Raw genomic sequence first — 144,179 nt, 5'->3', positions numbered from 1 at the left:
GCAGGTCTTGTAATGGAGTAGCCACATGGTCAAGGTGTACCCCCTCTCTGACCTTTCAGCTGCTGGGGTAGGCTACAACCCCATCCCCTCAAACCTGAAGGATTAAGCAGGTATAATTAGAAGTTGATTTAAATACCTGTCATTTTTTAACTTCTTAAATAATTTAATCTTTTTTTCTGTGTATATAACATTGATTATTTTTTACTGATATAATCAGGGCATGTTCTGTTTTTGTTCATGTTTGCAAAACATGGAACAACTGACATTATTTTTGAATACTGTGATAATAATTGCATAACAAAAAACTACCTTTTTCATTCTATACATTCCCCTTTGCTATTTTAAAGCTCAAAATCAACGGGCTTTAATGATGACAAAGTCAAGAATCCAATTTCTTTCTGACATGCAAAGCATCAATGTATGGTATCTCAATTTCTTACTTTTCTTGGACATACAGTTTTTTTAATGCTTTATGTGTTATATATAGATTTGTTTTTAACTGTTTTGTAGATTTCTATAACAGATGACGAAATTAATGTAAGAGAAACAGAAAGCACACAACCATTTAGATGGTGCACTTGACCTACGTTTAAGTGATTAAATAACGTACATAAAATTGGGAAAATAACAATGAAAAGGAACAATGACATTGTTTGTTAAAGGTATATCTGGTTTAACTAACACATATTGCTTTGTAGGATGATTCAGCAAGATTTAGGAATAATTAATCATGTCATTGTGAAGTCACAGAAATGAGGCAATGTTAAAAGATGTAAAGAAGCAGAGAGATTTAAAACTCTCAGAACTAATGTCTGTTTGTTTTATAGAAGAAAATTATTTCATAGATCTTTTTTTATATTTTACTAGTACATCTGCAGCAGTGTCTGAATACATTTGAATGACATTGAAAACATATTTCACTGCTTCAATTCAAAATGTAAAACTAATATTATGGGGATTTATTACATGGAAAGGCATATTTCATGTACTTCCCAGAAAGAATATTAAATAAGACCAGTAATGATTTTAATAAAGAAATATGTTATAGCCAAGTTACAGCCCATACAATCCTAGAGAATTCAATTCAATTCAGTTTTATTTATATAGCGCCAATTCACAACACATGTCGTCTCAAGGCACTTCACAACAGTCAGGTACATACATCACAATTAATCGTAACCATTGAACAGTGCAGTCAGAGTTAATTATTTATTCAAATTGGATAAAAAGTTTTTCTATCTAAGGAAACCCAGCAGATTGCATCCAGTCAGTGACTTGCAGCATTCACTCCTCCCGGATGAGCATGTAGAGACAGTGGACAGTCACTGGCGTTAACTTTGCAGCAATCCCTCATACTGAGCATGCATATAGCGACAGCGGAGAGGAAAAACTCCCTTTTAACAGGAAGAAACCTCCAGCAGAACCAGGCTCAGTGTGAGCAGCCATCTCCCACGACCGACTGGGGGTTTGAGAGAACAGAGATGAGACACAAAGAGAACAAAGAAGCACTGATCAAGGAGTCCTTTCTATGGGAAGGAAAAGTAAATGTTAATGGATGTAGCTCCTTTAGTCATTTCACCTAGAAAGAAAGAGCAGAAAAACTCTGAGCCAGTTTTCAAGGTTAGAGTCTGAAAGAGAGCACATATAATTAGTTACAGTAAAGCTCAGTCAATTGCCACATCTAGGAGAGAGAAAGGGTTAAACACTAAAAGACAGGGCTATGTGGATCATCAGTAGAGGGTGAGCATTAAGTTGTTGCCAGCAGAAGTTCGGACAATTCCCCTCTCCAGAAAGGTGTCACAGGTAGACACAGAGCCAGGCCAGGTGTAGCTTCCAGGAAGAGAAAAGAGAGAACAAGGTTAAAAACTGAAATAACAGCAAATAATGCAAAATTGGAGAGTAGTGTGAGAATTTAGCGAAGAAGGTGAAAGTGGTCATTATGTCCTCCAGCAGCCTAAGCCTATAGCAACATAACTACACAGATAGTTTCAGTTCAGATTATTTACTAAACGGCGCTTATTTACAACAATGTCGTCTCAAGGCACCTCACAAAGGGTCCCATTGATGGTCATTGTTATACTAAAAACCACAAGGATTGGGATACATCCCTCTGTCAGACTGATTATAACCAATGGAAAAGAGAGGGGGTCATACAGGTAGCAGAAATGGAGGGTGTGTTTGCACCTCAACCATAACTGAGCTGGTTTAGGCTAAACCTCACTCCCCCTTACTCCAACCAACAGGGAGGGAGGAAGGCTCCCTCCCTGATGACCTAAGCCACACTAACTATAAGCTTTATCAAAAAGGAAAGTTTTAAGCCTAGCCTTAAAAGTAGACAGGGTGTCTGCCTCACGGACTAAAACTGGGAGCTGGTTCCACAGGAGAGGAGCCTGATAACTAAAGGATCTGCCTCCCATTCTACTTCTAGAGACTCTAGGAACCACCAGTAAACCTGCAGTCTGAGAACGAAGTGCCCTGTTAGGAACATATGGAACAATCAGATCTCTGATGTATAATGGAGCTAAATCATTAAGGGCTTTTTATGTGAGGAGGAGAATTTTAAATTCTATTCTAAATTTAACAGGGAGCCAATGAAAGGAAGCTAAAATAGGAGAAATATGATCTCTCTTTTCAATTTTCATCAGAACTCTTAACTGCATTTTGTTGACATCCTGATAGTAAAGAATTACAATAGTCCAGCCTTGAAGTAACAAATGCATGGACTAGTTTTTCAGCGTCACTCCTGGATAGGATATTTCTAATTTTGGCAATGTTCCGGAGGTGAAAGAAGGAAATCCTAGAAACCTGTTTAATATGGGATTTAAATTACATGACCTGGTCAAAAATAAGGTTTGTTAATTTATTACCAGAGGTCAATTTAATGCCATCCAGATTAAGTGATTGACTAAGCAGTTTATTTTTTAAAGACTCCGGTCCAAAGACGACAACTTCTGTCTTATCTGAATTTAGAAGCAGAAAATTTAAAGTCATCCATGTTTTTATGTCTTCAAGACATGCTTGTAGCCCATCTAACTGGTTGGGCTCATCAGGATTTATGGATAAGTAAAGCTGAGTATCATCAGCGTAACAGTGAAAATTCATCCTATGCTGCCTGATAATTTGACCTATTGGAAGCATATTTATAGTAAAGAGAATTGGCCCAAGTACTGAACCCTGTGGTACTCCACAATTAACCCTGGAGTTTAAAGATGATTTATCATTTACATGAACAAACTGGAATCTGTCAGACAGATAAGATTTAAACCAGCCTAGCATTGTTCCCCTGATCCCTACAGCATATTCCAGCCTTTTTAAGAGAATATTATGGTCGACTGTATCAAATGCAGCACTGAGATCTAACAGGACAAGTACAGACACAAGTCCATTATCTAAGGCCATAAGAATATCATTAGTGACTTTCAGCAGAGCTGTTTCAGTGCTATGATGAGCTCTGAAGCCTGACTGAAACTCTTCAAACAGGTCATTGCTGTGTAAATGCTCACACATTTGATTAGCAACTATTTTCTCAAGAATTTTAGATAAGAATGGAAGATTGGATATAGGTCTGTAATTTTTCATGTCATCTCGATCAAGCGAAGGTTTCTTAAGTAAAGGTTTAATTACAGCTAACTTAAAAGCCTGTGGTACATATCCATTTACTAAAGATAGATTAATCATATCTAAAATGGGGCTGGTAATCAGAGGGAACACTTCCTTAAATAATTTGGTTGGGATTGGGTCTAACATACAAGTTGAAGGTTTAGATGAAGCTAATATTTCTGAAAACTCAGGAAGCTTCACTGGATCAAAACAGTCCAAACACAAATCAGGTTCTGCAGTTATTTCCAATGTTGTCTCACTTCCTGAGGATGAAATTATCATCTTCGGGAGTATGTCAAAGATTTTCTTTTTAATAGAATCAATTTTTATTTAAGAAGAATCCCATAAAGTCATGACTGCTGAGAGCTAAGGGAATGGATGGGTCAACAGAGCTATGACTCTGTGTTAGTTTAGCAACTTTACTAAAGATAAGCCTAGGATTATTCTTGTTCTCTTCTATTAATGATGAGAAATAAGCTGTTCTAGCTTGGCGAAGTGTCTTTTTATACAACAGTAGGCTATTTTTCCAGATTAAGTAGGAATCCTCTAGGTGTGTAGAGCGCCATTTTCTCTCCAATTTTCTAACATTGTGCTTTAAAGTACACAGCTCTGAATTAAACCAAGGAGCTAGCCTCCTATTAATGATTACCTTCTTTTTCAAGGGGGCTGCATTGTCTAATGACGCAATGATGAAGTAACACTATGAACAAGAGAATCAATTTGTGAAGGGGCAGAAACACAATTATTGCCCTCCACTGTGCTTTTCAGTGATAATGAGGAAATTAAAAGTGGAACAGATTCTTTAAAGGTTGTCACAGGATCGCCTGATAATGATCTACTATAATGAAATTTTCTTTCAGGTGTGGAGTACTCGGTTAAATTAAACTCAAAGGTTATTAAAAAATGGTCAGACAGGACAGGATTATGAGAAAATATTGTTATGTCTTTATACTCAATGCCATATGTCAGCACAAGGTCCAAAGAATGAAGACAAAGGCGGGTAGGTTTGTTAATGTTTTGAGCAAAGCCAATTGAGTCTAAGATAGTATTAAATGCTATATTTAGGCTATCACTTTCAGCGTCAACATGAATGTTAAAATCCCCACTATAATAACTTTATCTGTATTTAACACTAAAATCAGATAAAAGGTCTGAAAACTGATCTAAAAATTGAGAGTAAGGTCCTGGTGGACAGTACAAAACAACAAACAGAAGTTGTTTTAGTGCTTTGCAATTTGGATGAGGAAAACTAAGGATTAAATATTCAAAAGAGTTGTAGCTATTGATTGGTCTCGGACTAATCAATAAATCGGACTGAAAGATGGTTGCTACTCCTCCTCCTCGCCCAGTATTTCGAGTAATGTGAAAATTTAAATAATTAGTATGAGTTGACTCATTTATAGTAAGAGTGCAGTGACTGAAGCTACAAAAGGGTATTGCCAAAGAAGCTGACTGTTGAGTGTGTTGCATTCAAGCATTTTAATGGAAAGTTGAGTGGAAGGAAAAAGTGTGATAAGAAAAGTTGCACAAGCAATATCAGTAACCAAAGCCTTGAGACGATTGTAAAAGAAATAAAAAACTTATAATTTAAGAGTTTGGGAGAGATTCATAAGGTGTGGACAGCAGCTGGAGTGCGTCAAGGGCCACCTCACACATACGTATCCAGAACCTGGGCTACAAACATTGCATACTTTCTGTTAAGCCCATTCTATATCAAAGAAAATGTCAGAAGTGTCTTACCCAGGCTAAGGTTTGTTATTCAACAGTCCAAAGATGAAAGTAAATTTTTGCACTTCCTTTAGAAATCAAAGTCCTAGAGTCTGGAGAGCTGATGTTTCAAAGTCAGCGCAGTTGTCTACCAGGAAATTTTGCATAACTTCATGCTCCCCTCATTCATGGATGCTGAAGTGGAGCGCCCAAATATGGGAAAGAGGCAGGAGGCAGGCAGGTGAAAAATTAAGTTTCAAAAACATACCAAAAAGATTTTTGTCTTGGGAAAATCCCAAAAACTAATTCTGCCAAGAGCAACAGCGAAACAGGCTGATGGCAACAACAGGAGACTCTGATACAGTCTGGGGAAACCAAGAAGCATTTATACTGGGGAGCTTGATTACTGGTGTTAGACAGGTGAGTTAATGAGGAGATCAGAGACCACTGAGGGGTACAGGGACCTGAGACACTTATTAACATGGAGAGAGCTAAACTAAATACACAGGATATACAAAACGAAGGAAAAAGTCTAACACTTACATAGGGGTCTAGACCAAAATACAAACAACAGAAACACAAAAACAAGTAAGAAACTCAACACAAAGGAAAGAACTAATATGGCAAGAGCCAAATGACAAAAATAAACAACCTAGGAATGAACTGAACATACAAAAGAGAGTGACAAATCATAAAATAAAGAAAAACACAAAAACAAATTCCCAAAGATCATGACACCCTCTACTGACAAGCTTAATGGAGATGCTGATTTCATTTTTAAATAGCATTAACATTTTTTTATTTGTCTCCTGCAATATTCTGCTTTTCTAAGAAACTGAAATGTAGGTTTCAATTAGCTGTAAACATAATCATTTTATTTAACAGAAATAGATGCTTGTGCAATTATAATGTTTTAATTTGAATTCCTGAAATAAATAAGCTTTTTCAAAAATGTTTAAATAATTTAGATGCAGCTGTACACTGCAATTCTCTCTCTGGAGAAGCCATATATCTATTCTGGCTTAGGAACGTTGACATCCCACAGAATGACCTGCAGAGTCTTCCTGGAAAGAGGGATGTCTCCCTGGACCAATGATCTGACCTTAGATAAGCAGAAGACAATGGATTGAGGAATATCCACTCTCTGCAACCCTTTTCATCTCACCTCAATGACCTTTATTGTTTTATCATATTCGGAACAGTTAAACTGAAAGTGAACTTTAAGATTTCACTGATTTTAGAGCAATACCTCAGAGAAAACAGTAAGACTGAAAAACAATCATAAAAGGAAGTCTATCAGCTTTAACCCCTGGTATAAAAAAATGAGTAACAGGAAACGTTTCAACAATAGCAAGGAATCAGATGCCAAAACTGTGTGTCTTCTTCCTTTAAATTATAGATCGTTGCAACGTGTATCTTGTTAAACCTCAATTTTTTATTTCAATGTGTGAACATGAGGACCTGCAAACTTTAATGCACTTTAAACTACCTAACATAATATGTAAGCAAGAAACGTTTAAATGCTTTTTTTTTGTTTTTTCTGTTAGGGTGGCGTTTTATCTTACAGACACTTCCAGCACAGTTCTCTGTTTGAATTAGGTGCATTACAGTTTCCTTTGTACCTAACAAAAAAAACAAAAAAACTATCCTATTTGGGGGTGCAAAAACAATTATTTTTAAACATGTTTGTCAAAAATTTTAATGTAAAGGGTATCTCTGTTTTTCTGTCATTTTCTGTCCTTCTCTATCTGAATTATTGTCCATGTGTGCATATGCATGGATTAGTGTTGTTGCAGTGAGTGTAGCATGTCTGTGACTAAGTGAGTTCGGGGCAAATAACGGTATGAGTTCCAACAGTAACTTGATTGAAATGGCAAATTTTTACACGAGTGAAGCCGTAATCTTTGCCTCACAACACATAGCTTTAGGGTCAGAGGAGCAGAGCACTGGTGGCAATTACTATTGACATCACGCTAATTGTAGCTGAATAATTAATTCTCACTGTTTTGGAGTAGGGCAACCTGAGAAGGTGAGATGACTGTGGCAGAAGACTTCTGCTATTTATTCAAATTTGTCAAGTTTTAACGAGGACCTCTCAAGGCCATATCATCAAAATATCCATTATGCTAAACTTGAACCCTAAAAAAAACAGGATTTGTAACTTAACCAGAATACCTTTTTAGTTTCTATGTTTGTCAAGATATTCATCTATTCAAATGGGTGAACTAAGTGTCACTTAAACCTGCAATGAGATGTGCAATACTTGTCTGCCCTCTATTGGTCAGCAATATACACCATGTACTTTTCCTCAAAGAGCAATTTGGCATTCGTTATGGATATAAAAAACGTTTTCATTGGAAAACCTCTCGAGTCTTATTCCTGTGGTTTTCCCAGAAAAACAACCATCTGAGAAGGGGGAAGCAGAAACTAAGTAGTGTGTTTTTTCAAAGTTCCTAAACACTTTCTTGAGAACTTTCAGGGTGAATTGAACAGCAGATTAGTGGCAGTGGGTTACTTTACTCACCACTTTATTAACAGTTTAGATGCCTGAAGGCATATAGAAAATCTAAATTAACCCTCCAGTGTCATGGAAGAGCAATTCAGAATTCAAGAAAATGGGACTTGAAGCATAGTTGAAAAAGTTACTAATTTCTCCCAAAAATCAGAGCAAGAATTAATTATTCCCATTTACTATGTAACATAATTACTCGGACTTAGAAATAACTAATAACCAATTATTAATCAATTACTATTAACTGTCAAACTGCTCACACATATTAAATAAATACACTTTCATATTCTTTTATGTGATCTGATTTTAGCTGCACTAACTAGGAGCAAGTTATAAATCTAATGATACCTTCTGCACATGCTGAGTTTTGGTCTTCTTTTGAAGAAATGCCTGTTGGCATTTTGCAAAGAATAAAAATTATGTTAAAAATCAGGGTAAGTCCATCAGATCTGAGGTAAATTGCATGGCGCAAGAATAAGACGAATAATCTCAGACAAAACTACAACAACCTGCTTTCTAAGAACAAACAAAAAAGCAGGACATTTGTTATGATTTTTACATATGAAACACTTTAAAATGTCAAAGCCAAAAGAAGCTTGGGCTAAGCTTTTAACCTGTAAGTCTATAAGGCCTTCGCTCCTGGAGAGTCGCCCATTTAGTGGTTTGATGGTTACTAACAACCTGACTGACATATCATGGTTGTTGTTCGATTGATGATCCCACCAGGGGTAAGGAGGAGTGAGGCAGTCTTATAGTGAGTGACAATAAGTCTAGAACTCAAAAGAACCTAAAACATGAAGGGATTAGCTCAGAGAAACTAGAATATGTGTTAACAGCAGAAGAATCTGGCAAAAAAATGACTTGCTGCTTACTTACTGAGGATAAGTGATTACTGGAATGTTTCACAGGTGAGTTAATTTCCAGAATGCATGATAGCTGTGGGAGAGCAGGATTGTGAGAGGCTGAGAGCAATTGAATAATAAACTGAATGAATGCACAGGGATCTAGGGATGCTAAAGCTGAAAGCAGAAAGGCCTGCAAGTGCAACTTGACGTGAGACTGAATCAAGATACCAACCAAAATTGATCAAAGAAACAAAGACAAGGCAGTAGCTCAAGACAGAAATATTTTAAATCAAAACAGGCACTAGGATCTACATTCAAAAATAGAATTTTAACCAACATGTAAAAGGCTAAACATAAACCAAACCACAAAATGATCAAAGCGCAAATCAAAGTCCTAAGGATCATGACATTAACAGACATACCCACTGAACAGTTGTTCAATTTTTGAAGCCAGTCCACATTTAAACAAATTGTTCAGTTTCTCTTTTATGCTGGTCAATTATATTTTTATGTTGGGCCCACACAGTAGCATTCCTTTGTGGGTCCAGGAGGCCTGAACTCCAGTAAAATCTTGCAGCCATCTGTCACCTCAGTAATTCATAGCAAAAGACAAAACACACACAAACTCACTCAAATAGTCAATTGTTGACCTTTGCACAAATTCGCCCACAGCACCAAATCATTAAATTTAGGTGCTCCAATCATTTCCATGGCCATTGGTGTATGGAATCCAGGACGTAGGTATGCAGGCTGCTTCCACCAATAGCTATGAAAGAATGGGTCACTGAGGAGCTCAGTAAATTCCAGCATGTTATCATGATATGATGCTCCATTTGGGATGATCCAGTTGTGACATTTCCTCACAACTAAATAGTCTACAGTTAACTGTTGGTAGTATTATAACAAAACGGTAGTAACTCTGACAGCAAATTAGGAATGCTAATGTGCACAATGGACACAATGGAGGTTGCCAACTTCCTGCAGAGTCACTAGCTGCAAACCTTTAAATTTCAAGTGACCTTCAGATCAACTGAAGAACAGTGTGTCCAAGCCTTGCATGGCCAAGGAAGGCCATGGATGCAGTGGTGTAAAATACGCCTACACTGGACTCTAGTGTAGTGGACCATGCTCTCTGGAATGATGAACCATGCCTCTTTCCTGGCAATCCAATAGATGAGGCTTTGTTTGGCTGTTGCCAGGTGAACTGCAATTAGCTGACTGCATTAGTCAAACGTAAAGTTATGGAATTATGTTTTTCAGTAGACAGATTTCATGCTTCCAACTTTATGGAAACATATTGGGGATGTACACTTCCTGTTCCAACAACACTAAGCAGCAGTGCACAATGCAAGATCCATGAACACTTAGATGATCGGAGCCTAGGACCCAGGCCTTCTCATTCAGCATTTGACCTCAAATATTCACATCTAGGATCATGGTGAAAAATTCACATAAACGCACTCCTACCTTGTGAAAAAAACTTCCTAGAAAAGTTGAAGCTGCTATAGCAGCAAAGGCATGTTAAACCCAGTGGAGTAAGAAAGGGATGTCACTCAAGTTCATATGTGTTTGAAGGCAGTCGATCAAATAATTTTGGTTATTCAGTGACTTTGCCTCATGAACACACATATACATGAAGATTGTAAAAAGTAATTTAAGTGCTGAATAAAAACATTTTTCATGTTGAGATTATGTCAGAATTCTCGTCCATAATGTTACATTTAACCTGAGTAGTATGTTACAACTAACCCAGACTAATTAGTGTTCTTGTGTTTTGAACTAAGCAATGCAGTTTCTGTTAGTGTTGTGAATATAAAAGCTAAACTGTTTAACAGCAGAGATGTGTACCTGGTTTGTTTTAAATTTTGAATAAACTGGCTTAAAAAAATCTAAATACAGACATAAATATAATAAAAGTTACATCTATTCCCAGTTTCCTCTACACTCCAACACTATTGCAGTGAGGGCATTTGTTTACTTTATCTATGAAGACATAGGTGGGGATAATTCAGGCTTCAGTGGTGCAAACAATTACGAATGCAACAGCACATGGGCATCATTTTACAGGTTACTTGTCTAATAATTGTGACAACTCTGACACAAGGCAATATAAAAAAGACAAATAAATGTAATCTTGCTCTTTTGTCTCTTCTAGTAAATGCACTTCTCTACTGCAATTTACAGAATTCTAATTATGAAATCCATTATTCCCAAATATATCACCTTTGTGCAAGATTCATTTAGTAAGTCAAAAAGAACACATTGTGTTTACCAAGTAAAAATTTTAAATGTTGGTTTAACCAGTCTATGACGGAATCACTGAATATAGGACAATGTTGCCATCTAGTGATTAAAATAGGGACAGTTTCTCAGTTAATGCTTTTTTCTCTAAAATGTCACTGCTTTTACTTGAAAGATTATGTTTTAGGCACATACTCAAGTTTTTGTTCTCAAAGTGAAAACTATATTCTGTATAAATCTATATTAATATATATACTTTTTCCACATTTAGTAATGCTACAGCCTCATTCTAAATGGTATCAAATGAATCTCTTTCCTCAAAATTCTACACACAATACCAAATTATGACAATGAGAAAAAAGTTTTTTTGAGCAGAAAACTAAGAAATCACATTTATGTAAGGATTCACAGTCTTTGCCATGAAGCACCAAATATGGCTGAGGTGCATATTGTTTCCATGAAGCATGAAGTCAAAGTTTGTATGTAGACCTCTAAGACAGGATTGCCTTTGGCATCATATTCAAAAAACAATTGAGGCTGCAATTGCTGCCAAAGGTGGATCAACAAAGTATTAAGCAAAGGCTGTGAATACTCACATAAATGTGGTTTCTTAGTTGTTAATTAGTAATGAATTTGCAACAATCTCCAAAAAAACATTAATATTATTATTATGTTTTATTGCTGTTAAAATTAGATTTTTGAAATGTACATGTTTTGAAGACTCTTAAGGGTTACTTTGGTTAGAACTGAATATTTCATATTATAAAATGTGGTTGAATTTGTTATGTCCGGATAAATAATCAACCTTTCTTGCAAGATGGCTGGTAAGAAAAAAGCATGTTAAACATAATATGTATAATTTTTTACAATGGGTGTGTGGGTGTGAGTGTTCTTATTTGTTCGCAGGAGGGTGGGAATGTGTGATTGTGACTGTGTGCCCCCTCTCCTGGATCATCCTAGGCTTCCCGTCAAATGTGGGGCCTATTTCCTCCCCGCCACACTCCCTGTCGGTGGCTGGTGGCTCTGCCCTGCTGGTGGCTGGTGTTTCTCGATGTCCAGGACTGTGTGCTCGGGTGTGTCCCAGTAGCTGCTTGGCAGGGCCTGGCCCCCCTGGTTTTGTCTGGCCTCTGCGTAGGGGTGGTGTGCCCTTGGGTCTCATGTCTCTGTGTCTGCTGCTGGTGGGGCCTGTGGGCTCGTTCCTACAGTTCTCTGGGGTTTCTGCACTGTGGCTGCTGGGTGGTTCCCCTGAGGCTCTCCTTTGCTCTTCTCTGGTCGGGTCCCGGCTGTGGTCCTCCCAGGGTGTCTGTGCTTTGGGGGGCCTGCATGTCTGTGGCTCCGATCTCCTCCGTGTCTCTCGGGTCCTAGGAGGCAGGGCTGTGGCTTCTCATGCTGCTAATGGATAGTCTTATGGAAAAATCTAATGCAAGCGCACTCAAACATTCACCCACAGGTGTTTGGATTCAGGTGTCATCAGATACAGATACACTCTGTATAGAGCTGCAGTTGCTACTAAATACGTCTTGCATTAATGAGTACCGTGTATTTTTCAGATACATTGTTATTATATTTGCATTTCTGCAGGTGTAGAAGTAGTCATCTAGGGTCTTTTTTTATATTCTCTTTATCCTTCTTTCTCTCCACTATTCTTATCCTCTTTTTTCCCTTTCTTGCTTCTTTTTTTCCCTTTTGTTTCTGTCTCCGTGTCCCCTGAATTTAAAATAACCCCGAAGCAATTTCTAATAAAGTTTTTATATATATATATAGATATATATATAGATATATATATATATCTATATATATATAAATATATATATATCAAGTGGAGCACTATAGCGATTCAATTCAATTCAATTCAGTTTATTTATGTAGCGCCAATTCACAACACATTGTCTCAAGGCACTTCACAAAAGTCAGGTACATACATTCCAATTAATCCTAACCATTGAACAGTGCAGTCAAATTCAGGTATTTATTCAAATTGAATAAAAGCAGATTGCACTGAGTCAGAGATTTGTAGCATTCACTCCTCCCGGATGAGCATGTAGAGACAGTGGACAGTCACTGCCGTTGACTTTGCAGCAATCCCTCATACTGAACATGGATGTAGCGACAATGGAGAGGAAAAACTCCCTTTTAACAGGAAGAAACCTCCAGTAGAACCAGGCTTAGTGTGAGCGGCCATCTGCCACGACCGACTGGGGGTTTGAGAGAACAGAGCAGAGACACAAAGAGAGCAAAGAAGCAATGATCCAGGAGTACTTTCTATGGTTTCTATGATTCCAGCAATAGCTGTAATCATCCACTTGTGAAAGTAAATCTGTTGGGCTTTTTCTTCAAGCACTCAGACAAGAATTCTGAGTGCTACTCTGCCGGACAGGACATGTTAAAAAAAACAAAACAAACATTGTATAATCTTTCTTTAAAAACATCTACCATAGTAAAACTTAAGGATTGCACAGTGATGCAGTTGTTAGCACTGTTACCTTGCAGCAAGAAGGTATTGGGTTTGAATCACCGCCAAAGGTCTTTGTGAATGAAGTGTGCATGTGTTTATTGTGCTTATGTGTTTTCTCTCTGGCTTGCACCCACAGTCCACAAAACATGACTATTGTGTTATTTATGATGCAATCCGTCAAGGATAAACGAGTATACAAAATGGTTGGATGGATAAACAATCAACTTAAATAGTGAAGTTGTTATTTGGCAGTCATGCACTGTTGACATGAAACAGAATCACTTGCTATTGAAGAGCAGGCTGGTCAGCAGGCATGAATGACTCCACAAATAACTGCTGCTTTCATTTTGCCAGGAGATCATCTGAATCAGAATGAATTGTGAGTTAGCAGAGGTAGCAGAAATGCCTGTGCTGAACAAGTTGAACCAGAAAGATCTGTTCCATCATGTTTGCCTTGATTGCTGGGTGTTTAGGTTTTATTGTATTGTTTCTTCCATTACCCCAGACAGTCAATTTCTGCAAGTCAAAATGTTGCCCACATGAAGCTGGTTAAGTGATCTTTATGTCTGTGTTTTGAAGCCCATTTGGCCTCTCACAAACCTGTTGTTTAATCTGTTTCCTGCATATGTCTCCCTTGCACAACAAAAACAACCACAGACAGAATCACTTCTATAGTTAATATGCAATTAACCCAGCAGGGATCTTGGAAATTAGGTGGTCAATGGAGAAAGGGTAAAAAATCCTGACCTTTTTATATCTTTTTTATATTCTTTGGCTGTTTTTGCAGGAATTTAGCCTAAAAAGGTTTGCAGTAACATCAATAAATTAACAAAACACACCAAACTACAGCTATCTTGACTTCAGCATCAAAAACATGAACCTCCAAAACCTGTAGCAGTGATTTTAACATCAAAAGGTGGTCTAATGTATTAACATAAGCTTTACTCAATATGCATAGAGCAGGAATACTAAACTGCATTGCAAATTTAAATCAAGTTCCAAAAAATAGCCAAAAGAAGGAGAGCTCTGTCCATGGATCAATAATTTATTGATTAGAAGAAGGAAGCACTGAATTCTACAAAAGCGCAATCAGCCTGTGTGCATAATAAGGCCTAAGAAATTATGCAATATATTTGTCCATAATTTAAAGAAATGTGGATTAATATATTGATGAAAATGTCAATTTAAACAAAGTATGTTGGGAGGTTCCCTTTTTTCTAATGTTTAATTAAACGTGTCCAAAATCCAGCTCCATATCTGAAAAATTATCAGTGTTCAAATTGCTTTCACTCTATTTTAACTTTTAATTTCCATCATCCCACAGCACTTCCTTACTTTCTCCTTTTTTACTGCTGGTGCAACTGTGCTTTGTTAGAAGTAAAAAGTGTTATCTGTAAAAAGACAAATTAAAGGCGAAGTGAGAAATGGTTGAGCTGTTTTTTAGGACTGGTACCATGTTAATCTTTCATCTAATGGACATTTTTTAACAATTAAATGTTTAAGTCAAGTTTAAGTTTTTTAGGGTCTCTATTGTTCAATCTGAAATGATGGCTGTTTGATTTGATTTGGACCGTAGTTGTATAATTACTCACAAAATATTTATTTAATGAGCATTACAGAAAAACACTATCCTCACGAAGTGATCCAACAAAGCAAATCACACTGAGCTGCCTATAGTTACTTTAGGTATTTTTTTGATTGGTCAAATTTCAAAAGCCCTCTTGTAATTATTTTGTTGTTGTATCAGCCTCCTCAGTTATTTGTTTCCTGCACAACAGAACAGCTGTGATGCAGGAAGGCTGAGATGAATATCAAACTAAAACTGGTGGAGATTTGAGCTGCTGTGCTTCAAAATGTTTGTCCTCCTACACCCCTGACCCAGATTTCTGTATTATTTGTGTAGGTTTCTACCAATATGGTTACAACAGAAAGATGTATTTTTTGGGTCATCAATCCTGATTCACTGTAACACAAATACACCACATCCCCATATTTTGTAACACTTGACACACATGATGAAAATGAAGTCTGCACAGTATGCACTGCAGTGTTTTTGAAAGAATGGTTAGTAACATGAAGTCCAGATGTAAAATAGGCTATAATAATCTTTAGGATTCTTGTTTGGGCGTAAATCAAGAAATCAGTTGATAGATTATAAATTGGTAGATTAACACAAAAGATTAGTCATGATAAATATATGCAAGTTTCTTCCACGTTTTTTAAATGCATTTAAATAAAACATATTTAAACATATGAATGCAATTAACATATGGATATGATAATGTTTTATAACTGTTTCTAGAATCATGCAACTCAAGGTGGCAGCAGGTTGGAGTAGCTCTGTTACTTTTCATTCTGAATAATTCTTTTTAAGAACACAAATTCTCTCCTGTATCGGATGCTGTGCAGCTAGAAGGATTTTTGCTGATACTTTTTTACAATAGGAGTAAATTATGTTATGGTGCATTACCATGGCAACAGGGTTGTTTTATTACAACCAGGAGCAGCTGATTAATATCTCAAAACCTTAAAAAATACTTAAACTACAACCCCAAATCCCTGATGAGTTGAAAAGGAGGCACCGTGAATTCAGAGCAGGAGCAAAGAGAAGACAGAAGTTCAAACCATCTCTTCCATTGATTATTATGGGCAATGTGAGCTCATTGGGAAACAAGTTGGATGGACTCCTAGCTCTACAAAGAACCCAGCCAGAGTATCGGGAATGTCATATTATGTGTTACACTGAGACATGGCTGCAGGATCACATCCCTGACTCCAGCTTCTCTCTACCAGGCTTTCTGACCATACGAGCAGACAGAGGTTTAAAGAGGAGTGACAAACGCAAATGAAGTGGACTGGCAGGACTTGTGAACAACAGATGGTGTAATCCAGGGCATGTTACTGAAGTGTTGTCTCTGCAGCCCAGATATTGAACTGTTAGTAGGTTTGTCCATATTATTTACCCACAGAGTTCACCAGTATTATTTTGGCAACAGTTTTACATTCCACCTTTAGCTGTTGCCGACACTGCATGTGATGCCATCAACTCAGTTGTTGCTCAGCTACTTTCGTTGTCCGATGAGCTAACCCCTCCCTTCTACGTCCCTACTTCTAAAGGGATATCTCAATCCAGCTCTCCATCCAACGGGTCCGGACTTCCCTAAACCTGGAAGGTCTTACTAAGCAGGTTTACTGGAAAATCTGTTTAAGCTGGTGTCGGGAAATGACACGCCTAACCTCTAACAGCCTGCATCCAAAAGTCTCGCCCTTCTTCAACTGGTGGTCTGGACGACCGAGTAGCCCACAGCAGTCATCCACTCCTCGACAGTCACTTCTGTTGACGGCTGCTCATTCCCTATTTTACAACTTGCAATTTGTATATGGGTTAGGTTAATTTTAGTGGCTCGGCAGGAGCCCAAAGGGCCTTGTTTTAACAAGTTTGGCTTAAGGCAACCTATAAAAACCTCCTAAAATCATTTGGAACCAGGCACCAAGACTTTTTACCACCAACGAAAAACCCAAAAATAAGGTGACTCAAATAATTGGCTGTCCACTATAAATGTAGAATTTTATATGCTTTCTTTAATTAGTAATGCTTTTGCAGGGGTCAGTAACAGCTTAAAAATCAGCAAAACTTAATAATTTGAATAATATAAATAAATCAATCAACCTAACCTATCTTTTCCTAATGCTGAAACTGGTAAGGCTGAAGTGGCTTTGAAGACAGAGGCTCTCCATGGATCCGAATGGAATGATTTATTTAGTAGGCAAGAGTGATTTTCTTCTTGGGTGAAAGGCAAATCTTCAGTTCTCTTCCTCTAAGTGGACAGTCGTTGATGCTTGGGGTTTCGATGGTCAAATTGGAAAACAATAAAAAAAAAATTACAATTTTTAAAACAAAAACTTTGTTGGCATATGTTTCAAAAGTCGGTAGCTTCCAGAGTATGGGAAGAAACTTGTGCCATCAGAAACTGAATTTGAATTGCTCTAACTGAATTTGTATTTGTGACATTTGAAATTAAATGCATTGGTTTGAAAATTAATTTCACTAAACTGAAACTGAATTTTATGGTTTGAAACTGAATTCATTTGCTTTTAAAATGAGTTGGAGCAGTGCAGCATTCATGAGCTTGGCGGATGTCAATGACCAAGTCAAATGAACGTCTATAAGAAGTCTCATATAAACAAATGATGGTCAAACAGCAACACTTATGCTACCTGTAACTATTAGATGTGGTTCTCTCCTAGATGAAGCCACTAAAGGAGCTAATACTGCCATCAACTTTTTACTTTTCATTAACATACCCCTGTGTGTCTGCTCTGTCTTCTCAAACCCTCAGCAGGATGTGGCAGATGGCTGCTCACACTGACCCTGGTTCTGCTGGAGGTTTCTTCCTGTTAAAGGGGATTTTTCTTTTCTGCTGTCGCCACATCAATGCTCAGTATGAGGGATTGCTGCAAAGTCAATGACACAATGCAAGCAACTGTCCAATGGTGCTACATGCTCATTCAGGAGGAGTGAATGCTGCAAGTCAGTGACTCAGTGCAATCTGCTGGGTTTCTTAGATAGAAACCTTTAACCAATTTGTTTAATAAACTGAACCAGGATGCATTATTTGATAACTAAAATCTATTTGGGATGTATGTATTTGACTTGGAACCGGTCAGTATGATTTGATTGAATTCTGTCTTTGTATTACTCAATCTCAGTGTTGTGTTTGACACAGCCGATTATAACATACTGATTCATATGCTGGAAAAATGAGTGGGATTGTCTGGTGCTATACTAAACTGGTTGAGATCTTACTGGGCAAGCAGGGACTATTTTGTGTCACTTGGTAATTATAAATCCAGGCGAACAAAATTAATTGTAGGGTTTTTCAAGGCTCCACTATTGGATCACTAATATATTAAAAAACAAATGACATGATCCTACTAGCTCAGATTACCAGAGTACCACAGCATGTTGTCAAAATAAGGTGAGATCTTTCCATGTAATCCATGCAACATTTAGTAACTGCTCACAGTTAACTCCACAAAAGTTACAAAAAATATCTTCATATCCTTATGTGTAATCCACACAATAATTAGTAAAACACACAGTTGAAGCAGTGGAGAATGAAACAAGCATGTTCTCATATTCTGGAGCTGAGAGACTGGAGAGGCCTGTGTGGAGCCACATATTATCTGCCACATGTTATCTGTCTTATCCTTTGCAAAAATATAAACAAGTATATCGAAAGAAATGATGTATGATGGTTTTATATTCTTTCACATGTATTGAATAAAATTAGTAGTCTTTGATTAACAAGTTAAAAGATGTATGATTGAAATGTGGTTAAGAACTGAGAATTAGAGGAAAAACATTAAGGTTTGACATTCTCAATCAACTATATTTATTGTCATAACAAAATTGATCAATTATAGCATTAAAAGATATGGCTGAGAAAACATATTCTGAAAAGAGATTGTTAAAAATTTCTTTGAATTCTTGAAGCTTCAAATTTGGCCATTTGTCTGTCTTTGATGTTTTGTGTTTGTTTTGATGGAATGAATGTTTGTTTATATGTTGCATGAAACAATAATCCATGTTTAGAATAATGTTTCTAAATCCCAGATTGATTAAAATTTTGAGTTTTCAGGAAAGTTAAGAAGCAGCTTGTTTCTGAGGTAGGTGCATGTTAACAGTTTTGCAGTTTAAGGTTCACTAAGATGGGTTTGAATGAAGAAACTGTGGGTCCGCCCATAGGCTGCCAATCAAAGGTTAGTTCTGCCTGACTCTGCCCACCTACCAGGTTGGTTCATGCCTTTGCTGCCATGGTAACGCTCAGCACCTCCCTTCCTGAGTTTTAATACTGTTTAAGAGACAATAGAATCAAAATGCTTGTAGTGATTGTTGCCTTAAAAACAGTTTTTTTTTTGGATGTAGCATTACTTTTAGATTTATGTGTTTTACTATTAAAAGGTTAATGAAATAGTTTAAACTAGTTTGAAGAATTAGTTTTGCATGCAGAATCATTGGTGATTTATTAGATTGGAAGTTTCCCTGGTGCCATTAAGCTAGCTGACAGTTCAAGATATGCAAAAGTAAGGAATATATTTTTGATAAAGAATCAGAGTCATGACTTTATACTTGGTGGGAATTATTTATTAGATTCAAATTTGTAGGGTTTATGCATCTGAATTACATTGGATTTCCATTAATCTAATACTCATCTTTATACAAGACAAATCAGGATGATATGTGACTAATTTCTAAGTGAGACATTGATGAACTGAATAATTAAAGTTTGTGTTTAGTTGTTAATGGAACTGAATTGCAGTTAAAAACATCTGGATTTTCTTTATGTTGCTTTTGTTAAATTCATAGTGACACATAGTTATGTCAGAATTCATTTCTTTGGTTCTATGTAATATGATCTTGGTTACTAGAAAATTTTGGACAAACTTTTTGCTGGATTGTCGCATGGGTTGAACCCTGCGCCAGAAGAGGGGAATGTCAGAATAAAGCAACATGGGGTTCCAAAAGTTGTAGCACTCATGGGAAAAAGGGTAGCTCAGACCTCCAGTGAGGACTCAGTGACAATGCGAGAGAAACGTTGTACTTTGTTTATATAAATGGTGCATAGCTCTCTAAGACCACATTCTGAAAACCTCTCTGAAATTATGGTGTTGATTATTTTGTGAAATTTTACATCTCCACAGATTAGACCCTTTTTGAAATTCTTTGTGGGTATTCTGAAACTATGGAAATAATGACCTGTAATCAGACCTTCCTCAAACATCATGTCACATTTTTGATATTCAGAATATTTAGCTGATTGTCACTGCTAGTATATCAGGTGAAGTCAGAAGATCAATTCTTTGGATTTTGTTGGATGTTTTGATGAAGTTCATGTAGTTAAGCACTTAGGTTTGAGAATGGGACTTTGAATTGAAAATTAGCCAAGCGTTGTGAAGGCTCTACCTATTGTTCTCACTTATGTGAGATTGAGAAAAATGACACAGGCAAATCTCAGTCCTTTTGAAGTGCTGTGTGGCAGGTCTCCTAATTTGGACATGGGGATATTGCCAAGATCATTTTCTTCCACATCTTTGTGTGAAGATAGGATGTTGTTTTACTGTCAAAACCTGTCCACTGTGTTTTCTCAAGTTTCACAGATGGTGAAGGCTGCATTACCAGAAACAGCCACTTCCACCCTCCAGTCCTTTATTCCTGGCGACTGGATTCTGGTCAGAGAATTTAGGAGAAAACACAAGAAGTCCAGGGCTGGAATCGCCCATATCAGATCCTACTAGTCACCCACACCGCTGTCAAGGTAGCAGAGCGTGTTGCCTGGTTACACGCATCTACTGCAGGAAAGTTCCAGCTTCATCTGGCTTCCAGGACACAAGTCATCTTCCAACTGGATTATCCACGGCCTGAAAGGTGTGAGGACAGCGGACCACCACAAGACAAAGAACTGTAAGCTGATCACTGGCGAGTGATTGAAGAGGTGGTTGAAGAACACTGTTCTTACAAGGGCACAATAATCCCTTGGGCAGTACACCGTTATTACAGAATCTACTTAAGGCCATCGCATTGTCTGAAAGTTAGAAATCATAAGATCATTTGCCTCACTGTACACACACCACAGTGAGAGACACATAGGAAACATACAGGGAAGACCTCTACACATTGCACATAACCTTTCTCTGGATGATGGACTGGCAACGTCTGCAACAGAGAGACATTCAAACATGCGCCATGATGCTTATTCTCCTTAATTTCTTAATATTTGGTGGCTACTAGGGGCTCCTTTGCCTGGACAGCGAGGGTCAGCCAAATTCTTTTCTCCCACTTTGACAGCGAAACTGACTCTGAGGAAATCTCTGATGCTTTTATCTAACTTTCATGGTTATTGCTTGATATCTATCATTATGGTATTATTACAAATTTGAATGTGTTCATTTCCAACGTTGTTTAGTTGGACTATGGAAGCCTAACACCAGCAGGTTAGAGTTCCTGTTTCTAAATATATTTCTAGAGGAGCTTCCTACGACCGCCCACCTGTACCAGACTGGTAACAGGGCAGCTTGAAGCCACTCAGGAGAGACAGCAGGATTTTTTTGTTTTTTTTGTTTTTTAAGTTGTGTTTATAATTTGTTTTCTTTGGAAAAAACTGTTTGCTTTCAGTACCAGAAGAAAGGACATTCCACTTCAAGGTCACGATGCAGCTATATGGAAGATGGTCTGTTCTGATGCTAACGATTGGTATTGCAAGTCTTTTTATAACTCTTGTGTTCATTTGGGAAAAGGTACAGCAAAGACAATGTAAGGCTAATCTGAGGAATTATGCTAATAATACTCATCAGCGGATTCGAAGAGAGATTCATAACTTTTCTGACTACTATGATCATACTGATAATGTCTGGTGGCAACGGATGCATCAAACTGTGAGGAAGATTAGAAATGACAGTTGTTATGTTTGTTGTTTGATTCCACGTGTTATTAATGATCAACCATTTTTAGTACCTGTTCCTATTGATACTACTTTCTTTCCAGATAGGCAACATAACCAGCTGGTGGAGGTAATTTTTCCTTGGGTGAGGAATTATACTGTAAGGGAAAGCAGAAATGTTAGTAGATTTTCCAGTGAGACTAATTTAACATGTGCGTCTACGGGAACTCTTTATAGAATTCGGGGTATTAGAAATCCGATTAAAGGTCCAGATATTTGTATTACACAGGAGGAAAGTAGACCTTATTTTCTTGGGAAGACAGTAGGTTGCGAAGCTATTATATCTGTTTTATGTGCTTTAATCGACAGACATAAATTTGAGTCATGTCCTATCAGAACTGATCCTTCTACTATTTCAGGATCTTTGGTCCCAGATCCCTTTGTGTTAACTCTTAATCTTACAGCCTTACCGGATGGAGGTAAGTTGTATGTCATGGCAGGTAAATTAACCAGGGTTTTTGTTACTTTTCCTTTATGAGATTGGTACTCATGTCCTAAGAACATGGTTTGGATGTGTGGAAATAGATTATATCTGTATCTGCCTGCTAATTGGTCTGGAGTATTTTATCTAGCTCATTTACTACCTACGGTCACAACTTATGATTCAATCAGCCTAAGCTATTAGAACAATGAGTTTGCAAATAGAATGGCTTTGGATTGTCTGTTAGCTGAGAGGGGTGTTGGTTTTGCAGAATTTTCCTTTAGTTGTGATTATCTTGTAATCAGAAGAAATGAGTTGTAATGGAAATTCTTGCAGTAAGCATTCCAAAGTGTATGACCTTTGGGTTACCTCACTCCTCTGAGCATCTGTGTTAGGGGAGGAAGCTGTAAAAGCCATTATCAGAAGTTTTATGGTTAAAACCCATTTGTTAGGATGATGTGTTGGGAAGGACAGATGGGTTCCTAGATAACTTTGTCACCTCTGAACCCGAGAGGGGTCTGGGGTCATAAAACACAGACTCTTTGAAGTTGAGATAACACTGTCATGTTCTGGTATAAATACTGTGTGTAAATGTTGATCAGGGCTCTGTTTCACTGACTAACCTCAGTGTCAGGGTCTTCAAACGCTGAATGCCTTTGAATAAAACTTATAAAGACAAAGTCCGGATTTTCTCTTGTTATGAGTCAACGTCTACCCACTTTGATAAGAAAATTCCACAACAATATGAAAGAAATATAGCATTAATCATTTGTAAAGCATGAATAAAAAGAATGAAGTAATGGTTTTGCAACGGTGTTTTAAAGTGAATGCTGAAAGCTGAAGAATGAAATGTGTAACACTGTGTTAAGTTTAAAACTGAGCAAATTAGGGAAAGAACTGGAGGATGACAAGGAGTGACGTGAGCCAGCTGCATGCTGACAGCGACGGGATTATGCTACTACAGACCAGCGTGGCTATTATTGGCATCTCCAAGGCTGAGAAGCAGAATCAGTAGGTCACAATGACCATGACTAAAGTATTGAGCAATGATCAAGAAGCTGAGCTGAAAAGGTTGCGCAATAACTAAGAAGCCTAATAAGGGCCTGACCGGTGAAGGCATCAAGCGCTATAAAAACAATGCTGAGAGCAGAAACGGGTTGTTTCCTCGCAGAAGACCAGCGAACAAGTTCGGACGGAGAAAATAAGCTTAGATGGAAAAGGAACAGAGACACAGCCCCACTGATCGACTGCATTAAAAAAGAGGAGCAACCCATGAGTCCAGAAAGGACTGTGCCTCAAAATTAAGAATCTGATTTCATCTAAAGCCTTTTTATCCAGACAACAGAAGTGAACTTGATCGGTGAACAGCTGATTGCTCTAAGTTTCAGGCTTCTGGAAGTCCTGAATCAACCTCATTTATGTATCCGGGTTTCCTTCAACTCTTCAGCCTCTGGAAACTACTGTCTTCGGAGACATATTACAACAAAGATCCTGTTTAACCATCAAATCCTGGAGCATCAGTGCCTCCCACTTAAAGAAAGAAACCTGAAGATTAAGTCGTATTTCCTTCAAGAAACCATTTGTTGTTACCAGAAGAATTTTTCTCCATCAAGTGCATGGATGAGCCTCCGTTTTCAAAGCCTCTTCAAACCCACTAGTTTCAGCATCAGGGAAAGACAGGTTGAGTTCATTGATTCATTTCTATTATTGAAATTATTTTGTGTTGCCGAATTTAAGCTGTTACTGACTCCTGCAAAAGCATTACTAATTAAAGAAAGCATATAAAATTCTAGTTAAATAGTGGACATTCAATTATTTGAGTTACCGTATTATTGGTTTTTCATTGGTGGTAAAAAGTGTTGTTGCCTGGTTCTAAGAGATTTTAGGAGGTTTTTATAGGTTGCCTTAGTCAAGTTTGTTAAAACAGCACACTTGGGGCTCGTGCTGAGCTACTAAAATAAACCTAGCCCATATACCAAGAGCCAGTTGTAAATTAGGGAATGAGCAGCCGTGAACAAAAGTGACTGTCGAAGGTGTGGATGACTGCGAGAGGCTACTCGGTCGCCCGGATCTCCAGTTGAAGAAGGGCGAGACTTTTGGATGAAGGCTGTCAGAGGCTAGGCGAGTCATTTCCCGACACCAGCTTAAACAGAACTTTCAATAAACCTGCTTAGTAAGACCTTTCAGGTTTAGGGAAGTCCGGACCCGTTGGATGGAGAGCTGGATTGAGCAATCCCTTTAGACATGGGGAAGTAGGAGGGAGGGGTTAGCTTATCGGACAACGAAAATGTACTACCATTTTTCTGCTGACGACACATTTCCATATCTCCGTTTCACCGGAAGACCCTAGTCCCATACACTCACTGAGTTACTGTGACTGTCAATGAGTAAATGGGTCAGAATTTCCTCCAGTTTAATGCAGATGAGACAAAACTACAATTTTTGGTTCCAAATGCAGGCATCTAAAATTAGCACTCAACTAGATTCAATAAGACTAAAGACCGCAGAGCATGCAAGGAACCTGTATGTAATATTGGACTTGGATCTAAATATTGACAACTACATAAAGTATGTTACTAAGGTTTCTTGTAAAATGAGAACACAGAAAAATCGGTGCATGAATTTATTTTCCGTAGGTTAGACAACTGCAACTGTGTCTTTAATAGTCTCTGTGAAAAAAATTATCTGGTAGTGGCAACTCATCCGATGTACTCCTGACTAACCAACACCAGTAAAATGGATAATGTCATACCAGTTCCCAATTCTCTGCACTGGCTCCCTGATTGTCAGAGAATAGATTTAAAAAATCTGATATTGGCCTATAGAGCACTAAATGGCCATGGGCCAAAATACATTTGAGTTGCTTGTCATGTATGAACGATGAAGACTACTCGGATCTTTAGAGAACTGCTTATTCAGTGTTCCCAGGGCTAAAACTAACCAAGGTAAGCCAGCATTTAGTTTCCATGTTCCTCAGCCCTGGACCAATCTCTCTGAAAACCTGAAATGTGCAAAAACTGTTGGTCCCTTTAGTCAGGACTGAAAACACTTTTGTTTACAGCAGCATTTGATCAAAAAACCTGAATAAAGAACAGTTTGAAACAATTGTTTTTCTGTCTTTAACATCTGTGTTTGAAAACGTTTCTCTTTTGTGCACTGCTTTTATGCCAATACTATGCTATTTTTCTTTCTTTCTTTCCTTTGATGTACTGTAAAGCACTTATGTATGAATGGTGCTATATAAATAAACTTAACTTGCCTTGAGCTGCCTTGCTTTTTAAAGTTGCCTTACATAAAGAATTCTGCACATTCTGTAGTGAGATAGATAGATAGATAGATAGATAGATAGATAGATAGATAGATAGATAGATAGATAGATAGATAGATAGATAGATAGATAGATAGATAGATAGATAGATAGATAGATAGATAGATAGATAGATAGATAGATAGATAGATAGATAGATAGATAGATAGATAGATAGATAGATAGATAGATAGATAGATAGATAGATAGATAGATAGATAGATAGATAGATAGATAGATAGATAGATAGATAGATAGATAGATAGATAGATAGATAGATAGATAGATAGATAGATAGATAGATAGATAGATAGATAGATAGATAGATAGATAGATAGATAGATAGATAGATAGATAGATAGATAGATAGATAGATAGATAGATAGATAGATAGATAGATAGATAGATAGATAGATAGATAGATAGATAGATAGATAGATAGATAGATAGATAGATAGATAGATAGATAGATAGATAGATAGATAGATAGATAGATAGATAGATAGATAGATAGATAGATAGATAGATAGATAGATAGAACTTTTGCCATATTGTCGGGATTCTTATGTGGCTGTGTGACATTCACAACTAAATCCATTTTGTTTCTCTTTTTCCTTTCTTTCTTGTTGCATGTGATCCTCAGGGTGTCTCACTTTATTTGTTTGTGTTTATCTCTGCTGCATGTGTGCCCCTGAGCATGGACACGGCCTCCTGATAGTGAGTGATCTCTTGTCACATCACCTGCTCATCATTACTTTATCAACACTGCAGTAATCTAATCTTTCCTCTACAAATTGTTCTGTCTTCCACGCAGTGGGACACTCAAGTCAGAGAACAAAATTTAATTTTTCTTTGTCATGCTTATAGTGGGGGCTGCACGGTGGAGCAGTTGGTAGCACTATTGCCTTGCAGCAAGAAGGTCCTGGGTTTGACTCCCGGGCGGGGGTTTTTCTGCATGGAGTTTGTATATTCTCCCTGTGCATGCGTGGGTTCTCACCAGAAAATCCAGCTTCCTCCCACAGTCCAAAAACATGACTGTTGGGTTAATTGGTTTCTCTAAATTTCCCTTAGGTGTGAATGAGTGTGTGCTTGGTTGTTTGTCTTGTGTGTCTCTGTGTTGCCCTGCGATGGATTGGTGACCTGTCCAGGGTGTACCCTGCCTCTCGTCTGTAGACTGCTGGAGATAGGCACCAGCTCCCCCATGACCCACTATGGAATAAGTGGTATGGAAGATGAATGAATGAATGAATGAATGAATGAATGAATGAATGAATGAAAGAATGAATGTTCATACTGTGTCCACCCTCTGCAAGAAGAAGTCATTATACTACTGAATGCTAAATATTTTTTTGTTGTAGATACTATGTAGATCCATAACCACACCACACAAAGGAAAAAGTTTATTTTGAACTTTTGTGTAGTTGTATTTACACTTAAGTTAAATTTTACTTTTACTTTTTTCACTTCTCTTTTCACAGTTACTCTGAAGCAGCTCCCTTGAAAAGGAAATTCTCATATTTAAAATTTTAAGCATTTTGAGCCAGTATTTTTAAACATCAATACTTGTTTTACAGTGAAACTGAGCAATTACAAAAGAGATGACAGTGTGACTTTTTTCTGAGAAGATAAGAGGATACCTGTATGATCCAGATTACACAGAAGATGTGCCAGTTAGGAAGCTGAATGGCTCCTTTTAGACTAGGCTGAACAATGGAAATTAAAAACTATCCTAAAAATTCAAATGATGTATAAATAATACATAGCTATATATTAGTAGTTGTTGTTCAGGAATCAGATCTGGGTAAAGGGAGATTTGCTGCAGCATTTATTTACCATTCTCCGTTGACAAAAATACATAATAGTTTTAGATAAAACATCGGAGTTGTATGTTCTCTTTACGTTGTCTTTATGTTTGCTTTACTACAATATAAAAACGTCTCTAAAATAACCGTCTACAAGGACTCTCCACTGTGATGGTCTTTAAAGAGCCTTAAATGAAAATGGCTTTTAATTTTTACATTTTAGATTATTTAACATTGTAATGAAATACACAAAGACTCAGTGCAGTGGTTGAGACAGGGAATTTTGCATTGACAATTATCAGGGCTGTTCTCTGAGGCCCCTTTTACGCCTCTAAAAATTTGCAAAATGGTTTACGCCACACTTGCACCTGGTTAATTAAACTGAGTTATGCATGAACTGATCCAAGAGCCAGAGGAGCCTGATGTGGCAAAAAGTCAAGTTATCCTCTAAGAAAGAAAAATTAGGCTACCAGAAAAAAAGAACGAAAGGAGAAGAAGAAAAAAATCATATTTTCTTTGAGAATAGAGGTAAGCAGCACAACTGAACTAACACCTATGGTTTTGAGCTAATATCAGCATTAGTTGTTTGAGAGTAAAACAGCACCTTAGCACTTTATTTTAACAACATTGATTATTACTGTCATGAACCTCAAGGTTATTGCCAATAATTATTGGATGCTAAGAAGTCATAGAAGACGCTGAAAACAGCAGTTCAACTTTTTATAGATACTCCAGCGCTTTTCCAGGAATCAATCATGACATATTTAGCATTAATAGGTTCATAGTAATCTTAGGCTTGCAGTTTGCACATCACCCTGAAAACACCATACCAAAAGTGAAGTTTGCAGTTGGGAACATCATGTGGTCACTAGCAGCCTTCATATAATTGAAGGAAGGATACGAAAGATGATACAAAACATGACTGATGTGCTATATATACAGGGGTTGAACAATGAAACTGAAACACCTGGTTTTAGACCACAATAATTTATTAGTATGGTGTAGGGCCTCCTTTTGCAGCCAGTACAGCGTCAATTCGTCTTGGGAATGACATATACAAGTCCTGCACAGTAGTCAGAGGGATTTTAAGCCATTCTTCTTGCAGGATAGTGGCCAGGTCACTACGTGATACTGGTGGAGGAAAACGTGGTTTTGTTTTTTTGGATACAATCCGGGTTAGCACCCGAACATCCCTTTCAGACAGCTTCCTCTTGCGTCCACAGTTAATCCTGTTGGATGTGGTTCGTCGTTCTTGGTGGTATGCTGACATTACCCTGGATACCATGGCTCTTGATACATCACAAAGATACATCTTGGTCACAGATGCGCCAGCAAGACGTGCACCAACAATTTGTCCTCTTTGAACTCTGGTATGTCACCCATAATGTTGTGTGCATTTCGATATTTTGAGCAAAACTTTGCTCTTACCCTGCTAATTGAACCTTCACACTCTGCTCTTACTGGTGCAATGTGCAATCAATGAAGACTGGCTACCAGGCTGGTCCAATTTAGCCATGAAACCTCCCACACTAAAATGACAGGTGTTTCAGTTTCATTGTCCAACCCCTGTATATATCAGAATCAGAATCAGAATCAGAATCAGAAAAGCTTTATTGCCAAGTACGTTTTTGGACATACAAGGAATTTGTTTTGGCGTAGTCGGTGCAATACAGTACAAATTAAACAGTATAAACATATCTACAATATAATATAAATATATGTGCACAGTTTTAAGTGAGTGAGAGTAAATATAGAGCAGTATAAGATGCAAGAGCAATACAACAGTGCAGGTGATCATTGTGCAAGTAAAGCAGTGCAAGTAAAGCAGGAGTCCAAGCTGAGCGTTAATGTATATATATACACTGCTCAAAAAAATAAAGGGAACACTCAAATAACACATCCTAGATCTGAATGAATGAAATATTCTCATATTTTCAATGAAAATCAAATTTATTAACCAATGGAGGCCTGGATTTGGAGTCACACACAAAATTAAAGTAGAAAAACACACTACAGGCTGATCCAACTTTGATGTAATGTCCTTAAAACAAGTCAAAATGAGGCTCAGTATTGTGTGTGGCCTCCACTTGCCTGTATGACCTCCCTACAACGCCTGGGCATGCTCCTGATGAGATGGCAGATGGTCTCCTGAGGGATCTCCTCCCAGACCTGGACTAAAGCATCTGCCAACTCCTGGACAGTCTGTGGTGCAACGTGACGTTGGTGGATTGAGCGAGAGATGATGTCCCAGATTTGCTCAATCGGATTCAGGTCTGGGGAATGGGCGGGCCAGTCCATAGCTTCAATGTCTTCATCTTGCAGGAACTGCTGACACACTCCAGCCACATGAGATCTAGCATTGTCCTGCATTAGGAGGAACCCAGGGCCAACCGCACCAGCATATGGTCTCACAAGGGGTCTGAGGATCTCATCTCAGTACCTAATGGCACTAAAAGTCTACCTCTGGCGAGCACATGGGCCATTCGGCCCTCCAAAGAAATGCCACCCCACACCATTACTGACCCACTGTCAAACCGGTCATGCTGAAGGATGTTGCAAGCACCAGATCGCTCTCCATGGTGTCTCCATACTCGGTCATGTCTGTCACATGTGCTCAGTGTGAACCTGCTTTCATCTGTGAAGAGCACAGGGCGCAAGTGGCAAATTTGCTATTCCTTGTGTTCTCTGGCAAATGCCAAACATCCTGCACGGTGTTGGGCTGTGAGCACAACCCCCATTTGTGGACGTCAGGCCCTCATACCATCCTCATGGAGTCGGTTTCGAACCGTTTGTGCAGACACATACACATTTATGGCCTGCTGGAGGTAATTTTGCAGGGCTCCGGCAGTGCTCCTCTTGTTCCTCCTTGCACAAAGGCGGAGGTAGCGGTCCTGCTGCTGGGTTGTTGCCTTCCTACGGCCTCCTCCATGTCTCCTGGTGTACTGGCCTGTCTCCTGGTAGCGTCTCCAGGCTCTGGACACTACGCTGACAGACACAGCAAACCTTCTTGCCACAGCTCGCATTGATGTGCCATCCTGGATTAGCTGTACTACCTGAGCCACTTGTGTGGGCTGTAGAGTCCGTCTCATGCTACCATGAGTGTGAAAGCACCACCAACATTCAAAAGTGACTAAAACATCAGCCAGAAAGCATAGGTACTGAGAAGTGGTCTGTGGTCCCCACCTGCAGAACCACTCCTTTATTGAGTGTGTCTTGCTAATCGCCAAAGATGTCTCCCTGTTGTCTATTCAGTTTACACAACAACATGTGAAATTGATTGTCAATCAGTGTTGCTTCCTAAGTGGACAGTTTGCTTTCGCAGAAGTTTGATTTACTTGGAGTTATATTGTGTTGTTTAAGTGTTCCCTTTATTTTTTTGAGCAGTGTATATACAGGGGTTGGACAATGAAACTGAAACACCTGTCATTTTAGTGTGGGAGGTTTCATGGCTAAATTGGACCACCCTGGTAGCCAGTCTTCATTGATTGCACATTGCACCAGTAAGAGCAGAGTGTGAAGGTTCAATTAGCAGGTTAAGAGCACAATTTTGCTCAAAATATTGAAATGCACACAATATTGTGGGTGACATCCCAGAGTTCAAAAGAGGACAAATTGTTGGTGCACATCTTGCTGGCGCATCTGTGACCAAGACAGTAAGTCTTTGTGATGTATCAAGAGCCACGGTATCCAGGGTAATGTCAGCATACCACCAAGAAGGACGAACCACATCCAACAGGATTAACTGTGGACGCAAGAGGAAGCTGTCTGAAAGGGATGTTCGAGTGTTAACCCGGATTGTATCCAAAAAACATAAAACCACGGCTGCCCAAATCACAGCAGAATTAAATGTGCACCTCAACTCTCCTGTTTCCACCAGAACTATCCGTCGGGAGATCCACAGGGTCAATATACACGGCCGGGCTGCTATAGCCAAACCTTTGGTCACTCATGCCAATGCCAAACATCAGTTTCAATGGTGCAAGGAGCGCAAATCTTGGGCTGTGGACAATGTGAAACATGTATTGTTCTCTGATGAGTCCACCTTTACTGTTTTCCCTACATCCGGGAGAGTTACGATGTGGAGAAGCCCCAAAGAAGCGTACCACCCAGACTGTTGCATGCCCAGAGTGAAGCACGGGGGTGGATCAGTGATGGTTTGGGCTGCCATATCATGGCATTCCCTTGGCCCAATACTTGTGCTAGATGGGCGCATCACTGCCAAGGACTACCGAATCATTCTTGAGGACAATGTGCATCCAGTGGTTCAAACATTGTATCCTGAAGGCGGTGCCGTGTATCAGGATGACAATGCACCAATACACACTGCAAGACTGGTGAAAGATTGGTTTGATGAACATGAAAGTGAAGTTGAACATCTCCCATGGCCTGCAAAGTCACCAGATCTAAATATTATTGAGCCACTTTGGGGTGTTTTGGAGGAGCGAGTCAGGAAACGTTTTCCTCCACCAGTATCACGTAGTGACCTGGCCACTATCCTGCAAGAAGAATGGCTTAAAATCCCTCCGACCACTGTGCAGGACTTGTATATGTCATTCCCAAGACCAATTGACGCTGTATTGGCTGCAAAAGGAGGCCCTACACCATATTAATAAATTATTGTGGTCTAAAACCAGGTGTTTCAGTTTCATTGTCCAACCCCTGTATATATATATATAAATTTTCTCTACCATCGTAAGGTTGTGATGTGTATTGTCAAAGCTTATCTTATCATGATGAAATACTTGGACAGTCTTAACAGCGTTGCAGTTTCCTCTATTTCAAGCCACTTAGCAAAAAAAGAATTACTTTAAAGACCTCATCTGTGATTTTCTTTTTCTGAAAATAACTATAAAGATAGTTGAAGCCTGGCCATTTGACTTTTAGTATACTGGCAATTACGCATTTTCTCAATATAAAGGTTAAATAAAGGAGCGACGGTGTTGGTGGTAGGGTGCCGGTTCAAAACCCCGCTCTGTCTGTCTCAGTCGATGTGTCATTGGGCAAAACCCTGCACCCACCTTGCCAGCTGATGATGCTCAGATAGCTCGGTGGCACCAATTTTATGGCAGCCTCACTTCTGTCAGTCTGCCACAGGGCAGCTGGGGCTATAATGTAGCTTACCACTGTAAGTGTGTATCTGATGTAATATTCTGATCTTAAATATCTTGTTTTCATTAGGCTCTGGGCAGAAAATCATAATTAATAGAAATAGAGGCTTGAAAACATTAGTTACTGTGCAGTTAATCAATATAATGTGTTGCACTTAATGAGCTAAGTTACTGAAATAAATTAACTTTTCAACAATATTCTAGTTTGCTGAATGGGTCTGTATATAATCTTATACCTTGCTTTTATCTTCATTTCTGTTGTTATTAAATTGACGTTAATAATTCCTTCATGTTCATGTTCTAGCATGTATGAATTCAGAACAGCAAGGCTTCAGTTTAACAGAATTCCCTTAATTTCCTAAGGTTAAGACCCATGTATTTTTTGTATGTCAGCATTTATTGCAAACATTGTGTTAGCAGCTTTCTGCCTTAGAATGATGTAAATCTTCCACCCTTTAACACAGTAAAGCAAAGAATACTCTAAATGGAGTACTCTATATGTTCTCTCTCTGTTTTTCTCTTTCTATAATCTACATCTGGCCTGGCTCTGTGCTTAGCTGTGGCTCCTTCCTGCAGGGGGACTTTGGCCAAGCTGCTGATACCAGCAACTTAATGCTCACCCTACACTTTTCCCAGTCTTTCAGTGTTGTTGCTCTTAGACATAGTTACTTGCTAAGCTTCTTCTGTGACTAACTGTATGTGCTCTTGTTCATACTCTAGACTTGAAAACTGGCTCAGAGTTCATCTGCTTAGCTGTCTTGTTCTCCTAGATGAAGCCACTAAAGGAGCTATAACCATTATTTTTTTACTTTTCTTTCCCATAGAAAATATTACTAGATCAGTGCTTCTGTGTTCTTTCTGTGTCTCTGCTCTGTTCTCTCAAAACCTACGTTGGTTGTGGCAGATGGCCGCTCACCCTAAGCCTGGTTCTGCTGGAGGTTTCTTCCTATTAAAAGGGAGTTTTCCTCTCCACTGTCGCTACATGCATGCCCAGTATAAGGAATTGCTGCAAAGTCAACGCCAGTCACTGTCCACTGTCGCTACATGCTCATCCAGGAGGAGTAAATGCTGCTACTCACTGACTCGATGCAATCTGCGGTGTTTCCTTAGATAAAAAAACATTTAACCAATTTAAATAATAAACTGAATCTGACTGCACTATTTGATAGGATTAATTGGAATGTATGTACCTGACTTGAAATCTGTATGATTCAATTGAGTTGATGATGTAAAGTGCCCTGATATGACGCGTTGTGAATTGGTGCTATATAAATAAAAACTGAACTGAACTGAATTAGATTGATATAGCCAAAGTATTTTCTCAATGATTTGGATCATTGAATTCGGGAGTTCAATTCCATTGTGTTGTGATTATGAATCTGAGAATATTATTTAATATTAATATTTTAATATTTTATCAAATAATATTTTGGTCTGTTAAGGGTTATCCTGTGAATACCAGCCCAGTAAGGCGATGGTATTAGGACAAAATAGAAAGGTGTGAGACGAGCTCTGACATTATTGAACAGCCAAACTCTGCACACACATGGAATGAATTCACATAATTTCTTAAAATACAAGAATTTATTAACAAAAATAAGTCAACTCAAAGTCAAACATATTTCAATCAAGGTGCGGCCACTCCGTGAACAAAGGATTAGCCTCCAGCTAACCTCCGTAGCTGTGGATGAAAGGCGGCTCGTTGTATCCACCAACCAGCTGCAGATTCTCTGGAACAGTTTGCTTCTGCAGGCAAAGTAAAGCAATGCTTATACCACAATTATACCACAATTTCCCCTCTTTATGAATGAAATCACCGGGTACACAAACAGTGATTCACTCGTACTTAACTTTGCATATGATCGCTTGATCTTATGACACCCTTGGATCCAGTTTGAAGAGTTTATGTCTTTTTGCCAGCAAAGACACATTAGCGCGCTGTCTTCCCAGCCAGCCTCGCACAGAGTCCGGATGGTAGAGAAAGACTTGTGAGGGAAATGGGGGTTTTATGTGGACAGTGGCATCATAGGGAGTTTGCTGTTACCCCCAATTTCTAAGTTATGCCGGAAGTATGTTAATGCAATTTATTTTGAAAGTTCCAGAAAAGTCCGTACCGCATTTCCTGTTGTAACTCATGGCTGTGTGTCCCAACAATTGCCACATGTGCATAAAATTAAGCACTATTGTCAAGGAGTGGCTCTTGTAGTAGGACTCAAATGCAGACAGGCAAGCAGAAGTAGCTTGGTGAGTAAAAAAGGTTTTAATATAACCACAAAGAAAAACTCCTAGCAGGCAGGATGTAACAGATGTAGGTATGAACATGGACAGGCTTGGCTTGGCATGAACAAACAGTATTTTCCAGCAAGGACTAGACAGAACAGAAGAGCATATATGGAGCATGGCACAAGTGAAAACTGATTGGCATGAAGGAGGTGGACTGAAAAATGCTGATTATGGAGGAGAATAGAAACAACATGATAGGAACTGAACAGCAAAACAATGACAATGAAACCAAAGGATAAATCTTAAAGTAACAGAACTAAAATGTACCATAACAAGTAAGCCTAAACCTAAAGAAATGAACTAAAGCACCACCTGGAAAAAATAAACAATCATGATCAGAGGTATGGTCCAAAAACAGGGCGACCCAGAGGTCGTCCCTTATGGGCAAAGAGTTCAGGCGGGTTACCCGGAGGTCATCCTGTACGGGCAAAGAGTTCAGGCGGGCAACCTGAAAGTTGTCTCATGCCGGCAAAAGAGTTCAGGAGGCTGGCAACGGCAGTGCAAGGACCACGGAGGCTGGTGTCATCATTGTAGTCTTGGAGGCCAGCATAAGTGTTGGGGCCCAGGGTAAATGTTGAAGTCCTGGAGGTTGGGCAGTAGTATAGAGACCTTAGTGACCAGCGATGGTAGCAAAGACGAGTACCTGGAGGCCAGAAGTGGCATAGAAACCCTGGCGGCCGGCAGTGAAGATACCACCTGTACATGTCCAATCATGAAATATACTATACAAAGTAAAACAATTAACCTGAAAAAACACCTTTGGGGAGAATTAGAGCTGAGACTGCAAGCTAGTCCTTCCTGTCCTACATCAGTGTCTGATCTCATAACGGTCTGTCTGAACAAATTATCAGAAATTCCTATCAACTCCTATGGATTAAAGATGGGATGTCAGTCAAATTCATAAAAGTGCCAATCGAAATTATTGAATTTGTTTTGGCAATATAGTGTACATAACAGGGAAATGTCACATTAGACATGCATCACAGGTATGTCAGTGTATTAAAAATGCAGAATACTCTAGTAGTTTGATGAGAAAGGTAAAGACAGGTTCATACTTTACACAAGAGCTTCAGCAAAGGTTTTTTTTGATAATACATTACAACTGAACTACAGACAGACTTATTTGCAGTTATTGTCAAATGAAGTGAAAAAAGGGAATAAAACAATTGAATCATTTCAAAATTATTTCAGATTTCTTTAGCAACTGTTTAGGAATTGAGTATTTTGACATTTTGTCCTTTTTTTAATCACTCTACAAATCAGAGTAAGAGCACAGTATTTACTGTGAGCTAATTTGCACAAGTTTCAGCGCCAGCATAGTGAAACAAGTTTGTTTCATATTCATGCTCTTAGACACAGAAAATCCAATAAAACACATTCCTGTATTTTATAAGCTTGATTTCTGACTGTCTACTGGGTTGTGATTTCGTTTCTTATTAGAACGTATGTAATGGTTAGTTCAGAGTGGAGAAGAACATGTGAGCTTTATTACAGCTCTAACAGATAAGCCAGAATGAAAGGAATAATCAATTTCTCTGTGAAATGGCATACTATGGCTAAATCGTTTGATATAATTTTTTCATCACTTCTGAATATGGGAGATACCACTATTACTTTCATTTGAAAATTACAGAATTAGAAAACTCCTTGAAAAACAGGAAAGGTTGTGACAAATATCTCTGTAATTTATATTAAATGAACCTCCTATTTAAACAATAGATCCCGGTAGCATGCTGTTTCTCATGATGTCACATCATTTCAATCAAAGTCAAATACCACTATTTAAATGCAGGTGCAGCTAGGTTAGAATATATTTGGAAAAAAAAAAAAAAGAAAAAAAGAAAAAAAAAATATATATATATATATATATATTCAATCCAAAAAGTAAAACCTAGAGTGATATATTTCAAGCATTTACTTTCTATGAAATTTGATGATAATGGCTCACAGCTAGTGAAATGCTATTGAAAAACATGGCCATGTAGAGTACATTGTGTGCACTATATATATGTTTATCTGGACCAACAGCATCAGATGACATGGCTCCCCAAATCATAGCTGATTGTGGAAACTCCACACTGAATCCCAAGCAGTTTGGATTTCTTTTTCTCTTCACACTGGGGCCTCGATTTTAAAATGAAATGCAGTTTACTTTCATCTGAACAAAAGGAATTTTCAGCAGTTCAGTCTTTGTTCAGGTGGCTCAGAAACCACTGACTCTACCTGCAGTCCACAACTTGTGAATCTCCCCCAAACTCCTGAATGGGCTTTGCTTCACAATACACTATATGGATGTGGTTATTCCTTTTACTTGTACACCTTTTTATCTTACATGCTTGGGCCACTCAACTTTCCATTAATATGCTTGGAAGAAGCTAACTGTAAACAGCCAGCTTCTTTTGCAATGATTTTTGAGGTTTTGCCACCTGGTGGAGGTCATTACTTGTTGCCTGCTGGACTACTTTTAAGTCAGCAGTCCAGGCCATGGTTGTGCAGAACATGGCATGGCCATTAACACCTTGTCTATATTTAAAATATTTTTTTAATTGGTCTTATGTAATCTCATTTTCTTGGAAACTACATTTGGGGTTTTATTAGCTGCATATCATAATAATTAGAATTAACAGCCATTAAGGGTTGAAATCATCCATCACTTTGTGAGTAGTCAATCTATACAATAAATGAGCTTCACCTATTAAATTAAATAAATCAACTTTTTATAATATTCTACTATTTTGAGATGTGTTTGTATGAGCTGCTATATATCTGTTTAGTGTGTAGATTAAAATATGAATAAACAAATAAAACTAAGATAACCTATGGATATTTAATTAACTGATTTATCAATGTATTTTCTGTAAAATTGGAACACATTAAAAATAATAACAGTTCAATTTCCCTATTTTATAATGTCAAGCAATACTATCCCTTCCCAAGACACCCCAAGTGGACTAACTCATAACACTGAAACTAATTTTCCAACATCTATTTACATACATTTAAATTAATAATAGAAATTAGGCAAAATTAATTTCATTGAACACAGATCACTGTGCCAAAATGAGTTTTCTGCATTCCATTTGGCTATCACTGACTATAACCTGCATAGGTACTTTTTTTTTTATCAATTTCAATTATGACTAGATCAGGTTAGTAAAGTGGACAGGTAGAGTGAATGTTGGGTAATGATTTGCCAGCTGCTGTGAGTAAATACAGAACATCTAACATCCCCCGCTGAGTAGTTGGACTGCAACAGAGCTCGGAGGAGCTTGGTGCATGCAGAACCATCAGGCTGTGCATTCTTTAGCCGGGGACTAATTTCCAGTCCTCCACTTGGGTCTGGGTAAACAGCACCGCCCCGATGGTTGTTTGTTTTAAGTGTGGAACGATCCATCGCACAGCGCCGGGCTCGATTGACACTGTCTGCTGATCTGCTACTGCGGATTGCTCAGAATAACAAGGCTGCTCGCTAATTCCCGTCTATCGGGGCTTTCGCCGAAACACCGAGAGAGTAGGGTCCAAAAAAAAATATCCAACAGGGCAGGCAAGAACGCCGCGCCGTCGTTGTCCGCACCCCAGAATGGCTTCGGGAGATCTTTACGAGGTAGGATAAAAGCACGTCCACGGAATATGCTCTGTGAAATTGACGAATAATGGAATTAGGAAGTAAAGGGAAGGGCGTCACGTATGTAAAAAAGCGGTGCCCTAAGCCCTTTAACAGGCGAAACTAACCCACATCAAGCTTTACGAACACGGGGTTGGCTTGATTAATGGTTGTACTTAAAGTCGCTCCTGATATACTTTGGCATGGTTCTTCACGACTGTGGTAAATAGGATGTAATAGAGGGGCTGAACTCCTCGGTGTGTCGCCGAGTTGAAAGTCGTGGTAAAGTGACAGCAGCAGCGCTGAGCGGACGGGCATGGTGAACTGCCACCTACTGAGTGATGGGCTCTCAAGGTGCGCATATAACATGCCAAAAGATATTTCATGGCAGTCTTTACAGCCGAGTGAGTCTTTGCTGTGATCACACAAAACAAAGTGGCCGTTTATTTTTGTCGAGCGCTGAAAAGTGGTTGGAGTGCGCTGGATGATGCATGAATTTGTAAAATAGTCACTCTCTCAGCGGGGGGTGAAAAGTTGCCCCCAAATTGGTGGTAGGAAGGTCACACTGCCCCTTCGTGCGCAGCAGCATCACTCTGGAAACAGTTCTCAAAGTCTGGCACTTTAGGCTCATTATCCTGTTATGGTGTCAGATATTGCAATTCACAGAGATGAAGGATATTTGATTGCACGATGACGCCCATTTAAGACAAACAAACATGTATTTTCCATCCTTTTATTATTATTATTAGCCTGTGTGTGATGTGGTGCACATGGTTTAGACTTGCCTCAAAAAGTCCAGCTGAGGAGAAACCTGGGGTTCTCTTGATTGTTCATGTAGATAATATCTGTTCACAAGTAATATTGCAGGATGAGTTAAGGACAAAATATGACATTAAAACAGTATTACTAAAATGGTGAAAGTAGATTTTTCTCCCCTACTCTTTTTTTCTATAATTTGCAGTGAATATTTCACATGAAACTTTACAGAAAGACTGCTTTAATTACCAGTTCTGTGTGCTTTATTATCCTATGTACAATATAATTTTAATGTACAAAGGGGCAATTTTATTGCACTTCTACTTGTGAATAAAGCTGTGCATAAGTGATGTGAGCCATACGGTCAATACTGTGTTTTTGTTTTTAGCTCTGTCTACCAAAATTACAAAGCTTCCTGTTCAACACTTGCTGATTATTTTGACAAAAAATAGGTATTGGGATCATTAGGAGTTCTGTGAAACTTATCAGTATATTTTTGTTTGTTTCTCCTTTTTCCAATTGTATGATAATTTATATCAGTGCACTCATAACCCACTAAGAAAAAGTTAAGTGTTTAAGTTGTGTCTGTGCGCTGTGAGAACATGAGAGAGGAGGAATAATTTATTCATTTAAAACACAACAGTTTTACCAAAGTGTTGTGCAGGTAGAGTATGAATAAGTTTTGCACAATAAATTAAAAGTGTCTGGATCAACAGTAAAATATAAGAATCAGAGTTTTTCTTTTACAGCTTGTATACATATTTACAGGTACATGCAAAAAAAAGTACAATATCGTGAGAAAGTTCGATATTTTGTCACTCATTTAAGAAAGTGAAACTTGTATATTATATAGATTCCTTAGACAGTAAAATATTTCAAACCTTTATTTTTGTAGTTTTGATGAATATGTCTTAAAAACAACGCAAACACAAAATTCAGAGTCTCAGAAAATTTGAATATTACATAAGAGAAAAAAACATATTTTAAATTGAAATTTCAGGCTTCTGAAAAGTATTTTTTGTATGCACTCAATACTTGGTTGCTGGTTGGACCTTCTCTTGCATGAATTACTGCATCAATGCAGCGTGGCATGGCAGCCTGTATCTGTGGCACTGCTGAAGTGTAATGGAAGCCTAGGTTGCTCTGATAGTGGCTTTCAGGTCATCTGCATTGCCTGGTGTCTCTCATCTTCCTTTTGACATTACCACAGATTCTTTATAGGGTTCAGGCCATTGAATCAGCTTTTGGTACCTTTGGCAGTGTGGTCAACTGCCAAGACCTGCTGGAAAATGTAATCAGCATCTCTGTAAGGCTTGTCAGCAAAAGGAAGCATGAAGTGCTCTAAAATTTATTAGTGACTGCAATGACTGTGGAGTTCAGAAAATACAGTGGACCAACATCAGCAGATGACATGGGATTCGTAATCTTTACTGACAGCAACATGTATTCTCTGCCACTCATCTTAATCCAGACTCTGGGACCTTGATTTACAAATAAAATGCCAACTTTACTTTCATCTGACAAGAGGATTTGGACCACTGAGCAACAGTCCAGTTCTTTTTCTCCTTAGTCCAGGTCAGACCCTTCTGACATAGTCTCTAGTTCAAGAGTGACTTGAACGTGACATTTAAAACCAATGTGTTGGATTCGTCTGTATGTAGTGGCTCTTGATGTGCTGACCCCAGCCTTTATCCATACTCCTTGTGAAGCTCCCCCAAATTCTTAAATTGATTTTGCTTGACAATCTTCTCAAGGCTGTGGTTATCCCTGTTGCACCTTCTTCTGCCTTTTGCTACTTTTTGCTTCCACTCAACTTTCTATTAATAGGCTTAAATACAGGACTCTGTGAACAACCCGCCTCTTTAGCTATGACCTTTTGTGGCTTACCCTCCTTATGGAGGGTGTCTTCTGGAAGTGTCCCCACGATTCTGTAACCTGCTGTACCAGACTTAGACCCTGTTTAGATGACAAAGATCCACTGAAAACTGTACAGACATGAAAAGGGTGTATTTCCCTGCCACACCACTTTTTACATAACTCAGGAGAAAATAAGCACTTTGTTTGAGAATCGTTATTAGATTCAAAAGAGTCAGCATCACAAGTACTCTGCAATCCACTATTGTTATTGTTGAAATCTTTGTTTTCTGTGAGTTTTAAACTGGTCGACAGCTGTAATGTTGTACGCATTATTTCTACCTATTTTAGTCATACGGCACATGAGCCAGGACTTCCCCATAAGAAAGATTCAGATTTTCTCGCCTACACAACAATGAAGACTGGAACGTTTTCCAACCATTGCACTATGGTGCTCGATCTCAAATTGTGTAATTTTCAGAGAAAACCTGTGCCGTTGTCATGTAAACAAACTGTACAACGGCAGATAAACTTTTCCATTTTCACCAGAAAATATTGTTGTGTGAACAAGGCCAAATTTAGAGACTCAGGAAACCTTTGTAGATGTTTGGAAGTAATTACCTGAGGGTGTAAGACCATGAGTTCTTCAGTATTTCACTTTCACAGTATTCAAATTTTCTAAAACACAGAATTTTCAGTTTTCATTATCTGAAAAAATATAAATCTGCTTCATTGTTTTATTCTGTGGCTTGGTGCTATCGCTGTCAACACAGGGGTATTTAGGTCATGTTTGAATACTGTGCTCACAAACAATATTTGCTTACTTTTCCTTCAAGCACTTCTGGGGGAAGCAGTTTTGGAAATTTATTGAGGGCAACTTCTACTCAGGTATTAGGGTAAAGATACTTATTTTTTTCTTCCGCTGGTAATGTATAGCCTATGGTGCTTGTTATCTACCCTAGTAAAAAACAGCTGCTGGTTATAATGAAGGTGGACAGTTTCATCCATTTGGAGGCCATAGCTCCGCATGTTTTAGATATTTCCTTCCTTGTTTTGAATGTGTCATTGAAAGGCTCATGCAGAACTTGTTTTCAGGCTGAAGAGATAATTTGGTTGTCTGATTCAGATCCTAAAACATGCAGGACACTGGCACATTCAGGACGAGGATTGCTCACATCTGGGTTATACTATTAACTCGTTAGCAGTATTTACAAACACTTTTTAAATGTCAGTCTGAGCAGTCGCTTGCCAACAAATTCCACACTTATGTTTGGGCCAACAACTGTACACCACCTCACACGTACAGTGCATCCGGAAGGTATTCACAGGGCTGCACTTTTTCCACATTTAGCTATGTTACAGCTTTATCCCAAATAGTATCAAATTAATCTCTTTCCTCAAAATTCTTCACATAATACCCCATTATGATAAAGTAAGTTATTTATTTTAATTGTTGCAAATTTATTACAAATAGAAAACTAAGAAATCACATTTATGTAAGTATTTACAGCCTTTGCTTAATACTTCCATCTTTGGCAGCAATTACGATCTGAAGTCTTTGTGAATATGATGCCACAAGCATAGCTCACCTATCTTCAGTCAGTTTCGCCCATATTTCTTTGCAGTACATCTCAAGCTTCATAAGGTTGGATGGGAACATCTCAAGGATGATCAGTGGAAACTGTAAGCACCTCAGCTCAATTCTGAGCTTCATGGCAAAGGATGTGAATACTTATGAAATTTGTAATAAATTAGCAAAAATCATTTTTTTTTTCAAATTGTCATAATGGTGTACTGTGCATAGGATTTTAAAGAAAGATTAATATGATACAATTTGGAATAAGGCTGTAACATAACCAAATGTGGAAAAAGTGCGGCGCTGTGAATACTTTCCGGATGCACTGTAGCTCCTCTATTGCTGGACCTGTAAACTAACCAGTCAACCAGCTAGTTTCTCCTTGATGTTCTGAGACCAAATTAAAATGTAGAGGGGATTGAGCATTTGCTGTGGCTGCTCTAAGATTGTACAAGAGCTTATCTCAACATATCTGAACCACTCAGACCACAGAATTATTCAAATGTCTGTAAGAAACTATTTTCTTTGACCTGTGCATGAGACACAAAATAGTTTAAAGTAATCTTATTTCTTTTGTCTTTTATTTCTTTTACTGTATTTTGTATGTATTTTATTATATTTTTAATTTTGCAGAACAAATATATTTGACATGGAAAGCGTTCACTTTTTTAAACACATGTCAACTGATGTAGTTTCAGTTTTGAGTATAGCAAAAGTGTGTGTGTAATAGTCCTTGGAAACATAATCAGGTAAATCTGAAATTGGCAAATGAGACAAATGAGAAAAATGGATATTGGGATTAGTCAATAAAAGCCTGATCGGTGTATTTTTAATATTTATATGAATAGAGGAGGAAGCTTAACTACTAGCTCTTTTCAAATAACATACCTCAAACTGAGCCTTGTAGGTTTTTATTGCATATCAGCTTTACTCAAAACTACGGAGGCAGAGTGGGAGTTTGAAGCTGATCTTTAGCTAATACACATCTAAACTGGCAATAGTAGTCACAGAGCTAGAATCATAAATAGAAAAACATGGTGTAGCACAATAATGTCTGCCAACAATATTTTGCTTTCAGCAGCTATTAAAAATTCTAATTAATAACTATTATTAACAAAATTATTAATAAAGTTAGATTATTATCACCATGTTAAAGTGGTGGAGGGTTTGTGTAGCGCCTGGTGGTCGAGCTTTGGCTCCTGGCTCATCTGGGCTCACCTCGAGGAAGCTAAAGGTTTCCCCCTAGAGGGAGCATCGCGATCAGAGAAGAACGTCTGGATCAGGTGCCATGCAAGTTTGAAGGCAGGCAGGGGCGGGGGCCTTGGCGTGCTAAATCCTGCTGGCATAATCTGGCCTTGGGGATGTAGAATGTCACCTCAGTGGTGGGTAAGGAGCATAGCTGTGTGAGGTTTAGCAGTACCAGATAGAAATAGTTGGACCCACCTCTATGCACAGCTTGGGCTCAGGAACCCAACTCCTGGAGAAGGGCTGTATTTTCCCCTTCTCGTGAGTTGCTTAGGGAGAGGGGCACCGGGCGTGGGTAGGGATACTCTCAAGCCCCCGGCTGAGTGCCTAGATTTTATAGTTCTCTACGGTGAGCAAGTTGGTTGCCTTTTTGAAACTTCAGATTGCGAGATGGAAGGTTCTGACTCAGGCTGCAACTAAAGATTATTTTGCTAATCAATGAATCTGTCAACTTGTTTTCCATTTAATCCAATAATAATTTGATAGCGAAAGGTGCCTAACGATTATTTGATTACTAAATTAGTTGACATTTATTGGGCAGAGCTGACACAGCAGCCTGTTCTGTACTCAACCAGTTAAGCACAAAGCAAAAATAATCCCACAATGAAATGAGCACGCAACACTTTAAAGCACATCAACAAATCAGGAGGTCCAAACACTCAGGCTGTGTGGCACACAGCTGTTGCACTTGGTCAACAGCTGGTCAACTTGCAGAGCCATGGTCTTGGTAATGTATTTTCTGTGGCAAACGAGGAAAACCTCTTCATCGATGTAATTAGAGACTAATCTCTTCTTAGAGAATCTATGCTTAGATTCTACAGGGCTGGGAGTCTCGGTTTTCGGCCATAATAAAATACACAAATAGTGATCTTTACAGTGCTTTTACGCCAAACATTTGGAACGGTTTGTACCATGTCAAGAGTCCCCGGATGGGCTCAGTTACAATTGCCAGTCTCTGCCCCGTTTATCCAGACCCTGGAGTGGTTCGCTCGCAGTGTGAATACCAAAAGCAGGAAGGGAGAATGTAAGGTAAGAGCAGTGCATTTAAGTTAAAGAAGAAGTAGAGGGAAAAACAAAAAGCGTGAATCCGAAGACAAAAGAGTATGAAAATGTCTTCTGGGGCTACGTGGAGTAGTGAAGATGTGCAGGCGCACAACTACATTTGAAAACCAAAGTAGCAACAGAAACCCCAATGAGACAGACTTTCTTCTTTTTGCTTTTTTTCTTCTCAATCAGCGCAATGCTGCCTCTGAACCAAACCGATCCCTGGGATGGTCCAGCAGTGAAAACAAAATACAATTTTAATAGTGTTTAAATTTACTATTAAATTCAAGATTATTAGAATTCTAGAATATTTAAGACCTACAATCACACACACATTCATGCTTACAGAAAATGACCTAAATAAAACCATTCACATGTTTCAAAGTGAATCTTTACTTTGCCCAGAACACATGCAATACCAGTGATTATATCTCAAAATGTGGAAGTAAGGGTTTTCTTTTGCTGAACCAAACATGCACCGAAATGAACCAAGATGCGATGATGCAACTGTGAATGCTGAAAACTTTAATTGATCTATTTAATCATAATGTGGGCCAATTTTAGCAACTTTTTAGGACTTCTTTGTATTTTTGTTATTAATAACGACCGTTGACTGATTTCGTTTTGTGTAAGTTTTCTTTTGTTTGGCATGTTTGACTTATAAGTGTGGAAGAGTGGCTGCTTTGAAATTGTATATTTTTTCTGCTTTAGGAAATGGCAAATATAAAGAAGGATGTAAAGCAAAACAAAAATGTCAATCTTCCTAGTCTTAATTTTTTGCCAAGGTTTGTGTTTTTAGTTTGTTTTGTAAATTTGATTTGAAAATGTGTCACTTTAGTACATTTTCTTGTATTTTTGCCATATGAAATGAGTTCTGTCACTAGAGAGCTCCTCGGGTGATGCTGAAAACGAATAAGAGAAATAATTATGCATTACTTTCATAGATTAATTTAGTTATTAAAAAGCAAGCCAGCTACGCTGACTTTAAGACAAAGAGGAAATTCTGCATGGTATGAGTATAAACTGCATATAACACAGTATATAAAATGTTATTCCCACTGCTGCTACAATATTATAACACATTTATTATAGTTATAACTTAGTTATAATTTTTGACAATTACTATTTTTTATTTGAACTTATTAGCTAAATATTTGAAACAGTGTTACTTTAGTCAAAGTTATGGGTGGTGTTCTTTTAGTTTCCACAACATGACGCTCTGTGATTTTGTAATCATCAGCATTTTCAAATGATGTCCAAATTTGCCCTTGTAAGTGATATAAAACTATGTAAGGTTTTTGGGCAGCTGACTGTCAATAGGCAGCAACAGGTGGTAGAGGAGCTCCACTGCTGCTCTGTATTTAAAAAAACAAATCCCCAGTCATGCTGGCACTTTCTCTGGTATCTAATCTATACAGACTTAAAACCATGGAAATGATATGCCAGACAATATTTGTGGCTTTGAAACGGTATGTCTTTGAAACATAGCTTGAAATAGGGAACTGGCCGATGCCTAGGTGAGATAATAGTAGTAAATGCATTATAATGCATTATAAATTGTAATTAACAAGTCATGCAAATTTGTTTTCAAAAGCACTAAGCCAGTGGTGTCCATTTCTGGTCCTCACAGCCTAGTGTCTTGCTTTATCACTGTGGATTCAAATGCCTGAATTAGCTCATTAGCATGCCGTAAAGTTTTGCTGAGGCCTGGTGAGGAAGCAACCTTCAATTTAGATGTGTTGAACCAGATAAATGTCTCAATCATAAAAGACACCTGGCCTTCAGGACTGACATTACATGCCACTGCTCAAAGTCATTCATTTGAAACAAAACTGTGTTATGGTAGGGGCTGCACGGTGGCGCAGTTGGTAGCACTGTTGCCTTGCAGCAAGAAGGTCCTGGGTTCAATTCCCAACCAGGGGTCTTTCTGCATGGAGTTTGCATGTTCTCCCCGTGCATGCGTGGGTTCTCACCGGGTACTCCGGCTTCCTCCCACAGTCCAAAGACATGCCTGTTAGGTTAATTGGTCACTCTAAATTTCCCTTAGGTGTATGAATGAGTGTGTGCATGGTTGTTTGTGTGTTGCCCTGCGATGGACTGGCGACCTGTCCAGGGTGTACCCTGCCTCTCACCCACAGACTGCTGGAGATAGGCACCAGCTCCCCCGCAACCCACTATGGAATAAGCGGTAGAAAATGACTGACTGACTGACAGTGTGTTATGGCTATTCATTTGTGCATTATTCTTATTGTTGTTTTTAAATCCTCGTTACTTGTGTGCTTGACTCTACGATGGAACAGATGAAGAGCTTTTAGCTCTATTCATGTTATTCTTAAATAAATTACATTAAACAAATAACAATTAATTAAAATGTTATAGAAAGCACAATGATTTTCAAACTTTTCAGTGCTTTCATAAATTTGTTTTGTCCCCTGTGCACTGTAGAACGAACTTGCCCCTCAGTACTTCAGTACTGTTACAGTATTTTTCCAGCAGAATAAATTTGCTGTTAAGTACTGTATGACTGAATAGCAACTTTGGGGAAAAAAGGTGAAACACAACTTTCCAAAAAATTATCCTCTAACTATGGGTTTTATTTCAAGTAAAACCGCCTGGATTTGTTTATGTTGTTTCACTAGGTTTATCAGAAATGTTGAAGTTTGCTTTTGGCTTTAATTGATGCACATATACTCAGAGGGCAATCACATATTTCATATTTTACTTGACCTCTCAGGCCATTTGTCAGGCAAGGGATTATCTGGAATATTTTGGAGAAGAACACGATGAATCGACTGTAGTTCTAATAAGTTGTTGGGTAAGCCTTAGATTTGGGTCATTAGCTGTCTTTTTTGAGTTGTTTTGTTAAACTGCTTGGTATATGATGGAGTCAAATAGATGCAGCCTGTAGAATAAAGGAACTGACCTCTAGTGAGAATGACATTGATTCAGACCTTGGAAAATAATTGGAAGTCAGTCGTTGTAAAGAGTTCAATATTTGACACACGATGGTGTATCCAAATTCCTTACTGAGTGTCTCATGCTGCTCCTTGCAATCTATGTGGAGTAGTCCTAAAATCTTAATTATGATTTTTTTTTAGGCCAATGTGAAATGGCTATAGAAAAACAATTATATAAAATACTGAGAACATTTTAGAATTATTTTGTATTGTCTTTACATTAAACTATAAGAGTATCAATGTGTGAACCCTTTTAGGAGAGCAGAGTGCACTTTCAAGCATGTCGTTCTGCATGCTGGAACCAAGTTAAACTAATGTTTAGAGCTGCATAATCAATCGAATCGCAGTAGTTATAGCAGTATTAATGTGTGCAATATTGCCATTGCAAAGGACTGCTTGGATGGATTATCTAGTAGGATATACAGTACCTATGACTACCACCATTATGCCATCCATACAAATTTTATATGGATGGCATAATGACTCACAGACTTGCACTGCCCTCAATGCTCACACTTAATGTATATTTTTGTGGTTGTGGTGCTAAATCTCACAAAGAGTGGTGGGGAGATTGTGACGAAGGAAAATACAAAAAATTATCAGGAAAATGTGGGATAATCATCAATATTCTGATCTCTATATTCAGGAACAGTATTGCAATTAGATGTTTTCCTGATATACAGCCCTCTTAATTACATTCTGAGTATTACTCTATACAGATACTCTGGCCAATGCAGTGAGAAAGAATCATTCACATACAATCTAAAATGTCTGTGTGCTAATCGCTATGACCCTGTCTCATAGAGGTTCTGAAACCTAACGTTGGTGTGTTAAATTGAGCAAGTGATTTTTATTTCTCCCTCTCGTCATATTGCTGAAGCTTTTGTTTGACAGCCTGCTAGGTTTGTAAAGCATTCAGACTGCAGCCTGAAAAACTCAAAACTTAATTTGGTTTCCCAGCAGCTGGCACTTCAGACCCAGGATGCAACTTGCACTATCAAAGTTCTGTGCATGCTCAAAACCTCCAAGGCACTCTCACAGAAAACAAAAAAAACTATTTAATTTAACGCTTGAACATTATAAACACTGTTTTACCTGCAAAGTTCTTTGCATACTTAGTCATGTGCTTGAATTTGGTTTAGGGCTATTATCACATATATCATAAAACATATTTAATGTTTTGCAACAAATAAGCTTTCAAATATATATATACAGGTCCTTCTCAAAATATTAGCATATTGTGATAAAGTTCATTATTTTCCATAATGTCATGATGAAAATTTAACATTCATGTATTTTAGATTCATTGCACAATAACTGAAATATTTCAGGTCTTTTATTGTCTTAATACGGATGATTTTGGCATACAGCTCATGAAAACCCAAAATTCCTATCTCACAAAATTAGCATATTTCATCCGACCAATAAAAGAAAAGTGTTTTTAATACAAAAAACGTCAACCTTCAAATAATCATGTACAGTTATGCACTCAATACTTGGTCGGGAATCCTTTTGCAGAAATGACTGCTTCCATGCGGCGTGGCATGGAGGCAATCAGCCTGTGGCACTGCTGAGGTCTTATGGAGGCCCAGGATGCTTCGATAGCGGCCTTTAGTTCATCCAGAGTGTTGGGTCTTGAGTCTCTCAACGTTCTCTTCACAATATCCCACAGATTCTCTATGGGGTTCAGGTCAGGAGAGTTGGCAGGCCAATTGAGCACATTGATACCATGGTCAGTAAACCATTTACCAGTGGTTTTGGCACTGTGAGCAGGTGCCAGGTCGTGCTGAAAAATGAAATCTTCATCTCCATAAAGCTTTTCAGCAGATGGAAGCATGAAGTGCTCCAAAATCTCCTGATAGCTAGCTGCATTGACCCTGCCCTTGATAAAACACAGTGGACCAACACCAGCAGCTGACACGGCACCCCAGACCATCACTGACTGTGGGTACTTGACACTGGACTTCTGGCATTTTGGCATTTCCTTCTCCCCAGTCTTCCTCCAGACTCTGGCACCTTGATTTCTGAATGACATGCAGAATTTGCTTTCATCCAAAAAAAGTACTTTGGACCACTGAGCAACAGTCCAGTGCTGCTTCTCTGTAGCCCAGGTCAGGCGCTTCTGCCGCTGTTTCTGGTTCAAAAGTGGCTTGACCTGGGGAATGCGGCACCTGTAGCCCATTTCCTGCACACGCCTGTGCACGGTGGCTCTGGATGTTTCTACTCCAGACTCAGTCCACTGCTTCCACAGGTCCCCCAAGGTCTGGAATCGGCCCTTCTCCACAATCTTCCTCAGGGTCCGGTCACCACTTCGTTTTCTGCCACACCTTTTCCTTCCCACAGACTTCCCACTGAGGTGCCTTGATACAGCACTCTGGGAACAGCCTATTCGTTCAGAAATTTCTTTCTGTGTCTTACCCTCTTTTTTGAGGGTGTCAATAGTGGCCTTCTGGACAGCAGTCAGGTCGGCAGTCTTACCCATGATTGGGGCTTTGAGTGATGAACCAGGCTGGGAGTTCTAAAGGCCTCAGGAATCTTTTGCAGGTGTTTAGAGTTAACTCGTTGATTCAGATGATTAGGTTCATAGCTCGATTAGAGACCCTTTTAATGATATGCTAATTTTGTGAGATAGGAATTTTGGGTTTTCATGAGCTGTATGCCAAAATCATCCGTATTAAGACAATAAAAGACCTGAAATATTTCAGTTAGTGTGCAATGAATCTAAAATATATGAATGTTAAATTTTCATCATGACATTATGGAAAATAATGAACTTTATCACAATATGCTAATATTTTGAGAAGGACCTGTATTTTGAATGATGAACAAACATTCTGTGAAAAAAAGCACTTAACTGATGTAAAAAACTGGTAAAAAACTGGAAGAAATTATAGGATATGATAAGATGGGAGTAAGCAATTCTACTAATGTTAACCATAAGTATTAACCCTAAGGAGGTAATAAGATGTATGTACATATTGCTATTATTATTTCTAAGTAGTTTTTTTTAATGAGGATGCTTGGAAGTCTTTTTAACGGAAGCTATTTGTGTTGTTGATGCTAACCAGAGTAGATGTGTGTGAAGCTCAACAGCCTGGCATGCACTGGCTGGAAACCGAAGCCAGAAACCAATCAAAATAAAACGGACACTCTGAGCTCTTTGTGTCTTTCACTTGGAGCTTTACACACTGGGTGTTTTCTGCTAGAAGATTCTTAAATGAAATGGCTTTGATTGTTTTATACGACTGCCTGTAGCAATATATCTTGCTGTTTTAGGAAGGCAACACTTGATATTTATTTATTTGCTATTTTAAAATTTTTTATTCCATTCAAATCTGACCACCTGCCCTGTCCCTGTTGAAATGAATTATCCACACAGTATGGTGCCTCCAACATTGTGTTTCACTTTGGTGATATGATGTGGTGTTTTTTTTCCACCATGTAGGTGTTTTGCATGTAGGGCAAAGACTTCAGTTTGGATTTCATCTGACCAGAGCACCTTCTTCCATGTATTTCCTGTGGCACATGACCTTTTCATCAATGGCTTTCTTTTTGCCCTTCTTCCATTGATACATTTAGCCAGTGCATGACTAATACCTGTAATGTCAACAAATGTATTTATTCAGGATGCCTATTCTTACTGAACATGTATTCTCTGTAGCCACAGGAAAATTTGCTTTTTTTGATAATAATCTGAAGTTTTACCTAGTTTTACAATCTTTTTCACTTGTGCAGAAAACTATATATCAGCCTGTTTCTGACTGACATCAGTTGGTTCTTTCATTCACCTTGATGGCTTACTACTTCCAATTTTCTAGAAACATCAAGCTGTAGAGCGTTTTTGATGACTTTTGATCATAAAACAACCTTTCTAAAAATCAAGTCGTGTGACTGACCATGGATGTTAAATTTATGAGGTGGCCCTAAAGAAACTGGCTGAGTGTTTGTTTGTGTGTGTGTGTGTGTGTGTGTGTGTGCGCGCGCGCGCACGCGTGTGTGTGTGTGTTAAGGAAAACATTTATTTAACATGTTTTCCAAACGTTATGTGAAAACAGTCATACAGAAATATGAATCTATCATTTCTTAATCTTATTTAGAAATCAGAACTATAGACACTGCCTACTTTGTTATAAATTAAACAATGTTTTGAGGCTTTTAATCATGGAGTATTTCAGGACTGAATAAAGGTCAGACAACTCACAATTGTGTATGTTCTGGCAAACATGAATCGTTAGTGTAACTTCTGGGTGCTGTTTGGGCACCTTGTTGGTGATGAAACATGAAAATATTTTGAACTTTGAACTAAAATTGTTTCTCATTTGTATTAAACAGATTGCTGGCAAGTTCGAACTTAGTTTACTCAAATTTGCTGTCAGCAAATTGATGTGTGAACTCAGCACTAAGTAGGCTAAGTTTTCACATAAAAAGCACTGGCAGATATTCTGCCTCCAACGTGTCCATCTTTGGTTTTTAGCTTTTCATTAGGTAGTTTAAATGTTATTCCTGGTTTCAGTAGGAGAATATGCTGCTTCAATGGGCATGCACAGAAAGTACAAGGCTTGACTTAATGCTGTCCTAGTGCATTTTAGGATTTTTAGTTTAACTAAGAAGCCACTATGCATATGATCTGAAAAACTAGCTAAATCTGTGACGCCACTGTCGAGGTTGACATGTCTGTTACAAACTCTTTTTTTTTTTTTTTCCAAAAAGAATCGTCAGTATTTTTCAGATACACAACACTCATGGCTGGCCTTTAATAACTGTGTTAAGTCAACCAATTACCACTCATTCTTAACTTGCATGAACTGTGGATGAACAGTAACAATAATATTGTTTGACTTAAAATTTTGTTTTAACTCAACTCTTATGCTTTCCTAAAATTACCTGTGTTGTAAAGACAGTTTAATTGTTGATTGGATGCCCCCTTTTCCTGTTCTCAATTTGCACAGTGTGCTTCATAATTATTCCTCCAAATATCAAAATGCATGTTACTTCAAATACTTGGTAATCAAATACACAATACAGTTAAGTAAAACATTTCAAATAAAATGCGTGTTCTGACTTCAGCAGTCATGGAATTGTTTTTCTGTTTACATGAAATAGCTTTGCATGTAGCGAGACGTTACTACCTTGTCTTACAGGTTTTAGTGCTTGTGTGCTAGGCTAGATGCTGAATCAGGTCTTGCATTACTAATGCTTGTGGTCAGAAATGTGCTTCGCTGCACATGTAACCACACCTAAAGATTATGTCACTTGTGTATGCTCTGAGCCTCTCATACATCTCTGACAGACTTTTTAAAACCTCTTGGGATGAAGGATGTGCAGGTGAAATTTGGTAGTTGATGGATAACATCAATAATTTCACATGTGCTTCAATTCAATTCAGTTTGTTTATATAGCTCAAATCCACACATGTCGTCTAAAAGCACCATACAAAAGTAAATTCAGTCAAATCATACAGATTCCAAGTCAAGTTACCAAACAATGCAGTCAAATTCTGTTTATTATTTAAATTGGTTGGAAACCCTTTCTAAGTAAACTCAGCAGATTGCATCCAGTCTGACTTAAAACATTCATTCCTCTTGGATGAGCATGTATGGACAGTGGAAAGTTGCTTGCATTGTGTCGTTGGCCTTCCAGCAATCCCTCATGCCTAGTATGCATACTACAATAATGCATTTTACTTGAACTCTCTTGTAAGTCTGTGTCATTCTTGGCCCTTCCCAGGTCCGCCACCGTTTATGAACATTACTCTGTTCAGTTTTTAACTGTGGCATTGAAGGTTTTTTACTGATGTTCTTTATTTTTCAGTCTAGTCCCAACATATTGTCAATCATAGGATGTTTACTGCTTTTGCTGTGCAAAAAGCATTTGAAAGCATATAGTATTATCACAAGGAAGTCACATTTGAGTAAAAGAATAGATTAAAAATTGTCACCACAGGAATGGAAATTACTTTTGGCTTTATGATACATAATGGCATACAATGCAGAGGAGGAGTCTTTCCAGCTGCTCTCTTGTTCTGAGTAGGAAACATTGCAGATATGGTGGAAAATCATCAGAAATGTTGGATACAAATACTATGTATTTATTCAAGAAATCGAAAATGATTTTTAATCCAAAGCCTACCTCAAGTACTAAAGATTAAGCCTTAAATTTTCCAACAAAAATGCACTTAGTGTAAGAGAGACCAGTCAGGAGTCAGGGTGCAGGTTATGTTGAGATACTCCAGAGATGGTCTGCCAAATGATAGCAGGTTCTAAAATGAAGGCAGGCACAGGGAACTCTGGACATCACCGCCAGGTGGCTGGAACAGTGTGTAGGAAGATTTGTGCCTTAGATGTATGGGTATGTTACCATACCCATACATCTAAGGCACACCTTAGTTTTACACATATACTGTTTCAAAGCCATTAACGGTTTAGTCATACTACTCCTATGGTTTAAAGTTCTTTTAATCAAATGACACAGAGGGTTCTGGAGTTAGCCAAGTTTGGAGTAAAAATGCTTTTCCTCTACCCCCTCCCTCACCTGCTTTGGCACACTGTCCTTTCTCTTGTTTACAAAAAATACAGCCAGCTCCAAGAAAGGTTATAAAGCGGAAACTAAGGCATGCTGCCCACCACTGTTAAGGTTTTGCTCTTTCAAAAGTAAAATTGCCCTGCCAAAAATCTAGAGCACTATGTCTATTAATCCAGTAAGTAGGTGACCATCCCTGGCTATTTAGCCAGCTAATGTTGCTTTCAGTGTTACTCTATAAACAGCAGAATTACACGAAGCAATAACATCCTGCACAATAAACATGTTTATTTACATCTTTCTAAATTCATTATTAACTTTTGCTTTAAATTTTGGTGTTAATACTGTAAAACTGTAGGTCCCTGGTACACTGGTGTTATTCAAGGTTATCATACTGTGAGAATCTTAAATCGGGCCATGCATATTTATGGGTTTAGAAGTGGCCCAATCAAGGATCATAAAGAAATACAAGGCCTGTGGGATCTCCAGTTTCACACCGAGAAACAGGTGATGGTTCACCACACAGACACTGTGAACCAGGGGTGTCAAATTTCTTGCAAGTTTTAAATGTGTCCCTAGTCCAATAAAGCTGAATCAGACTAGCGGTGAAGATATAGATTCATGCGGAGCACATAATTATTTGATTCAGGTGTGTTGAAGCAGAGGTATATGCAAAAATTGCAGGACACTACCTTTAGCAATTCGCAAAGTACAGAACGGGGCTGTATTAATCTGAAGTGACACAAACAAAAAGAAGAAACATCATGAGTAACTTGAGGAACACCAGGGGCTCAGAGAGAAAAATTAGTTGTGCAAAGTCAAGTCCTTAGTGGTCCCAGTGGTCATAGGAGCATTTGGGTCTTTGACCCATAACCAGTATGAAGGGTCAAAGTAAGAAAAATTAACTTGAAATAAATAAAAGGTGTGAAATATTAAACATGGTAAAATTGAGTGCCGTAAAAAACCAAAATGTGATTAATTTCGCCTCTGTGAAAATTACAATCTGGAATTAGGTCATTAAAATGCCAACATGGTAAATTTTAATGTTATAAACATTAAGGTTAACAATTTTAACATTGCCTGTTTTCATTCACTGCCTTGATTTTAGCCTCTCCATATTTACCACTTCAGTTTTATCATTTATCGCGTTCACAGTGTAATTTTTGTTACTTCCGGCAGCAGGCATAAGAAGCTTTTTTGAATCTACAAGCTTCTAGTCTCCTGGTAGAGGACCAGAGCATACATTTTGAATAAGTAATCTAACTGTAAATGGGTTGTATTTATACAGAGCTTTTCTGGCTGAAAACTCAGAGCTTTTAGATTACAAGTCACATTCACTTAATCATACACACACTTTAAACTACACACATAAACTTTAATGATAACCCCCTCTAAATACAATGAAACCTCTGTATCTTAAAAATCTGTTGAAACAAGTTAACCCATTAAAAATATTAAAACTGTTACTTCCAACCCTCCAACCACACCCCAGCCAAAACATATTAGCAGTCAAAAACACATCTTTTTGGGGTTTTTATTTATCTATTTTTACGTGTCCTGATCGGCAGAGTAGCATTCAGAATTGTTCTCTGTACCAATAAGAAGGCCAGTAGATTTACTTTCACAAGTGGATTAAGGCTTTTGCTGTAATGTTCCCCTTGATATATATAAAAAAGTTTATTAGAAGTTGCTGTGGGATTATTTTAGATATATGGACATGGAGACAAATTGAAATGGGGGAAAAAAGGAAAGGCAGAGAGGTGCAGGCACAGTGCAGAAGCCCCAGAGAGCTGCAGTGACAAGTCCACAGTTCCTGCCGGCAGCCGAATATGCCCGAGCAGTTCCAGCCATGGTCCCAAAGATCGAAGACCCAAGTGAACACCACCCGCCCAGCACAAGCCCGACAGAACTAGGGGGCCCAGGCTCCGCCAAGCAGCAACCAGGAGTGAGCTGGTACACACCCAACTAACCAGCCGTGAACACCGAGAGCCATCAACGCACCGGCCGGCAGAGAAACCTGCCGGTAAGGAGATTGACGGGGGAAAATAGGCCCCACATTTGATGTGGGGCCTCCAGTGATCCAGGAGAGGAGGCAGCCCAAGACCCAACCTGACAGAAAAACAGGCACATACAGTCACAATCACACGTTTCCACCCTCATGCTTACACATTCAAAGACTCACATGCACACACCAAATGTAAAGACATACAACAATGGACGCCGTGCACTCACTCTCACTCCCCATGCACATTCTATACTCCTAGGTTCAGGTACCGATACCACAAAGGGGCAACCAGCACCCAGACCCCGGAGGTGGTCCCCTTCATTCCGGGGTGGAGACAGGCAGACCGCCTGGGCCACCAGACCAGACTAGGACTGGCGCCACCCAAACGACCCCAGCCCCCAATGACCCCCGTCCCCATCCAGAGACAGGGTGACAAAAAATAAATAAATAAATAGAGGGGTCCACTTGGTCCAAATATGCCAGCCAACTAGAGCCGCCCCTGGACGAAACAGTCCCAACCACCAATGAACTCTGATCTCAACCCCACGAATCTCCCACCCCCCATGAACCCCAGCATAAATTTCTCCACAGGGTCACCCCCAACCAGGACACAGATATTGAACACATTCCCCCGAACACAAATGCCTTGAATCCCCTGACCACAAGAAAGTTCCACCCTGGAAAAGCCAATGAAGACACATTCCGGCCCCCCACCACACAGCGTGCTGCGACACAAGGCAACAGCCCTGCGCAATGCCAATCCGTCCACAGCATGTGAGCGCAACAGAACAGACACCACCAGAATAGACACCAGCAAGCACCGAATCCACACCAGACTCCCAGATCCTATACAAAGAAGGGAGGAACTCACCTGCTGAGCAGTCCCCGGCGGGTGGGGACTGCTCAGGGCCAATGTCCCCCCTGTGTTTAAAAAAATTATTGGCAATATACTGCCCTTTCACACAACTATTAGTCGATTAGTTGGCAGAAAGAGTTTGGTTTCTTTATTACAACACCCGAATGTGGTGGCCAGTGGTTTAAGTTTAGCTGCTATCAGACTTGCAGCCTTTTTATTTCTAATTAGAGCAACTTTCCCATCTTGAGGCAAACCTCAGGTGTCCAACAGCTCTTTTTTCTCCAGGTTTTGTGTCAACTTTATCATATGATACTGTATTCCTCTTTGGCTAAAACGTATCTGCCTTCTTTGTAAATAAACAGCGAAGTTCATTCAGTTAGCTTTTTAACACTTTCATGAAGGTTCTCTGGAGATTGGAGTGTATCTGAGCATTCTTAGGGTGAGAAGAGGTTTACACTTTAGAAAAGTGACACATTCACCAAAAAACCAATATGGTGACGTATGAAACAGACACGTGCAAGCTCACCAAGAGTAAATTCAGAACCACTATCTATCCTAGAAACTGTTCTTGAACTGTGGGAGAATACTGGAGTACCTGGAGAAACCCCCCACACTCACAAGATGAGCACACAGGGATATAAATCTGCAATTGTCTTGCTGTTAGGTGGCAGTACTAACCACAGGAGCTCTGGCAGTGCTTGCTGTGGTTGCTCATACTGTCATGACTCAGATCTAAGCTAAAGTGTTTACAGTATATTTGGCTATTGTCTTCTTAAAGCTTTGGGGGGTATGGCTAAAATAGCTCCAGTTTATACAGTCCATTTAAAGGAATGCCATAGAGAGATGTTTGAAATATGTAAAGATTCCTTTTTTTAGCAGTATCAGATAAAAAGTAAATGGCTGGAAATTTTTTATAATAGCAACCCTTTAAGTATTAATTAGATAGCACTCAAAGTATCCTATTTATTAGATGATGGCGATCCAGGGACTAACTGCAGAGAAGATAGAAGCTTTGATCATGACAGCAGTTGGCTTAAAACATTTCTCCTAGGCGAAAGATGAAAAGATTATTTGGCCTAAAAATATCTATATATTATTAGACAACTATGCAGAATTTCTTTCAAGTCTAAATTAAAAAGAATAAAAATCTGATATGGTGACAAACAAATATGTTACTAACCAGCCTGGTAAATACTGATAATTAATGAAAACGTTGCTAAATATACGGACATTTTTTAACATCAAAAGAACATTAGTATTCTCCCATGATCTCATGTCTTAAGGTGAAAACACTGATATACATATCATAAATCAGCTGTGACTAATTGCAATAGGCTAACCATTACTAAAAGCAAACTGAACTGACCTTTGGTAATTTCTTTATTAACTATATCAGCAACCCTCTAGCTGTGGATTAGGTTTTCAGGATCATCTACCTTGCAGTTCTAAGCAAAGACTTCTTCTAGGGACCATCAGAGCAATGTAAGCATACTGGAGGGGGCTATGATGAGCTGTCACAGCAGTGTACCCATCTTTCCTAGATGTCTGGTGAATCGTCAAGTAGAAAAACAATGGGTGGGTGTCAGCAGTGATCCTCTGTTGGTTTTCTCCATGACTGCAAAAAATCAGTCAACACTGACCTAGTTGCTGCTGTAACTACAGTTCTCTTAGCATGAGCACGATGGGGTTGGGCAGTCATCATAGTATTATTTCTTTTATCTGTTAGGCCTTTTTCAGATTATATGGGAGTATATGGTTATGCTATCTACCCAGAGATGTGAAATATCTTTCATCTTGGTAGATCACATACTCTACAAAATCTGGTTGGCTCTGGTTCTGTATCTTGTACAGAACCAGTGTCTTGCAGCATTTCCTGCAACAGTTTGTTTATTTTTTAAAACTCCCCTTGCAACTTTTTTCTGAGTTGGGTCTGGCTACAAAATAGTGAAGGGTTGCAAGGGTAATGAGATGAATGATATTTACTTGTTTTATTAGCCTTAGCTCAAGGAATTTATAATGGTTCTGTCATTGAAGAGACTTTTATTTAGAACAGAATAAAACTGGTTTACATCTAGATGCCTCTGTACAATTAAGCCCAAACTTATTCATGCCCCTGGAAGGTTTATATTTAAAGTAATTCTCTAATTTTACCAAGATACTTGTTCTGATTGTAAGAATATTAACATTTTGGAAGGGCCCAATCAGAGTTCTGACTGGAATCTGATAGAGAATCTGTGGAGGGAGCTAAAGATTAGGGTCATGGCTTGGAGGTGTTCCAACCTCAATGCCGTTCACCAAATACCAGTGGAACCATGCAAAGAGCTGGTCAGCAATTTTAAGAATAGTAAAATAGTATTGCTGTAATGCCAGTTTGATATTTTTAATTGATTGTCACTAAACAAGACCAAGCCATTATATACAAAGAAATGTTTACCATGCACATAGGTGAAATTTTAACAAAACCCTTACTCTTTTGGTATACATCGTTTGCTTTACCACTGTTTTACTGCCCAACGCTGAGTTTGTTGAAAAAGAAAAGGTAGAGTAGGTTTTGTTGTGTTATTAAAACCATGCACAACATCCTTATAGTCATTGTAAGAGAATGCAACAAAAACTCTAAACTATACTGGCACTCTTGTTAGCAGCTTATATCTTACTTAAGTTAAAGTATTAAATGGGAAATGATTGCAATCCCCCAAACGCACATCTCACTTTCCTCTGGATCTCTGTTGAGGGAGGAATTTACAGAAACAGTAGGCTAACACTAGCTTGTTTCTTCTGTGTGATGCCAGATAAGTGGATAAACTGGCTTTTGTTGTCTTTCCAGTTCCAATTAATTGTTTGTGGGCAAACATGCCTAAGCTCTTTTCCTGCTTTATAAAAAAAAGAAACCCTTTGCTTTACAAGTTGTAGTTATTAATGGCAAGAGTTATGCTGCAATGAGGCAGCTGTCGGTATGAGGGAGATCTGAGCTTCAGCTGAGTGGGTCACAAAACAGACGAGACATGCTCTCTTCTCCTGCTCTTTCACTTTGAATGTTGGTGTAAGGCTACATTTATGAAATGCAGCAATTACCAAACTCTGTGATCTTCCACATTTTTATATATCAAGTTCTGGCATTCTGCAACCTTACCTGGGTCCAGATTGAAGTGTCGTTCAGTCTGGATCCGGACCGAAGTCTGGATTTTGAGAAAGGGAGAGGCAGTAATAAGCAATCTAAAACAAAACTAACAAGATGAGAAGAGAACCAATCTAAATCAAGTCCTTAGCAGGCGATCTTCCCATAATATGGAAAGGTTTCCCATATTTTCCCCCATGTGGGGGGATCACCATATTCTTGCTTAATCCCCCCAAAATGTGTCTTATTGGATACGTTTGTAATTCTTCATCTGGATCCCTAAAACAAGTGTACTGGACAATCAAACTCACATGATCTCCTCAGCAATACCAAAGGATAAAGATCTGATCTACTGTTACAAATCCAAGATATTTTGGAGCCTCCTCTAAAACACTTCCAGATAGTTTGTTCTGTTAGAGACCTATGGAGATCTATTTTATAATTATTTTCAATATTCCTGCACTACAAGCACAAATTGTCTGTTCTACATGACTCATTAGAACTGTAAAGTATCTTAGCCAGGAGTGGGCAAATATTTTTCCTAAAGGACCAAATAAGCAACTGTGGCTGTTGTCGAGGGCGAATGATCGGCTAAATAAATTTTGCAAGATATATTGTCTACACCAAATTGTAAATTTATATTTTATCTTCCTCTGGCAACAATAATCTTTATAATTTTCACTTACTAAACTATTTACTTAAAAGTGATATTTTACAAAAACAGCAATCAAAAATGAGCAAGATCTTGGATTTCATTGCTATGCATTCTGATAATGCAAAGTCAGTCTGACATTTTTAGGAACAAGTGTGACTCAGTTTCCCACAACATGAGCACATCACTATAACTTTTGTTTATATATATGGAAGTCCATGACTTGATAAAAACTCTGTCCTCTGTATCAAACTTTGTGTTTTTTTTTTGGCATTTGCTGATAGTTCTTAGAGTAATATCTTTGTTTACCTATGCAGAATCATTACACAATCAATACATCAGTGCTGGAGGAATGTGTGAGGGTGCTTATATATGAAATGCTAGATGCTGTTCTCAAAATACATTCCCTGATTTTCAAAATAAGTCGCATGTTCAAATTCACATGCAGTTTAAACACTTTATACACATTTGAGTTTTAATTTCCATGCGGTCGAGGACATCTCAAGGGCTGAACGTGGCCTTCGGGTTTTTGAATGCCCAGGTCTGGTCTAAGCTTTTAAGGATTTATCTCAGCTCTGTATGGCAAGTTTGTATGGTGAGATCACAAAGAAGCAACCTCCCTAAAAATGCCAACAAAAACAATTTCAGCTTCAGCTGTATTTTATGCCACAGGTCCTATTCAGATTACCATGAAAGGCCAGATGATGATGCCATGGGTTTGTAAGCCCCTGATAAATTAATCCACAGCACCTGAGCTAATTGAAAGCATGCCTATGAATATAAACAAAAACATTTCAGGATTGTGTGGTTTAGTAAAAAATAAATATCTGCACGTGATTAGGTTTTAACTGATCATTTCTGAACTTCATGTTAAGCTATAAAGATAGCTTGTTTTTTTTTTTGTATGAGGTACATCTGTGTTTGTGTTCAGAAAGGATAAACAGTTCTTTGATAAAAGAAAAATACTTTTTAAAGAAAGGGATTCCTGTTTCAAAAATTGAGAGTTTTAGCATTCTTACATGTCTCACATATACATAGAGTCTAACATAGCCTTAGGGCAGCGCATTGTCAGATCCATCAGTTGACTTATCTACAGCGCAGCCTACACATGGTGCCTTGTCAGTAGCATCAGCCAGCTGTTAGCATTCATCTTAGGTTAATATTTTATGTGAATAATGATGCTGATCGTGGCATTTGCTTTACCTTTTACATAAATGTATTTTTGTTTACCTCTAGTAAAATTTGAGCCACAGATTTTCTGTAATCTTAAACAATATTTTAGTCAGTGAAGATTGTATATTTTGGTCAAATATCCAAAGAACACCAAGAGCAAATTACTTTCCATGTTATTGAGCACACTTTTGTGATTTTCTGTGACCTTTATTTGTTTTATTTTCTGTTTAACAGTTTGGACAAAGATAAGCATGCAAAAACATTTTTCTTTTTTATCAAATTTTGAGTCAGATGGTATAAACCTTCCCCCTTACCATATATGGAGAATCATGTTGCTTCACAACAAAACTTAATTTGATAGCACAGTGTGATATGATGTTGTGGTTATTATTTTTTTAGTAGTATCGACAAAATATGTGTTTTCTTGCTTGTTTGTTTAGTGTATATTTATAATATTCTCAAATGTTTCCCATAAAACCACAATATTTTAGCAAATTTCCAATAAAACTAACTTTCTGTCACATTTCCTGATGACGAATAGCACCCAATCTATTCCCAGTGTCAATTCAGGTTTCAGCACAGAGATGCACAATAAATCCACATTGAGCAGAAACACATGTTGCGATCACATCTTCAGATGTTATCAATCCATCTTGTTATCATTGGAACAAACATTAAGCAGGAGGGTCAAAGGGGATAATTGCTATGGAGCAAGGCGGACACCCTGTCTACTTTTAAGGCTAGGCTTAAAACTTTCCTTTTTGATAAAGCTTATAGTTAGAGTGGCTTAGTTTATCCTGAGCTATCTTCCTTATTTTTACCTCCGCCTTCCTCCCTCCCTGTTGGATGGAGTAAGGGGGAGTCAGGTTTAGTCTAAACCAGCTCAGTTATGGTTGAGGTGCAAACACACCCTCCATTTCTCCTACCTGTATGACCCCTTCTCTTTTCCAATGGTTATAATCAATCTGACAAAGAGAGGTATCCCTAACATTGTGGTTGTTAGTATAACAATGGCCATCAGTGGGCTCTAGATGGATAAACTTTATCAGTTTATCATTTTACTTAGTTCCCCTGCACATGGCCCATTCTGGGGTGGCCGGGCTCTGGCACTCAGTGATTTGGTCTGGCCTCCCCGGCGGCCCCATACCATTCCAGACCCTTTGTGGGGCTGCCTTGAGATGACGTTGTGAATAATGAATAAATAAACTGAACTGAAACTATCTCTGTAGTTATGCTGCTATAGGCTTAGGCTGCTGGTGGACATAATGACCACTTTCACCCTCTTCGCTACATTCTCACACTACTCTCCAATTTTGCATTATTTGCTGTTATTTCAGCTGTTAACTTTATGTGGTCTCTCTTTTCTCTTCCCCTAGAAGCTACACCTGGACTGACTCTGTGTCTACCTGTGACACCTTTCTGGAGAGGGGCATTGTCCAAGCTTCTGCTGGCAACAACTTAATGCTCACCTTCTACAGATGATCCACTTGGCCCTGTCTTTCAGTGTTTAACCCTTTCTCTCTCCTAGATATATCAGTAACTAATTATATGTGCTCTCTTTCAGACTATATCCTTGAAAACTGGTTCTGAGTTTATCTGTTCTTTCTTTCTAGATGAAACAACTAAAGGAGCTACATCCATTAACATTTACTTTTCCTTCCCATAGAAAGTACTCCTGGATCAGTGCTTCTGTATTCTTTTTGTGTCTCTGCTCTGTTCTCTCAAACCCCCAGTCGGTTGTGGCAGATGGCCGCTCACACTGAGCCTGGTTCTGCTGGAGGTTTCTTCCTGTTAAAAGGGAGTTTTTCCTCTCCACTGTCGCTACATGCCTGCTCAGTATGAGGGATTGCTGCAAAGTCAACGCCAGTGACTGTCCACTGTCTCTACATGCTTGTACTAGTGGATCCCCTCATATGTCCAGACAACAGTATTAACATTCTCTTTACACTGCCAGGATGAAAATTATTAACTGTGTTTTTAAGGAGTACAGATAGATGATTTTGATGAAACCCTTTTATGGGGCCAAGACCTTATTCCTGACTTGGTTTTAAAGGCAGGTCAGCAGCTTGTATACTAGTGCTTTAGATTTTGGTGTGTGAGTATGTGTGTAAATGGTTGAATGAGAAACCCAGTGTAAATTGTGCCTACAGTGTTATGTACAGTATGTACATTGTAGATAAAGTTTTGTTTTGACTAGTCTGGGATGCCATTGCTTCATTAAGGTATGAAATCTGACCTTCTGATTGCTCAGAAATATAACCTTGACCTTACTTATGACTCATAAAAATCAGCTTGCAATCAAAATATATTGCAAAGTGGTGAGGCACACCCATCTTTAATACAGTTTATTTGAGTGATAGTCTTGCATGTTATGCAGATTGTGTCATTTATTCAGCAACAGGTTTTTCCTTAAAAATAATACATGTTACATTGTTGCTTCTGAATCAAACAAGTAGCTCATAGTTTACTGTTATAATAATTTATTGATTAAATACCAATATTTAAGAGAGGGAAACAGTTTTTTGAGTTTGATTAACCATAAAGTTTAGTTAGTTTTTATTTTCTTTAAAGTAAAGTCTGTTCAGTTTAGCTATCCTTTTTTTAGCTTTGTCTTGGTTGTAGTTTGGATACATTCATGGTGAATAAAGTGTTTTGCATATTTGTGTTGTGGTTTTTGGGGTGCATGTTTCTGGCAGCTTTTGACTTTGGTATCATCTTTTTTTATTATCATCTTTTTTATTATAAATGTCCTGGTGGAAACATGTGCTTTTTGAAAACTTTAGATTTCATTAGAATAAGAAAATGGTAAAGGACGTAAATTTTTTTAAACTCTTGAATTGGCATAAAGTGTACTTTTTTTGACATGCGTGTTCTTCTATGTGTTTCTAATTCATGCTATGGCTCACTCTGTATTCATTCCTTTACTGTTCATTTTAAAGTGCTGATATCTGTGTGTTTTTTAGTCCTCTGAGGCCTTTTGTGATGTAATTCTATTGTATAACGCTTCTTGCTGTTGGTCTGACATTAGAGAGATGATTGTGTCTTGCAGCTTTACTGGGCTCCAATGTAGTGACTTATCTTTCCTTTTCAGAGGGTTAGCTCTTATCTTAAGCTTGGCAGATGTCACAAAATGTACCCCAAGATTTTGACACTCCCTGCTCTGACTGTGTGTGTGTGTGTGTGTCTAACCTTGTGTGGATCAATCCCTGATGGAACACCAATGTTGTGTGGACATTCACCACTATGTGGATATTTTGCCCAGTCTACAAAAGGGGAAATGGGTTATGTGCGTCAATGTTTAGGTTTAGGACTATGGTATGAATTGAGTTTAGGTTAGGTTCAGGGTTAGGTATATATGGGTAAGGGTGAGCTTTAGGGTAATGGTCAGGTTTAGGCTGTATCAACGAATGGAAGTCAATTCAGGGTCTATGTAAGGATAGCAAGGCACTGTGAGTGTGTGTGTGTAAAGGATAAAGTAAAAGGTTTTAGTAGATGTCGGACTTTAAGATAGTATTACTGGTAATAAAACAGTTTATGTTAAAATAAAGCATAGGCCAGAACCCGATTAATCCCTGTGTAAAGCTGCGTTATTAAATCCAACTAAATTGGGACTTGTATTTTTCTAATGCAATTTTAAATAAACACTTTTTTGGGGGGGCTTTATTGTTAAATGGGTCATGTTTATTTCTGGAATTTTGTTATATCTTTTGTAAGTAACTTTGTCAGGAAACATGATTGCAGACAGTTGGTGCATATACTGTAAATGCACTATAAAGGATCAGCTGCAATCAATACCTGGAGGCCATTCCTACTTACAACAGTAGCCTGAGAAAGTTGCTTCTCTATAATTGCTATTAGTTCCTGTTTTGTTAATAGGTTGTTTTTTTTTTTTCCAAGGATAGGTCTGAAAGATCAAGCTCATTTAGATTAAACAGCTTGTTTTGAGTCTTAAAGAATGTGCCAAAGTGTCTAAAGCATTTGCCTGGTACTCCAGTTCTCCACATACCAGTCTGCTGGGAACAAAATAATGCAAGTCTGATTCTTAAAGACCCTACTCAACAATTTGCAAGTTTGAATAGTTTTTGCTATTAGAAACCAAGTATGAGACTCCTCATGAGACACTTTGGTGTTCTTTTATGAAACAATAATACTTTATTATCAGGAGCAAGAAAAATGTATTTTCTTCACACCAAAGAACCTTAGGCATTAATGAAAATATATATTTTTGCGTACCAACTTAATTTGTTTTTTCCATGAAAGTAAAGGATTAACCTTGACACCTAGGATTCATGCAGCAAAGCTTTCAAGATTCTAAATTGAACCCTGGGTGGGTGTGTTGAGGGCTAAAAGCCTTGCTATGTGGGGCTCCCGCTCTAGCTCTACACCAAGTCCTGTTAGCTTATAGCCTTTACAGTATATGCATTTAGTCGGGTACACAATCTGGCCAGTCATGGTTTTGTTCAGGCTTTGATTCTTCAGAAGTGTTTTGATGGCAAAAGAAGAACCTCCACAACAGTGTGGTCATACTTTTAAAAGTGACATTTACTTTATTTTGGTGATTGATGCAGCGTTAATTCTTTTCATTTTTTTCTGAGACCATGTTTAGGTAGACTTTTAAACATAGTAGATTAACTTTTTAGAAGGTGTGTTTGTAAAAATGATTGAGTAAATTTCATCAGCCAATTTGTTTCAACAAACCTAAAAAAGTAACACCAGATTATAAACTGCAGCAAACCCTTTCCACTAAAAGTTAAATACATAAAACATTTGGTCCTTTCTTTTATTGTCTAAAGCAGCTTCTGTACCATCAAATACATACCCATTCAATAAATTAGAATATTATTGAAAGATTCGTTTATTTCAGTAACTAAATTCACACATTCTATAGATTATTAAAGACTGATGTTTTCAAGCCTTTTGATTTCTATTGATGATGATTATTTTCCACTTACAGCTAAGGAAAACATGACATTTAAGATTAGAATATTATATCAGACCAATAAAGAAAACAATTTTAATACAGAAATACTGTGTGTCCTTGAAGAAAAATGTGTTTAATACCTGCTTAAAGGTTATTATTTGTAGTTTTTTAGGGTACTTTTAATCTGACAAGCGAGCCTCATCAAAACGAGTTTCCTATTTTATAAAATGTGACTGTAGATTGGATAATATTAATATTTTCATACCGTTAGGCCTTCCTTAAATTATATTTTATTTCACCTTTAAAGGCTTGTAATATATCAAGTGCATTGATTTCTTAGCTGCGTGTTCTTAGATTGAGGATGCATGACTCTTTATCTTGCATCGCAGAAGAAATTCTTGCAAACTTTAGATGAATAATTTATAAATAAATAATAAAAAAATAAATAACAGCTCAAATACAAAAGTTGGTAATATTACAGAATCAAAATGTCATATGAAGGATTTTTAGTGGGATTTAGGCCAACAAGCAAATTGGTCCTACCAGGTGTGAGCTGAGGCTGCTCCAGACTTTCATACTAAAGACTCTTTATATGGCAAACTGAGGAAAAGTACTTGCAGTTAGATTTTACTATAGAAAACAATCGCTATATACTGCATGTTGATGATTACTTTGTTAAATTAACCAGTTATCACAACAGGCTCCACTCTAATGGCTGTTGCGCTGTTGTCATCGAATAGAGCAGAGCAGAATAGAATAGAATAGGCTATTATAACAGCCTTTATTGTCATTGTACAGTCAGTGTACAATGACATGTCAAGAGCCACTCAGATCAGTGTACTATGAATGTGTAAAAATAACATTAATTCAAAAAAGTGTCAGGTAAACTGTCAGGTAAACAATGCATTGCATGTCTGTTTCACGTGCATCAAAATGCTTGATGGTATTCTGATGGCACAAGGATAAAAACTGTATTTAAGTCTTTGTTTCAGATTTGATATTTTTGTACCACCTTTTGCAGGAAAACATGTTGAACCAGCACTGTCGGTGGTCAGTAAGATCAGAGGGTGACTTTCCTTACCTTACTGGGGCACTGAGAACTGAAAAGCAACAGTTGATGCCCTGAGCTGTTGTATTATCCACGTTGCTCTCTGCTCTGTAGCTGAGCTGCCAGCTTAACACATATGCCAGCACACTCTTCAGTAGTGAGAAGTATTCTTCTACTGTTTCTATGATGCACATTAAGAAGCCACCTACAGTTACTGACTGCCATTGTGTTAGTTGCCCCAGTGAGTTTCTCTGCCATGTACGTCTCAAGAAACTTGAAAAAGGACACCATCCCCTTACGGTCATTGTTTATATGGAGTCACGCAGCATACTAAGAAAACCTCTTGATACAGTTTTGATGCTGTTTTTTCAGCTCTTTTTATAACAAAGAGCTGAAAATATCAATTATACTATGGCAATATTTTTATTGTCTTAATTAGTGCATATCTAATAGGTTGAAGGCAATTCAGCACCATTTAGAAAATAATTAGAAGTAGTGTTAATATCCTTTTATTGAAGTATTTGCTTTGGATTCAGCTTTGCAAGTAATTTGAAAATCAATTTGGTTTTTTTCTGATCCATACAAAACATCTTGTGCAGTGTAGACAAGGATGTGGTCTATGCAAATGTATTTAGCACCAGCTCTGTTCAATTTCTGTGTTTCAGATAATGTTCCATCATATTTGCTTTGATCAGCTAGAGTATGCAGGGTAGGTTCCATATGCAACTGATTCTGACTTGGTTCTGCTCTCATTCTCAAGTATGTGTACTTCTTCACTGTTGAAGATAAAACAGCTTTACTGACCTTTTTAAATTGTCGTCAAACATCAGGATGTTAATCTCAATTAAGCCTTTCCATGGTTGTGGTGCTAGCACAGCTAGCATCATGGCTTATCAGCATCCTTTGGCTTTTCCTGTTCATCAGCAAAATTCCTCAGGACAACGCCTTTGCCTTTTTGGCCAAAGAGGATAGCAAAGGCTCTTGTCTTGACACGCTTGCGATGTTACTGGAGTTTTAAACTCCCGGTTAGCAGCTCACTGTTGTTACCAATGATTGTTCAACGCCCCTTGGCAAGTGAAGAAAGCAGAGTGTTTATGTCCGCAGCACTGCAGTTTGAAGCGTGTACCTTCTTGGGGAGATGAAAATAGCTTAGTTTGTATCGATTTTGACAAAAATTAATATCTTCAAATAATTCAGTTTTTAGTACTGATTACTGGTTATCCTCCAAAAAAGAAGCTGTTGCTACAGACCATATATAACCACACAGTAGGAACACACAGTAGTAGTAGTAACCCTTTTCATATGTACACCAGTCATCTGTAAATGACTGGCATAATATTTAGAGCCACCTTTTTATGATTGTATGCAAAGCAATGTCATTGCTAATTTTGTATTCATGGTGTAACTTGGATTTGCACCCAACCCTAATGGTTTTTCTCTGTGTGGCCCTCAGGTGGAGCGGATTGTGGACAAAAGACGAAACAAGAAAGGGAAGTGGGAGTACCTAATCAGATGGAAAGGTTATGGAAGTAAGGAGGACACCTGGGAACCAGAGAATCACCTGCTGCATTGTGAGGAGTTCATTGACCAGTTCAACAGTTCGAGACGTCATTCGCACAAACGACCTAAGGTCCCCAAAAATCCCGGAGAGCCCCTCACAACCAGCCAACCTACAGTGACAGAAACCTCCAGGGCAAGGTCGGAGGCCCGAAAGAAGAAAAGGACTAGTGGTCCAGCTGTGGGGATGAGAGTTGGATCAGTTTTAGGGATTGGAGGTTTTTCAGGGCCCACTCAGAAACAGAAAAAAGTAGGCGCTGGAGCTGGGAAACATCCTTTAGAAGAGAGAATGAGTAAAGCCATGACATACAAGGTTCATCCATCAAGTGGGCCTCACTGTATTGCCCCATTGAGGGTTCCTCATAATGGACTTCAGAATGGGGAGATGGATCCACTTATGTATAGTACAGCAGCAAGGTCACATAGACTGCCCTCAGATAGGGTGGAGACAGAACTAGGACAAAAAGATACCACTGGAACACAGTTCACTACTGAACTAGGTAAGATGTTTATAGAGCAAATGATGTGGTGAGCACAGATTAAATTATAGTGTATTTAAAGGGAAGATATTTGATTTTTGACAGCTATCACAATAGAGTTCTGGGAAAATGATAAATAGACTGAATTTATATACCACTTTTCCAGTTATACCGACCACTCATAGTGCTTTACACTAGAGCCACATTTACTCACAAACGCACACATGTTCATACACCGATACACAGATCGGTATGCAACTTTAATTTCTGTGTTTCACACAGAAATTTCTGTAACGTTTACAACACAAACCAGTCAGAACACTGCATTCTTGGTGTTCAATGCCAAAAAAAATGAAAGTGTGAAAATGGCTTATGTAAAGCAGTGGCTTCCTTTATTATGTAGTCAGGGGTCAGTGTCTTGCACGTTTTAGATGTTTCCCTAGTTTAACATGCCTAAATCAGATTAATGGTTCATTTCCAAGCCTCGGTAGACATTGATGACATAATGAGTCATTTATGTTGGAGCAGGGAAACATTTAAAAGCCAGCTCTTCAGGACTGTAGTTGGAAACCCCTGATGTAAAGTTATCCCTAAAATAGGTCCTGTGAATTTATATCCATTTTTGCTGAATATATTTTGTTGAATATAAGGCCTTTTCTCCACATCATCTTGTTCGTTTTAAGTCACTTACAAATAAAAACTGACTTAATCTGAAGAACAGTTAGACAAACTGGTATAAAACATCTGCTACAGTTGGCAGTGCTTTCTATAGCTTAAAACTATGGTATTTACCGCCTTTTACTCTTACCCCCCTGTGTGTAATTTAATCCCAGTATATATCCTGCTGTTCCATAATGGAAAAGACCAAGGAATACAGCAAATAATTCATGGATAAAGTTGTTGAGAAGTTTAAAACAGGGTTATGTGTTGGGACAATATCCAAAGCTTTGAAGATCTTTCAGAGAACAATTTAGTCTATCATCCAATGATGGAAAGATTATTGAAGAGTTGGACACCTACCAAAATTTGGCCAATCACCTAAACTAAAAGGCCAGGCAGGAATGGCATTAACCAGAGAAGTAACCCTATAGGTCCTGAGAGTGTTATTTTTGCATACTTTCATTCATTTACCTTTTTGAAGCACTTATATTTATGAGACTATGTGTTTTATATCAGCACTTTAAACAAGCTCTTAGCTTTATGTTAACAGAGGTTATTTGTCTATTAGAGTAACTAGAAAAGATCATGTGGACCAAAGCCTGAAAAAATATTAGTTTTAACAGATATTCTGTTTTTATAATAACATCTTTACTCATTTGGATGAATTAATTGATGCTATGTTGGAAATGAGTATATCCAAGTCTTAGCTTAGTACTGTAAATAAATGCCCTAAATGAAATTTAGTAAAATTGCTTTCTGAAATGTCATTTTTCACAGAGTTTTACATAGACTACGGAGAAAAAAAACAAAAAAATGACTAAATATTTTCAACTTAATATTTACTGGAATAAAGAAAATGTAAAGTTATTTACATTTGGTATTTAAACATCAAATGTAAATGAGCCCCATGCAACCCCTACAACAACAAATTACACCTAGGCAAAAATGTGGCTGAATAATGAGCCATCTGTTCTTGTTGCTGTTTGTTTTTCATTGTGTGTCACAGTTCATCATGTATTTATGCACTTTCTTATATGTAATTAGTGTTATACTAACCACAAATAGGAATGGATATCTTATTCCACCAATTGCTTTTGAACTAATGATAAGGCAAATTCCCAGGCTTGTATATCTGCCTGGTTCAGAGAAACAAGAATGACCCAAGATTGAATGAAACCAATCAGTTTTCAAACACTGATTTCTCTGTCTCCCTGTCTATGACATATAATCCCTGAGATACTTTCACAAAACCCTTTGGTAGTATCCAAAGGGTTAAAACACCCATGGAAACTCTGGTGGAACTGCAGAGATAAACAACTTAGGTCAACAGGACAACTCTGCAGCTTGTGTATTTGGTCTTTATTGTATAGTGGCCAGGAAGCCACTTTTAAAAGGAAATCATAAGAAGTCCTCTTTGTAGTTCTTCACAAATCATTTAGTGAAAAAAGAAAACAACTGGAAGAAGGTGATCTGTTCAGATGACACAAAAAATGAACTTTTTGGCCCACATGCAAAACCCTGCAAAACAGAAAACTAACACTCCATATCAGCCTGATTACACCATCCCAACAGTAGAACACACAGGTGGTAGTATCATAATGTGGTGACAGGGAAAGCTGGTCAGAGTTTATGGGAATATGGTTGGAGGTAAATACAGGGCAGTCCTGAAGAAAACAGGCTGCAAAAGTGTTGAGGCTGTGGTGGATATTCCTGGTCCTGCAGGTCAACGTTCAGACCTAAGTGCATAATTAGCTCATATCAATTATACACTACTTTGTGTTTGTCTATCACATACAGTTAAAAAAAAATACATTGAAGTTTGTAGTTGTGATGTGACACAATGTGAAAAATGATATGGATTAATTAAGTCACTGTAACTTGCATAGGAATAACTAGTAGTAGAAAATGTGCAGATTAATAATAAGAAATTTAGGACCAAAACTTATTTAGTTCCTCTGTATTTCTGAAAAGTCTTCAAGCCATTCTACTGATCTTAATGCAGTTTAGGTTAGAACCATCACAATCTCCTGTCCTCTCTGATATTATTTTAAAATTAATGTTCCCTTAATGATTGCAAATTCAAAGAAATCTCAAACAACGATATACCTTCCACAATGCTTTATTATTTGGATGAAGTTTTATTGCGGCTCTGCAGCGCCATATAACTTTAAATGTATTATTGAGTAAATTTGTTAACTGACCTGACTCAAAAAACTATTTAAACCTTTTAAAAACTTAATTCAGACAAACACAGTTTTCCAATTGTTACCATTTAAATTGTCATTTCTAAATCACATTTTCGGTTACACAGTTTTTTCTATTACATGTACTTCATGATTGAGTGCAGTGTTAAATACTTTAGTAGCTACACATTTACAATGCCGGAGCTGTGGTTTTACACACTACGGCTTGTTAAAGCTCCCAATGAGAGGTGATAACACCTTTTGAATTTCACTCTTGGGTCACAGTCCAGGGTCTTAAACATGGTGGTTAATCATTACTTCTGTTCTAAACAAGTCGTCTTGATCTACAAGAAATCCTTATCAAAATGGATGCCTTATTTTATTATTGGGAACATGTAAAGGAAAGTATCGGTGGTAGTGAAGTTGGTCAGTTTAAGTTGCCTTTCTATTTCTTGGGACTAAATTGTTTTGTAGCTGCAGTAACTTTAAAAACATAATTAAAGTAAGAACTTAGAGATGGGAATTTCTAGCAAAAATTGTTAAATTGCTTATAATTTCCCAATTTCTGTTTTTCACAGATTTTCTCACCTTGTCACAATGACTATAGGTATAGAAAAAGACTGAGTGACAGACATTCATGCTTTTATCTTCTTGCTTATGTTCCCTTTTAATTTTCATGTTTTGTTGTCTCACAACCTGTAGTTAAAATGGATTGAGAGTTTCTACCATTATCATTTACAGATCATACCCTTTTGTGGCAATTAAAGCTGCTAGTTGCTTTGGATAGATCTCTATGAGCTTGCCACATCTTGCCACTAGGATTTTTGCCCATTCCTCAAGGCAAAACTGCTCCAGTTGGAGAGATCTTCAAGTCTAACTGCAGATTCTCAGTTGGATTGAGGTCTAGGCCTTTCCAACCCATTTAAACCCCTTGAGTGTTGCTTTAGCAGTATGCTTCGGGTCATTGTCCTGCTGAAAGGTGAACCTCTATCCCAGCCTCAAATCACAGGCAAAACGTCACAGGTTTTGCTCAAGAATATCCCTGTGTTTAGCACCATCCATCTTTCCCTCGATTCAGACCAGTTTTTCTGTCCCTGCTGCTGAAAAGCATCCCCACAGCATAATGCTCATGCCACCATGTTTCACTGTGGGGCTGGTGTTCTTGGGATGATGGGAAGTGTTGGGTTTGTGCCAGACATAGCGTATTCCTTGGTGGCTGAAAAGTAACATTTTGGTCTCATCTGTTCAGAGCACCTTCCTCTGTTTGGAGAGTCGCCCTCATGCCTTTTGGCAAACTCAAAATATATATTTATACTGACAGATCATGTGACACTTTGACTGCACACAGGTGGACCTTTATTTCACTAATGTTGTGACTTTTGAAGGTAATTGTTTGTGTCAGAAAAGTTCAGTGGTTTCATAGCAAATGCAACATATTCACATGCCAATTTTGAGTTTTTCCTTTTCCTAAAATTCAAATATATATATATATATATATATATATATATTGGGCTGTTGGGTTAATTGGTTGCTCTAAATTGCCCTTAGGTGTATGAATGAGTGTGTGCATGGTTGTTGACCTGCGATGGACTGGCAACCTATCCAGGGTGTACCCCGCCTCTCGCTATTAGACTGCTGGAGATAGGCACCAGATCCCCCGCGACCCACTATGGAAGAAGCAGTAGAAAACCTCCAAAAACCTTTTGGACCCAATCAGAATAATTATTTTTGCTTTATAACCTATAACCTAATTGAGCTTAGCTTAAGGTCACCAAGTGCTGGGTGGACATTCTCCTTCAGAAATATTTGGTAGAAAAAATTCACAGTCATCCTTAAGTCCCAGACCATCACATTGCCACCAGCATGCATTGTTGGTGAAATGTTCTATTTTCTGAAATATTTTTTTTACATCATGTATAACGGGTTAGGTTTTTGTGACCTCGCTGATGAGTCGCCAATGCGCCCTTTTGGGGGGGTGGCGGGTAGACCTGCCACTATGGTTCCATGTTTTCTCTATTTGTGAATAATAGTCATAAGATTTAAAAATGTCCCTGTAACCCTTCCCAGACTGATAGTTTTACATCTTTTCTTAAATTTCTTTAGAGCGAGGCGTATTATGTTGTTGTAGAAGGCACTACAGGTTTCAGTTTTGCAATGTTCCTTCACTGAAAGAAGAATGGATGGATTTTACAGGTCCAGGGTCAGGTTAAATAAAAAAAATACTCCCAAGTTAAAAAGACAGGATTTGGTAAATGTACAAAAGAAAGCAATTGGTTAGTGTTGATGTAGGATTTTCCTGTTTTAACTGGAATAAAAAAAAAATCGAAATATTTTTTAGCAATTCCCCAATGACTGTGTCAATCTAATAGTTCAACAATGAAACAGAAAAACATTTATTGTTGGACCTGAGAAGGATCTGATAGTGTGTAGATGAGTAGGCTGAGCTTTGGCATTTAATCTAAGATTTTATTAACAAAATGGAAATATCTATCCAGTCAGATGTGATATTAAAAACAAACTCTAGTATTATGAAGAGCATGGTAACAAACCATTTCATATTATTGTACATAGAAAGTTATTCTAAATACAAATGCATTTTGCTTATAAATTACAAAACATTTAAAGTACAAAACATTTGGTTCCAAATAGTTCCCATATGGTTTCCGCAGTTAGCAGGTACACCAGAATCTAAATTTAAACATGCAGAGACAAATATTCCATCTGTCAGCTGTTTATCCATTTAGCATCCTATAAACACTAACACTACGGTCACATCAATGTGTCAGTTTATAGCAATCAGTCGCTCTGGCAGCTATTATGGATCCTAATCTCCTAATCCTCAAAAGAATACCTCACTCATCTCATTTAGTAACCTCAGCTCCACTCAATAACCCACTGCGGTAAGTGAACAGTGCCACAGTGTAAATATTTGCCAATAGTTGACACAAATGTACAATTTTTTTTTAAATCAGATACATTTATTATATCATAAACAAAAATGGACATTATTATTACTATTTTTCTACTTTTGAATCATGAACTGGATTCTGGACACTTGTTTGTATTCGGGTGTTTAAAAGAGCTTGATGATGGAGAATGTTTATAATTTTCCTTTTTATTTTTATCCAGACTGTCCTGATCCACAGTATTTGGTCAACCTTTGGTCAGAACAAACTTAGCAGCTTCAAAAGAAACACGATTTGTAAATAAAATTCTATTTGTTTGGATGTCTACATTTAAAAATTGAATTTGCTAAATTATATTATCCACTTTTAGATTCATAAAACAATTCTAACGAGGCGCACTTCTATTACCACCAATTATCAAGGAACCAATTCAACCCGACTCACTGCAACAACAATTTGTTTTCCAAAATATTCCTGATGCCTTTGAGGATGAAAGCAAGTTATTATTTAAAAAGATTTTTTGAAAAATTAGAATAGTTTTATTATTATTGCCTTCTTTCAAAAGTATTCCTCCTTGTAGTGAAAAGGCACCAACACATTTTTCTGAGTAAATTGTGCATAATATGCTCCCACATCATGTCAAGATGTTCTTGGATATGAGGCGTGTGCCTTGCAAAACTTGTTGCTTTTTGCTTTGTTTTATTTTCTCAACTAAATTAAACTAAAAGTCATAAGCTGAGGTTGCGCTTTGACAGAAATCCTTTGCTCACTGTGGCTATGCTACAGTCAATGCTCTTCTGTGTGCCCTGTATGTTAAATTTTGCAAGGTTTAAATATGAATGTAATCAGGCTTGAATTCACTAAACACCATGAAACTTCAGAGAATGTGCTGAAAAAAAGCCTTCGGATGATGCAGATGTTCTTTGCAGCTAATTTGGGAATGACTTACAGTCCCACACTTTTTTACAATATATTAGGATCCAGCTAAATCCCTCAGATTTGGTATCTTTACTAAGGCTTAAACCCCACAGTGAGATCTGTGTTGTCTAAAGAATGTAAAGGATCTCATAATAGAACCAGGGGGATAATAAATTAGTTATGGAATTAAATTATTTTGCTTAAAAGTTGTGTTAAAAAGTAGTACATCCTAGGAAAATCTTTGTGTTTTTCTAACATATTCTAACACATGCTAACATGCCCAGGTATGGTCATCCAAGCATATTCACTTCAAAAGCAGACCGCAGGATGCTGATAGAACCATTCAAAAACTGTAAAATGTCATAACCGGACCTGCAGCAGGCCCTTGCTACTATTGATATGAAAGTGCATGCCTTTACAATCAGTTGCTAAATTTCAGTGGGAGGTGTGCAAGAATTAAACCATTGCTCTGTAAGGAAGAGCAGATGGCCAGAGGGCACAGACCAAAACCAGGACTTCCTGAATAACATTCTTTGGATCAGTCTAAAATGTTATTTTCACAACAGATGACTTGCTGGTCATAAAAGAAATATGGCATTGTAGGAAAATAATTTCATACCACACAAAGCATAGAGCTGAAAATGTCATGGTTTGAGGCTGCTTGGCTGCTGCAGGACCTGGCCAGCTCACCAACATAGAATCCACCATGAAGTATACCAGAGGTTGCTTGAGGAAAATGTGAGACCCTCTTTTAAAATATGAAAGTATTTGAATGTAGTTGAACCAAAATATAGCAGTGTTTCACCAAGGGCTGGCTGAGAGTAAAGAAATGGAAAGTCCTTAGTTAAGTCAAAGCCCAGAGCTTGGTCTCATTAAGATGATGTGGGATGACTTGAACTTGGCCATCCAAAAGACCTCTCAAACATCTCACAGCTGAAAGTAGTGAGTGGTTAAATTTAAACTGGTAGATTGCTACAAAAAGCGTCAAGCTAAAATTAAACCATAGCTGTTATTAGGTAGGGAGTCCTATATTTTCCCCTATGTTGGAAAACATACATTAATCTTTTTAAACTTAAAAAATCCAGTCTCTTTATATGGTCTGGATCACAACAAATGTCATCTCAAGGCAAATCTAATTAGATACAGAGATATCTAGGCAGTCAAGTTTAGTTTATTATTCCAGTTGTTAAAACATTTTTTTGTCTAAGGAAACTCAGCTGGGGAGAACGAACGACCCCCCTCCCCGGAGAAGAGCTTGTCCATGGGGTACATTCTATGTTAAAGAGATCAAATTAACTAGTTCCATAAACAGATACTGATTCTGGATATTGCAGCTCAGTAGATAAACAACTTGCCATGTTTTTGGTTCTCAAAACTGCCTGTTCAGATTATAATTTTTATGTTTAAATGAAAATAGAAGTCAGCAACTCTTTCAAAATGTTATTCCTGCATCAGCTTATATGTCCAAGCAGTTTTTTTTGTTACTACAAAAATGAATTTGCAAACTGCAGTTATTTGATCTGGAGAACTGTCACATAAACTGAGCTGAAGTCAGACTTCAGCTCAGTTTCCCAAAAAAAAAAAGAAGATTAATCACAAGTTGTCAAATGTGAACTCCCTTAAAAGAAACAATTGATCTCCTTTTCTTGTCATCCATCATCTGTGTCAGGCTCCCCTCTAGCCAATGGGAAGATACATCTGCACAGCTCAGTAAAGCGGAAGTTGGCAGAGGAGAAAGGCTACGTGTTTGACAAGCGGCTCAGGTACAACGTGCGACAGAACGAGAGCAACTGTCGATTCAGAGACATTGTGGTCAGGAAGGAGGAAGGCTTTACGCATGTCCTGCTCTCCAGCCAAACCACAGACAGCAATGCTCTAACACCAGAGGTGAGAGGAAAACCTGCTAACACCCTCCTCTTTTTAATTTGTCCTTCTTGGCAGTAATGTTTTGTGTTATATTGGTAAATAACTGTATTTAAAAGTCAAAGATAACTTTTAAATGTGTCACATTTACCATGAGGCTGCATTTAGGATTAATCTCTGTGGTATTTGTCCTACACAAGATTATTCAAATGCTTTGTGGGAAGGAAAATAATCGCATTGAAAATAAGAAATTTATAAAAAGATATTAAGAGACTTCAAAGCTATCTAGTGCGGTGTCTTGCAAATGTGAAAACGTTTTCACATTTTGTCACATTGCATCCACAAACGTCAGTGTATTTCATTTAACTTTTATTTAATAGACCAACACAAAGTAGTGCATTATACATGGTTTTCTCTTTGCAGATAGAAATCAGAAATGTGTGGTGCTTTTGTGTTCTGCCCTCTTTAGTCTGAAATAAAACCCAATCCAATCAGTTGTACTCAAAAGTCATGAAATTAGTAAATAGAGTCCACCTGTTTGTCATTTGACCTCATTATATATCCAGCTAGTCTTAGAAGACCTCAGAGCTTTGTTAGAGAACATTAGTGAACAAAGAGCATCATAAAAACAAATAAGCACACCAGACAAGACTGGGATAAAGTTGTGGAGAAGTTTAAACTGTAATCCTACTAAGACATTGCCTCTTACCTAAACAGAGAGGACAGCATTATTCAGAGAAGCGACCAAGGAGCTCATAGAGCCTCTGAAGTAGCTACAGAGATCTGCAGCTCAGGTGGGAGGATCTGTTGTCACGACAACTATTAGTCATAAACTGTAATGACTATCAGTCACTGAATTACTTTTATTCCCATGACTCAATCAACCTAACTGAATATCAAAAATAATTTCAGCCATTAATTATCAGTAAAATTTATTTTACCTAAAGATAGTCTTTACCTTCCCTTTGAGTCTAAACAGTTGCACTTGAAAAAACATATGTGCGTTCTTTACATTGTTAATAAGGAATAAACATGGAAAATGTAACAGTTTACTACAGGATATTGAGAAAAATAGCTCATCAAATACTTGCAGGGTTCCTACCCAGCCTCGTAAAGTATGGAATTTGCTTTAGCATTTGATACGTCTGTTTTGTCATCAAGCAAAGCGCTTAAACTCCTAAATTTTAAACTTAAGAAAAAAATGTAAGAAAGCCTAACTTATGAAAACTCTGCCATAAAAATGTGGATTGAGTCTAGGACAATGTCTGTGCTGCGAACCGTTCGCAGCGGAGTGTGAAGCGGCTGGGATGAAGATCAGCTCCTCCAAGTCTGAGGAGGTTCTCAACCGGAAAAGGGTGGCTTGTCCTTTTCAGGTTGGAGGGGAGTTCCTGCCTCAAGTGGAGGAGTTTAAGTATCTCGGGGTCTTGTTCACGAGTGAGGGAAGAATGGAGCGGGAGATTGACAGACGGATCGGTGCGGCTGCCACAGTAATGGGGCGGTCCGTTGTGGTGAAGAGAGAGCTGAGCCGAAAAGCGAAGATCTCAATTTACCGGTCGGTCTACGTTCCTACCTTCCTCACCTATGGCCATGAACTTTGGGTCATGACCGAAAGAACGAGATCCCGGATACAAGCGGCTGAAATGAGCTTCCTCCGTAGGGTGGCCGGGCACTCCCTTAGAGATAGGGTGAGGAGCTCGACCATCCGGGAGGGGCTCGGAGTAGAGCCGCTGCTCCTCCACATCGAGAGGAGCCAGTTGAGGTGGCTTGGGCATCTATACCGGATGCCTCCTGGACGCCTTCCTCGGGAGGTGTTCCAGGCACGTCCCACCGAGAGGAGGCCCAGGGGACGGCCCAGGACACGCTGGAGGGACTATGTCTCTCGGCTGGCCTGGGAACGCCTTGGGCTCCCCCCGGAGGAGCTGGAGGAGGTATCTGGGGAGAGGGACTTCTGGGCGTCTCTGCTGAGTCTGCTGCCCCCGCGACCCGGTCCCGGATAAGCGGAAGACGACGAGTACAAGTACGAGTACAATGTCTGTGCTCAGGAAATTCTCAAAATCTAAGAGTTTAGAATTTAGAATGGCTTAGTCAAAGTCTGACTTACTGACTAAGAATCTGCGACAAGACTTAATCATTATTGTTCACATACATGATCCATGCAGTCAGACTGAGCATGATCTATTTTTCAAACAAACAAAAGTTGCCTCTTTGTGAGACATACCTCATTAGAGTTGTATTTGTAATTGCAGCACAAGCTGGCTCTACAACATCTTGTACACCACACATTTTAGGTTTTTTTCATTTGGAAAATTTGTATCCTTCTCCTACTACGTCACAATTATACGCTACTTTTTACTGATCTCAAAATTCTGATGAACTACATTGAAGTCGTGGTTTTAACATGAAATGTGCAAGGGGTAGGAATTATTTTTACAAGGCACTATAACTACTCCAGCTAAAGTTTTTTAGGTGCCAGAATGAGGAATAGTAGTTTTATGTGACATCTGCCCGGTGTGACGGTGTCAGCTGCAGGAAGCTGCCATTAGCGTACTTCTGGAAAAAATGACTTCTGCCTCCTGCCAAAGCCAGCTTCGACAAGTTTTCTATGAGGGCTACGAGCCATTTAATCCAGTGTTCAGCCATCTGTTATTACTGAGGCGAGATGATACTTGAATGAGTGAAAAGATCATGCTGCTGATTCAAAGAATTGTAATTGCCTTTTGGGAGCAGTGAAGTCCTAAAGATTTCCAGTGTTTCCATTGATCTTTCTGAAGCATTTCCAGTGCTGCACAATGTTGAAGCATTTTCCAGGAGGACCACTCAGATTGTACAGATATAGTTTCTTCTGTCAGTAAACTTTCATATATCACATGTTTCATTAGTGTGGGAGCATCTTTCAATGGACCAAAAAAATTTTTGGCAAATACTGAATACACCGCTAACACTGGTAGCAGGGTCTCCCTATTTTTAGAAGCACTTCTGATTAGGTCTGGTGTACCAGCTGTGTTCTCTCTACAGGCCTTTAGGATGCGTTCACTGGTACTTTCATAGTCTCCTCGATGACCTGCTGATGTCATATCAGTTAAATTACCTTCACAAAATCATCATGGAGTGACAAATTAAACAGTACAACCTGCTCACAGAGGTTGCCAGCTGACATGATCTGGCATTAGCCAAAAAAAAATAACTTATAGGATTTCAAAAGTGTGTTTAAAACTGCCGAGGACAAAATCTCTCTGTGAAAAAGCATACATTTCTACAAACAGAATTGTCAGTGAATGTTAAAGTGAAAACTTGTGGCGTGCTGGATGTCAGGTAATGACTTTCTTCTTAGCTGTTTCATGCTCTGTAAACTGACTGCCTGTAGGATTCCACCAATATAAGATTGGATGCTTATTTCCACAATCAGTCAGCAACAAGCTGGTCCTGCTACATTTCCCGTAGATTGATTAAGTAACTTGTTTTCTCTAACTGGATGCAAGCAACTGGCATATGGTTTTGATCTTGGGGAAATAAAAAAGTTAAAAAAGCACAGTCATCCACCTCTGGCTGATGACTCTAAGCAAACAGGATTCTCTGCTACTCACATTTTACAATAAGCCTCCACACAGGACTGTTTTGGCTTTGATGCAGCATTGTGGGCAAGGCAGCCTGTACCTCACAGGCACTCAAGTGGCCCAAACAAGGCTGTGTGTGGGTGTACTTTCATGTGTGACAGTAGGCCCTTAAGATGTGGGCTTATCAAACAACTCTGATATGTCCTTTTCTACCTCTCAGTCTTTGAAGATGCAGAGACAAGATGGTCTATGGATATTTGCTGACTGGCAGCACCTAACAAAACCTCGAAAAATATTCCAGCACATTTTTTCTAGCACTCCTTCAGAGAAAAAGACATTTCTGAAGCCTTCATTTGTACTTTTTTCTGTCACCAGGATAATATGATGTAGCATTCTTGTTTTCTATACTGCTATAAAAATCCTGTTTTCTTGAAGTTTCTTTTAGGCTAATAACTGTTCCAGTGCAATTTCAAGGTGGTTTTACAATTTCTTTTTCCAAGACAAGATGCTAGTGTGCTTTTTGGTAAGTTTCAGTCATCCTTAATCAAAATGATCTTTGAAGTACCTCGGGGATCCGCCCTTGGACCAGTCCTGTTCTCTTATGGGAGATATCATCTGCAGACATGGCGTGCATATCCACTTTTATGCTGATGACATGCATCTATACATCTCTTTTAATTCCTTGTACACCTCCTAAACTCTGCACTTTAAATGGTTTTCCAAGTATTGGTCCAACTAAATAAATGCTTCAAAGAATTTAAATGCTTGATAGGACAGAACTTACAAATGGCTCTGGTCCAACTGAGACATCTTAACCTCCTTAGCTGTACAGATGGGCCAATACTTTTAAAAACCTTTCTCCTACAATCAATTTGCCTTAAGTCAGCACGTGAGTCCAGTTATTCAAATATTTAATGCAGCTTAGGAGGCTCAGCAAGGTCAGTTTAAGTTGATCAAAAATATACCGTACCTTAAGATAGTAATTCATGCAAGATTAGACTAGTGCGACTTATTATACCCTTATCTGAGCCAAAAAAGCTTAAGGATATTTGATTTGGTATAATGCTCTGTGGCCTTTTGTGGACACTGTTTGGTGACATTATTGAAGGATTATTTTATTGTATGGCAATGTGCTGTGACCACAAGTTAACTGATGCAAACGTGACTCAAATGAGTCATGGCAACAACTTAGTAATGAGTTTTAAATGTAATAGGTTATCTGTGACAATATCTTAGATATTTGAGATTGGTTTGTCTTTTCCTAGGTTTTTTTTGCCATTTTACGACATGGACTGTAGGGACAATGAGATTATGTTGGTGTGAAATGGACTCGGATGTTTGGTGACTTGTTATATGTGTTGTTTGATGTCTACTCTTTATTAGAACCCTACTACTATAACCAAGCAGGTTGTACATTTCACAGATTAGGTAAGGGGAAATTTTGTGTATCTGAGTGAATTTTACAGTATATCTTGCTGGTTTTGGGACAGTTATATAAAATTTTTGAGAAATCCTTTTAAAATGGCCTCTAAGTGTTAGATCAGATATTCACAAGTATTTTCTACACTACATGCACCGCTTTTACAAGATATTTTATATGCCACATTGCCTGTGTCTATTCAATAAAGCCTGCCTTATCCATGGCCATACAGGCAGAAGAAATCTCAGAGCTGTTGTAGAACCATTATGAGTAAATGCTCTGTTGGAGTCTTTTATGAAGTGCTTCAGCCAGTGGAAGTATTTTCAATCTTTGATATTTCATCTTTTCACTTTGAAAAGCTCTTCAGTTGCTTTGGCAATGGTTGCTGGCAATTTAGCTGCTTGATGCATCCCCCATTGCAGTCTTAAGTGCTCCCCAGGATACCTAATAGAGATTTCCTGGTTATCACTGCTACTTGCTCTTGTGAGTGTAGAATAGTTTTCTTTTTTTTTGTTGTTGTTGTCCTGCCTTCCTAAAAAAACAGAAAAGTAAAGCGCTGAAAAAGGAGACTTTAATTTACTGAATGTAATGAAATAGATGATTGCTTAGGAAACATTCCTGACTTTTCAATTCCAGGAAGCTGTTGTTCGTAGTTTCTGTGTTGGTGCCATATTTGTTTGTTTCCAAACCCCCTCAAGATGTCTCCTGGTTGCACTTGAACGTCACTTTCAAAGCCCTTTTCGTCTTTCACACAGAGCTGATCTAGCATCTGTTCGTCTTTGTTTTGTGTTTGTGAGCAGGGTTTCAATTTGTCTTGCTAAAATGCCCTCGTTTGAAATGAAACACAGAAGGCAGCTGTTTTTTTCTTTACAAGGCATTTCTCAACTTGTACAATGCCTAAACTGCTAATCTTGGTATCAACTAACAGAAAAGTCCTGGAGGATGATGTGGATGTGAAAATGTGAGAGGTAATTATTCTGGACCTGAGTAAATCAGGTTTAAATGCCCAAAAAATATTTCTGCCTAAAACAAAAAAAAGATGTTTACATACAAAACCTTTTACTCTTGCTGTAAAGAAGGAAATAAACACAATCATTTGTAACTACAACATCTGAGTGACATCTGTAGCCAGTCTGGTGTCAACAAACAAGCAATTAAAAAGTTATACCTGTTTAGACTGAAGCAAATCCAAGTGGACCCCTACTGTGCAATTTTGGCACACTTTGCCACAGTTTGGCACAGTTATTGAAATTTTGAATTTTATCTTGAAATTGAAAATGTGAATTGCTAATATATATTTGGTCATAAAACTACAGTTAAAAAAAAACCCACAATTTTTATTTTTTCAGCACCCTTTATTTTTTACACTAATTCCAAACTATGTATACAAACAAACTATAATTGGAAAAGGGTGAATAGAGAATGTGAAACATGGTTCACTTTGAATCATGCTACACTGCAAAACAGTTCTTGGTCATAAGTTCCATTTTGATCTGTGTGCTTCTTTGCATGGAGTTTGAGTTGTGTAGATACTTTTGTAGAGGAGTCTCAGATGAAGATCTGGACATATGACAAGTGTGTGTCAGTCTCAGAGTTAGTCAGCTACGAGCTAAAGAGGCCAAGTCCCCTTGTAAGGGGACCCTCGGGCTTAAGAGGTTAAGAACCATCATCTAAATTTATCAGACTCTCATTGTGTCCATTAAGAGATGCAGGTCTTTACATTGTCTGTGTACAAGCCTATATCCCTGCGAGGGAAAAATATAAACTCAGTCTGATGTCACAATCAATTGCACAGGACAGATTATATGTTTGATGAGACATGGAGAATTTTGTTCACTTTGAGGTTGGATGGTTAATATAGATCAAGTTTGATAATCTGATTACATGCAGTATCAGAGTGTGCTGATTTACTGTAGATAGTGATGTGGGTGGGGGCTGCGGTTTTCAGAGAACTGATGTCGGTCCACTCTGGTCTTCATTGCATGAGACAAAGGCCAAACATGCCAGTTCATATAAATACTTCTGTTCTTATTTCAAATGATAAGTTGCTCTACTTTTAATGTTTTTGAACTGCAAACTGGAGGTCTGAACAATCTGATTTTGTTTTTTTTGTTTTTTTTCAAACAATCTGAATATTTTGTGTAATGTTAAGATGTTATTTGCTTATACGACAGTACAGAATGAATGAGTTGTGCTGTGGATCTGGTCAAGTCAGCAGCTGCTAGCGGCGAGGCTGTCAAAGGAATGAGATGCTGAGCAAGTTGGCGTGTGAATATTTCACTCACTCTCCACCATGGCTCAGAGAATATTTAGAGCTAAAAGCAAAGTCTCCCCCAGTCTGAGACCTTTTAAAGACAAATAGACTAAAATTCACTCAACTGTTGAGATCAAGTAAAATTTGGTGAGACTGTAAATGAAATGGATGCTTGAAGATCTCAGCTGAACCTGCATTCAGATCATAAAATGTAGGCCTGTTCGGTGCTCTGCAAAGGTATTCATACCCCACAAACTTTTCACTTTTTGTCATGTTACATCCACAAACTTTAATTGATTTTATTGGGATTTGCGTTCAAGATCAAGAGAAAGCCATAACCTACACCTGCTTAACCTAACAACTTTATCCCTGACTTGCTGCATGTGTTCTTTGGTCTTCATGATGCTATTTGTTCACTAATTCTCCAACAAAGGCCAGTTGTTTATATATTAATTCAGTGTCAGATAAACACCATTTATTTTATAAGGTGTTTCTCAGTGCGATTTGTTGCACTGGATTTTATTTAAAGTGTTAGAGTAAATAGGGCAGAGATCAAATGTTTTTTAGTAAAGAAAAATGTAACCTCCATGTATAATTTCTTTTTCCACCTCAGAATTATGTAAAGTTTAGTTTGTATGAATGCTTTTAGTAGGTACTGTACAGGCTTTCAAATTGTCCAATGATTTAAGTCGAAGCAATGCATCAATGCATGTTGCTACAGAGAGCTGATTTGATGTGATGACTAATAGCGTGGAAGTAATGTAAAATGACTAGAAATATTTTTCATTCTACAGCAGTGATGTGGAATGTCAACAGGTAATCTATCATGTTGTCCTGGGGGATCTTTTGTCAAATATAGTCTTTTTCTTTTCTAGAAAAGGGTCAAACATATAAGTTCTGCTTCTGCAAAAAAGAGTGCTATTTTCTTTTAAATAAAGTTCTCAAAACAGCTGATTTCTATTGACTATTCACTTGACAAGAATTAATTCACTTCGTGTTCACACCAAACATGCCCTTGTGTTATTCTACTGTATTTGTTTTCCTCATTTTAGTCAACAGAATGATGATGGGATCTGTCTGGTAACAGCTTATGAAACATGGCTCAATTTTTTGGTTGCTTACACAGCTAAAAACATTTCTGGCGCTTTATGTTGACCCCTACTTTAACAATTTATACTTATGCCAGGCAAAAAAATCCCATCTTCCCGTTTGTCTCTACAGATCATGAAGGAAGTCTCTCGAGCTTTGGGGAATGCAGCTGCTGATGACAGTAAGCTGTTACTCCTCAGCTCTGTCGGGACAGTTTTCTGCAGTGGCCTGGAGCCCTCCTACCTCATTGGCCGTTTGTCCACTGACCGCAGAAAAGAGAGCAGCCGAATCGCAGAAGCTGTACGGTAAGTTAGACCCTGAATCTTGCATGATATGCACTAGTTCTGGACTGTATCTGCACTCATCTCTCTGATACCCCTCTAGGGACTTTGTGTTGGCATTTATCCACTTCAAGAAGCCTATTGTGGTGGCAATAAACGGGCCTGCTTTGGGTTTGGGTGCATCCATTCTGCCTCTGTGTGATGTTGTTTGGGCTAGTGAGAGGGCGTGGTTCCAAACGCCATGTGCAGCCCTGCACCTCACCCCCTCTGGATGCTCCTCCTACACCTTCCCCCAGATTCTGGGTGTAGCTTTGGTGGGTCTCATCCCTCTTATCTAAATAAACCACCCAAAAATAGCTCGTTTTTTCAAAGTTTAATGTAGGTATTATATGATGCACTGAAAAAAAAATCCTCTAACTGCAGGCCAATGAGATGCTGTTCTGTGGAAGGAAACTCACAGCACAGGAAGCATGTAGTCGAGGTCTGGTGTCACAGGTCTTCTGGCCAACCACATTTAACCAAGAGGTGATGCTGCGTGTGAAGGAAATGGCATCATGTAATGCAGTGGTAGGTCCTAATCTATAAAAAATGTAGGACTAACCTGTTTTTGATGCATAAACCTAATTAACAATCCACTATATTTCTTTTTTTGCCAAAAGGTTTTAGAGGAGTCTAAATGCTTGGTGAGGAGCATCCTCATCCCAGTGCTAGAAGAAGTGAATGAGAAAGAGTGTCAGATGCTAAAGCAGCTGTGGTGTTCCACCAAAGGACTGGAGGCACTCTTCAGTTACATGCACAGTAAGACCACTGAAAAGTAACCATACAGAGTCTGAAAGGGGGAATCCGATCTACCCGGGTCTGAGGCTGTCTGGGCAGGGACGTCCAAGACGAGAATGCTGTGATTTCCATCTTTACCGAGGGTTTTTTGTTCCATCCACCATAGAAGAGTTTCTGGACTTTTGTCTACTTGTGTCTCTAAAAACAAAATAAATCTCCAGATTGTCATTTTTTGAATCAGAGCTTTTTATTTGGACCCACTGTATAATAATGTCCATGTTCCTTATGTAGCCAAAGCAGTTGGGGCCAGCTGTACATCACTTAAAACCAGGGGACTATCATCAGGATATCTCACTGGACATGATAAAGGAATTATATATCTTATTAATATATTCATATATTTATTTCAGATTTAGAAACGTTTTTTGGTTTTGGTTTTTTCTGTGAATGAGATGCATCTTTTTGGTTTTTCTTATACTCACTTGAGTTGAAGGGTAAGCTGAAGTTTGGTTGAACGATCTGTTCTTTGGTTCTTGGCATGCACTTTCACCTTCACTCCCCATTTATGAACTGAAATCTGAAAACTCCCTACTGTTGCCGGTAAATCAGTCCGAGTGATTGTTCAAGACTACAGGTCAAAAAGTGCCACAATTTAATGAAAATATTATTAAATGATGACCTAAATGTGTCAATATGTAAAATTGAACACAAGTATATAAATATTTCAACAAATACAGCTAAGTCTGTAATTATTCATACTTCTGAGAGATTTACAGTTAAAATTATTTTTATTCAACCAGTAACCAGTTTGTTTCAGAAAATGAGGTGTACCAGCAGCAAAGTAACAAGCAAAATGGAAACATGCAGATTCACACAAAGGTTTTTTTTAAATCACATTTTAACAAAAACCTGTCATATCTTAAATTTATTTTGACCATTTTCAATCAGCAATTAAAAAGTCTTAATAGGCATTGCAGCAATTAAATCCTTGTTGTAACTGCAGATCAGCTTTTTGCATGTTTCTTCTGGTATTTTGACGATTTTTGTGATGAGCTCCAAGTCTTCAACTTTGGAAGGCCTCCTTCCCATCACCCTAACCCTTACCTCCCTCAACGGATTATAGCTAGTAAGAAAAAAACTTAGTCAAAAACAAATAACTCAAATGTAATTGCGTTAGTGGTATGAATTATTTTGGGTTTAACTGTGCAAAGAAATCTTCAATCAACGTTTCTCTTCTTTTTACCCAGAAAAAGACAGCCAATGGTACAGTTTCAGTTTATATAAACATGAAAGGGGTATTAGGGTATTTTCTTTATTATTGTTTGAATTAACATTAACCAAATTTTACCAAAATCTTCTAAATCTGAAAAAGTAGCCATAAAGTACACTAAAGTCTGACACAATTTGTCCAACTCTCTTATAGCTGTGCTTACAATACATTGCCTCAATGAATTATTTGTGTAGTGTTGCAGTTTTCAGTTAAGAGAATGTGCTAAGTGTGTGACGTGTGGGTTATTTGGAAGATGTGAGTATAGTGGTTAAGATTTTTAATTGCCTGACACTCAATACTTGTTAACTTTATGGTGAATAAAAAAAAAAACCTTTGTCTTAAAATGTCTGTAAAAATGTCAAAATAAAACGTTCGTGTCACTTGAGCCAGCCTGGTCCTGATCTGCATGTAAAGATTTGAGGATTTCATTGAATATAATATTTTACATAGGGTATTATATTAAGGGATCTATTTTTTTTTTCTTACCAAAGTGTATGCGTATGTAGGTCTGTGTAAGGCGTTTCTTAAGAGATGTCAATGATTTTGAAGTGAAGAGCTATTTGCATGTAATATATCGTATTGTACTTCAGGGTATGTTTTTGTAGCATTGTAATTATTTTTGTATTTATTTTAGATAATAAATAAGGTGGTGAAGTGTCATGTGACTTCCCTTTGCTTTCAGTAGCACTACGACACTTTTCATCAGTCTTATGTCCCAGATATAATGGATAAATTCAGAGTAAAAACTGATTTTAAAAAACCCTTTGTGTCATCTAATTATTTTATCGTAAATGATTAGAGGCATGCCAAATATTTATCATTTTTTGTGTTTTACTGGGATGCTAATTGTGTGTGTTTATCCCAAGTGAGAGACATTGCAGGACAGACATTTTTCCAGATTTTGCTTTAACAAGTAACTCCAAAGTGATTGAAAGAGCTTTTAATCAGATTTGGTCATTTTATTGTCATTAGGTATTCATGCATTTACTACGACTGTAAATATCAGAAAACAGCCCTGAGATTAAGCAAGCTGGACTCTCATGCTGTGACTACTGTATAGTGTCTGTGAATGTAAATCACTACGTTCTGGTGACTTGCAACCACACTGATTCTCTAAAACGGGGTTTTTTCCTATTTATGTCTTTTATTTATTTTGTGTTATAAATGTATCTAAATGTGTCCATTTAGTTACATATTTAGGACTCAAGATCTAAATTATTGTCATGTGCTTAAATTGCTTGATAATTCAGGTGTATCAGTTGTTACTTTAGCCACATTATTGATCATAAATGACCGGATTCAGAACAAGTGTCTGTGTTTTTTTTTATTGTTTTAATCATGCGTGTGTGTTTGTTTCATTCATGTTTGTTTTCCTAGTTCATCTGAAAGCACACCTTGAAGACCTCTTTATAGTATGTGGTAATGGGGTTAAGGGAGTGGTTAAACTGTAGAATCAGTACTTTTTTACAACCCACACTGGGCCATGCCAGCAGTTTTTGTTGCATGGTGTTAAGCATTTTTATTGGTGCATTACTGCCATCTTCTGCTGTAGAGAGTGGATTAGTGAAAATTCAACCCATCTTTGGAAACTCCTGCTTGCTTGAGGTTTCCTTCAGCTTTCCTAATTTATAGTATAGTGTGTTGCATTGCCTCATACACACCTGTGAGACATTTTGTGGCCCCTTTTAGTATTTTAGTTCCACACAAGTCAACCTGGAGGTACAATCTTTCCAGGATAGCAGTGCCCCCAAGGCCCTGTCTCCCTGTGGGACCAATCAGAAGCATCACTTTGGTTGATATTATGAAACCAGATGCCTAAAAAACCTAAACTGGCTTTTAAGTCTCATCGTATCAGCCAATGTCCATGTATCATGACCATTATGATTGTTTTTGCTTTTGGGTCCACCCCTCTTCACATCGTCAAACCTGTGCACATGGTGTCCAGTATGCGGTTCATTGGTCATTTGGTGATACAAAGGAGTTTCTTTCAGCATAATTAGTTGCATATTTAGGCTGTGATTTTCGTTCATTATTAGAATCTCAAAATTGGAAATTTTAGATAGTACACAAAATGTTTGTCTTTTGTTACCCATTTTATGCTTCAATTTTAACTTCATAATATATAGGACCACAAACCTCAAGTTATTTTAACTCAAAAAGCGGACTTAGATCATTCATTAAACTTCATTATACTTTAAGTATTTTCAGAGAAAGACTGACTCATATCCCATTGTTGTAGCTGAACATTTTTAACAGCCTAAGAAAGTATGAAACAAGTTGACCCCAAACATTGGGTGAAATGTTATTTCTTTTCTTTAGATAATGCTAACTTAAACAACCCTTTTTATACTTTGGATCTAAAATGATTTAGAGATCTCCTTTCTAAAAACATCAGAAAACTACTTATTTCTTTAAAATATTGTGCTTAGTTTATTGCTCAGTAGGTTAAAATAATCCAAATAATTGTATGTACTTTAGATGAGAAAATATAAATGGCTTTGTAGCCCGCGAGTACTTTTAACTTGGCCAAAAGTCAAGTGACAAAAGGTTTGGACACGAGATTTACTGCAGACGCTGCCCAAAAGAATATCATTCTCCCTCTCTATTTTACAATCATTCATTTACAAAACTGCTACATGTTTAAACTCCTCTACTTTAGCTCACTTCCAACAGACTGAACAACTCTCTTTCTTACTGCAGACCATAGCCTTAGCCTTGGAAGGGCTGGAATAATCCAGGGATCTGAAGCTATCCTATCAAAGTCAGTTTTTTTCTGAATGGGTTTTCCAAGAGACTTTCTGAGAGGTTAGAGGCCAGAACAAGCATGATTGGACAATCGTTTTGACAAATCCTAATGAGAGCCAGATGCTTAACCCTGCAGGTAGGTCTGAAGGAATGACATGTGGGTATCTCCTGGGAAAGCACAAACAAGCTATGTGGGAATCCCACTCTGAGTGGGAGGAGTAAACGTTTAGTCCATTGTAATTTGGTCTGATCCCTGACTACTAGACTGGATGTACTAACTTTAATACTTGCTTTTTGTTTTTATTTCTACTATTCCTCATCTTAATTATACATTTTTAACATTTGTGTTGTCCTTTTTATCTGTAAGATGACATATATACAGCACTTGAATCATTCACACAATATATTATTCACACATATTTTATCAATATCAGATCCAACATTAATCCATACTGCCCCCAAAACAAACTATTTTAAATATCCTGACCTGCCATAATTTATATCTTCTGATCTCACAGGGGTCTTTTTCAGATTGAGATAAGTTCTCATTTATTCTATTTTTCTAGCATCAGTTCCTGTCTTCATTAAAGGATGCCTCCCAATTGTGCCTCACAGGAAGGAAGTGAAAATGTTCAGTGCCCGCACAACCATTTTTTCAAAAACCTAATGTTTCAGATAGATTTAGCTATGATTTACACGCACTATAAAATGCAATCAGCATTGCAAAAAGAAATTGTAATATAGTTTTAAATGTTTTCTATGTCTTTTTTAGAATGTAATGCCTACAAAATGCTAATGTTAATTGCCATTGCATCAATAAAATAAAGTTAGAAGAATCAAGCAAGTTCTGTTTTAAAGGCAATGTTTTATCTAAATTTTGTCATTTTTATACCAATCATTAAAGTGTTCATCTTATATTTTTATTGGAGAGACATCACAGCACAACAATGTTTTTTCACCAAATTTGAGTTCTGAATGGACAATTGCACATTTTATTTAAAACCCCCCAAAAATTCGGAATCAATACGATTCCTGATTCAACAACCTTTCAAACAAGCTGGCACTTGTTCTTGCGGCCAACAAGTATGACAACTGAAACTACCACACTCCCACTGAAGTAAAAAATTATTGAAGGAATTCTGAAATAAATTTAAGAAGAGAGTAAAATATATATTTTTTCCCCAATGACCACGATGCTTTGGTAACACTGCATCATTTATTCGGAGCAGATCACAATATTTACTCTGTAAATAAGGAGGTAGAAGCTCTGCACCAATTAAACCAATGTCATAATATCATGGTTTCGCATCAGATGACGATGCGATCAGCTGTAAACCATGTTATAAACCACACTACAAATTTCCAAGGAAATAAAATCACAACTGTTCCTCTGTGTTAACAGAAAATCAGTTATTGGAGTCTTGTACGCAGTCTCATGTTCAGTTTTATGTCCCAATATGTGGACATATTAAGCTAGCAAAGCCAGTAGCAATGTCAGCTTCCTTTAAAACTGATCCTTGGGTCCATCCTTTATCCTCTTTTTCATTTCTTCTGCATGCTTCTTGCTGCGCTCCCGTTTTTCTAGCCTCTATGGATTGGAAGGAAACAGACGCACATGAGAAAATTATGAACAAAATAAAGAACATACTCTAGTACATTTTATATGGTGGTTCATAATTAGCAAAACAAAACACAGAGACCTCCTTCTTTAGACAATGACGCATGGCACGGTCCACGTCATTACATGTGCCAAAGAACTTCATGACGTTGTGCTGATGGAGGCATGGAAGGAGATTACAGAGTTTAGTTTGGCCGTAAGAAACGTGTGGTGACAAGAGAAGGTAGAAAGTGGCTTACCTCTTTGTGACACTGTTTCAGGAGGCTTATGAGTTCCTTGCATTCATCTGTGTGCAGGTGAGGTGAAAGGTCTGGGTGCATTATGAGTTAAAGAACCACTGCAGCAGTGCTGAAAACAACAAACAGTAGCACTAAGTGTAAGAACACACATCTGAAAAACATCTGTAAATGCCCCCAAAATAACCTTCCTAGTTAATACTCTGGAGAAGCATGGATGGATCTCCCCATCCATACTGTTTGGTACAGTACTGTTAGGGGTGTTCTAAAGGATACTAATGCCTCCCCATCCCTCTCCTTCTTGATTTGTCATTGTGACGACCAACTTCCCTGTGGACACTTACCTGCAGAAACACAGAAGACGAACACAACACTATATATATACCATATATAGCAAATCATCAAACAGTTGTGAAACTCAAAGGGAGACATCACCTCATCCTGGTCAAAATAAACATTGGCATACTGAGCATGGGTTCCCTCCTTTTTTAAATTTAACATGCCTGGGTGCGGCTGGGACGACTGTTAGCAGCAGTAGCAGCTCATTCATGATGTGTGACCTGTGTTCATTAGCATGAATGGGTCTTTAGGAAGTACAAGCAGGACTGGCAATACTGACTGCATCCTAAAGCTACAAACTTATCATTCCCCAGCCCTCTAAGTTATTTATTGTCAGTTTGGCTGCTATGCACATTGTATCCCATCACCAATACAGTGCCACGATCAGGCACCTCAAGGCGGGCTTTCTCTGGAATAGGGCTCCTAACTGCAGAGAAGTGCACACACAACTCCAAATTGAGCATAGCACGGTTACTGTAAAATTGAACTTTTGCAAGAATGAAAAAAAAACTAAAAACTTTTTGAAGCATATTAAGAGCGCAGTAGTAAATTTTACGTCTTCATATTATATGGATGTTTTTCCAAAATTTCAATGAGCCAGACAAGATAAAACGGATATGAAAGTGATATAGACTGTAGGGTGGTCTTATTTTGGTGCAAATGAGGCTTATATCTGAAGCTGAACATTCATTACACATGCATGAGAAAGGGGATATAGTCACTATGAAGAATGGCGTTTTTTGCTTCAAACGATCCACCATCATCCCGGTGCCCAAGAAACCCACCATCCTAGGATTAAATGACTACAGGCCTGTAGCCCTGACTTCTGTGGTCATGAAATCCTTTGAACAGCTGGTGTTGAAGCACCTGAAAGACATCACAGGCCCCCTGCTGGACCCCCTGCAATTTACGTACTGAGCAAACAGCTCGGCAGATGATGCTGTTAACTTAGGTGTACACTTCATCCTGCAACACCTCGACCGTCCAGGGACGTACGCCAGGATCCTGTTTGTAAACTTCAGCTCAGCCTCCAACATCATCACACCAGACATCCTCCACCAGAAGCTCACCCAGCTCAACGTCCCAGCTTCCACCTGTCAGTGGATCAACAGCTTCCTGACAGACCGACAGCAGCAGGTGAGACTGGGGAGCATCTTCTCCCGCAGCAGATCAATAAGCACTGGTGCCCCCCAGGGGTGTGTTCTATCCCCACTCCTCTTCTCTCTGTACACAAATGACTGCACCTCATCGGACTCGTCCATGAAACTCCTGACGTTTGCAGACGACACCACTGTTATCGGTCTGATTCAGGACGGTGTTGAGTCTGCATACAGACAGCAGGTGGATCGGCTGGTACACTGGTGCGGTCAGAACTACCTTGAACTGAACCCACTCAAGACTGTGGAAATGGTGGTGGACTTTTGGAAAACACCACCCCCATACACCCCCCTCACCATCCTGAACAACACTGTGTCAGCTGTGGACCACTTCAGGTTCTTAGGAACCACCATCTCTGAGGACCTGAGATGGTCCTCACACATAGACACTGTTCAAAAGAAGGCCCAGCAGAGACTGTACTTCCTGAGGCAACTCAAGAAGTTCAACCTTCCACAGGAGCTGCTGGTCATCTTCTACACTGCCATCATTCAGTCTGTCCTGTCTTCATCCATCTCAGTGTGGTTTGGATCATCCACAAAACAGGACAGGTCCAGACTGCAACAAATAATCAGGACTGCAGACAGAATCATCAGAGCTGACCTTCCCTCCATCCAGGACTTATACAGGTCTAGGGTCAGAAAAAGAGCTGCAAAAATATCTGCAGACCCCACACACCCTGCACATAAACTGTTTAGAGTAGAGTAGAGCACTGTTCACTAAAACCAGCCGCCACAGAGACAGTTTCTTCCCTCAGGCTGTTTCTCTGATTAACATTTAATAGAGTACAAAACAACAGCATACAGAAGTCGCAATTCAATACATATATACAATATGTGTATATTGTATATATGTATATATATATGAAACGTTAGTTTTGACCTTTTTATTTATTTTATTACTGGCAACGCAGTTATTATGTCAATAGAGGTAAGAGACTTGATAAAATGTTATATCCTATAACATATTGCTGTGACATTGTAGCCCATTTACATTCAGGAACGAGAAAAAAGACAACGATCTCCAGAAAATTATAATTTTTCACGCTGTTAATCTCATAAATTATTTGAGGACAATCATCACTGTCGATGGAATAAAACCTACCAGATATAAAGCTCTGTCATCTGAGAACTTTTCCAGCGCACTTCGTTATGTCACGTTAGCTAAGTGCTAGGCCTTGGTTAAGGCAACTCAAATATTTACATTCACGAAACTGCAGATTAACTCCCCCCCCAAAAAAACCCAAAAAACAGTAAATCTCTATCTCAACGCAATCACTGGTAAAGTTAAATTACCTATTCCACGTTAATACAGAAACATATTCAATCTCCTTGAAAGACGAGAACCTGTAGGACGCTGCAGCTCGTCATAACTTTTGCGACAGTCTCTATGTCGCAGAGCAAGTAACCAATCACCGTCACAGTTTATTTAATTTTGACCAATCGTGTGCGTTTTATCAAGAAAAGGCGGGACTTGTTGTTTCGACGGTTCAAAGGAAATGCAAGATGGTGATCCACTATTTGTATCCGAGTTTGTATTTTGTATTCATTTTATGTTCGTGTCAAAAAGAATAGACTATCTTTTGTTTTGTTTTTCAGACAGTGGTTTGCGACATGTAGGTGTCAGCTAAGTTTGATTTGGCGTATCCCTTAGATAAATGTATTTTTTTCCGGCTTTGTTTCACATTTTTGCCTCTGTAGTTATACTTTATCTGTTCATGCAGTAGAGGGTAATCTACACTAATCAATCAGAACACTATAAAGACTAACTAAAGTGACACTGTTCATCTTGTTAAAACGTGACTGAACTGCATCTGTGATACATACTTGAGCCTAGTATGGCGCATAATTCCATTCATACCGTGATAATGTTAATATTTCAGTGAGTATTAGTTTATATTTTATATTAAGCCATTATTTGTGTCTAACTTTTAAAAACTTTACGTATAAATGTTGTTTACAATTCATACTTTCATTTAAGTAATTTTAGAGGTCAAATTGGCTGCATGAATGGTGACAAGACATGCTTATTATCCAATATTTAGGTATATTTCAAAAAGGTTATGGTTTCTAAACATTATCATTTCCCATCAAACCATTCCTACGGTTTAAAGTGTTTTAATGAGACACCAGTGCTGGAGCGAAGTGTTTTTTTTCTGTTTTTTCTGGCTTTCTGATCCACCACTTGTTGCTTTTGTTGCCGGTCAGAAACAAGGTTACTAAACCTACCTTATTTATAGGAAAACTTGAATCTAGTTGTTTGGAAACATTTCCAAAGACATGGACAGTTATTGAATGGGAACTAAAGGATCGCCACCATCAGTATTGTTTTAGGACGAAGTTATTTCAGAATTATATTTGGCAAGCTACAAGCAGCATGTCTGTTAATCAACAGATGATTATTTTGGTTTACTGATCTGTTAAGCTAAATAAATAAATAAATATTCTAAATACAATTACTGCATTTGTAATAATCTGCATGTTTTGGTTTTATATTTAAATATTTGTTTCACTACCATGACAGTGAAACAGTATGAACAGTTTAACTTGTTCATACTGAGAGAAAATGGTGACAAAATGGAAGAGATTGTTTTTTATATTGTTTCTAAGTACAAATAATGTTTGTAATTCTCTGTTGTTTTTTTTTACTGTAATTACAGAACATGAAAAAAGTTGCTTTAAATTTTGTCATTAACAAAGAGTACATAGCTAAGAATATATTGGATATTACTACTCGTATATTAAAGTGTTCATATTTCAGATTATCTTTATCACTTAGAAGTACTTTAATTTTCTGTGTATTAAGCAGTTTTTCCACACTTCAATTAGAACAACAAAACGGAAAGTGGCACACACCAAGTTAAACAGAATACCGAAAGGAGTACGAAGGAAAATGAACGAAAAAGATACAAATGCAGGGGAATTTAAATCGCCCTAAGACACAAATTTAAATAGGAATATTAAGATGTTGGCACTTTTTAAGGCTATTTTTCTTTTGGGACATAGGTTTGTTTTTTTTAGAGGTAATCATTAGGCCTGACGTCAGTGACACCGGAAGCTGGTCTGTTAAAAGCAAAATTCTTCAGTGTGCCTAAAGATTGTGCATAGATGCTATCCTGTCAATAGTGTAATTTCCAGATGTCGTTTGACCCAATGTGCTCATTCTGCCACAACTCTGAGGAAACCTTCAGCCATCTTTTCTGGGATTGTCCTTATACTCAGTTAATTTGGAACGACATTCTCCTGTTTGTGAATAGAAAGCTTGATACGGACCTACCACTTAATTCTAATACTATACTGTTTGGGTTTTTTGTATGAGTATTCCAAGCAAGAAAGCTTCTGTTGTAAATCTAATCTTAATAGTAGTCAAATTTCATATACTTTGTAATAAATTTCAATTGTAAGGGGCCTAAGTTATATCCTTACTTTTGATAGTTATTTGTATATTTGTATTCTCATGCCTGCCTTAAGCCTCGACCTTAACTTGCTGTTGCAAGATGTTGTTGTAAATACGTTGTTATATCAATAAAGTTATGTAAAAAAAAAAGTTTTAAAAAAAGCAATAGTACTCCAACACAGCAGAGGGCGCTAATGTACACATGGAGAGGGTGATGGTAGTATCTGATTGGTTGATTCATCCTCTTCGTCGCAGAAGCGGTTTGTTTAGAATCTCTCGGTAGCTCTCAGTTGCTAACGCACCTGTTGAACCTAATAAGTATCGTTGTATACTTCGTGGGTTAGGTGGCTACCTCAAGAAATATGGATGATTCTGCGAAACGCTTACTGCAACGACTGGTGCGACGGATCCCGACTCAGATGCTGAGAGACACGCTGGACAAGTGGGAGCGTCTGACCGCTAAGCAGCGAGAATTTGTAGATTTTACTCAGTCAAAATGGACTATAACACAAGAGCTACTCGCCGTTTGTGAGGTAAATTGGAACTTAAATAAGATGTATGGTCGTTTATGTGTTAAACACATTGTGGTGCGATTTAGTAACAGCACGCATTGCATGTAAATGTGATCTTAGTTCATATTAGCCATTTAAGTTGATGTTTTCCTTTTTAAATGTGAAATTTTCTTTACAGGAAAGGGAACTGAGTGTGAAACACATCGCAGAACTTGAGATGATATGTAAGTACAATTCTTGAACTGTGGCTTAAACATTGCAGGTTTACCCCACTTCATCTGGTTATGTGTTCTGTTAGATATCACTTTAATTAATAACAAATATTTGCTAAATCCGAATGGAGAAAAAGTTATTCTTCGATACAGTGACTTGCACAAGTATTCAAAAACCTTGAAGTTTGTCCATTTTGCACTGTTAAAGTTCAGTGACTTTTCTTGGTATTTTATTTAATAGACTAACACCAACTGTAGGAGGTCCGATTTAAAGTTTGCCAAAAGCCATGTAGAGGAAATACCAAACGTGGAAGGAGGTGCTCTGGTAAAATGAGACCAAATTTGAACTGTTTGGCCTACATGAAAAACGTTGTGTTTTAAGGAAAACTACCACCGCAGATAATCTCCTTAGTAACACATTGTGTTGGCATGGTCATGCTGCGGCGTTGCTTTTTTTTCTTCAGAGACAAGGAAGCTTTCCAAAATTAGAAAGAAGGATAACAATTGTGCAACAACAGCATTTACCTAAAGTCGTAGGAGCAGAACCTCAAGCAGTCTGAACAAAATCTCGCAACTGCACTCAATGCCTTTAATTAATGGACTACAATAAAACCTTATATGTAACTTTGGTTTCATTGTCTCAGATGTCATAGGGAATCCTAACCAGGGAATGTGGCACACCTTCCAGCTTGTGGATGCTGAGGGTAGGTCAGCGCAAGAATATCTTTCCTGTAACTTTAATATATTAAATCTCAATATAGTTTTGTTTTATTAAAAAAAGAAGTAAAACTGACATTTTAATTATGAATCTGCTAAAATCTCGTTCATAATGTGTATAATTAGAATGAATAAAGATGATAACTTCAATATCACATATTTTTTGCATTTATAACAAGAAGTCCTGTTTATTGTTAATAATAAATCAACTACATTTGGGCATCTTGTATATAGCTTATTCTACTTCACAAGGCCCTTTAATGCAGAAATTATAGGGTTGCCAATTATTTGCAGTTTTACAGTTAAAATAATAATTGGTCGTTCACATAATTGTACAAGTGTGTCACTTTTGCATCTTTTAAGTGAGATTCAACCGTTTTCTATCTCTGCTATCTTCTGTTCAAAGACGATGCTCATTCTCTGGAGCTAGTGCAATTCAAGGAGCAATTCAAATCCCATCTCAGTGAGCTCAAAAGAAACGTAAGCCAAATGATCCTTTTACAGGTCCATTTGTCTCTGACATACTATTTGAAATATTAACGATACCTTTTGAATTTGATCAAAGGTGGCGGTCAAAATTAAGAAGCACACAGACGAAGCTGTTTGGATCCGTATCGCCTGGGGAGACACATTTTCTCGGCCTAACCACCTGAAAGCAACATATGTTGTTCATTATCTTCAGACCCCTTTTGTTTTTGTGAGCGGCCTCCTTTCAAAGCATAAGCCCCTGCTCTTGCAGGTGAGGGGAAAAACGTTCTGTTGTTTGTTATAGGCTTTTTGTGTGTATATGAATGTTTCTATCTTCTAAGAGATTGGCTTTTGCTGCAGGCGTTGACTTTGTCCACCAGACATCAAGGAATTAAGGATGCTAACCTGAGTGGACAGAAGCTGACTGCCATCAGGGACCTGCTGATGAGACAATATCAACATGTAAGTCAGCCTCCAGTGACTCACAGTCAGTGACGTTGCAAAACAGTCCACTTGTTAAAGTTACATGTTATTGTCTCCCAGTTTTTTTTTTGTTTGTTTTTTTTTTACATTTTGGGGGTAAAAAGAGTCATTTTTGTCTTACAAATTGACAGTTGTGTCAGAGATGTAACTGACTGAACTTTTTCTCTTTCCTTAGGTGTTTCCAACAAAGTATCCCAGCCCCCTTGCAGAGAGGAATCGAAGCGTCTCAAGTATGATCAGTAAAATTTTCTAAACGTCTCCAAGTCTATTTTTGTTTTATATCTGTTTGCTTTAGCATTGTATTTTGCTTTTGTGTGCTGGCTTTGTGCACTTAGATCCGCACATTGAAAATGAGCAAGCTGAGGCATCAGCTAACAGACATCGAATGGCAGGAGAAGCTTTCGGCAATGGGATGTTACCTGCTTTACAGTCTGCAGTCTACAAGGTAAACTTCTCAGTAATTGAATATAAGTTATGTAAGCTATGGTTTTACACAGAGCCATGTTTTTTTAAACTAAATTATGCTTCATGTTTGTTTGTTTTTTTTTGTTTTTTTTAAGCTGGAAACAAAATTTAGAGACCTCACTAATGAAACCATGACAGAACGGGATAAGCCATTGAGATGTGTTGTGAAGTTTTCAAGCCCTAACATCCTGGAGTCACTTAGACACTGTGCATCCACAGGTACCAAGAACATATTAGCCACAGCCATAAAGCAACTGATGCAATTGAAAGGACATGATTTTGTTTCAAAATATTTTTTATGTAAACAGAATGTTTCTCAACATGTGCAACTCTTTAAATGTCCACAAGAGGTCACACACTCACTGTAGGAACCACCGGCCTTATATTGCTTCAAGTAAATGAGCCACTTCTTGCCTCTCCTGATGGACTGCATAGTTAAATTATTTTTAGAAACAGAGTAACTTTATTTATATATTAAAAGAAAGGAGATTTAATTTTGTAATTTTCTGGTATCTGCTTATTTGTCCCATTTGGTTTCTTCCACGTTGCAGGAATTGCTTCAACTCCTGTCACACCCTTGCTGTCATCTATTCCCCTGAAAGGACGGAACTATTTTGTCATCACAGACAATGCTCCTAGTGCCAGCTCCCAAATGTGCCAAACGCAGGACTGATGTATAACTTGGCCATGTCTTGAATGACTCAAAATTTCTTCCCTACTCTTGGTGTTATTATATTTAGTCCAACAGCCATTTGCAGTTAACTTTGTACCCATAGAGAAAGTTTAAGGGAACCCTAGTCATTTAATATATCTCTCTTCTTCAAGACTTATTTTATTTTTTTGTGTTGTCTTATGTCATGGGAATCTGGATTTTTAAAGCTAGTGGCTTTTGTTTTTACTCTATGCCTCAAATGGTAAGTAATGGACAATTGGTATTTGTTGTATTACTGTTTGTTCAGTTCTTAAACATTATATAAAAACAGGCTTTAATATATTCTGCATACTAAATTCATGATGCATTGTCAAACATTTTATGTCATTCTTTTTAACCTTAACATTAGTTATTATTCCATTGACATGCATTCTAATTTTGGTTAGGCTGTAGTGGTCTTCGTCAGACACAATTTTGGAGATAAAACCCTCCCAAATACATTTAAGTACTTACATCCACTTTATTTTGTAGCTGTTTTGAAATTGTCAACTTGAAATGAAGCAAGCCCTTTCTAACCTTATACCCATAAAAATGTTAGAATGAAGTCACATTTTTATTTTATGTACATATTCTTATATGCCACAAAATGAAGTTAACACTGTAGTTGTTTTTTTTTTTTTTTCTTTTTATATAATGAACATTTTACATGTGATTTCTGTTTTGCACATTGTTTGTTCAAATCTAATAAAACGGCATAGCTTTAGAACAAAACTTTTTTTCCCTCCCTGTCCAGTATTACTACAATATTATCCTACAACAAAATCTACAAACCTTAACAGCAGATTTGGTACCAGTAACAAATTGTATATTGACCTTTTTCATAATATTACACAACGCAGAAAAAAGCATGTATTGTTGTTTTAGTCACTTCCTCAGATTAGGTGAAAGGTGTTGGATAAAACCAACAGTAGCAGCAGCTGCACATTAGAAAGCTATACGTTGCTCATATAAATTGAGGTAAAATTAGCACAAAAAAAAATTTTTAAAGCACCTGCTTTATTGATAAAGTGTTACAATATTACGGAAAAAATGGCTAATTAACTACCCAGGTCAATGTACTGATATAATTCTTCAAAAGAGATTATTAAAAATGATCAGAATTTGTAAGAATACATTGAACTGAGTACTGTTTTACCCCTTAATACGTATTAATTTAGACTTTAAGCTTTAACATAATTTTTGTGTTTAGAAAATGTTTTTAGAGATAAACGATAGTCCTGCCTTACAAAACGGAAGTTTAGAAGTTGTATTGGACGTGACGTCACTAGCGTAGTAAGTGATGATTGGCCAAGACGCCTTTCAGTCAAAGCTGAGGGCCACCATGCCCCGTGTTCATTCAACGCTCCTGCTGGAGAGAGAGAGAGAGAGAGAAGGGAGGAGGACTCTGCGAAACAGAATGGACTGTCAACACAGAAACATGGCCGCCTCTGCGACGGCCAAGGCAAATATCGGGCAGAACTCGACGGCAGGCGGTGTGAAATGCTGCGAGGAGTCTATGCCGCAGTGTCGGGAAATAATCAAACCCACCATCATCGAGCTGACTAAAGAAGTTCGGACGAACATCCTCTGCACCGTGGAAGGATGTGGCAAAATTCTCCCCAACTCACCTGCGTTGAACATGCATCTGGTAAAGTCGCACCGAATAAAAGTGAGTAAAGTAGTACGGGTAAAGCTACTTTTTAAATGGGAATATAACTGCAATGCTAGGTTGGCTAACTCGTGATGGAGAACGCCCTGACACTGAAAAACGCAAGTCATCCAACTTAGCATTAGCGAATGTAGAGATGAGTAGTGATGAGAAAACCACTGGATTCAAGATTTAGTCGCTTCTGTATGCGTAATGTTTATTTAGTGACTGCTAAACCACAGGAAACCTGGCTACATTTAAACTAGCTGCATGTGCTATCATGTGTTGTAGTTTTTTTGTTGTTGTTTTGTTTGTTTTTTATCAATGCAGACATTTTGTTTAAAAATAAATCAAGTGCACTGAAAAAACTTTGTTTAAAGTGCAGATCTACCTTGCATAATCTATTACTACTTATAACATGTTTCAAACATTTGGCATCTTGTCTTCGCCCAATTAAATACTCTTGCATTGATTGTACAGGCTTTAGGTTGCTGGTTTAAACGACAACAAGGCCAGCCTGATATCATTATTTCCGTTGTTGTCATCTGTTTGCTTTTAATACTAGAATAGAGAGAATCAAGCAGTACCAAACCTATTTTTTATTTATTTATTTTTTACAATTCTGCCTTTTTTACTTTTGAGTAGATCATCTATATTGAAGTGTACTCAAGTTTGATGCGTTCAAATTGCTAGGGGTGGGGGAATAAAATTTTCTCAGAATTGACCTATCAATTACCGATCATTATCAGTCATGAGATAACTGGCTATTCCAGTATGTTTGATTATGATAAAATAGTACATAATGTAACAACTGTGATCAGTCACCTCATCAGTAAAGTGATTTCTCACTAATACAGTATAGGTGTAAAATAGTTTTCTTTCAACCGGGAAGTTTGTGTCTGCCTGGAAATGACTCAGGGATCTCCCAAAATTTCAAAAGGACAAAGGGTATAGATTTTGAGAAAAATAAAATAATCATTTTAACAAATATGGCATGTTCAAAATTACTTACACCCTTTTCAGGTATCAACAGACAAAGCCTTTATTGGCAGTGGCATTCAAAAACGTCTCACCGAGAAGCTATTACATGCCTCCACTGGTATTTTCAACCATTCATCTTATGTTATGAGCTCCAGGTTTTTAGGTTGGAGGAGCTTTTTGCCTCCACCCTAATATTTAGCTCCCTCTATTGATTCTCTATAGGATTCAGGCCAAGACTCTTTAAGTGTAGATGTTACCGCCACTCTGAACAAATATCAATAAAACTGAAAGAATGTTTTAAAAAATCAAATCTGCCGGAGGTATGAATTCTTGTTTTGTGGTTTAACTATTTCGGCAGGCAGCACAATGATCCAAGTTAAACAACAGATTAGAAAAGGTGCATAATTAGCCTATTACATTAAAATCATGGAGTTCTTAGACACCCTTTTTGAGGGATTTTTAAGGTTTATGCTGGTTTGATAAATTATTAGATTTAAGCAGTGACAGTTTAAGTTCCTGGCCTAAAGTCGGACTGGTTCCTCTGTCCTCGGTGGATTGGACCTTTCTGTAGGAGGCTGTAATTCACTGTCTCTCCTCCATGAATGAAGTTGTTTTCTGGCAAAGGCTGCCCTTTGTCCCACAACAGACTAAGCTCTTTGTTTAAAATAGGTGAATGTGAGAATTTGAATTAGCTCTTAGAAGTTAATGTATACAGGCTGGAGAAGTTTGTAGAGAACCAGCAAACCCACTGGATTTACCATGAAAGAGTGGTTTTAATCATATATTTAAATGTGACTGAACATCACGGGTCTGAGCAGCTTTGGTAAAAACATCAGACCAACTTTATTGACCCACTGTTTTGTTCCCGTTTATTACAATCTTTGTTTTATTATTGTCAACGTATCTGCTCTGCCTTTGCAGATCGGGACTTAACAGTGACAAAGAAAGGAGCAAACTGGGACATTTGATTTGAGGAAAAACTCACAGACCAATCAATCCGCTCCTTTGTGAAGCTGCTGTTAGCAGTGATAATGTTAGTCAAGTGCTGATAAAATTCTTAGATCCTGCAGCTACTCACTCTGCACTTCTTCTGAATTATTCATGACTTAAGGCTACAAGACTGAGGCACGGTGTTGGACATTGGTTTATATTATGAATGCTTAACACCCCCTGGAGCTTTATGCATTATTGCAAAGCTGTAGCTCAGTCGATGAGCTCTTCTGTAGCCCGGACTATAAATCTAGGCCTACGTATTCAGCTACATGCGGAGAATTATGTAGGTTTCAGCCCTTAACCATATGATAATGGAGGGGAGGCAATCTACCATAAGAGCAATTGTTTTTAATATGGGTATTTTGCTCCCTGACTTCTCTCTGATGAAGCAAAGGGCCCTTTAATAATCATCCTTAGCAGGTCTTCTCCTTCTAGCGTTTGACCAAATGGAGACGACTTTGACTGCTGAAAGATGATGGTATTTATTGTGGCAGCTGTGTTGCCTGTTAATGCGGTCAATGCATGTAGGTGAGCAGCAGTTTCCTGGTGATGATGTACCGGTTCATTACTCGAGAGCAATTGAGGTTCTTAAAATACATTATATAAAAAAGTTATGGTGGCACTAGCTTTTATATGTGTTTATTATATTGTCAAGTCAAGCTATTAGTTTTCAGTGAAGGAATGTAGGTTTTAGCCAAAGTAAATGTACTTGGCACAGAAAGTAATGAAATTCGTGCTTGGTCGATTATTTCCTCGTAACAATACTTCTAGGCAAAATAATCTCGTTGTTGGAATGTCTGTTTATTCTTTCTCAAGTGGTGCCTCATTTTTAAGGAAAAGGCATATGTGGATTGAGTAGCAGAATCAGGTATGTTGGCTGCACCTTAGAAAAACTTGCCAAATCCTCTGCGAATGTCAAACAGCTTATTTTAGAGAAGACATGTCCTCAGTTTAATAATTTACAACTGTAACAAACAGTGGCCTCTGACTGTAGGAGGACCAAACCTTGTCAAAACAACCTGGCGCCTCCTCCTTCTCACACTGGTCACAAGCTTGCTTATGGTGCGTTCACACTGAACGCAGATTCTGCGAATATTTCACGTCATTTGTGTGCTGTTGCTCGCTTGACATTCCGCGTGAACTCCACGTTACCATGTTGGAAACAAGCGGCAACGCTTCACTGCGTCATCAAATAGGAGGAGCTTCTATCTGCTGCTTGCTGGTTTCAACTGAACATGGCGAACATGGATTTCACGGATAATCACGATGTTTTACCTGTGGAGTGCCGAAAAACGCCGCCGACGTCAACGTCCCTGGGTTCACCAGATTCTTCAGGGACGGGAACAGTTCGGAGAGTACCACCACCTACTCCAGGAGCTGCATCTGGATGACTGCCGATTTCAGCGGTACGTCCGTCTATCCAGGACCCAGTTCGAAGATCTGCTGTCCCGTGTTGGGAGACGAATCGGCCTCCGGGACACCAACTACCGGCACTATATCCCCGCTGCTGAACGCCTGTCCATCTGTCTTCGGTGAGTAAATAAATCTCAGCTCAATAAAAAAACAGCCGATTTTTAATGTCCACATCTCCTAAATATAAGATATTTGTGCCTAAACATAACCAGGCCAGGTCCTTTCTGTTCTTGTCTTAGTAAAAGTAATTAGTTGAGTCATACAACTCTGGCTTGCCTCACACCGCCACTATGATATGGTCCTCCATCTTCACTGACAACCGCTTCTTCTCCGCTGCGGTCCTTCACCCTACGTCACAGCCACATCCAGTCCCTGATTGGTTGACGCAAATTTAGAAAAAAGTTCAGATTTTTCAACTCGTCCATCGCTCCGCTCCCGCTTCGCTCGACGCGCCTTCTGCACCACGTCCTTTGTCTCCTTCGCACCACCTCGCGCCGTTCCGCTCCTGAACGTGCCTCTTCATTGGGATAACATGTAAATCGGCCGCTCCTATCGCAGAATCCGCGTTCGGTGTGAACGCACCATTACACTTTGCTTAGGGATGCCATCCTGTTCCTCAACAAGTCAGTCAGTGTAGTTGGGTTGATCACTCTGGCATGAACAGCATGCTTGTTCAGTGGGGTTGAGGTCAGGACTGCATACAGATTTTAGAGCTAGCTTCTAATAAACCCAGATTCTTTGAGGAGGATGTTTACATCTTGGATGACAAACGTCTGTCTCGTGAGGGAGATGCCACCCCACAGCATGACACTGGGAGGCAGTGTCATGCTGTGGGGTGGCATCTACTTGGTAAGTTTTTCATGGGCACAACCCACGTATTTCACTCTGCTGCTCCATCTGCAAATGCATTTAAGAGGAAGTAAAACAGGTTTTCCAACAGTATCATTTATTACCAAAGAGTGTCGTTACAACAGAGAAATTATGAACCAAAAACATTTGTTTTAACTTGAACTTTTTCTCAACTTTAGGTGTGAAATGCCTTAAAGCACTACCATATTTGTAGTATCAGTATCAAATGTCTCTCTTGAAGACTTTTGCACAGCTTAAAGAGTAAAAATGTTGCAAACATTTTAAATGTAACAACTTTCTTTTTGTTGACCTTTCGTTGTCACGGACCTCTTCAGGATGGAATTGTCAACCCCACCGTCAGAAAGGAGATGAAGGGCTCTCAAAAACTTTACTGCTGTCCCATCGAGGGCTGTCCCAGGGGCCCCAACAGACCTTTCTCCCAGTTCTCCCTGGTGAAGCAAGTAAGCACTCTCACCCATAAAATACAGTAAATTATTAGTTTGTTTGTACCTTTTTATAAAACCGTTGTGCAAGGCTGAGACTTCCTCCACTTTACACTAAACCCTATGACAAAACAAAATGCCATGTTGTTTTTGAAACAGTAGAGTTCCTTCAGATGGCTGGATTGTTCAAAGCAATTAAGTGTCAAAAAATGAGAATCACAATAATAGGTTTGAGTTGATTCATTTTCAAAAAATATATATATTTAGGGTGTGTCTCTGCATCTTTGGGTGTCTGGGAAGATCTAAAGTTAGATTTGATTAAGTCAAAATAAAAGTCTTCTTTTAGCATCATAAAATCACATGTGCATATTTATTTTGTAATTTTAAAGCTCTATATTTACTTCAGTGATTAATAATCTATGTGGTTACGTTGTGATTTCCCATTGATGTATGATACACTTGCTGATCACCATACCATTTAGCAACTTGTCTAATATTTAATAGGTCTTTGTCAGTCTGCCCGCATGTTATGCGCGTTTGCAGCAGGTTCTGTGGGTCACAGGGTGGGGTCTCCATGGATCAGGCGTGTGGAGTTGCACCCAACAGGTCGTTAGGAGGCCAGGCTAACTGCTTGGACTCCTGCATTTGGGTTGAGCTGTACCGGCCTGGTACAGCACGTTGCCTTGTTAGAGGAAGCTGTTAGTAACAGGCCGTGCATTGCCTTCAACAGCATGTAAGTGGGTGGTAACTTCATGATTGCCAGAACCAACGAATCCCCAACAGAACATTGTTTAGTCATGTAATAGTCATTGATCTTCTGTTGGCTTTAGTTTAATAAACTTTTTTTTTTTTTTTCCTAACTTGTCATTTTAGCACTATATGAAGATGCATGCGGAGAAAAAACACAAGTGCACCAAATGCGACAATTGCTACAGCACAGAATGGGACCTGAAGAGGCACACTGAAGACTGTGGGAAGACCTACCAGTGTACATGTGGCTGTCCCTATGCTAGCAGGGCTGCTTTGTTGTCTCATATCTACAGGACTGGTCATGAAATTCCTACAGAACACAGGCATGTAAACAAGTGGACCATAAAATCAATGAGTTTAATGTATTTGTTGACTTTTATTTGACTTGTTTTTCTTTGTTTACAGAGTCCCTCCGGTAAAAAAGCGAAAAATGGAGAAACTTTTGAGTGTTTCTGAAAAAGTTAAGGTTCAATATTTGGCTGTTCAAATGATGCCTGTTACTAAAGAGGTGGCGGAGATGCCCGTCCCCTCTGATTCAGCTGTGTACATCCTAGATCCATTGAAACAGAACTCTAACCCCCATAAGGGCCTTCAGAAGTTGCTCCTCCCAAAACCCAACATGGCTTTAGTCAGCGTTCCAGTTATGCAACTGGCCCATCTGCCTGTCCTCCTTCCTTCAACAGAAAGTGGCACTCTGAGGTCTGTAGTGCTTGCGATCGATAACCAAGGCTCTGTAAGCACCCTTCAGCTCCTGCCACAAACCCCAGGAGCAGTCCTACCCCAACTCGATGTAAAAAGTTTTGCTTTCAAGGATTACATGCCCTCTTCACATTCTAGCCAGGGTCCTATCAGCACGGGGGTTCAGGTCAATCTGGATCCTGTGAGTACAGACGACTCAGCCGGCAGCGTGGCAGGACAGCGCGGAAGAAGCACCTCAACCAACATCCAGACGGACAGGTCCTACTTGTCAAAAACGCCGGCGGTGGGGGGAGTTGGAGAAGGAATTGGGCTGTGTTCTGTGAGTGAGTCCTCGGTGTCATCCTGCTCCCAAACAGACATCAGTGTGAGCGCACAAGTCCTCCTTCCAGTTAGTGTTGAAACTCAAACATTCGTTTCCAGAGCCAAATCCACATCATCTGTTGGAGCTCAGACAGACAGTCAGTGCCTGAGCCAAATTTCCCCCTGCTCATCTGTGCTGCCTTACAAAACTAAGCAGACACAGACATATTTTGCAATGCCGCAACTGGAGGAGAAGGCTCAGGACCAGGCTGTTATGTGCTCTGATCTTTTTGAGAATGAATCTCTTAGTGTTTCTACCCAAACATGCACAGACATAAATGAGACCCTTAATGCCGCAGGAAACAATCTATATGAGGACTCAAAGTCAATGGGTGGTATGTGTTTTGGAGTGCAGACACATGAGCCTAGTCCAAGCAACATGGCAGACAATCAGACCCAAACAATAACTCTTTTAAATGACCTGGAGAACATTCTGTCTGGTCACCAGGTCCTCACAGAGGCCTCCTCTGGCTGTGGGTCAGGCCCAGGCTCTGTTCAGGAGCAGCACAATGGCATAGACTTTGACTTTGAGGAGTTTCTTAATGCTGTGCACATTCAGACACAGACGGAGGAGAGTGAACTGGGTGTTCTGGGTGGTGACGCGCCACTGGAATCTTTGGACATTCAGACTCAGACAGATTTCCTCCTCATGGATGAACTGGACCAAAGCGAGGGTCAGAACCGATCCCAAGCCAGCGACCTTGAGCTATTTGACACTCAAACTCAGACTGACCTCAATTTCCTACTAAATGCTGGAAGCAGCATGCCCCTGAGCAATATTTTGCGACATTCAAGCTTTTCTATAAGCACAGAGTCTTCAGATACTGAAACACAGACCGACCTCCCCTCATTTGCCGCAGGTCCTTCCTCGCAGACCCACACAGGTCAGGGTGAGCATGGAAGGATGCTGAACAGCACAGAAACTCAGACCGTGACCAGTCAGGCAGAGAGCCTGGGACACCTTTTCCTGACCAGCAATGAAACACAGACTGTAATGGATGACTTCCTGTCAGCAGATCTGGCATGGAACATGGAGTCACATTTGAGCTCCGTGGAAACCCAAACATGCGAGGAGCTTTGTGCCCTCTTTCAGCACTCTGACAAACCAAAAAGCTGAAAAGTCACATAATGAAGTTTTCTCCAAGCCTTTTGCAGAACAGCGTTCTGATATATTCCACTTTCTTCAAGAGGAATGAGTTCGTGTTGTTCTAGTAGCCATTTGACCATTCCAGAGGGGCAGTCACATCCACAGCATTTGCAGGTGTTTGCACTGAGGCAGGGTTCTTACAAAGCCAGAAAAGTCTGGAAAAGTATAGGATTTTATTTAACTGTTCTACAAGTATTGAAAATGTTTTATTTTCAATCTTCAATTTTTTAAAGGACAATAATCTAATAATTCTTAATAGATGCAGTGGTTTTTACATATATTTATTTTTAAATTGCTTTCTTTATTTTGATTTGCCACATCAGACCTTGATTTAATATTCTAGCCATCAGCAAGTTGATTTTTGGTATCCTGACTAAAGCCACACTCATTCAAAAAGCATAAATGGAGCCAGTTTACTACTCTTTGGATTTAAGACCACTTCCAATTAATGTTTAACACAACAAACAGGAATGCTACACTTCAAAATAAGAAGCCTGTTTCAACACTTTTCAGGATTTGTGGAACCTACAAATCAGATTTATATTTAGGCAGTTAAAGCTGCATGTTTCTGTACTCAAATGCTTAAAAAGTAGGGACATTTTAGTCTAGAAAAGTATGGAATTTTGAAATGGGGAATAAAAATATGTAGGAACCCTGCAGACAGCTTTGGTGCACTTTATTAGCTCAGTGGGCATAATTTATTAGCTCCTGTAACAGTTTACATATTTATTTGCACGCAGTAAATATTGTATGTGTTTTGTCTGAAATGCCACTTAACTTGGCATTTGAGTGGTTTGTAACAATTGGTCATTGGCAGTTGTAAAACTGCCAGGTTAAAGCTTCTTGAACTACCTGCATCTCAGCAGCACAGGATGCAATAACATACATTGTGTTTACATGTAAAAGGCGCATGAAACCTTTACAAGGCTGGCCGCACAAAGTGGCTACTGTCTGCATCAGATGGCTGACCTGTCGGCCACAAGGGACACTGTAAACTCTGCTTTACATGCTATATAACATGACGTTTATGAAAGACTTGACCAATGAGTCAGTTTTCCTTTTCAACACCTTTGCACACCAGGCCATTGCTCTAAACAGCTCAAATACTGAATTATCTGAAATGTACAAGTATGCATTTAACTTTGCCACAAGGGTAAAAATGTACTTACTGAAGTCTTACTAGTTTTTGCACACTTTTTTTTTTATTGAAATGTGATTGTGATGTCTAATGTGGGAAAACAAAAACTAGTAGGGAAGTTCTCCAAGTTACTTAGTGGGCTTGGCTGTCATCGTCTGATTTATTCATTAGCTGGATGTAAGTTTATACAGTAGCAGAGCTGTGTGCTGAAGTAACCCTGTATTGTTAGTGTGCAGTACACAGTGAGTTAGGGCAAGGATTAGCACTGTTACTGTGTGTTTACCACCCGATAGTGACTGACATAACCTTTTAATTTCAGTGTCTTCTCCAAAAGTGGCTCAATCTAACTTTTGTTTTAATTACCTCATGGCAGAATAGTTTATGTTCTAAAAGAGAACGTTCTAGGCCTTGTTTGTGTTGTCTGTGCCTTAATTCTGGTATTAACTTTTGTTTGGTTCCATATAATTTGCTGAATAAAATAGAATCTATTTAACAGCATCCATTTGGTCCTTACGTTGCATGTTTAATGCATTTAGTAGAAATGTTATCCACATGGTCGCATGATGTACCAAAATATTTCTGGTTGGTTTTGATCATTTTGTCATATGAAATGATTGCTGTTGAGCACATCATCAATGAAACCTGTTCATTTGTTTCAATCTCATCATTTCATGGGTAAGTGGTTTTGTTCTTACAATTTAAAAATATTAGCAAATTGAAGAAAGTATAGAAAAAAGCACAGTGTCTAAGTGTACCATAATTGTTTCTTTTTTTCTTCTTTTTTTTTTGCACAATTTTTGATGGATATTGGCCCATCTTAAGGTTTTTGGGCACCTTGTAAATTTGACTATTTATTGTTTGTTGTCTTCTAGTTTGTGGTTCTTAAATTCAGAAAAAAAACAGCCTTGCTTCCAGCTTGTTAAATGGAACAGGAATCTGCCTTGCTTTAAAAGGAACTATATTTAGGCTTTGTTGGTCTTAATTGTCAACAACAGTATTTTCTTCCTGTGAAGGAGTGCATGCACAATTTATGTTTCAGTTGCCTAAATGTGTAGTTATCAGTTGCCTTGATTATTTGTTAAAGCTACACTTCAGTTGTCAATAAATATTGGAGACATATTGTCTTTTTTTTTTCATGGGTTAAAAAGAAAGTCATCAAAAAGCTGTGCATTATAAAATAAAAAGTTTGTATGGGATCTGCATGTTAAGAGTTTGGCTGATGCACAATGAGCAAACACAAACACGATGGCTAAGTTTTAAGCAACGGGCTTGTTTTGTGCAGATATTGGAAAATATTACCAAAATTAAAATGTTATGTAGATATTGTGCATACTAAATTCTAGACTGTCAGGTACAGCAGCTCCAGGTGAATCTCATTAAATCAGATATTCAACAGTTAATGTCAGTAACTCAACTCAGAAAGTCAAACTTGTAAATTTAAAACTGATGTATTTCCAGATTATTTTTAGGTTATTCTTTATGATACCGGCTTACATCTAATGAAAGACCAAAGATCTGTTTCTCAGAAAATTAGAATATTATGCAAGGCCAAAAAAGATTTTAATACAGAAGTGCTTTGCACACATTAATGAGGGAAGACTGCTGACGAGACAGTTGTCCAGTAGCCATAGGGAAGGTAAACCACAAAATATCATTCCTGAACAGGCTGGTTGTTCATAGTGCAAGCATATAAATGGAATGTTGAGTGGAAAGAAAGAATGTGGTAGCCTTGAAAGGACTGAATCAAGGCCGTTAAGGAGTTAGGGGGAGATACAGAAAGCATGGACTGAAGTCCGCTTCAGATGACACCTTGTACAGACTTATCTAGGACATTCTGTACAGCTGTTGCATTTCTCAAGTTAGCCACTGTTTAACTAGAGACATCAAATGGGCTAATTGGAAAAAACGCCGGACTGGTGCTCAATATAAAGTCCTCTCTTGAGATGAAAGTTAATTCTACGCTTTATTTGAAAATCAAGGCACCAGAGTCTGGAGGAAGGTTATCCAAGTAGTTCAGGTCCAGTGGGAGGTTTTTCCAGTCCTTTATCATTTTGGAGCCATGTTACCTTCTGGTGTTGGTCCACTGTGTTTTATCAGGCCAGTAGTCAGCACCGCCATCTACCATGACATTTTCAAGCACTTCATGCTTCCCACTGCTGACAAGCTTTAAGGTGACGCTGATTTAATTTTCCAGCAGGACGTGGCACGTGCTCACACTACTAAAAGTACCAGTACCTGGTTTGATGACCATGGCATCACTGTGCTTGGTTGGCCAGCAAACTCCTAAGTATTGTTAAGAGGACAACATCAATGCAGACAATGTTAATAAAACAACCTGGGCTTCCTTAACACTTCCAAGTTGCATTGATCCAAGAAAATAATGCAAAAGGAGGTTTGACTAAGTACTCACTGCATATACTGTACAGTATATAGACATACTTGTATGTCTATATACAGACGTGTGTATGTATATATACAGACGTGTATGTCTATCTACATACACGTCTGTATATAGACATACTTGTATGTCTATATACAGACGTGTGTATGTATATATACAGACGTGTATGTCTATCTACATACACGTCAGTATATAGACATACTTGTATGTCTATATACTGACGTGTGTATGTATATATACAGACGTGTATGTCTATCTACATACACGTCTGTATATAGACATACTTGTATGTCTATATACTGACGTGTGTATGTATATATACAGACGTGTATGTCTATCTACATACACGTCTGTATATAGACATACTTGTATGTCTATATACTGACGTGTGTATGTATATATACAGACGTGTATGTCTATCTACATACACGTCAGTATATAGACATACTTGTATGTCTATATACTGACGTGTGTATGTATATATACAGACGTGTATGTCTATCTACATACACGTCTGTATATAGACATACTTGTATGTCTATATACAGACGTGTGTATGTATATATACAGACGTGTATGTCTATCTACATACACGTCAGTATATAGACATACTTGTATGTCTATATACAGACGTGTGTATGTATATATACAGACTGAAATAAAATAAATTAATATTCAATGTATGATAATATTCAGATTTATTGAAGTGAACCTTAGGCCAGTCGGATTAAAATAACGAAATTGAAAACTATAGTACTATACTAATATGGATGCCATTATAATAAAATATTTTCAATAGAATTTGACCAAATATACAATGTTACACTGTACTATCTGGCTGGCGTTTGTGGACCAAGATGGCTTTAAGGTGTCGATCTTAGCATAATGCTGTAATAATATGAAGTCCTGTATGACCTAGGCTCCACTCACTAGTTAAAGATGTACAATGAAACATTTCAGTACTGATACACTGACAGAGATTTAGCACAGACTCTGAATCAGCAACTCAGCCACACTTTTCATTGAGTCTCTGTGAATTGTTGCTAGGTTACAAGAAGAGCTGTTTAAGCACTTATGGGAAGAGGTCAGGGAAAAATAAAGCTCCGACCAAGGGATGTGCTGTGGACATTTACATTTTAAGTATATTTTCCTTTTTTCATTAATGAAGATCTTGTTTTTTTATTTTTTTGCGAAAGAAGTGTGTTTTAATGGTAATTTCAAATGTTTGTGATATTCTCACAAAGGAAAACGCATGTAAAACCATCCACACCTAAGCAATTCAGCTGATAGGGTGTTCTTTAAATGATTTTTCTTTCCACACAGAAATGCTGATTAGAAGGAAGCAATTTGTTTAGTTTGGTATAAAGTTTGCAAACTTTTGTTTCTAAGATATGTTGGTATTTTGATGAAACCTATGTGGATCATAACTGTGCCATTGACAGCATTGTTTCAGAATCTGAAAAATCGTTTTGAACTCTTTCACAGTTTAACACTTTTCATTGACGGCTTCAGCTAATAATTTAGATAATTTCCTCCTGAGCGCTCCAAATTATTGCTTACAGTAGAAACTAGAGATGTGGCCTGTAGCAAATGTGTTGCTTTCTTCATACATCTTTCTACAGCTCTATCATCAGCTGTTTAAATGTTAATGGCATTAGACAGCGATTGGGGGCACCTTGCAGTTGCGGCAAAAGTCCACGAAACCTTAATAAGTATGACCTATTCGATCCTAAAATGTTTTTTATGGATACTGACTTAATCTGCTGCTGTATTTGTGAATTTAATTGTTTTTGGATGCTCAAAGTGTATCGCAGATAACTTTTTTATGCCTTTAAATTTGTAAACAATAAATATAGTGCTGAATATTTCCTCAAAGGGCTTAAAAATAAGTGGTATCATTAACCTTAATAACTTCTGCAGATCAGCTCATCTTCAGCTCCCAACACAATTTAAAGTAGCATTTTACCCCTCTGCATTGCGACAGTCAGGAATAGCAGATAACCTAATTGGGAAAGCTACTCTACAGACACATTGGTGATATCCTATTGCATATAATGCCTTAATGGGTACAAAATTTAATTGTAGTACACACAAAATCCATAATAACCAACAGAAACAGTGTGGTGTGGAGCCATCAGAAGTAATGAAACAAGGACTGTCAAGGTATAACAAAACACTTAACCTTTGCATATCTTTAGCTGTATAACCAAGGGACTTTATTTGACTGAATGTTTTTAGTGATGACACACATTTATCTCATAAGCCTCATAAAGCTGAATAGTACACAGTCCTGATGCTTAGGTGAACAGGCACCTGGCAGGCACCAGAGGTTGCATCATAGCTTGTGACATGTTCTTGTCCAGTGAGTACCTTGTGGGATCCAATGTGTCAGGTTTGAGAGATATGGATGGTTGCCTCCTAGAAACAGAAACACCAACAGCAGGGAACAAATGGGGGTTTTGCTGGCATGCCTGGTGGCTCAAAATCGGGGCTGTGGAGACAACAGGAAGGTTGGAGTAAGCTACAATGTCCAGTTGTGTCCGACTTACTCCGATCCTCTTCTCAGGCTTGTGAAAGATTTTTGCATCTGGGGTCTTCTTGCCCCTGCAGACATGGGTGTTGACCTTAGGCTTTGTCTGTGGTGAAATGATAGGAGGTAAAAATGTCAAATTCTTGATTGGAACCACTGTGACATCCCTAATTGTGTGCTTCTGAGCTTTCAAGGCCCTACTTCCTGACAGGGACGACTGTGAGGACAGATGGCAAGGCGATGAAGTCGTCTCTTGTAGCATTCCTTTCTTCTCCATCTTCCCCTCAAAGAAGGAACCTAGCAAGTATTTCTGAGTGGTATTGTGGACAGGCCATTCGGTTGGACCCCAAGGTCCTGCATGGTGGTCCATTGATCCAGCTTCCTTAATGTTAGGCAGGCCTGCGTGGGACTTACAGTACTGCTCCACCAGGCTGGCTTTGCTGCCTGCTTTAGAGAGTGTTCGGTTGAGCACCAAAGTGGCCGGATTGTCAGCCTCCTCATGCTTTGCTTTGTCCTGGTTCTTCTCATTCATCAATATGCAGCTCATAGGAGAGACTCTGGCCCAACCCCGAACCTGTTGTTAAACCAGATTTAAAGTTAATATTTTCCTGTAATTTTCCCCCTATTTAATTCAAATGTAACAATAAACACTTGTCTGATCTATAGTTATAAATATGTATCATATCTGTTTTTCTAACAAAGCAAGCCATGGTCATTTACTTTTTTTGGTAAGTTTACCTAAAACAATGATTGATAAAAAGATTGGATTTAAATATGTGTGATAATTATCTTCTTTCCAATTTGTGCAATGAATTAAATACATTTTTACAGAAATATTTATGCATATGTATGTGTGCCTAAAAGATGTAAGCCTAATTATAGTAGGTGAACAATTAGGTTGGGTAACTTGAAGTGGAAATATTGATCAGGTATTGCCAATAACTGAATTGTTTCTTTCATTTATTTATTTTAAAGGTGCACTGATCAGGCTTTTATTGGCCAATACTGATTTCCAGTTTTCTTTTAGATATGATCTGCCAATTAAAATTTTGGCAGATTGAGAAATTCATTTTTTAGGGCTAAAGCAGGTAAAGGTGAAAAGAATATGTCCTGCTGTATTGAATCTGACACAAAATGAATGAATTACAAAATTATGCCTACATCTGCTATTTATTGTACAGTTTGTTAGCTTGTATTATTATCACAAATGTGTAGTTTTAAATTTATATTTTATCTGTTATTACTTATTTCAGCCTTTATATACATCAAAGGAGGAGTCTGAAATCTTTATCTAATTTAAATTTTTCAAAAGGTGTTTTAGAGTTAGTTGATGTGTTCCTGACTAAAAACAAATTAATTTTTGTTGCATTTAATGAATAAAAAAAGACATTTCAGATTTTTCAGTATTTGACCACCTTTTCACCGATCAGAGCCAATTCAGAATAAACTGCTAGATTCAGTTCTCTGGCAGATTGACTGGTACACTTCTATTTTTTTCTCCCCTTATTCTCATTAATGAATTTTGGAAAGAACTCATTTAAAGTCTGAATTATAACATGTTTATTTCAAATCAAAACCATGTCTGAGAGGCTCTGAAATAGAACCAGCGCTTAGCAGTCTGGAAAGAATTTTAAAAGCAGAGAAATTACAGAGCACTGTTACTCCACCTAGAAGTGATTGATCAAAAAAGCAAGATGTGTAGTCTGAGTTGTATAAAGGTATAATTAATATTCATCAAGAATCATAATTTAAAATAATAATTTGAAAAATATTAATTTCTTAACCAAAAATCATCACTTACGAATAGAAATCAGAGATGTCCTCTGGTGTTGTGATTATGGGCTCAAAGCTCTTTAATAATTACAAATTATTAACCAAAACTACAAACTGTCACAGTTTATTCAACCGCTTCACCGAAGGTGGGGGAACTTTTGACAGATAAATCACTCTTGCACGAAATAAACACAAACGCTTCTCTTAATTATATATATGAAGAATTATTGAAGCCAAATAATCCTGATATACCTATATTCTGGTCCAAAAACCTTCACCTAACAAACAAGCACCGTTCTATGCAAAGGGAATAACAATGACTACCTAATTATAATAATAAAAGAAAAATATATATATGCATTTAGTGTCTATGAAGATCAAACCAGCAGTTTATGGACAAAATGTGTAATTTGGGTTAAATGGAAAGAAATTCTCCTGTTGTGTTGATGTCTCGATTGCAGAGATCAGCTGATGAAACGGTGGGGCCACGCCCCTTTAGCCACAACCAGCTGATCGCTCCAAATCTTGACAAAGGGTCATAAAACTCTTGAGGCGGGAACCCAGTGGAAAATCTCCAGCAATAAAACTGGAACAAAGAGTGGTCGTGCGAGGCCCAGACCGCAGCTGCCTTGAATGAAAAACTTTTAAAAGTCCAACTTCTAACTCCTGGCTGATTTGGGATCAGCCGGACAAAACATTAACCACGCACGATTCAGCAGCCTTGTGCAGCAAATAAAAATACCGCTCAGCATAACATAATTCAATCAGTACTGCATGCAACAAGTTAATACCTTAGATTAACTACTGGTGATCCTACATCACCTTAACTGCCTCATCCTGCCCAGACCTCTAAATGCACCTATCCGGTTTACTATGAAAAGAACGAAATTTCTTTGAAGTTGATTTCTGCTCTCCACCGGTTGAGGATGGATCAGGTCTGAAGAAAACGGTAACTTCTCATCCGTCCACGAGGGGAAAATATGAAGAACCTTTAGTCGACTGCATACACAAGGAGGAAACTCTTCTCCTTGGACATAGAACCTCTGTAGGTTTTCACCTGCACCGGTTGTGGCGCGGTCTTCTATTGGCAAATAAATCCTCTGATCTTTTCATATCAGACAGATTTCCAGCTTTCAAGCTCTTCCGGGAATGGCCTTGTGGAGCAAAAGTTCGCCTGCGAGCTCTTGTCTCACCAGAAATGCGCTGTCCTGCGACAGGCGGGAAATGGCCCTGAATCTCTGCATCTCAGCCGGTTTTTACTCCCAGTGACGTCAGAGCTGCGACGTCTGTTGAGCTTCGCATGTCAAAATGTGCGATCAAAATGGATAGCCCCAACATCACCCTCTACCGATGACGCACATGGCCCTGTCTTTCAGTGTTTAACCCTTTCTCTCTTCTAGACATGGCAATTGACTGAGCTTCTACTGTGACTAACTCTATGTCCTCTCTTTCAGACTCTAACCTTGAAAACTGGCTCAGAGTTTATCTGTTCATTCTTTCTAGATGAAATGACTAAAGGAGCTACATCCATTAACATTTACTTTTCCTTCCCATAGAAAGTACTCCTGGATCAGTGCTTCTTTGTTCTTTTTGTGTCTCTGCTCTGTTCTCTCAACCCCTCAGTCGGTCGTGGCAGATGGCCGCTCACACTGAGCCTGGTTCTGGTTCTGCTGGAGGTTTCTTCCTGTTAAAAGGGAGTTTTTCCTCTCCACTGTCACTACATGCATGCTCAGTATGAGGGATTGCTGCAAAGTCAACGCCAGTGACTGTCCACTGTCTGTACATGCTCATCCTGGAGGAGGGAATGCTGCACGTCACTGACTGGATGCAATCTGCTGGGTTTCCTTAGATAGAAAAATTTTTTATCCAAGTTGAATAAATAACTGAATCTGACTGCACTGTTCAATTGTTAGGATTAATTGGAATGTATGTACCTTACTGTTGTGAAGTGCCTTGAGACAACATGTGTTGCGAATTGTCGCTATATAAATAAAACTGAATTGAATTGAATTAAATTGAATTAAACCAGAATTATGTGTTTGGGCAGAACCGCTGACAGAAAACCCCCTTTCGGACCTCTGGCTTTAATTAGTCATGAGAAAGTGTTCAAATGTTTTGCAAAAAACTACACCATCCAGTTAAAGAAAAATACCAATAACATGTATTCCCTGAAAAGTTATGGCCTTCTTCAGCAGCACAAAGGGGGCTGCCATAAAGTCAAAACAGAACCGGGATCGCTCAAAGAGCACAAAAATTAGTTTGAGGTGTTGACTTGGCCTCCAAATTCCCCAGATCCCAAGAGTCAGTGGGATGTGTTTGACAAACTAAGTCTGATCCATGGAGGACCAACCCACCTCACAACTTATGGGACTTAAAAAATATGCAACAAACCAACACACTGCTCGGCAGGTGGTCATAATATTGTGCCGATTGTTATATGTTCTCTCAAACAGGCCAAATTAATAGCTATGTATGTTATGTGGACTTGATTTTTTCAGCATTTGTTTAATTAGGTAATAATTCAAAAGAAGTACCAAACATTTGAAACTCCCATATGGAAGCCATTTTTGCTCAGTTTCTTCGTTATTTTTGAATCATGAACAGGGACCCAAACTGTAAGGTTTTCAGTGCTTCTGTGACCTTGTGGATGAGGCTTTGATAGTAAGCAAGCCTGGAAAGGTTCACCACTGTTTTGTCCATTTGTGTATAATGACTCTCACCGTGGTTTGCTAGAGTCCCAAAGCCATAGAGACGGTGTTGTGATCATTTTTTTGTTTTTGAGGGTTTTTTTTCAGATGGATAAATGCCTGTGACTTTCAGGCTGGTTTGCATAACATTTCCCTCAATAAATAAAATCATAATTTGAAAAAGAAGGTTTATTTTGACTTAAATTATCATTTCCATATATTCTAATTTGTTTATACACTGTGACAAGGAAGCAAAAACAAGAAAGGGGGACGTATTCTTAAGTCTAATACTCAATAAGGCATAGAGAAAAAAAGGCGGTGAAGATCACTTACAGCATGTTCCCAACCAGAGTAACAATGATCCTCATATGGTTGTAGATCTCTCATGAAGCTCTCCTCACTAATATCTAGGAGGGCATCAATATATTTCCTCTCTGGCGTCTCTTGATGCTTTAGCACCCTGTCTTCTTTGTTAATCACTGCCCGGTTATCTTCTTGTTGCTTCTCCATCTCGTAGTTGGATCCTAGGAGTTGATATAAAATGTATAATCAAATAGTTCTCCAGGTCAGGTCACACGACATAAAACTATAGTTCTTACTAAGAGTTCTTGCTAACCACATTCACCGAAAAAACTCACACTGAATCCTTTTCATATTTTGAAAGCGTCAGTCCCACTAACCTGACAGAATAACATGCTGTTATTAGTCGTTTTTACTCCTGAAGTGCAGCGGAGGAAGTTTTGAATGCCTTCACAGGTCGTCACGGTAACGGTGAAGGTGAGACGTTGAGAGCGTGCAAGTCAAGCAAAATAAAATCCTAAACGGCCTGCCTTAGAGGGAGGGCCGCTTCCGATGTTGGAAACCTCAGCGGTCAGAATATAAAATAACACAGTAAGACTACACCCACAGCATGCGAATGTAAAGCGGCAAGTTATTATATATATATAAAATATATATATATATATATATATATATATATATATATATATATATATATATATTCATATTCTTAATGAGTCTGGAAATAGGCAAGCGTCGGAAACTATCGATGAATACAGAAAAAAAACCTTTAGATGTGAGTATTGTTTTTTAATTGAATTATTATTTTATTTTTTTCTTTTGGGGGGGGGGCTGTATTTTATAATGTCGAAGTGAGAAAAGGGGAGTTAATAAGTTTACCGCTTCAGAAGGAGGAAACCATTTTGGTCAGTTGAAACGTGAACTTCTGCACGTAGGCTGCCGTAGACGTCAGGACGCTCACCCCATACAAGGCAGCTCTAAAAGTGATGCACGCTCACTTCTTTATTTTTTTCCCCTCCCTCTCTCTTTGTTTTTTGACGGAGCAGAAAGTCAGATCAAATTGCCATCTCTGCAGCTGCAGCCCAGGTCTCAGCTGCTGAGCAACAACCTCTCGGTTAATTGGTCCAGAACTGCGGAGTGTCAGGTTCTGACGCAACAGGATCACCTATCCGGGAGGGGGACACTGGAACCTGAGCACTTCATGTCTTGACTCGCCGGTTTATTTCATCACGACCAGCCTGGTTCTGCAGTGCAGGTTCTGCAGTGCAGGTCACTGTGGCGCGGAAGCAAAGCCCGAATTCGTGCGTCCCAGGCGCGGCAATGCTGCCTCCGAAGAACTGCCTGCCGAGGAACTACAGCTGCATCGCCGGGCTGTTCGGGAGCCTGGCCGCGGCCAACCCAAGGCTCGAGGATGGGGATGAGTATGACGTGATGAACGGCTCGTGTGAACCCATGGAGAACCCTGTGGTGGACGAGAGGCCACGGGGCAGGGAGATTTTTCTCAAGACCCCGCAGAGCCCGAATCTCCGTCGGAGGTGCAAATCGCTACCTACACCTTCGGAGAGAGCCAAGTTAGAGATTACACGCAGCAGAAGTCCAACCAGTCAGAAAAAGGTCCGCTTCGCTGACTCCCTGGGCTTGGAGCTTATTTCTGTGAAGCACTTCGACGATGCGGACGACCCGGAGGTGCCGGAGCGCATTTTGGCGAAACTACAGAAGGGGACGCTCCATCACCTGGACACAAAGTTCCCCCGGGCTCCTGCGCAGTCCGTGTTTATGGAGCTGCAGTTCACAAACCCAGGCACATTACCCGAGTTTGAGCAGAAAGTCAGAGAGGTGAAGGTGCTGCTGGAGACCGTGCAAACGGATGACTTCACCCTCTCAGGCTTTGTGCGCGTCTTGAACCTGGCCTTTGAGAAGAGCGTCTCTTTGCGCTATTCCCTGAACAACTGGATAACCTTCATGGATAGCTTGGCCACCTATGTTCCAAACACGAGCGACGGTATCACTGACAAGTTCAGCTTCAAGATTGTCATGCCTACCTACCTAGACAAGGGGGGCACCTTGCAGTTCGCCATTAAATACTGTGTCGGTGGGCAGGAATTCTGGGACAATAACAACGGGAACAACTACAAGGTGCGTCGCCACCGGTTAAAGATGTCGCCACCTCGGGAATGGGAAAATGGTTGGATCCACTTTATCTGAGTGCTGGGCTCTGATTTTGGGCACCAGATTTGTGCGTTATCTGCGCGTAATGGTCTCCGGGTAGACGTTACTGTACGGCCGTAGCCTGTTAAATATTTGGATTCATTTCTTCTGTCGTGATCAGACACCCACATGCTGTGACAGAAAATATCGACCCATGCTATTTCCAAACAGCTGCCCTGTTGTGATAATGCTACATTGACTGGATGAGCCTGACAGGGACCCAGCAGGAGGGGAGGGTATGTGGTCTGATTTTGTATTGTTTTGCCTTGATGTCACGACTCGGTGAAGCTCGGTGCCCTTTGTGAGGCCCTACTTAACTGATGTAATATGCCACGGAAAACGCCAGCTTCAGGTTTTACTACTCACAACAGGAGCGGTTGTAAACAATTAGCTGATGGCATACTATTGCTTAGATTCTGCATTTTGATTAGCATGCATGTTGATTTAATGGTAAACAGATAAAGCCTTACTGATCATTTGGGTGTGATTTCCTTCAGCTGGTGGAAAAACATGCACACATCTGCAAAAACAGAAGATATAAATCTAAATTAAAGAATATAACATAGACTATATAAATATAAGATATATTAATATGAAAGGGTTATTTTATGTACTAAATAAGTATATAATTTCCTATGAGATCAATTTAAAATGCCTTATTCTATTTAAAAAGGTTATACATTATTTTTGTGCAATACTCTTAACATTAGGAAAACAAATGATTTGATAATTATTAAGTGATGAAGCCAGCCAACATTTGTATGTGCGCCTCACATGCATCTTGCTCAGGCTGGTTGGGTAACTAAGGACCTAATTGTTTTTCCCACTATTTTGTGATTTTGGGCTGTTAAGCTTAAACAGCCAAAGTACCAATACCATCCCTGCTCTCAGTTGTTGGAGTTTACAACCAGCACTAGTTTATAGTTATTACAATAAAGTACATTTCTTATCACAATACTTTTTTCAGATAACAATACATTTACAATTATTGCACAGCCCTAGTTCTAAGTGGGCCTTGGGGTACAATTGTCTTCTTCTTTGGAACCCACTTAGGTTAATTACTTACAAATCTGGTATGTAAAACCTCTTGGGCTCCATAAAAGTGTTAGCTAGGTTTCAAATGGGCATCAAGAAAATTAGGTCAAATGTAGTAACACATATAGGACCCATATGGGTGCATCAAACCTTTGGACATTCACATTTGGGGTCCATTATTCAGTCCATCTCCTACTTATATGGACCCCATATGTGAATGCTGGCTGGGAAGGAGTGACATACTTGGTGAATATTTGCCTTTATGTTATTAAATCTACAGCATTAATTCTTTTTTTTTTCAAATTCTAAAATAAAATAAGGCATAACACTGCAACATTTTAAAATTGTATAATTAAGGTTGTGTTTATACAGAACGGGAACCACTATTTAAGTGCTGTCTTGGGGTTTGTTGTTTCCACGCAATTAACTCCTCAAACATGGTTGTTGTTCCAACAGGGAAATATATGCAGAGGCATTTGAACAGTTAGGTTTACCTCATTTTATTTATGTACTTCCTCCTCTTCAGGTCAGTGTTGATAATAGAGTTATTATTGCTATTTGTAGTAATTATTTTTACATTCAAACAAAAGTGAATCATTGTACATTTACAGATGGAAATATTTTTGATTTTTGATTGCACTTTTTGCGTATTGTCCACTGAGCAGCTTTGTCTGTAGACCTAGTAGCCACTACAGATGACTGCTTGAAACAGTTTCTGCCCTAAAGGTACTCGATAGTTGTCACTTTGCAAGAGCAGTGTCCTTACACTTCACTGGAATGACCAAAAACATTCAACCATTGTTTTTGTCTGCCGCCTCTCTCACTGCTTTTTTCATACTGTACTCACAGACTGATCATATTTATGCTACCCTTTTTTCAGACAAAAATTGGTCCTACATGTAAATTTTCATCTATTTCTTTCTCACTTGGTTCCCGGTGCAATGTGTGTACTCAGTGTTTATGGTGAAAAAAGGTTGTAAATAAACTTGAATCCAGATACTTTGCTCTTTCCTCTGGAATGATAATGCTTGAAACAACAGGAAGCAGGAGAGGAAAGGGCACTGGGCTTTTAATTCCAGTCCTCTGAGTGTAGGTTGAGCATCACCTTAGCTTTCCAATGTAAGAGCCTGGAATGTGGATGGAGGCTATTCCTGTAACCACTTTGTTTTGGGTCCGTTCCACTTTGACCCCATCAGGGGTGTTTGTCTTCAGCTCTGACACATGTCAACACCATAAGGTTTGGAAATACTAATTGATTCTAAAAAGGTGTGAGGGAGACTCCGTAATGTTTGCTACTACACATCATTATTTCTACGTACATAGTGCCATTTGTTGCAAAGAATAGGCTGTTTTGTATGTTGTCTGCCTGTGTACACTTTGGTCAAGCTTTGGTCCAGAGTAATAGAAGACAGCATTTATTTTCAAGGTGGAGTAAAACTAAAATGGATAGAAAAGCATGCATCAATACCAAAAAATAATCCTGCCAAAATATATATATATATATTTTTTGAAGATTTCACCGCCACTTGGCCTGATTTTAAATGTTAGAAGAATCTGGTAAGATTTCTTGACTGGAATAACTTCTCACATTCTCACATTCTCTTTACACTTGTTAATGAAATAAATATGTACAACTCAATTTTAGCTTGGTGTTATTGTTATTGCTGCATCCCAATCATAAAGTCAACTATGGGTCTGCGCCTCATTAGACTGTCACCTGTGTGTAAACATTATAATTTGTATCAGAGCACAGATATGCTAATATGTATGTAAATGTGTCAGTATTTCATGCTGAATGTCTTCCTGCTGGTGTTCTGTGTTACGTGTATTTTGAAGCATTTCAAATCATGTGTAATGATTGTGTAAATGGTTCAGTCATTTGATGCTGCAAAATTATAAGACGTTCTCAGTCAATTAACACAAGGCTAATATTAGAGATGCGACATGTAATTGTGTTTAGTCTTGCTATAATTTTGGATATTAGTCAAATTTGCCAGAATTTTTCCTGATATTAGCCAGAACGTGAGTAGCACACCTGGAAAATAAGGCATGTTCACATTGTTTGACTGCACATGACTCACTTAGTGAGAGATATGTATAAGAGACAGGGAGGCAAGTGAGGAAAGATTGCAGAATGTATGAGTTCTGGACAGTGGTTAGGGACATAAAGACTAAATATGCAATGCGAGATACACTTTGGAGTTTGATAGCTTTTTGCATGAAAGAATAATGATTGTAGGTGATACTGAGCAGTCTAATGCAGTGAGAGGAAGCAAACGGGTGTGTAGTTGTCTCTGAAAGTTTCTCCTTGGAAATGTTTTCCAGCTTTTGGCACACTGGCCTTTGTCTCTCGGTTTGTCTAATTTATTATAATTTAATGACACTGTTTTTTCTCTTAATTATTTTCTTGAATTTATATTAACTTTTTTAAAACAGTTTGTTTGAACTTTTACACTGTGAGTTTTGTGTCCTTTTTTCTGTGAAATTTCTCCATATTTGCACATACAGCTGAAACATACTGTCATGTTTACATTTAGCTTGTAATGTAACTCCATATTTTGTTAAATCAATGCTTAATAAAAGCTTTTGTGATGGAAACCAATCTGTCTGTTTCTTAAGTTCACAACAAAGAAGTGTAAAAATATTTCCTGGGTCTTATAAGTGGCAGTATTCCCAAGTTGTCTAATTATTAGGTCAGTCGGGTATCCCATTTTTATATACCTGTGGTTGGCCGCCATTCTTCAAGCAGATCTCTGCAGTGGGCTGCCGTCGACGCCATTGTGAGCCTGCCTGAGGACATGTCCTTGAATTGATTTCTGCTTCGACACCGCTCCTCTGTTTACACAAGGGGGATTGAATCAGGAGAAAGTATAGCAGGAGTGGGAATAAGCCGAAGAACGCTGAGGAAAATAGCGTTTGTGTGACATTTTATGTTTTCAAAAACAAGGTATCTGAGGGGACAAAGACTAATAGTGAGGCTCTTTAACTACATAGAAATAAGTAAGATGCATCTAGCTGCTTTCTAACCTTTACAAAGGTTATATTGACACAAGATGACACCTCATGGTTTATGAAATGCAGAAGTAGACAATCTACAATTTTTTCTAGTTGCCTTTTACCATGCTAACATGCATCTACAACATTTTTTATCACATATTTGTTGATGTTTCATATCACATGTTTCACATGTTTCTTCATATTCAGCCCTTTTTTCTTTACAGTCACACACATCTCAATACTTTGAGGTAAACATGGGGTTCACTTTCTTGGCCAAGGGCACATGACATGGATGGATGGGAATCGAAGTGCTGACCTTGCATTTAAAGGACTGCTGCTGATCCATGGCTGCTCTATGTAATGAGCACGACCATAATGGACATAATGTGAGGCATCCACACATTTTATCCCCGCATACATTCATGAATGCAAGGTGTTCTTGTTCTGTTTTTGCAGTAAAATATTTACCAAATTATCTACTTTTACCAACTAGACCAGTATATTTTAATTATGGCAATTCCAAAAGCTGAATGCAATAAAAAGATTGTAATATAGATGTACTTCAATATTATTAAAACGTTAATTTATTTCACAATTATGGTAAGAAAGTAAAACTCATTTATTAGATTGAGGTGGTATATTTCAAGTGTTTATTTGTGCTAGTTGCAATTATGGCTTACAGCTAATAAGGTTCCAATATTTAGTTTCTCTGAAAATTAAAGACAACTGACTTGACAGGAAGGGTGTGCCACAAGTCATTGCTAAAGAAGCTGGCTGTACACAAGTACAGTGTCCAAGAATACAGGTGGAAAGTTAAATGGAAGGAATACATGGGGTAAAAAAAAGGTGGACACACGACAGGGATAGCTGTAGCCTTGAGAGGAAAGCCCATTCAAGAGTTTGAAGATTTACAGGGGCTATTTTAATACCTTAACTGTGCCACAGGCTTATTGTCTCTCTATCATGGTGTATTGATGCAGTACTAATGCATAATAAGCCCCAACCAAGTATAAATACTGTAAATATACTGTTCTGTACATGGACACAATTTTCAGTAGGCCCACATTTCTAAAATTAAAATCTTTTCTTGGTCTTCAGCAATATTGTAGTGTTCTAAGAGACTGAATTTTGGGTTTTCATTGGCTGTAAGTCATAATAATCAAACTTAACAGAAACAAAAAAAAAACTTTTAAATATATCTCTCTGTATGTAATGAATAAATGTTTTATTTTTAGGGTTGAATTACTAAAATGATTTAACTTTTGGATGAACAGTAATTTAACAGTAATATGAACAGTAATTTATTGAAATTTATACCTCCGAGAGTTAATCATTGAAGGCTACAATTTTCTCACTCAGTAAACAAAAACGTATAATAACACTTTTTATTTAACAGAGGAACAAAATTAAATCAGTTCGACTTGGCCCATCTGAACACATATAGAGTGAATTAGACATAATTGTATTTGTGTGTGTTTGTGTGACAAATATTGTGTGTGTGTTGTAACTGTGTTTTTGGAGTCACATGTTGCTTAACATGTTAATCTGCTTGTGTCAACACTCAGCGATCTTGGCTCACATTCATAGGAAGCTGAGTGACAGTGGTGTTGAAGGCTTCCTGACAGTTGGTGGGTGCTCTGCGTAGCTGCTTAATCCTTTCAGCAACCGGCGAATGTGGATCCATATGGCCAGTCAATGTAAACCTGCTGTGAAGCTAATTTGATTCTATGATTTGAGCAACTCAGCAGCATGTTTAATGTGGAAAAATCTTGTGATTCCCCAGGATAACACTAAATGTAGATCCATCCATCTTCACTGAGAAGTGAAGCAGGAAATGAAGACCTGCGCTGTTAGTTTTCATCACATCGTGGCTCATTTATCTTTGTTATTAATGTATTTATCTTGTGAAGATGTGCTGGATTTGAAACCTTCAGCGAAGCGTTTCACACAAAGTTAGGTTTTCTTACTTCTTTTTGTCTGATCTCTCTAATCTCATACAATGCTTACCTTTATACATTTGATCAGTGTTTATCCTGCACCACTCTTTTTGAAACAATGAAAGATACAGTGCATGAAATTGTATTTTTTTAGCCATTCAGTGGAGGACCTGCTGGTGTACTTTGTATCATTGTCCTTCTGAATAATCCAAATGCACTTGAGTTTAAAGTCAGAAACTGATGGCCAGATATTCTCCTTCATAATTTTCAGGTAAAGATAAGAATTTATGGTTCTTTCAGTTATTGCAAGGGGTTCCCATTGTGAAGCAGCAAAGCAGCACCAGACCATTGCCCTTCTGCATCATATTTGACTGTCATTATGACATTCTCTTTTCTGAAATGCTGTGTTAGTAACAGGATGCACACCTTTCTAAATATGAAACAGCCCTTGATGTAATTTCTCATCAGCAGTGTATTTCAACTTGGAACTCATCCATTGATGCCATTTGCAATACATTTTTTACGTATGGTCCAGTTGGTTTAGATAGCGGTTTTCTTTAATAAATGAAGTCCTCATTTCAGAACTACTTTTTGTATTTAATCAAGTTATCTTTGTCTGGTATTATCTGATCTGATTTATTTATTTGAAAATGGGCAGTGCCAATTAATGAGCTGAAACATTTATATATGACAATAAAGCAAGACCAGTAGAGATCTTCCAGGGGGCAAATCGTTTTTCAATGCAACGTGTATCGGGGCTTCATTATCTGCTTCAAGGACATTTTGACATGTATCCAGGATCAAACTTCTAAATTTGGACAATCATTGAAAAATCTGACAACTCTTAAGTTACAGCTGTTTGACCAACCAAATAAGTAAATTAAAATCAATGGAGATGTTTACGTTTTTCTGTGCAGCTGCCCAACTGTGATAATCAGACAACATTGTCATGCAGTGTAGCAACCAACAGCTGCTTACATAACTCCTGTGTTCATGTGATGATGACGCTCTGTTTGCTTTCACCCTCAGGCCTCGACATTATCAGCCTGCAACCACAGACCCAGGGCCATCTTTTCATACAAATGCTGCTTATCTCCCCTCATCTAAAGCTTCCTGCACCTCCAATAAAAGGAAGCCACCCCAGTGCAGATAAATACATTTTGTGGTTTGCATTTCAATTAATGACATGAGGCATTCACAAAAAATAAAAAACATGTATCTGAAGGTGATTATTCAGAGGGAGCTGCAGCAGCCAACGCTTTAGCGCTGGGTCGGGTTATAACCTGGTCTCACTGGGATGAATAATTGATCTGGTAAGTGATGTTTTACTGCTATGGAAAATTCATTATGCTGTTTTGACCTCACCATGTTGGCTTCCCTGAAACCATGCATTTAGATGTCACAACATTCACTTAGACAATCTCACAAAGAGGGAAAGACCGGATGAGACAGGAATCTGACTCAATTTACTGCAAGCTTTCTTAACCTCCCCTCCTGTTGGGCCAACTTATTCACAAAATTTCTTGTTTACAATCTGCATCTCATGTACTCATCTCATCTTCATGTACTCATTCAAATTTGTTTTTCAACTTTGGTTTTTGCAGGATGTTTTTAAAGCACATCGTAAATACAACAAAATCATAAACAAGATTTATACCTTGTTTGTGCCATGTATATATATATATATATATATATATATATATATATATATATATATATATATATATATGCAGAAAGACCCCTGCCCTGGGGTCTTTCTGCATGGAGTTTGCATGTTCTCCCCGTGCATGCATGGGTTCTCACCGGGTACTTCGGCTTCCTCCCGCAGTCCAAAGACATGCCTGTTAGGTTAATTGGTCTCTCTAAATTGCCCTTAGGTGTATGTGTGTGTGTGGTTGTTTGTGTGTTGCCCTGCGATGGACTGGCGACCTGTCCAGGATGTACCCTGCCTCTCGCCCATAGACTGCTAGAGATAGGCACCAGCTCCCCTGTGACCCACTATGGAATAAGCAGTAGAAAATGACTGACTGACTATATATATATATATATATATATATATATATATATATATACTGCATAACTGTTTTCCATGAAACACAATAAAGCCACACATGCATGTAAATGGAAAACATACTGTAAAAGAAATAGCTTATCTACTAAACCCCCAAGTATGCTTTTAGACATGTATAATAATGTATGAAGACAGCATGAGATATTAATTGAGATGGCAGCCTTAGTTTTTTTAACTGGTAACTGTTGTGACAAAGGGAGATCTGGTGTTATCCACAAGAGCTTCCATCTTTTTAAACTCTCTGCCTAACATGAAATCTTTATTTGCCTTCAAACCAACCTTTAAGCTCTCCTTAAAGCCTTTGGCAATTCTTTTGCTGTCAACTTCCATTCCAACAGCGCTCGCCTTATTCTTGCAAAGTTGTTTGCAACTTTGGTTAAAAAAATAACTCAACTAATAATGTTTTATTATTTAAGTTATATCATCTGCATTCTCTGGAAAGCTCTCAAAAGATGAATCAACTAACCTAGAAAGGTTTGTTTATGAGTGAGGGTGACGACTTGTTTCACTGCACACCATATTTGGACGTGGTGCAGGAAAGTTACATGGAAAGGCTTCCTAGGAAATCCTTTCTCAGCAAAACCATGGCCGTTCGCCACTTCTGCATGCCAAATTTCAGATGAATATACTCCCGGGCTTGGCCAAAGGTTGTATGGGGCCTTAGGCAGAATTTGATTTGGGGCCCTTCTCTATGTTAAGAACATCATCACCACTAACAGTGTTTTAACACAGATTTAATGGAATTTGGATGTGATGCTACGATTGAACTCGTAGCATAAGATTCCAACTGTTAACACAAAATTAAATGAACAATTATTCTTTGCACTTTGTTGTGTTTCCGCATTTTTGCTCTAGTACTTTATTTCTGTGATCTTGTTTAATTTATTTATTTTTTTTTTTACTTATCTTTTGTATAAAGCAGTTATTTTCTGACCTCTCATTAGTAAAATAAAATTACCTTGGGGTTAGGCCACCTGTCTGTTAGCTCTGCATTTGGGTCTTAAAGTAACAGATTATATTCCCATCCTTAATTTCAATTTTAGATTTTTATTTGTCTAACATTTTAGTGCTTTTTTTAAGCCTACTAGCTTTCACTGTGACCCTTGCCTTTCCCATTATGGACCCTTCTGCTGTTCCATTAAGTTGATGAGCTTACTACTGTAGCCACAGTAAATTTCTTGCACTCTCAAGAGCAAAGAATTGTGGGCCAGAGGCACACATAAATAATCCACTGATCCCGACTCTTCTCAAGAGCGAAACAGCGATGGGCAAAACGACGAACTATGAGAATGACAGCAATAAACAGGCTGAAAGCAGATTAAAGTGAAGGCACGTATGCATGGAGGGGCCATGTGTTTGGAGGAGATAATTAATGGGCCATTATCAGTCCCAAGCTGACAGGTCTGTCATTGCCACTCTGAAAATGTCCTTCTGTCACATAAACATGGGTTACTCCCTGGGTATGCAAAAAGGATTTACTTTTCAAGTTAAATGTTACCTTTAAAAATTTTTATGAGTGATTTGTACTCTATCTGCAGCAGTAAGTATGACAAAGCCATCTGTGCTCATTGTTTAACACCTCCACATCAATTAATTTGATGTTCTTGAAAGGCTTGTAAAGGCTGCCACACCCAACCAAAAAAACATATTTTGACCAACTCTCAACTAAGATTATGATTGACCTGACATCCTTTATCTTCTGCAATTTTAGCTTTTTATTTGACAGCATTTAGTATTACTTCAGTATCTACTGATGCAGTTTAGATTTGCATCTGTAGATACTAATCTGCATCTATTTATGTTCTATTTCATCCCATGTTTTATATTATTTCCTAACCAGTAAATCAAATAAAAACAGACTGTATAGTATTAATCAAATCATATTGGAGACATTTTCTTAGGACCTCAGGACACAGGTGGCCACAGATGTTTCATTTAAAGGGCATACAGCAGTCTTTGTTATGTATTTATGTACAAGGGTGCAACAGAGGATATACTAAGCAATAAGTGGAGAAGGTCATCCTTTAATATACTCAACAGAGCTTTCAAAGGATGGGTGTTGCATTTCTCTAACAGGAGCTATGGGTGTGCAGCTTCTTCTAGCTGTGTATATGAGGTGATTTTAGCTGCTCATCTTTGCCTCCTTATCACTATCGACGTCACAGGCACTTTATCACACAGAATGATGTCAACGACTGCCACTTCAGCCCTCGCTTCACAAAAGACAAAAAAAAACAACGTGTTTGCCGTTTGGAAGCATGACCCGACGCGTGAGTGATTCAGCACAACGTGACCACTGTCAGTACAGATATCTGTTAGTGGGTATCCCTCCCTGCAGATGGATGCTGGGTGTTTCCACCAAGCAGCAACAACCATGCATGAATATGAAAATACTATGAGCGTATTTATGCACATGTCTGTGTTTGAGGCTGTGTGTATATTTAGGCTGCCCTCTGCCCATGTGTCTGTCTTTGGTACCTCGAATCATATCCTTTTCACCTTTTCTGCTGCATCTCTGTCTTGATGCCTTTGGGTGCACAGGATGCACAACAGGTCTCATAAAATAATTATGCAGGTGCACTCTCCCACACCTCTCTGCTTGTCTGCTCTCCATCCCAAAGCACTCTCCATGTCTCTCCCTAAATCTCCCTCACAGATACGAGAAGGTCACATGGAGTCAGTGTGTGATGGGACACATTGCAGTCTTGCTTTTGCTGCAAAGAAAGACTTACACACCAATGTTTCGAGATATTTTTATTTGCTCCTACACAGCAATGTGTACACACTGCCAAAATGTGCAAAAGGAAACATTTTCGTTTATTTCAGGGTAGGAAAATTGCTGCTGACAGTTAGGCCAGCTGTTAAGGTTAACCTCACTCTTCACTGAGAAGTTGGGTTGTTTGGGTATAGTGTTGGGTTTGATAACTTCAACATTTATGATGGGCAAAATGTATGATTGAGTAACATTCCAACACTTTAAATGGTATTTGAACGATTTCAAATCTTTTAAGACTTTCCAGTCATTTTCTATTGTTTTAACATGTTATCAGTATATTATTTAGCTAGGGATGATAGTGCTGCATCATGTTTCACTGCTGGAACATTGTCTAAATATATATTTTCCATAATTTTTTAGCCATGTGTACACGTGAAGAAGAAACTGTTTCTGTGTGACGAGTCAAACTGATGTCTTCATGCACGTGTGCACCGAGACTCCATATGGCGTCTTTTCATCTGAAGAACTGATATAGGCTCTCTGCTGCCCTCTGGTGTCAAATCTCAATAATAATATCTTACTGTCAACTTGATCCAATTCATGAAAACACACACTCTCTCACCGTGTCTCAACAAAAACAAACAAAAAGGTCAAAGCGTTTACCATTCTATATGCAATTTATTACACAATAATAATGATACCAAAATATAATAGCATGAAATGTAACATTTAAATGAGGGTTTGTGTTTATTTTGGTTTGAAAAGGCTTGGTGTGTAATCCTGCACCTTCAATAAGTAGGAGGAGATTTACAATTATGAATATACTAATGTGAATCTGCTAACATTTCTAAGGGTCTGCCACAGATTCCTCGGGGTCTCTGCAAAACTCACACAGGTAAAACTTGTGACGTTTAATGTTATTCAGGGCTGCTAAATGTCATTCACTCATTGCAAAAGTACAGCGACCCCTGCAGTCATTGACACTTCTGGTAAAAAGATGTGTTAAAAACCTTAAAATAAAGTAATTTTTTATTGCGTAATCTACACAGGCCACTAGCGTAATCTATAACTCAAATCTTTCAAAAATTAAAACTTTTATTAATAAAACAATTCCAGACGCTGAAATTAATGTCTCCCTCAACAATTCCTACAAAATAAATTTGGGTAAATTAAGTGTTGTAATGACTCCTTGTTTTCCTGAGGTATGATGTGACACAATTTCATTTTTTTAACCAAATTGTCAAAATGGGAAAGACAAGAGAACATATTTTTCAAGTTATGCAGTGCTGATCTTCATAAGTCAGGGACTGGCTACAAGAAAAGAGATATTTTCCTAAAATGGATGTAAATACAGACAAAGTGATTGCTAAAAGGTTTAAAATAACTGGTTGAAATTGGGACAGACAAGGTTGACTGGAACCAAAATTAATGTTGCCACGGTGTACAGAGAGGAGGCTGATAAGAGAAGTAAAAAAAACCTCTACTTTAAAGCTTTCTACTCATCTTTACATTGGTATCAATGTGGAAATCCAAAGCCGAGATCTAAATATGCATGTTAGGTGAATAGGTGACGGACTACAGTGTACCTCTCACCCAATGACTGCTGGAGAAAGGCACCAGCCATCCTCTGCAACTCTGCAAGGATAAGTGTGAATAAACAATGGATGGATGTTATCCAGACTAAATCAGTGCTGAACCGTCCAGCCTGTTATTAGCAGGTGTTGTTACACAGTCTATCAATACTCATGGCAGGTAAAATTTGTATACATGTAATTAGACATTAAAAATGTTCTAATTCAAATTCTGAGGAATCACATGCTTTTTTTTAGCAAGACAAAAAATATATATATTTCTGCAGAATGGGCTCCAAGCTGATAAAAATGAAATATGAAAGCAGTCTAATCATTTACCTATTTATTTTCACTGAAAGCAAACCACCTCTGCTGTTCAGCACAACCTGTTGCAGACACAGTTAAACCCTTTAAAACTGGTAGTTATTCCGGGCTTATTGATAATGCTTTGTTGGTGCCACATAAGATGGATTGAGCACCTGCTCCACATCTCGAAATTTGTCTCATTTGTCTGGATATGCCACAGGTTAAAATGAACAAAGCCCAGAAAGTGTCAGCAGAGACACAGGCCACAACCACTGTCTCTGTCCCTGTATGTGATGAGAAACATCACAGCCTCAATTTGTCTGGATCTACGCCTGCTCTCCCTCCCCCTTCACTCTCTCACTCTCCATCTGCGCTCTTCTATTTTCACATCCCAATCTTTCTCTGAATGTGTTAGTGCGACCATTATCTCTGTCGGAGTATCACATTTAGGCTCTCACCTGTTCATTCAGTCCTTCCTTCATGTGAATGTGTTCCACACACAAGAATAAACAAAAAACAGCCACATCTATGTGTTCATCACTGCTGTCTCTTCTCATTAGGCACCACAGAGCTTTTCATAGATCAGCTGACACTTCACATCACAACCCCTCTCTCTGTCTCTCCAAGGACTTCAATGCTGCCATGGTGATGCTTCATCACAGGTGCGACCCTAACCTTCTGGGGCGATTAGCCTTTCATGTCCATGGATTAATTACACCTGTGTTCCTTTTTGCTTGCAGTGTGCCTTTATTTTACCGCCACAATGAATCTGTCTGGTTATCCAACACAGCCTCGACTAAAGATGGACAACATTTCTGTGACCCATTAAAGATTTGGCAGGTGATAAGAGAAGGACTCAAGACCTTTGAAGAGGGCTAGAAGATCCAGCGATCTTAAGTGTCCTCTGGTTTGTGTTGTTTCAGTTGGGAGACCATGAGAAGATATGAGAACATTTCAGCACACCCTCAACAGACACACACACAAACAAACAAACAAACTACATCCTTCACATTTAAGCTTTTCTCAAAGAATCACCAAAGTTAAAAATTACAGAACCATTTTACCTATATTTTACTTAAAAGACATGTCAGTGTAGAAAACAACTGTGAGCTCACAAGAACAACAAACTGTATGCTACAGTACCTTGCAAAAGTATACATACACCTTGAATATTTTAATATTTTGTAACACAAGAGCCATAGACTTCAAATATTAATTGGGATTTTGTATTTTTTGGTAATAGAGCAACACATAATCATGTATGTTTGTAAAGTGAAAGCAAAATTTTAGATGATTTTTAAGATATTTTAAAAATCATCTAAAAATGTGGCATTTGTATATCCAGACCATTTTACCGATACACTTGAAATAAATCCTATGCAACCAATTGCCTTCAGAATGCACCTACTTAGCAAATAGGGTCCACCTGTGTGTAATTTAATGTCAGCATATATGGAGCTGTTCTTCAAAGGCTGTAGAGGTTTGCTAAAGAACATGAGTGAACAAACAGCATCACAAAGAACAAGGAGCATAGTAGCGAGGTCAGGGATAAGGTTGTAGAGAAGGCTTCAGAAGAGTAAACTATAGATTCAGCATGTACTTTGAAAATCTAATGGAACACTTTTTAATCCAAGTCTGAAAATGTAAAGAATGTGGCACAACTGCAAACCTAAAACATGCTGTACTTTTTAACTAACAGGCTGGGCAAGGAGGGCAATAACCAGAAAAGCAGTCAAGAGGCCCATAAAGAAAACCTGGTAGAGGTTGTGAAAGACTTGAGACTGGGGCAGAGTTTTTCTTCTAGCAGAACAATGATAATAAACATACAACTAGAGCTAGAGTGGAATTGTTTAGGTCAAACCATATTCATGTCTTAGAGTGGCTTCGACCTAAATCTAATTGAGAATCTGGCAGTACTTACATTAAAAGTTCAGTCAATTGCCATGTCTAGGAGAGAGAAAGGTTTAAACACTGAAAGACAGGGCCATGTGAATCATTAAGTTGTTGCCAGCAGAAGCTTGGACGATTCCCATTCTCCAGAAAGGTGTCACAGGTAGACATAACCAGGCCAGGTGTAGCTTCTAGGAAGAGGAAAGAGAAAACAAAGTTAAAACTGAAATAACAGCAAATAATGCAAAATTAGAGAGTAGTGTGAGAATGTAGCGAAAAGGGTGAAAGTGGTCGTTATGTCCTCCAGCAGCCTAAGCCTATAGCAGCATAACTACACAGATAGTTTCAGTTCGGATTATTTAGTTAAACGGCGCTTATTTACAACAATGTGGTCTCAAGGCACCCAACAAAGGATCCCACTGATGGTCATTGTTATACTAAAAACCACAACGATTGGGATACATCTCTCTGTCAGACTGACCATTACCATTGGAAAAGAGAGGGGGTTATACAGGTAGCAGAAATGGAGGGTGTGTTTGCACCTCAACCATAACTGAGCCGGTTTAGGCTAAACCTGACTCCCCCTTACTCCAACCAACAGGGAGGGAGCCTTCCTCCCTCCCTGATAACCTAAGCCACTCTAACTATAAGCTTTATTAAAAAGGAAAGTTTTAAGCCTAGCCTTAAAAGTAGACAGGGTGTCTGCCTCACGGACTAAAGCTGGGAGCTGGTTCCACAGGAGAGGAGCCTGATAACTAAAGGATCTGCCTCCGGTTCTACTTCTAGAGACTCTAGGAACCACCAGTAAACCTGCAGTCTGAGAACGAAGTGCCCTGTTAGGAACATATGGAACAATCAGATCTCTGATGTATGATGGAGCTAGATCATTAAGGGCTTTATATGTGAGGAGGAGAATTTTAAATTCTATTCTGGATTTAACAGGGCGCCAATGAAGGGAAGCTAAAGTAGAGGAAATATGATCTCTCTTTTTAATTTTCATCAAAACTCTTGCTGCAGCATTTTGAATCAGCTGAAGACTTTTAACTGCATTTTGTGGACATCCTGATAGTAAAGAATTACAATAGTCCAGCCTTGAAGTAACAAATGCATGGACTAGTTTTTTAGCGTCACTCCTGGATAGGATATTTCCAATTCTGGCAATGTTCCGGAGATGAAAGAAGGAAATCCTAGAAACCTGTTAAATATGAGATTTAAATGACATGTCCTGGTCAAAAATAACCCCAAGGTTTTTTACTTTATTACTGGAGGTCAATTTAATGTCATCCAGGTTAAGTGATTTACTAAGTAGTTTCTTTTTTAAAGACTCCGGTCCAAAGACGACAACTTCTGTCTTATCTGAATTTAGAAGCAGAAAATTTAAAGTCATGCAAGTTTTTATATCTTCAAGACATGCTTGTAGTCTATCTAACTGTTTGGGTTCATCAGGATTTATGGATAAGTAAAGCTGAGTAGCATCAGCGTAACAGTGAAAATGTATCCTATGCTGCCTGATAATTTGACCTATTGGAAGCATATATATAGTAAAGAGAATTGGCCCAAGTACTGAACCCTGTGGTACTCCACAATTAACCCTGGAGTTTAAAGATGATTTATCATTTACATGAACAAATTGGAATTTGTCAGACAGATAAGATTTAAAACGTTTTATTGGCTTCTCATCAGTTTTCTAGTTTATTCCACCCATTGTTTAGCTGAGAAGGTTCAGTGTTTTTATGGTATTGACTTTGGCCCCATGTACTGGTTGTCAAAGGAAATGGTTACTGATTTTCTAAAAGACAACATTGTTACCTCTGGTTAAATGTTGAGATTGTGAACCATTATAAATCCCTTGGAATTACGCCTGATGACAGGTTGAGTTTTGAAGCCCATGTGGACTTACTCGGTAAGAAGGCTCATCAGCAAATAGATTTTTATCAGAAGCTCCATGGTTTTAATGTAAATTCTATTTTTACGCAAATGTTTTATTGTTCTTATTCTAACTTTTAACTTAATCTGCTGGTTCTTGCTTTCAACTTGCAAGAACAATAACAAACTGCTGGAAATTGCTAAAGTGTGCGGTACAATTGCTGGTGCAGCCTTAAATAGCTGGACGGAACCGTACTTGGTGATGTCAATCAAAAATGCCAGAACAATGCTGGCTGACCCAGATCATCTGCTGCACCATGAGTTCAAACTGCTTCCGTCTGGGCACAGATGACCAGATCTAGAACTAATAGATTGAGAAACTAATTTGTTGTTGCAGCTCCTAGATTTGTAAATGAGTTGTCATGATTTTTAGCAAACGGTTGTCAAATGTGTTCTTTTGTTTTTTTGTTTTTAAAATGTTGCTGTGAAATCAAGTGCCCCTAGGGGATGATAAAGATTCCTGAACTACGCCTAGAAATTCTGTCCATTAAAGTTATGAACAGGACCGGTGACAAAGGGGAGCCCTGCAGGAGTCCAACACGCACCAGGAACAGGTCCGACTTAGTGCCGGCAATGCGGATCAAACTCCTGCTCCACTTGTACAGAGACCGGATGGCCCCTAATAAAGACAAGGCAAGGCAAGGCAAGGCAAGGTATGGTAAGTTAGTTTATTTATATAGAGCTTTTCAGCAACGAGACACTCAAAGTGCTGTACATGCAATTACAATACAATCACAAAGAAAATAGACACAGACACAGAAAAACAAATCAAATGATAAAATCAAACAACAGAGGTAATTAAAAAAATAAAAATAAAATAAAGAGAATAAAATGATGGTTAAGAAAATGAAAGGAAAATTGGACTGAAAATGTAACTAATTATGCTTAGATGGCACAGTCAAAGGCCACTCTAAACAAATAAGTTTTTAATCTTTATTTAAAGCAACTTAGGGTTTCGGCACTTTTACAGTTTTCTGGGAGTTTATTCCAGATTAGTGGAGCATAAGAACTAAAAGCTGCTTCTCCATGTTTGGTTCTGGTTCTGGGTATGCACAGTAGATTTGAGCGAGATTACCTGAGAGGTCTGGGTGGTTGATACACTGACAACAAGTCTGTCATGTATTTTGGTGCTAAGCCATTCAGTGATTTATAGACTAACAGAAGTAATTTTAACTATTCTCTGAGCTACAGGGAGCCAGTGTAGGGACTTTAGAACCGGGGTGATGTGCTCCACTTTATTAGTTCTAATGAGGACGCGGGCAGCAGCGTTCTGGATCAACTGGAGCTGTCTGATCAACTTTTTAGGCAGACCTGTGATGACAGTGCTGGAGTAATCAATTCTACTGAAGATGAACGCATTAATTGGTTTTTCAAGGTCCTGCTGAGACATTAGTCGTTTAATCCTGGAGATGTTTTTTAGGTGATAGAAGGCCGACCTAGTTACTACCTTTATGTGCCACTGAAGATTCAGGTCTGAGTCCATCACTACACCCAGGTTTCGAGCCTGACTGGTGGTTTCTAGCTGTATTAACTGAAGCTATGTGCTAACTTTTACCTGCTCTTCCTTTGGTCCAAAGATTATTACTTCAGTTTTGTTTTAATTCAGCTGAAAAAAAGTTTGGCCCATCCATGCATTGATTTGTTCTAAGCATTTACCCAGCGCTTGAATGGGTTCATAGTAATCTGGCGACATCGTAACGTATAGCTGTGTGTCGTCTGCATAGTTATGATAACTTATGTTGTTGTTGTTCATTAAAATCTGAGTTAGGGGGAGCATGTAGATATTGAATAGGAGGGGCCCTAAGATGGACCCTTGAGGAACGCCACATGTGATTTTGTGGTCTCTGATGTAAAGTTACCTACTGACACAAAAAAGTCCCTGTCCTTCAAGTAGGATTTAAACCAGTTGAGTGCTGTACCAGAAAGGCCGACCCAGTTTTCCAGGTGCTCTAATAAAATGGAGTGATCAACAGTGTCGAATGCTGCACTAAGGTCCAATAATACCAGCACTGTGGTTCTTCCACAGTCTGCATTTATACAGATGTCATTGAACACCTTGACAAGAGCAGTCCCTGTACTGGGGTGAGCACGGAAGCCTGACTGGAAGACATCGAAGCGGCTGGTCGTTGTTAGGAAGTTGTTTAACTGTTGAAACACAGCTTTTTCAATAAAATTACTGATGAAGGGGAGGTTTGAAATAGGCCTGTAGTTCTGTAGTAGCAGCTTGTCCAAGTTGCTCTTTTTCAATAGAGGTTTGATAATTGCTGTTTTTATGGCCTGGGGGAAAAAACCTGACAAAAGGGACGTGTTTATTATTTGTGTTAAATCAGATATTATTACAGGCAAAGCTTTCTTAAGGAAAGCTGTGGGTAAAAGATCGAGACAGCAAGAAGAAGAGCTTAGTTGGTGAACGATTTCTTCAAAGATTTTGCAGTTTATTTGGTGAAATTGGGAAATGTTGTCGAAATCAGTTCTAGTTGGAGACAAGATTGGTACTGGAGTTGATATAGATGTGCTGACTGCCTCTCTGATCTTTTGGGTTTTTCAGTAAAGAAATAAGCAAATTCATTGCAGGCCCTGGTAGAGTGGAGTTCAGATGCTACAGTTGCAGGAGGGTTTGTTAACCTGTCAACCGTGGCAAATAATGCACGAGCATTGTTTCTTGTGAACCTGGAGTCCAGTCTTTTGCCACCTGCGTTCAGCTTTTCGACACTCCTTTTTTTCACTTCTGACTGGTGGAGCACTTCTCCGTGGAGACATTTTCTTCCCAGAAACGACTTTCATTTTAATTGGAGCAATTGAATCAATGATGTCCGAGATTTTTGAATGAAAGTTATCTACCAGCTCATCTACAGTGTTACAGGGTAAAGTGGAGGTAGAAGAGTAAATCTGGTTAAATGTTTGAGCAGCACCGTCCTTAAAGATGCGTTTCTTATCATGTCTCTTTGGCAAACTGAGCCATTGGAGATGATGCTTTCAAAAATAACAGAAAAGTGGTCAGATAGAGCAACATCAGTTACAGACACCTTGGAAATGTTTAAACCCTTAGTGA

At 38.4% G+C, this 144,179-nt stretch overlaps 5 protein-coding genes and 1 long non-coding RNA gene across 15 annotated transcripts; 5 read left to right on the top strand and 1 right to left on the bottom strand.

The window, feature by feature from the left end:
* The first annotated feature begins 37,607 nt into the window (after positions 1-37,607).
* Positions 37,608-90,626, top strand: LOC124866971 (chromodomain Y-like protein 2). Its single transcript, XM_047363099.1, has 7 exons — positions 37,608-38,386; positions 69,564-70,167; positions 78,483-78,700; positions 87,126-87,298; positions 87,378-87,588; positions 87,698-87,841; positions 87,934-90,626. The coding sequence occupies exons 1-7, from the start codon at positions 38,363-38,365 to the stop codon at positions 88,090-88,092; spliced, it is 1,533 nt and encodes a 510-aa protein (XP_047219055.1). The 5' UTR covers positions 37,608-38,362; the 3' UTR covers positions 88,093-90,626.
* A 2,637-nt stretch (positions 90,627-93,263) lies between these two features.
* On the bottom strand, positions 93,264-122,992 carry cmc2 (C-x(9)-C motif containing 2). Of its 9 annotated transcripts, none has more exons than XM_047363109.1 (5): positions 122,851-122,992; positions 122,504-122,694; positions 93,924-94,032; positions 93,767-93,838; positions 93,264-93,654 (listed from the first exon to the last, which is right to left on the bottom strand). In XM_047363109.1, exons 3-5 carry the CDS (start codon positions 94,002-94,004, stop codon positions 93,571-93,573), a joined length of 237 nt encoding a protein of 78 aa, XP_047219065.1. In that variant the 5' UTR covers positions 94,005-94,032; positions 122,504-122,694; positions 122,851-122,992; the 3' UTR covers positions 93,264-93,570. The 9 variants fall into 9 exon arrangements, 8 of the variants coding, with proteins under 8 accessions (XP_047219065.1, XP_047219062.1, XP_047219063.1 ...); XM_047363106.1 differs by lacking the exons at positions 122,504-122,694; positions 122,851-122,992 and adding exons at positions 94,197-94,264; positions 96,519-96,804 and having other exon boundaries at positions 93,924-93,994; XM_047363107.1 differs by lacking the exons at positions 122,504-122,694; positions 122,851-122,992 and adding exons at positions 94,197-94,264; positions 96,710-96,801 and having other exon boundaries at positions 93,924-93,994.
* On the top strand, positions 99,040-103,090 carry cenpn (centromere protein N). 2 transcript variants are annotated; one of them, XM_047363100.1, is made up of 10 exons: positions 99,040-99,343; positions 99,501-99,546; positions 100,179-100,238; positions 100,658-100,731; positions 100,817-100,990; positions 101,080-101,181; positions 101,378-101,432; positions 101,523-101,647; positions 101,763-101,886; positions 102,219-103,090. In XM_047363100.1, exons 1-10 carry the CDS (start codon positions 99,173-99,175, stop codon positions 102,338-102,340), a joined length of 1,053 nt encoding a protein of 350 aa, XP_047219056.1. In that variant the 5' UTR covers positions 99,040-99,172; the 3' UTR covers positions 102,341-103,090. The 2 variants fall into 2 exon arrangements, with proteins under 2 accessions (XP_047219056.1, XP_047219058.1); XM_047363102.1 differs by having other exon boundaries at positions 99,043-99,343; positions 101,538-101,647.
* Positions 103,670-113,898, top strand: atmin (ATM interactor). The gene is made up of 4 exons (XM_047363098.1): positions 103,670-104,027; positions 108,578-108,703; positions 109,559-109,758; positions 109,841-113,898. The coding sequence occupies exons 1-4, from the start codon at positions 103,701-103,703 to the stop codon at positions 111,609-111,611; spliced, it is 2,424 nt and encodes an 807-aa protein (XP_047219054.1). The 5' UTR covers positions 103,670-103,700; the 3' UTR covers positions 111,612-113,898.
* An 8-nt stretch (positions 122,993-123,000) lies between the features above and the next one.
* On the top strand, positions 123,001-138,649 carry LOC124866976. Its single transcript, XR_007037958.1, has 7 exons — positions 123,001-123,061; positions 128,935-129,096; positions 130,276-130,407; positions 130,494-130,559; positions 131,677-131,960; positions 137,872-137,973; positions 138,052-138,649. It is a non-coding gene; the product is annotated as an uncharacterized LOC124866976 (long non-coding RNA).
* On the top strand, positions 123,536-128,315 carry LOC124866975 (protein phosphatase 1 regulatory subunit 3E). Its single transcript, XM_047363112.1, has one exon. It carries the CDS (start codon positions 123,791-123,793, stop codon positions 124,673-124,675), a length of 885 nt encoding a protein of 294 aa, XP_047219068.1. The 5' UTR covers positions 123,536-123,790; the 3' UTR covers positions 124,676-128,315.
* Positions 138,650-144,179: the final 5,530 nt, after the last annotated feature.

The sequence above is a fragment of the Girardinichthys multiradiatus genome, chromosome 4 (assembly GCF_021462225.1).
Source record: "Girardinichthys multiradiatus isolate DD_20200921_A chromosome 4, DD_fGirMul_XY1, whole genome shotgun sequence".
Lineage (NCBI taxonomy): Eukaryota > Metazoa > Chordata > Actinopteri > Cyprinodontiformes > Goodeidae > Girardinichthys > Girardinichthys multiradiatus.
Note: the sequence above shows the minus strand (reverse complement) of the source record. Positions and strands in the feature narration are given on the sequence as shown.

What these genes read in the sequence shown, in the direction of transcription:
- LOC124866971 (XM_047363099.1), top strand. Translation starts at nt 38,363, where the DNA reads ATGGCTTCGGGAGATCTTTACGAG. An exon ending in GCAATGCTCTAACACCAGAG is followed by an intron (nt 78,701 to 87,125) that starts GTGAGAGGAAAA and finishes TTGTCTCTACAG; the next exon opens with ATCATGAAGGAAGTCTCTCG. An exon ending in CGAATCGCAGAAGCTGTACG is followed by an intron (nt 87,299 to 87,377) that starts GTAAGTTAGACC and finishes ATACCCCTCTAG; the next exon opens with GGACTTTGTGTTGGCATTTA.
- cenpn (XM_047363100.1), top strand. Translation starts at nt 99,173, where the DNA reads ATGGATGATTCTGCGAAACGCTTACTGCAACGACTGGTGCGACGGATC. An exon ending in TCAGTGAGCTCAAAAGAAAC is followed by an intron (nt 100,732 to 100,816) that starts GTAAGCCAAATG and finishes ATTTGATCAAAG; the next exon opens with GTGGCGGTCAAAATTAAGAA. An exon ending in TAGACACTGTGCATCCACAG is followed by an intron (nt 101,887 to 102,218) that starts GTACCAAGAACA and finishes TCCACGTTGCAG; the next exon opens with GAATTGCTTCAACTCCTGTC.
- atmin (XM_047363098.1), top strand. Translation starts at nt 103,701, where the DNA reads ATGCCCCGTGTTCATTCAACGCTCCTGCTGGAGAGAGAGAGAGAGAGA. An exon ending in TAAAGTCGCACCGAATAAAA is followed by an intron (nt 104,028 to 108,577) that starts GTGAGTAAAGTA and finishes GGACCTCTTCAG; the next exon opens with GATGGAATTGTCAACCCCAC. An exon ending in GAAATTCCTACAGAACACAG is followed by an intron (nt 109,759 to 109,840) that starts GCATGTAAACAA and finishes CTTTGTTTACAG; the next exon opens with AGTCCCTCCGGTAAAAAAGC.
- cmc2 (XM_047363103.1), bottom strand. Translation starts at nt 122,680, where the DNA reads ATGGAGAAGCAACAAGAAGATAACCGGGCAGTGATTAACAAAGAAGAC. An exon ending in ACTCTGGTTGGGAACATGCT is followed by an intron (nt 118,285 to 122,503) that starts GTAAGTGATCTT and finishes GTTTAACAACAG; the next exon opens with GTTCGGGGTTGGGCCAGAGT.
- LOC124866975 (XM_047363112.1), top strand. Translation starts at nt 123,791, where the DNA reads ATGCTGCCTCCGAAGAACTGCCTGCCGAGGAACTACAGCTGCATCGCC.